At 32.6% G+C, this 120,289-nt stretch overlaps 1 protein-coding gene and 2 long non-coding RNA genes across 5 annotated transcripts; 1 reads left to right on the top strand and 2 right to left on the bottom strand.

Annotated features, from left to right (window-relative positions):
- Window positions 1-5,836: 5,836 nt before the first annotated feature.
- LOC127720244 (uncharacterized) lies at window positions 5,837-10,632 on the bottom strand. The gene is made up of 2 exons (XR_007990676.1): window positions 10,567-10,632; window positions 5,837-6,645 (listed from the first exon to the last, which is right to left on the bottom strand). It is a non-coding gene; the product is annotated as an uncharacterized LOC127720244 (long non-coding RNA).
- A 9,939-nt stretch (window positions 10,633-20,571) lies between these two features.
- LOC127720243 (uncharacterized) lies at window positions 20,572-22,889 on the top strand. The gene is made up of 2 exons (XR_007990675.1): window positions 20,572-20,752; window positions 22,543-22,889. It is a non-coding gene; the product is annotated as an uncharacterized LOC127720243 (long non-coding RNA).
- Window positions 22,890-35,345: 12,456 nt separating this feature from the next.
- LOC127720235 (solute carrier family 12 member 9-like) lies at window positions 35,346-101,149 on the bottom strand. 3 transcript variants are annotated; one of them, XM_052226720.1, is made up of 12 exons: window positions 100,764-101,149; window positions 82,833-83,106; window positions 61,821-61,955; window positions 59,108-59,394; window positions 57,545-57,713; window positions 56,006-56,113; window positions 49,542-49,653; window positions 46,623-46,780; window positions 45,891-45,973; window positions 41,228-41,352; window positions 40,320-40,512; window positions 35,346-39,998 (listed from the first exon to the last, which is right to left on the bottom strand). In XM_052226720.1, the coding sequence occupies exons 1-12, from the start codon at window positions 100,833-100,835 to the stop codon at window positions 38,853-38,855; spliced, it is 2,862 nt and encodes a 953-aa protein (XP_052082680.1). In that variant the 5' UTR covers window positions 100,836-101,149; the 3' UTR covers window positions 35,346-38,852. The 3 variants fall into 3 exon arrangements, with proteins under 3 accessions (XP_052082680.1, XP_052082682.1, XP_052082681.1); XM_052226722.1 differs by lacking the exon at window positions 100,764-101,149 and adding an exon at window positions 96,913-97,216; XM_052226721.1 differs by lacking the exon at window positions 100,764-101,149 and adding an exon at window positions 92,790-92,925.
- Window positions 101,150-120,289: the final 19,140 nt, after the last annotated feature.

Genomic DNA, 120,289 nt, shown 5'->3' with positions numbered 1-120,289 from the left:
CAAGATACAAACCAATAATAGGAGATATATTTTGGGCAATGAAAACAGATGGAATGCATAAATAAATTACTAATGATACCACAACAAGGATAACATTTGATCATGCTCGACACACCATAAAAGACACCTGCTATGAATTAGAAGCAAATGATATGGGATGGATTTACAGCATGTTTCATGTTCCATTATATTAGATAACAGCTCAAGGATTTCATTATTTTACGTGTGGTACTAACTTTTCTTTGATTTTGTTTTAAAGGTGAACCTAGTCTGGTACCCGTCCGGTGTTTTACAAGGTTGACAATATCGTCCGGTATGGGATCATTTAGTTTTGAAATGGCCGATTAGAAGTATGTGCATTCACTCATGGTCATTTATCTTCGTCGCTTTGAAGATGCGACTGTACCACAGAAAGCCCTGTATACCGAAGGAGAATACAACCTAAGGTGAACCAGGCATTTAACATTTCAATTCATTCAAAACCACAAAATCAAGTATCCACGAAAACACATTTCCCTAAATCAACGAAAATGTGTGCCCAAGAAAATAGATGTATCCACACATGATTGACAGAAGTGCTCGTTTATTACTGTTTTTGTCATGCTGGATAATTTTCAACGGTGAATTCGCCGTTGCCGAATCTATGCAATCTGGATAATATTTTCAAAAGCGTACGCCAAAACGTTGTGATTGGGTAAAAACGTCCGTAGCAATGCAAATTCAACCAAAGACGTGACATTATTATCATTTTGGGGTTCGAACATTGATATTTCTAATAGCTCTTTAGATTCTGAAACAGCGACCTAAAAATGTCTTATGTAATAGCTTATATACGACCTACTACTGACCTCTTCAATGATAAACTCAAGAACAAAATGGTCTCAAGTAACAAGGAGCCGATAAAAGAAAAACCAAAAGAGAAATAGACATGGTATTCCAGGATGTATGAGTGTATAAACAGATTTATGCCACGGGGAAATAGAAGCTCTTGCAATACGAACTCCCATTAAAATTTTGAACCGATATACAATATACTACGGGCAAAAGACAGATCCTGCTTTGCTCACGTGTCGAAATCGATAAATGGCGAAACTTTGTGAGTGTCCATATCGGTAAAAGGACTATTTGTAGTTAGGGAGATACAGTATGTTTTTGATGATTTGTGACACATTCATATCATACCAATCAAGTAGCTTGTTATAACAACCTTTAAACGATAATGATTAGAAATTTTATCTTCAAAAAGCAGCGTAAATAATTTATACCGTAAGGATAAAAAGTGAAATGAAATTGAAACGAGACACAAACTCAAGAAAATTGTATAAACATCTGTTATCAATTGCCAAGGCAATATGTAAAACATAATCATGTGCTTGATTGAAGGCCTCGGTACCACAATAGACCATTAATAAAAGGGTGAAGATAAAAGTACCATAGTACTGTCACATATGTGACACTTCTGTATTATTAGAAAATATTCGGAAAAATGTATCTATATCTTATTCAGCTGTTCGTTTTTTTAGGAGTTAAGTGTATAAAGTTCGCATTTAAGATGCTGAAATTTAGTTTTAAACATTCTATAATTTCATGTTGAAAGTAAATATATGAACTATATTTCTTTTTGAATTAAAAAATCAATTTTATTTCATTATACTTGAATCTCTTTATTATAAGTAGTAGTAGTAATATTAGTTACAGCAGAACAATTAATAGTTGTAATATAAGTAGTAGTGTATAATAATTTCATTTCACACAATGTGAGTAAAGCAGCATAAAACCATCAAAACTAATTCAAAAGAACACCAGAAAATGAATTATAAAGAGAATTCGCTTTTCCTAGTAAAATATAACCAACGGATCCTGGAGATGTTCGCATCCACACTTGATCACCTCTTTGTAACATAACTGGAAAACTTCTAGACGACTGTGTGTTATAATAGCTTCCAGCTCTTAAAACAGCAATTGTGTTACCATTGTGGACCATATCTAATAACACGTGCCTTCCTACTTGTTTAACAAATATACTGGCTGATAAAAGATAGATTCCTGTTACAGGTGCAGTAAAATGACCATGATATTTATTGTAAGCGTTTCCTTTGTTAAGCAAAACTTCGTTATATACCACAGCCTGGTTCGTCCCTAGTTTCAAAGTTAGTGACAACTCTGCAGTGAATGCAACGATACGTCTTCTAGTAAGAGGACTAGAACCTGCAAGAAGAAAAACTTGTATTAATGAAATCCAATATGTAATATAATTTGACACAGTAAAAGTCCTGTCGTTACTTATCAAAACGCAGATTTCTTTAGGCCACAAATTTTCCCCTGTATATTTACTACTAATTTTTGTCTCTTATATCTGATGAGTTATCTTAGACAATCTACGCTCCTGTGAAGGTCAGTTTGTCTTCATTGACAGTTACACGCATGATTTCCCTACCCTGTATACTATACTACCACAGAATCTACGCTCCTGTGCAGGTCAATTTGTCTTCATTGACAGTTACACGTATGATTTCCTTACTCCGTATACTATACTACCGGTTAGTTTGTCTTCATTGACAGTTAAACGTATGATTTCCCTACTCTGTATAATATAGTACCACACAATCTTAGACAATCTACTCTCCTGTGAAGGTCAGTTTGTCTCCACTGACAGTTAAACGTATGATTTCCCTATTCTGTATTCTATACTACCACACAATCTTAGACAATCTACTCTCCTGTGAAGGTCAGTTTGTCTTCATTGACAGTTATACGTAAGATTTCCCTACTCTGTATACTATTCTAACACACAATCTTAGACAATCTACGATCCTGTGAAGGTCAGTTTGTCTTCATTGACAGCTAAACGTATGATTTCCCCACTCTCTATACTTTACTACCACACAATCTACGCTCCTGTGAAGGTCAGTGTATCTTCATTGACAGTTACACGTAAAATTTCCCTACTCTGTATACTATACTACGGGTCAGTTTATCTTCATTGACAGTTACACGTAAGATTTACCTACCCTGTATACTATACTACCACACAATCTACGCTCCTGTGAAGGTCAGTTTGTCTCCATTGACAGTTACAAGTATGATTTCCCTACTCTGTATACTATACTACCGGTCAGTTTGTCTTCATTGACTGTTATACGTATGATTTCCCTACCCTGTATACTATACTACCACACAATATACGCTCCTGTGAAGGTCAGTTTGTCTCCACTGACAGTTACACGTATGATTTCCCTACTCTGTATACTATACTACTGGTCAGTTTGTCTTCATTGACAGTTATACGTAATGATGAAAGTCATTAGCTGTTTAGCATGAAATTTATAATTATTTTCGTGTTGGAGAAAGTATGCCACCAAGTAATTGATATCCAATCGGGATCTTACATGAACTTTGCCCCTTTTTATGTTATTAACCTGTTATGAATCGCAGTTTATGGCAGAACTTCCAACGAAGACAAGACGAAAAACAACTTGATAGATATTTCCAAGAAGACCTGCAGATTTATTCTCAATTCAGATTTTTCAATACATAATAATGAGTTTTATCTATGTAAACACATTCTTATTAAATTCAACGTTAATAGTGACCTTCCTCCTTTTCTAGACCTTGATATTAGAATGTCTCATGGTCAGGTAATCTTCATATCAAAATCAAACAGGAAGCCTTTTCCGTTCCTATATATAATTTGCCTTTCTATAGTTATGATGTCTTCTCCTTCTTGAGTGTGGATTTCTCAGTTGGTTCGTTATGTGTATGTTTGCCATGATGTCTCAAATTTCAATGAATGTAACATTTTCATTACTGTAAATCTTATACAGCAGAATAAAGATATCATAAATTTGAAAATATGTTACTCAATTTTATGACATATATTTCATTTTTCAATTATTATTCCTACTAAACGACACGAATTTATTAAAATAAATTGTATTTTATACCCATTTTTTTTAATGTGTTATCATTTATTAAGTAAATACTTTTATGTTAAATGTTATAACAAAAAAGGAAATGAATCCTTCAATTCTTTTTTCTGGTCTATAAAGGTAATGTTTATTATATAGTATCTGCTCAATCATTGCAACGGGTATTTTTAGGAAATGAACATCAATTCGCTAATTTATAGCTTAAACGAAGACTAAAATATTTATTTTTTTATTTTTTCTGCATTGAAATTCCGTTCAAATTCATACACTCTTATGTACTGGTATTTTCTCATGAACAATCAATGTAACTATTCGTAGTTTCGGATTCTTTTCTCTACAACTCGCATTTTCCTCATTACATTTGTGTAACAATGTAACTAGTCTTCCATTCTCAATTTTATTAGTTTCGGATTCTTTTCTCTACCACTCTTCTGCTACTCCTGAGATTGTCAAACCTGCTCATACTTATTGGAAACAAGATAATATTTTATTGTTTAACAAGTAATATCTTATTTCATGTTATATCCATATTGTGAATGCCTTTTAATAGAGGCACAGACCATTCATATCATGTGGGGATGGGGAATGGGTTTTGTCCGTCCTTGGGACAAACATTTTTTCTACTTTAATCAAAACTTAAACATACATACTGTTAGTTCCAGAGAGTATCATCAACTCAGTAGTCAGTGCTTCGGTACCGACATGATTTTTAACAAAATTTTCTTAAATTTTCCGTTAATAAATTAAGAAATTGTTAAGAAACTAAGATTCCAACTCCATCAGACCTTTGATGAATTTGGCTAATTTTTATTTCCTTTTCGGTCATGTAGCTCTTCATGTGTTCATATCTTATACATCCTATACTTTCAAAGGTATGGTTTTGAGCGTTCCTGATGAAGGTAAATCCAGAAAAGCACTTCGGGTTCACGAAATTAATAAAGTGTTATTTCCATTTATACAGGAACATAAAAAAAATTTGAAACTCAATGTTGAATTTCATTTTTTTCCTAATTTTCAATGGAATCAACTATTATTTTCACTTCCCTTCTGAAACAATTCATTTTTTTCTCAAGAAATTCAGAATCAAATAATTTGATAAAAATAAAAATGCCCCCCCCCCCCCCTAACAAATGAATGGTCGGTACCTAAGTAGATGGGTGGACAAGGGAGTCCCTGGTTCCCACTTCCCTACCACCCAAACTCCCACTTCCCTCCAGCCTACTCTCAATTCCCTCCCCCTAATCCCTCTTCCCTTTCCCTAACTTCCAGACGAAAATCGGTCAAAAGCCTTTCCTCGGAATATCCCTATTTTACTCCCCTAGCCGGCCTCTTCCCCCCAGTTCCCGCTCTCTGACTCATTTTTCCAGCCCTCTGACTCCCTCCTCCCTCCTCTGACTCCCTCATACCCGTGTTCCCTCACCCCTGTCGATTCCTTCTAACTAGTTCGAAGTATTTCTGACTTCTTCTCACAAAGTATAAAAGCAGGCAAATTTGGGGAAAATACGAGTTTCCAGTCATTTGTTGTATAAATTCAAATAAAACAACGTTCTATATTTAATGTTACAACAATTATTAAGAATGCAATTACCAGTCTTGTTGGAAAATGCAACGGTATTATAATTTATTCAGTTTCTGCTAGTGTAGTTTAGTAGCTGTTATCAATATGTGCAAATCGATAATTGCGTATAAAAGGTTTTATCTTTTGAATTGTTGCACATTTTGTTCTACAGGAGCCTTTTATACCTTACTATACGGTCTGAGTTTTGTTCATTGTTGAAGGCCATACAGTGAACCTTAATTGTTCACATCTTTGTCCTTTTGGTCTATATGGGTAGTTGTTTCATTGGCAATCATTCGATGTCGCCTTATTTTTACACTAAACAGTATAGGATTGACTGAAGCAAAAAGTCTGTGCAGGACAGATTTTATCACAAGAATAATGGCTCCTTAACAAGACAAACATTTGTGCCTTACAGTCTGTTTTATCAAGATATCTCAATATAATTAAAAAAACATAATTATGCATATATCAAATTATCTAAACGATAAAAGTTTCATTAAATGAATTAAAATATTTAAATATTTTCCTCGGTGTTATAAAAACTAAAATATTGCGGCCACAATGATGTAATTTCTTGGTCCATACCATGAGCCGGTAATTGGATCTGCTACAAGGAATATGAGTGTATATGTTCGCCATGCTAAGTTCGGATCATACTCGACGGGTAATCCATCAAAGCTATCCAAATGAACACCATTTATGCCATACCCAGCATACTGCAGGTTCATTTCCCGACTATCTATGCTGATAAGACATCTCGTTTTACCATCAGGCATTAGCTGTTTCTTTATGCAGTCTCCTTGGCAAAGATATGCTTTTGGCGGAGGGATATTACTTCCGACGTCCAGATATGGTTCTTCGTGTGACACCTTAAATATATCATGAAAGGCAGTGTAAGCCAATTTTCCGAGCGCACTGAACATGCCAAATGGGGGCATTGGTATAGGTTTTGGTTGCCCTTGCACACTGATTGTCTTTGCTGCGATGGAAGTTGGATTACGATGATACACAACTTTAAATTGATAAATTTTACCCGGCTGTATAGCATTCACATAATCATCTTGCAGGTTTATATCAAAAAGTTTTTGACCATCAAATGCTACTATATGAAAGCGGTTGTCAAAGTGCGATTTCGTAACAACTAAAAAAGTTCCTCTGAAATATAAATATAAGATGATAATACTATTATACTTGATAATTCATGCTGACGTGTGTATCTAATAAAAAATGAATAACCATAATTTTGTCTTTTGATTTTTATTAACAAACCTCCTCAAATGTATCCGTGTGATGTCAAACCGTGAATTCGTGCTTACTCGAAACACCGATTGGAAAGATGAGAACCCGTCTGCTTTGTCACAAATTTAACACTAGAGCTTGCTTATATACATTTGTGCAATTTGCAAATGTAGGGCTTATACACATTTGTGCAATTTGCAAATGCAGGATATGTTCTACTAACTATGTTATTTATTAGTGTTCCTAGTGCATATTGATTGTACTTCAAAAACTAATAACTATTTAAGGACAAGCAATTACCATTAATAACGCTTCTAGCTTGATCCTCGAAAGAAAAGTGACATTACAATCCTAAACTAATATTTTTAACATTCTGTTTTCATTTACACGCTTATCTAGAAAGTCTTGATATTGTCCAAAGATTTCTTCGTTTCTACATCGTTTTCATCAACAGGACTAAGATCAATCTCTCATCGTGTCACTGAAGCGAGACATAGTGATCTTACACTCCGGTGTCATCAACATTTAGGTTCAGTCTGTTGTCAAACCTTTTCGGACATCAATAACTTTGTCAAATCTTCATTGAATTTAATGAGACGTGGAAAGGAGCTGTTTTATTATCAAAAGACAGTATCCAAAGTAAAATTTTACCGTATTTAACTGATGAAAAGACTTACTTTTTTTCCAGTTTACATTTAGATTCAAAATTATGGTGTTAAAGTTTAAATAACTTTGTCAAACCTTAGTAGAATTTTTTGAAGATTTTTAATAATTAAAAGATAACGTTTGAAGCAAAATTAAGATTGTTTTTCTCCATTTTGCCATATTTTACTAATAAACGGACTTATTTTATTTTTGCAGTTAACATTAACCTGCAGTTTTGGATTTTTAAAATTTGTTAGGCATCAATAACTTTGTTATACTATCATGGAATGTTATGAAATTTGAACAGAAGCTTCTTCAAGATCAGGAATTGTCATCTGAAGAAAGGAATTCGATTTCTTTAATTTTGTACGTATTTCATTGATAGATTGGCTTAGTTTTATGCAGTCAACATCGCACCTTTAGACTGGCAATTGCAAATGCATGCGAGACACAAAATTGTGCGAAACCCTTTACGATTTTGGATATAATAGACGTCGTTTTAGTATGTTTTTACTGTATGCTTTGACCTTGAAGTTCCTATAGTGAAATCATATTTCAGTTATGTTTTTTTTTCATATTTGAACAGGAAATATTGTGAAAATATGATACATATAAGCACATTAAGATAATGATAAAGTTTTGTTGGTTACTGACATAATCTCTCTCTCTCTCTCTCTCTCTCTCTCTCTCTCTCTCTCTCTCTCTCTCTCTGTTGTTTACGCTGTAAATATTAACATCACACATGTATACTTTCGATCGAAGAACTAATTTTGTTATCAAACGTATCCCTAAAAAATTGGAAACAACACGTTTAAAAATTCCATGCGTCCGAAGCGCTTTTCTGGATTAACCTTCATCAGGAACGCTTAATGCCAAACATTTGAAATCCGAGGGATGTATAAGTACCGAAACAGTTGAAGAGCTTTATGACAAAAATACCTAAAACAAATAGCCAAATTCATCTAAGGTCAACTTTGCCTGAGGGAGTTGAAACCTTAGTTTCTTTATAATTTCAAAATTTATAAACGGACAAATTTAGAAAAAAAGTTTGTTATCAATCATGTCAGTACCGAAGTACTGACTACTGAGCTGACGATACCCTCGGGGACTGATAGTCCACCAGCAGAGGTATCGACCCAGTGATTTAAAAATTGGAAACAACACGTTTAAAAGTTATCTTTGCCAAAAATAGACTTCCCTGTGATCAGTCATGGAACCAGGCTTGGGATAATTGTAATTGTCATCATTAATCAGCTGTAATCGATTACAATTTTTCAGGTAATCACTGTAATCATTAATCATCCAAAAATCTGATTACATGTAATTTAATTTAAACAATTACTTTAAAAATACATGTACCTTGTAATCCTGAGTCCTTTTTGATTACATTCTGATTAAAACGGAAAAAAATCTCAAGTTGTGTTTATGTTGAATATATATCATGTGTTAAATGAACGTTTTTATTATTCATGTTTAATAAATATATAACTTGCTAACATAGTTTTGTTGACTTTAAGCATGTTAAAATATTATGAAATGTGGATGTACATGTAATTTGATACCAACAAAATGTTATTTAAATGATTTTTTTTAAACTTGTTTTCTTAGGACATCATTACATATTGAAAGGTAGAAATAACCGGGTTGGCAAAGTAATACCTGGGCCCAGGTTTTCCTGGGCTGGGCAATACTCCCAGAAATAGGTAAAACTGGGCAATATGATTGTTTAAGCTTATTCTTACACAGAATTGTAAAGACATGCTGTAGTTCATAGTATTATATCTAAATATATACATTTTGTACAGAAAAACATTCAGAGAGACATTTTTAGTGGGAAAAAAATCAATTTCTTCCTTTCCTTCAATGATGTAAGCACAGATTACAATTAGGATTTGCACATTTTTGGCTTACTTGTTAAGCTTTGTTTAAATAATCCAAACTTTAAACAGGTGCATTTGAGTGTTTATAATTGAATCAAATTGCTAAATAAACAGCCTAAAGGGACATGTCAGGGACACTTTTAAAAATAAAAAGGCTGATTGTATCTAATACGTAAACAAATCTGTTTTATAATCTGAATAATTACTTATCAATTAGTGATGTAAGTATAACTATGCTTCAACTTTTTAAACATTTTTATCAATGAACAAAATTTGTTTTAAAATCATTTTCCTTACATATAATTGTTTGTTTATTCATAATATATATAAAACAGAACACATTGATTAGTTAGCTTCATGTCAACAGTTTGGCCAAGTTAGACTGAACAGCAATTTGATAGATTTTTAATAGGAGTATATTTACTCTGTGTTATTTAAGAGTTGCTGGACCACAACTTTCACAGATTTATACACTTTGTAATAAAAGTCTGAAACAAGTGAACTAATAAATTCAAATACTATGTCTAATATATATCTTTTATGTATCATATTTGTTAATTAAACAATGAATCTTTAAGATTCAGGCTAATATTTTATGCTATTTTTACCCAGTATTGCCCAGTATTACCTAGTAAAAGCCTGGTTTTCCCAGTATTTCCCACTGGGCTGGGCAATACTCATAAAACCCGGTTTTTTTACAACCCTGTTTAATCCACATATCAAATAAAAATCCTTTCTCAAAACGTGCTACAGTTATAACCTTTATTCATTAACATCATCCAAATGGGTTATTTTGAAATTCATTGTTATCATATGTAATCATGATTACTTGCCAAAGTAATCATTAATTTAATTAGCTACTTTGAGAAATGGTGTAATCATTAATCTAATTTAATCGTACAAATGACAATTTGAAAGTAATTGTAATTTAAGGTGGTACCTAACACTACAGGGAGATAACTCTGTAAAAATCAGCTAAACGTTTTAATTACCTTGTATTGTTAAGGAAATATTAAGCTTCTCAATGATCAAAATTAGTGTTTGTCAAACTGCTATATAACCAATGAAATTTTGATAAAGTGGTTGGTTCAAATTTTTTGAAATTTTTATATTTTTGTCAAAGGGTCAAAGTAAACATTTTTGTCAAAATTTTATGAAAATTAAACGAGCCAAATTAATATTAGTCAAGGTGTTGGGTACCACCTTAATCAATTACATTGAAAGTAATCAGACCCATCTCTGCATGGAACACACAGTACATATATTTTGTAAAAACATCTATGATATTAAATGATTTAGCAATATTACTTACACTTCCGCCATCCTTCGTGTGGTTTATTGTACACAGAAAATATTGTAACAGGGACATATAATACAATAATTGTATTAAATGTCTCTGATTGTAGTAAATTTTCTACAAGAAGTTTAAATGTCTATGCATGTATTTCATAAGAAACATACTGTTGATTAAACCCTTGTTTGTCTTTGGGTTTTCATATATATATGTAGAAAAAAAATGAAATTTGTCATATGATTGCGACACAAGAGATGATTTCATTTTCCAATTGTGAACTTTGTCCAGATTTGGCCATAAAATTGGTCAGTGTTGGGTTTAATCTGCTCTTCGACGTTTGTATTACGCATGAATCTCACGTGAGATTCACTTCAAACGAGCTTATAGATGTCAAACTCACGTGAAAATTTTCCTATATGTATCATGATTTCTTTGAGAGAGGTTGCTGCTGAAAAAGTAGTCATATACCCAAGTGTTCTTGATGGTAAAGTTGAAGTCATCTCTTAGATAGCGTTACGGACACCGTCATATGATTTAGGAATACATGTGTCGCAAATAACCATTGATATGTTAACAAACCACTTGTACAGAGCTGGGCCTGCTGGTCCATCGTCACACCTGGATAGAGATGGCTAAGTATCATATTTTCGGCGTTTTTAGCGTTTAGAATGATGTCAACTGTACGAATAATGACACTTTAACATTGTTTTCTTTTATTTTCCAAACATGTAAACTTACTAGTTACTGTATTTGTTTACATCATTGTCAACAATACAATACAATACAATTTATTTACAACTTAGGCACACGTATGGTGCTACAAGAGGATAACAATTATACATTAACAATTACATATATACTTATACATTTACAAGCAAGTCGTTTCTCGTTTTTTATATAGATTAGACCGTTGGTTTTCCCGTTTGAATGGTTTTACACTAGTAATTTTTTGGGGCCCTTTATAGCTTACTATTGGGTGTGAGTCAAGGCTCCGTGTTGAAGACCGTACTGTGACCTATAATGGTTTACTTTTATAAATTTTGACTTGGATGGAGAGTTGTCTCATTGGCACTCATACCACATCTTATTATATCTATATAAGACACACAATAAATAAATAAGTGATATCATACAATAAAACTGAAATATACCATATTTGGTTGATTTGTTTGCAAAATTCTTAATTGCAACGTGGATATGAAGTTATTGTAACATGCTATGAATTATGAAAATATTTTTTCAATATGTCTTAGAAACATGCACACTTTTGTTAGCACTGGCACGTTACAGTGACCTAGTCGAAGGTCGGTGGTTCTCTTCTGGCACTCTGACTTCCTCCACCAATAGCAACTGACCAACACGAAATTGCACGATAGTGCTGAAAGTGGCGTTAAACACAAATCAATCAATCAATTTACATCCTAGGCCTTTGGTTGTATCATTAGTATCCTTATTGTTATATTGAGCAATGTGTGTGAAACCCTTACTGTCGTTTATCTAAAAATAAGAAGATGTGATATGATTGCCAATGAGACAACTACCCACCAAAAATCAAAGGACGTAGAAGTTATCAACCATAATAGGTCACCTTACGACCTTCAACAATGAGCAAAACGCATACCGCATAGCAAGCTATAAAAAGCCCCGAAACGACAATTGTAAAACAATTCAAACGAGAAAACTAACGGTCTGATTTATGTACAAAACAATAAACTAAAAACAAATATGATATACAGCTACAAACAAAATCCACTGAACTATAGGCTCCTGACTTGCCTGAATAAGTTATACTATACCTCATTTTAGCGTAGACCTGTATACATGTAATACGATTATTATTATGACTGTATTTGTTTTCCCTCTAATATGTGCCGTTGTATACCTGCAAGTGTAATATATTATGGGAGCATACTTAAGTTAAGGTGCATAAGCCTAGTGTAAATCTGTATAATTTTAGCCTCCATGTAACATAGATTTATTGCTTAATTCTATTTCTCGTGAATGTTCAAAAGGAAGTAATGATGCTATAAAGCAAACTAAGAGGACGACCATTTGATATTTTCGCGGGTGGGAGTGGTGGCCATAGGATTTCTTGCGGATTGACTATATATGTATATTTATTTTCATGATACTACGCATGCTTATTTTTTCCGCGCAAAAATTTATTTTCACTTTTGTACACACATCATTTATTTTTAGCTCTTTCCAGGCCTGGAGATTCCATTTCAAAATCCTCCTGTCCCTCCAGAAAATCTAATGGTCATCCCTTAACTACTGATTGAAAGACTTATCTTCCTTTCTTAAGGTGTGTACCTTAACTGGACATCGGTATATTGCAGTCGGCAAACCTCGGCAGATTCCACTACCCTACATCTAGACTAACCCCCAGATGTGATATCTGCCGAGGTATGCCGAATGCGGTATATCACCATCATATCTCATTGATTTACCTCTTTCCTATGTATAAAGGAAGACAAATCAATCAAAAATACATCAACTGAAATTTGAAAACCGTCAAGAATTTAATTCTGCACTTTTATTAGAATAAAAGGAGGTGTCGGATATACGTCATTGGGACAGCAACTCAACGTCACAATTAAGTAACCAAGTTATCTTGAGAGCAATATAGGGTCGCCGGCGTCAGAACCACATGTCAAACTTTAAATTGTCCAGAAAAATGTAAGACAATTATACACAGATCTACACAGACTATCAAAGATCTGCCTTAAGCATTACATTCTTCAAATAAGAATTCGCTGATGGTTGTTATCAGGGAAAGACCTATAAAGGAAGACAGTTTTCGCTGGGAAGTACATCCTACCGTGTATTTAACGTTAGTCCATTCATTTCTTGTCGTATGAAACATATGTCGTATTTGACCTCCAATTAAACTGACTGATCATTATACAATTACGTTTTTAAAATTGCAAAGATTTAAAGGAAAACTCTTCCATGTCGATCAACCCAAAAAGATTTAAATTCTGAAATATTTAATATTTTAACTAATTATATAAAATCATCCACAGCCATTCAATTAAAAATTAACTATTTCAGTGAGAACACGAAATCCCGTCTTCAAGTGCCAGTGAAGATTTTTCCTTTGTATTACAAGACAATTTAATTACCTGTATTTTGATGGAAAATCGTTCGTCTTGTTCAATGGATTTGAGACCGCCACATGAAGTTACGGCAGATTAAAACTTATGAATCTAAAGATTTAAATCGTAGTATAAAATAAATTGAAAAAAATGTTAAGGTTCAAAATTATTTACTTCTGAATATTACAAAATCTGTCATAGTTTTTTTTATTTATTAATATGAACATTACAAACTGAATCTCATCAATCACAAAAAATACATGAGGGTCTGGATGGGGTTTATAGAATATAGAATAATGTGCAAAAAGTGCAGAATAATGGGAAAAAAATATAAAAAATAGAGAAAATAGGGCAAAAAAATGAAAGAATAGAGAAAAATGAGCTAAACAATTAAAGAATACAGAAATCAATTAGCCCCATATATAGAGTATAAAGTACATCGATTTATTATATACTCGAGTTGGTTCTCGACATGTTAAAAATTGCCTTAAATCCGAAAGCAAAAGTCCCATAAATCTGGAGAGGTAAATCAAGATTTTTTTTTGTTTAAGTTAGTATGATATAAAGTTAGACTACAGGCATTATTTTTAATGTACCGAAATCTAGTTTCCATAGTTTCCAAAATGTAATAACATGTACAAATGTATAGGTAACCGAACGTGTTTTCTATATTGTGTAAGGTTTATAAAGGGGAAATTCATTATTAATCAAAGATTCAAAATGGCGGTCGTCAGACCTCACTGTGACTTTGAAATGAAAAACAGCAATTAGGACGCTGCTCCTTTGATTTGTTTTTTTTCCATGTCCATGAAGTGTTTTCGTGTCTTGTATTGATACACTGTACATTTTGTATCTTATACTCTAGTATTATGTTCTGTTATGCAGACGTTTCATGTACGGTCGACCCATATCCTGACCCATGCTTAGGGAGCTACCATTTAATTTTTATGGGGGGGCTAGGATGAAATTTGAAAAAAAAATAGGCAGGACATGTGTTTTGAGTAAAAAAAAGGCAGGATGAGACACTTTGCAAAAAAAAAAAGGCAGGATGACAATTTATGTAAAAAAAAAAGGCAGGACCGAATAGAGTGAAAAATAAAAAGGCAGGACAGAGATTACAACTATAAAAAATTGCAGGACCCAAAATTTTTCATCCTAGCCCCACCCCCCCCCCCCCCCCCCACCATAAAAATCAAATGGCAGCTCCCTTAGTTTGTGTACAATATAATATTAGATCCTTTTTGTTTGGTCAATGTTAAAGACAAATAACAAATATTATGGATGGATATGGCCACAGTATGATTTTTTTGTGTGCAGACAAGATAAGGCCTGTGCTTTACTGATAGGCAATCAATGAAAGTTAAAATCCTCTACGTTCATTGCAACTTTATTATAATAGAGAGATCGTATGGAAAATGATATCCGGTACTTAGCTACCTGGAGGTTCACTCATTTTCCAGCTTAATGCCAATACCGTATAATTAACGCAGCAGGACTCAGGATATAATATTTAAAAAGAATCGGGTATGACATCACTTCGAAAATATATTTCAAAGTGGAAAAACTAAAATTTGGACGAGGGATTTGGCAATTGTTACACTCATTTTCTTTGACAAGCTCAGTGCGCAAATTCACACTCTGATTTCTTTCTTTTTTTTTATCATATGAAACATGTTGGTTACTCCGCGAACCAAAATATTTGCAATTTGAAACCAAATCGAAAATTAAGGGTTTCTTCCTTCTTTTTTTTTTGAAAAGATATTCAACTTCATTAACAAACAGGGGAATATCCCAATGAGAAAAACTAAAATACCTTACATTTTTCTACAGTTCCTAATAGAGTGATTTTCAGATGACCTGAAACATGTATATTCAAATTTACAAGCTGTCCTAGCATAATTATTGCTGGTCCCAGATAATTGTTAAAGATCTTCTGTATAAAAATAAGGAGATTGTGTAAGATAGTCCAGTAAAATAAAAGTGCGTTATTACTTGGAAAAGTTCATATTATGTTTGAAAAAAGTATAACTTTGTTGATTTTTAATCAAAATTTATCGTGAAGGATCGAGCAACGCACTACTTAGATCGTGAAAGACATGGCGTGACCAGACTTTATGATCAGAAAACAATTAGGAGATAACTGTATTGTAATTTAAGCTTGGCCTTCGTAAAACGTAGATTTTACTGTCGCAAATTGAGTTGATCTAGCGAGGCGTAGCGGATGGTCTTGAGTTATAAATTCTAGGTGTTGACTCTGTGTGGAGTTTTTATCTATTTATAGTTTTACCTTTATTTGTCTTTGTACTATTTTCCATTTGATCGCATGACTCTTGATGTGGTTCGGTATATGTGCATCCAGCTTTCAGGTTTTTGGCTTTCTTCGTTCGTAATACGGGTTTGCCCCGAAATACGATTTGGACACATGATGTTTTATAGTGTTGTTTTACATTTTGTATAACCTTGCATTTATATTTAACTTACTTATTTTGTATTTTATCTGGAAAGTGTATTATGTTTTACTATACTGACTGTATTAAATTTTTTGTTAGCTTCTTTGTTTGATTTAATTATATACGACGTGTTTGAACGTTTAATTCAGATGTGTTGTATGCCCGTGATGTATGTTTACCCAGTTTTGACTGCTGGATCCCAGTTATGGCCACGTTAACCAATTATGTTTGTTTGGGTTTAACCCACCATTTTATTAGGAAAATGCCTGTGCCAAGTCAGGAATATGACAGCTGTTTTCCTACAGTTTTTTTAAACAGTGTTTTTCCCAATATTTACAAAAATCAATAAGGATCTTCGTTTTAAAGATATGACATTGCATACAAATTAATGGAAATCAAAGAAGACAATCTTAACTTTTCATACGACATAAAACTTATGCAGGACGGACAGACGGACTTGTATTGTAATAGAGCAACTAGTCGGTGTGGTATTATCAAATAATCAGATCGAATGGCATTGGACCATCATAGCCCTATTCACAAACAAAACTGAAACTGAATAAGTCATGAAAATCCAATCTTTTGATGTACCAATTACAAATTTAAATCATAATGTGTTTAAAGAACGATATGATTCGTTGATTTTTGCAATAACAAATAAGCGGCAACAGATCTTTCACGGTCTCTTTCAAGATCATTAAATAACGGTACCCGATCTTTCACGATCCGAAATATCAAATTTTTACAAATATTCCCATTTTACAAAGCTTCTGATTAAATTAAAACAAAATAACTTTAAGAACCATGAAAAAAAACATGTTTATTTACATTATTATTTCTCTGAAACTTCGATGAGCAATTTGCCTTTTGTAGTTTTGTAGAAACGGTGTACTTTTAAACCTTGATTTTTCTCGGATACTGATCGTAATGTTGAACCATTTTGACAAACAGTTCTATTTTTCTAATATTTGTCATTATAATTCATTAAATTTGATTATAATTTTACTGACTTTGCATGTGTCTTCTCAATAAGATTTCCATCACGATCCTATACCAGAATTTTCACGACCCAATCGCAAGACTTGACCACCGTTACTTGTTATTTCACGATCATTTTTCTCGATATACCGAATGAATGATAGCCGTGAATACATACGATTGTCCTTATAGACCCTCATTCAAAACCAACATGTTAAATCAGTAAAATGTATATGAATGATCTTTAAGTATTTATTTTTTTCTATAAAGATGAACTTGAAGTAACTTCACTAATTCTGATTACGAAACATGTATAAAGTTTAATTTCATGGCGGAAACTAGGACTGAAGCCGTAAATTTCTAATTTCATAAATGTTCGTTCTTTAATATACATAAGTCCTTAATTAACATTTATAAACTGTTCTTCACTTAATATTATAATATGAATTTATTTGTATAAAAGATTGCCTTTTGTATTTATGACAGAGTATTAATGCTAGCTGGTGCTCGGTCATGGATATTCAGAGTAGAAGATCGTCTCTCTACATGCATCCCTCTTGAAATGACTCATAATTTTAGAATTCTGGTATAAATGACAAATTCAAAGCGCTTCCACTGGCTCGTAATCCGTCATTAATATTCAGTGAAATTCTGAAATGAGGTATAAGTGAAAAGGGTAGGACAATTTTACAAAAGTCACCAATACACTTAAGCTACCTTATATCTGTCAAAGCTCAGGAGGGCAATCAGTTCTATATACCCTATACATAGCACTACTATGCTCATCTTAGGATGTGTAAAATGTTTGAATAATAGAATGCCTACCCATGTTAAATGACAAAGAGCATGACATGAAAATTTTATTTCAATTGTAAAACTGGAAAATTCTGAACTTTTGTACTTTGTACCTTTAAGACATATTCGAAAGGCAGCCATTTTGATTTGATGAAGCAAAAACGTTATAAAAAAACATTATACGATTAAAAATCAGAAATTTAGAATAGTTTTATTTTAATTAATTTCCTTATATTACAATTAAATTGTGACGTCACGAACGTGCAAAACATGGCTTTGTTTACAAATAAACTCATCATACATACCATGATTGAATGTTTGTACGACAGACGCACGTTTCGTCTACAAGACACTCATCACTGACGTTCGAATAAAAAAGTTAAAAAGGACAAATAAAATACGAAGTTGAAGAGCGTTGAGGACCCAAAATTACGAAAGGTTTGCCAAATGCAGTTAAGGTAATCTATTCCCTTAATATTTCGAAAAATAAAACAGTTAATTTATAATTACGACCATATCAATTATTATTCATGTCAACACAGTAGTGCTGACTAATGGGCTGGTGATACCCTCGGGAGGAAATCGCCACCAGCAGTGCCATCGACCCAGTGGTTATAAATAAACTCATCATAGCTGCCAAGATTGAAATGTTGTACGCCAGACGCGCTTTTCGTCTACAAGACTCATCAGTGACGCTCGAATCAAAAAAGTTAAAAAGGCCAAATAAGGTACGAATTTATAGAGCCTCGAGACACCAAAACTCCGAAATTTTTTGCCAAATACAGCTAAGGTAATTAATTGCTGGGGTAGAAAAATCCTTAGTATTTCTAAAAGTTCAAAGTTTTGTAAACAGTTGATTTTTAATTATGACCATATCAATAATAATTTATGTCAACACAGAAGTGCTGACTAATGGGCTGGTGATACCCTCATGGAGGAAACATCCATCAGCAGTGGTATCAACCCAGTGGTTATAAATAAATGTATCAGTGATACATGTATACCAGGATTGAAATTTTGAAGACGCGTGTTTCGTTTCGTTTACAAAAGACTCATCAGTGATGCCGGAACGAAGAGCGTCATTTTAGAATATTTCGTTAAATGCGTATATCATATGTCAGTGCAATATATACAGAATATCCCTATTTTTTTATATAGGAAATGTCTATGACCAGACAGTCAGCTGGTCATTAGCAGGATTATCTTTGGTTTCATCAATAAATTCTGAGTTTTGCATGACGGTTTCTTTCTAAATAAATGTTGTTAATCAAACAAAATGTTGTTTCTGTCCGCATGACACATTTTATTGCTAGTAACCACGTGCTTCATAATTTGGCAACATATGCAGGTTATTAATATTGGTATGTTGTTGATTGGTTCGAATATTTCCTTTTTTATACTTCCCAATTGTGAAATTTCCATTCCTATGTAGCGCATTCCAGAAGCGCCAGCATATGGAGTATATATCTCCCAATGGAGACGATATTCCAGAACTTGCATTTCCTATCATGATTCCCTTGATAGAGAGTTGCTGCTTACACCTAATATCTTTCGTAATTGATAGCTGTTCCAAATTCTCGAATCCAGAAATCTGCTCTTTGCAAGTCATAATTTGTACTCAACATGGGGTTATTTGTCGAATGATATGTTTTTTCTTTAATCATGACTTTCATAGAAACAATGGAATGGCCAAGCTGGTGAAAGTGTTATACAGAAATTTATTCTTATCTAGATCATTTCGATTAGACCGGGGATCATTTATTCTTTAGTTAAGTCTAAAAGTGTTTCACCTTCTTGTATCAGTCCAACAAGTGTTACATTCGATATCGTACACAATATTAGTAGCAGTACCACTCAGACCCTCATGAATATGTGTATTGTAACATTTGCTGGTCAACTTACTTTTATCAGGTATCAATAATGGGTATACCATAAATTTTACAGTTTTTTTCGTATTATATATATTATTTTTAACTCTGGAATAACAATTACTAAAAGTTTGAAAATCGAGGTATGAGATATTGTAAAAAAAACCTCTAAAACGACAAACCTGGGAAATTTTAAATGCCGTAGGGAAGCTTTCTTCCAATTCAATGATATAGATATTCCATACAAGTTTCCTATGCCTATTCAAAGCATTCTTAAATTTTGGCACGGCGTATGGACAGAGGAGCGGACAAAGAGTCGGATGAACAACCAGACAGATAGATAACGGTATGGCATAATACGTTCTGCGGGAGTATAAAAAAAAGATGAAGACCCTAAACAACATGGTAGAAAGAATAACGACGAACGGAAACGTTAACAAATTCCGACATGTCAAGAAATTGCCTAAGATCTAAAAGCTTAAGTCCCTTTAATCTAGAATAACAGTACAATTTTAAGGTACGAAAAACACTACACACCTAACTACAAATTGAACAAAATGAATCCTTTGCTAGCAAATATTGTGGTTGAACATTTGTGTTCTAAGAGAAGTAAACTTTAAATATCGCATTCGTTGTTATAAAAAAAACTCACAATAGCAATTGTAAAAACAAATAGCGTCTGCTATACGTTTACGTTCTATAGATTTAATGTTAAATACTGAATACTCATATTAAATTGACTTTGAAATTAGGCTGCTTAATTCCTCTTTGTCATTCAGGTCATACAATTGTAGTTACAGACCCTCATATAAGACCGACATGTTACATCGGTACAATGTATAGATAATGATGTATCTCTAAGTATTTATTTGTTAAGAAGACTTTGTATTTTGCTATTACGAAATATATACAATGGTTAATTATTTGTCGGAAATTAGAATGGGAGTCTTTCTTATTTCATTTTTGTTCGTTCTTTTCAATAGTTCTGGATTTGTTACAAGTTACGGTATACGGTGTAAGTACTTAATTCTCATTTTTAATTGTTATTCACATAATATGAGAACACATGTATAAGGTTTCCTCTTTTGTATTCTTGGCCATGTGTTTCCGCTAGTTGGTGCTTGGGCATCAATAGTAAACATTTGGGTATGTCTCTCTGTATTTTTTTTGTTTTACACACAAGTTAAAACGGAATATAACAATTATTCAAATGTCAGCAATACACATATGCTACCTTATATCCGTCAAAGCCGAGGTGGACATTCCCTTCTAATACTCAAGTAACCAATTGGGAGTAAATAATGGGAAATGGGAAAAAATCAAATTTCATACTTTGTTTTCATGTTTTTAAATCGATTTACGAAGCTATTTCTATGTTCTTTTATTTTGAGAAAGAAAACCATGTTTGATCATGTATATAGACTTTTGTAAAAATCGATAATGTCAGGAGCTCCTGGTCATTTCAAACGTTTTTAAAATGCTGATGTGGAGGTTAAAAATATGTTTCGCAGAATGTACAGTAATGTTTAATATTGTTTAAAAACGTATGATATGATTATGGTAACAAGACCTTACTCTAGAGTTTTTACCTTATTAAACAGCTCCTTATTCTAATATCAAGATAAGGACAGAACCGTTCACTGTTTTAATTTTATATATTCCCTAAATGATAAAGGAGATCTTATGCATGCATTTGGACATATTAACACAGGTAAAAGAAAATCCCCTTGAATAGAATTACATTAAGTTTGTTTTAACTGTTTGTTCTTTTGTATGCAATTAATGGAGTATTATAAGCTTGAAAAGAAGAGACAATAGATACCAAAGGGACATTCAAACTTAAGTCAAATTTAAACTGACAACGCCATTTTCAAAAAAAAGAAAAGAAACCTAAAGACGAACAACAGTGTACAAAACACAATTATAGAAAACTAAAGACTGAGGAAAACGAACCCCACTAAAAACTAAGGGTGATCTCAGGTGTTCAAGAAGGGTAAGCAAATTGTGGTCAACATGTGAAACTATAGTGATTAACTTTTGATCTACACTACGTAAAATTATTCTGTAAATTATTTATCGCTAAGACGGATGTCTCTTAAGCACTTTGGTGTTGACATGAAATATCATTGATATGGTTCATAACTGTATATTAACTGTTAACAAAACTTTGAATATTTGAAAATACTGAGGATTTTCTAATCCAGGAATAGATTTCTTTAGCTGTATTTGGCAAAACCTTTCGGAATAAAAGATCTCCAATGCTCTTCAACTTTGTTCTTTATTTGGCCTTTTTATATTTTTTGATTTGAGCGTCACTGATGAGTCTTTGTAGACGAAACGCGCGTCTAGCGTACAAAATTCTAATCCTGGTATCTATGATGATTTTATGGATGATTATAGATTAAGCAGGTGATACTTTCCTCACAGATGAATAATAAAATCTTATAAAAAAAATAAAGATTGCGAGTGGGTATTTTCTACTTCTAATACCAATGCGTGAATGATCTATAATTTATCAATATAAAGTTGAAAATTATCAGCCACTGTGATTGGTTTGAGATGATAATCAAAATGCCTCAACAAAATGCATTTACAATAAATAAAATATTTCCCGATGTTATTGCCGGTAATAATGCTTGGTTATTTACACATGCATATGACAGCAATATATTTTATATATGCTAACTCTGCGTCAGGCTAAATGAAGTTGATTTAACAGATTTTTTGAAGCTTGAATATGACACTTTACACAGATATCCTTTGTTTTAATAATTTCAAAATGAATCATATTTTGTCTAACTTCAGTACAAGAACAGCCATTTGTGACAGGAACAACAGGAGCCCCAGGTGGATTTGGAGGATGTGCTGCCTGTAGAGCTGTTTGCGATTGCGCATGTGTCAGACGAACCTGCACTGATACATCCTGTTGTGGACAAGAAGGATTTAGATCTGACACTACATTACCATCTTCACGTTACAGACAGGATATCTTTGAGGATCCCAGGTTCAGATTTATGTTATCTTTACCGCAAAAATGGCGTTATCTTGTAAAACGTCCACAGTGGATCTTATTTTGAAAAATTGAACTTACTCGCATTTTAAACTATATTTAAACTGTGTTTATGTTGCAATTAAAGGAAGTAATAAGATAATGTTCGTTTAATTTGTCGTCATCATATTGTACATTATGAATAAAATATGTAGGTTAATGTTATAACAAAGCGTCAACCAAGTTAATATAAACACAAAATGCCATCTATTATAAGAGAGATTGTATGGAGGTCTTCATATCTGTAATCTTATAGGCTACTTTTCTATTCGTTATATTTTGTCATCTCATTATTCTATATTGTTTAACTTTTTTCAATCATTCTCCTATCTGTAAACCCTTTCCAGGGGCTCTAGATCTTATCAGGCAACCAACAGTTTTCAACTATGGACAGATTTCTTTGCAATAAGCCAAGTTCTAAATCGTCCCTATTATAGTCTATACACGTTTTGATTTCCGTGAACATCAAATTCTAATCATAATCTGATAGCATATTTACAAAAATTTTGTGAAGTTATCCCTGGTTGATAAAATTGTATGAATTTCGGTACATCTGTGGTTTATTGACTTGCCATTTTGTAGAACACAATCTTTAGGAGTAGACAGATTATTGACTGACGATTTCCTTTCTTTGGAGGGTGTTGATGTTTTGTTGTCATCTACTGCATCCGACTTGGTTCCAGTAGAATTATTGTTAGAATCTATTGCATCAGCATTTAACTGTTTCTGTTTTGTTTGACTACCATCATTATCGCTTACATCATGTATATCGACAGCTGTGTTGTCATGGTTGTTGATAAACGCCTCATTGTCAATGTCGGAGTCAATTTTGCTTTTAAGTTTTGAAAAAATATTGATCTGCAAATGATTAACATTTGGCACCTTGAATGACTACTGAACCTGTGTTGAAAAGTTAATCTTTATTGAACAGTTTTTATCAGTGATGATGTCACATGCCACTTTGATAACTGAACCTTCTTCCAGTAATGTGGTTTTAGATTGACCAAATTGGCTTATAATTGGTTTTATTTCCACAGTTCAATTCGTGACGGTGAAGTTTTAAATGTTACATTGTTAGTATTGCCATCACACTATGGGTGTTCGACTGCAATTTCAGTTTTGAAGGGTCATTATTTACAGGCATGTCTTCGAACATTTGATCAAAATCGTCGCCCATTATACAATCGGAGAATTTTGATGGAGGTTTTGATACGTGACTTGACGAGTTTTCAGTCGCCGCCGCCATTATACTGTTAAAGTGTTTATTTCCCACGTGTTGAGTGTAGACTGTTTTTGTTATATAAAATACTGCCTTGGCATGAACCCTAACTGATGTGTATGAGATTATATCATACTTGTGTAACTAAAAAACACATCCCAACATCCATTAATTTGATAATGTAGAATAATAAACTGCTTCGTCGAGCGCAGCTGGATACGACCTAATATGGACATGTACATAAGATGCAGTGACACCAATGAGGAAATTGATAATTTTAAACTGCCAAGATGGAAAGGGGGTGTTGCAATAACTCGGAAAAATCATCTGACGCCATCCGTTCAAGAAATTCAATCCGGAAACAACAGGGTTATAGCAGTTGAACTAAAATCTCCGTTTTACTTATGTATTATCTGTGTCTATATGCCTACAAACAACTCTGGAGACTCTTATCTGGAATATACTGAATGTCTCGATATCATTAGCTCCATCTTTTCGGCATTTTCAGCAATCCATAGAATTATCATAGCGGGAGATTTCAATGGAACTTTAAAGCCTCCGAGAAATGATAACAAAAATGACAGACTGCTACAAGCATTTGTGCAGGAAATGAACTTAAAACAGAGCTGTACTGACAAATCAACTTTCTTCCACCATTCTGGACTGTCCTGTCCTCAAATAGACTATATTCTAGACAATACCACCTCTACAATTATCTATAAAACTATAAAACACATGATAGATGTCCATCAAATACTTCAAGTCATGTGCCTGTTGAAGTAAAATCAAACGTTAAACAAAGAATAGTCAAACCAAACTTTGCAAGGCAACTCAAACTTCAATGGAAAGATCTAGACTCTGAATCCTTTAATACTCTCATAAATGAAGAACTTACTCAATACAAGATAGAAAGCCACTTTTTGGAAGAAAACATTCAATTTCTGTGCAACTGTTTGAAAAAAGCCGCAGCAGTTGCCGTTCCATCCAAAATCATCAAACTGAAAGGTCCTAAATTCAAGGCATCACCAACAACCCTCAGCCTACTTCAAATATGTAAGAAAAAATATTATCTTTGGAAATCGCATGGTAAACATGACGACCACTTCAAGACGGACAAAATTTTGGCTCCACGCAATCTAAGAAAACAAATGAGAAGAGAACAATACATAGATAGGGCTCAATTTTACAAAGAAGTGATGGACAATCCAAGCAACGAAATGTTCCATAGGCTAATCCGTCGTAATAGAGGCAACAGAAACAAGGACTCGATGTGCATAATGGAAAATGGTGAATTTCAGTACTCTGCCACTGATCAAACAGACAAAGGATATGACCCAGAATTTCTAGACCTATGTAATGTCCGGCACAAAATCATCCAACAACTGTGCGAACAGGAAAATATTACAACCGAATTCAGCACTCAAATATATGCGGTGCCATTACACAGCTTCATTCCGGCAAGGCAACATATGAATTAGGTCTCACTGCTGAACATTTTAAAAACTCTCCAGCAATAGTTACACAATTTCTTACAGACTGTTTTAATACTATCATGAAAGATAATTTTATTCCACACATATTTAAATCTGGCATTGTAATACCCGTGCTAAAAAAAGGGAAAAATCCAATGATGATGGACAACTACAGGGGAATTGCCGTCACACCTGTTGTTTCAAAGCTCTTTGAATGTACCATACTGCCATCTCTGACTCAGAATTTTAAACAGTCAACTCTTCAATTTGGATTTACAAAGGGCATGTCTATGCTTATGGCTGGGCTAATTATCACTAGGCTAGAGCAGAAGTTAAACATATCACAATTAAACCTCTGTATCTGATTACTGTTGACGGTCAGAAAGCATTTGATGTAGTGGATCATATTATAATGCTGGACGAACTACATGAACACACACAAAACCATTCATTGTGGACTGTAGTAAAAAACTTATACAGTGGTCTGGTCTCAAAGGTCAAATGAAAAGGAAACATTGGCGATAGCTTCCATATTCATCAAGGGGTACGCCCGAGTGGAATCCTCTCACCATTTCTCTACAAAGTATATGTCAACGATCTCCTTGAGGATCTTAAATCTCATAGCTTAGGACTTAAAATCGGCACAACTTATGTTGGCTGTCCTACATGAGCAGACGATGTAGCCTTCATTAGCAACTGCGAACAGGAATTGCAATGTATGCTCTCCGTAACAAATCATCATGCCAACCAATCTAGAGTAACCATCAATCCTTCAAAGGCTAAGGCAGTCATCTTAAATAAACCTAAAAGTTAACAGATCTGATTTACAATGGACATTAGGCAACAACTCTGTATATCCTTCAGAAGATACTTCACAACTTGGTCTAATAAGAGCAGAAATAAAGGAAAATGAAGTAAACATCGAAGCACGTATCAGCATTGCTAGAAGAACGTTGTATTCCTTGATGAACACTGGACTGCATGGCACAAACGGTCTTAATCCGTAAACTTCTTATAAAATATATCAGAGCTACGTCATTCCACGTCTGTCGTATGGTATGGAGATTCTACCACTTAACCAGAAGCAATTGGACATCTTGTCACGCTTTCATAAAAAATTTTTTTAAGAAATTTCCAGTCAATGCCTGCAAGAACAGCTACTGGAGCTGTATACCTCGTCTTAGGCGCACAGACAATTGAGGCTGAAATCCATAAAAGATAACTCTCTTCCCTTTACAACATTGTTTCATGCGACACTTCAACAATACAAGATCTGGTAGACAGACAACTAATTATGAATTAGGATAATCAACATAGCTTCTTCTGTAAGGTCGCAGGTACGTTAACCTTGTATGATTTGCCAAGCATTGATTCACTAAAGCAACGGCCACCATCAAAACTAAAATGGAAATCCTCTGTAAAACTGGCTCTCCAAGATTATTGGTCAAAATTTTTTCTCAAAGAAATTGAATCCAAAACTACTTTGGTACACCTGGATAGAACGGTCTTAAAAATCGGATCTGTACATCCTGTTTGGACCAGCTTATCATCAACAATTTCAGATGTTAAGAAAGGGGCAATAAAAATACGTCTTTTAACTGGAACTTACCTCTTTGAGTCAAATAAAAACAAATTTAGTGGTGGAAAAGAGTCTTCTTTATGCAGATGCTGTGGAACATCTAATGAGGACTAAACACACTTTTCACTTCTCTGTCCTGCATTACATCAGCAGAGAAAAGAGACATTCTCTAATCTAAAGGCCTTAGTGATCTCCATTATTGGCACGTCAGGATGGATCGCAAGATTAAATAAACAATCAGATATAGTTAAGTTGATTATTGACAGTACGTTTTTGTTGCCCGAGATTAACAGTTGTTCCGATTTAGACAAAATTCAGAAAATGTCTACCGATATGTGCTATAGGTTGCATACCCAGAGAACTTGCATTTTGCAGAAATCATAAATCCGTCTAATTAACTGTAAATAAAGTGAAACCGTATATATTGACTATTTGTGATATGAGCTGTTTGTACATATGTGATGAGGTAGAGGCAGGGGTGTCCCGCTTTTTTTTCCTTATTGTATCAAGCTTAAGTGATTTCTTTTTTTTTATATTTTAATCTGTGAACTTTGGATTTTAGTGTATATATTCATAGTTTTACTAGAAACTTTTATGTGTGTGACATAAACTTTTTTATAACTCCTAATCCGGAATTAATTCCAATGAGGTGTTCCATGGAAGTTAATACGTATAGAAGAAGGAAGTCCAACCCTGAACAGTTGGGGCAAAAATGGACACAATATTCAAGCTTGATACAGAAATAAATAAAGGCAACAGCAGTATACCGCTGTTCGAAACTCATAAATCGATAGAGATAAAAACAAATCCGGGTTACAAACTAAAACTGAGGGAAACGCATCAAATATAAGAGGAGAACAACGACACAACAAAAAACACAACATTAAAATGTAACACACACAGAACGAACTATAATTGTATTGATACAGGTCTGAAATTGGATTTTAATTAAATATTTGACACATTATAGGTTTCTGACACAGAATAAATGTAGTCAAAGAACTTGAAATTGGTTATATGATTTGAATTTATATTCAATTGAAGATTTCTTGCTTTTGTGCAATACACTGTGCTGTTGCGCAATACTTAGTAAATCTATTTTCAGACTATATACAAAGAATTAGCAAAATAAATTGTGACCCACAATTTTGAAAATTGACAATTTCTTAAATCTTGTGGAAAAAATATTGACCCCCCCCCCCCCCCCCTAATCCATAAAATGTGGTACAACTTAAGAGACACCAATACACTTTATTGTCTGAAAACTAGAAAAATGCTTGTTTTAGACCCTTTTTGGCCCCTAATTCCTGAATGGTTTGGGCAATTACCCCCAAAATGAGTCTCAATCTTCTACTTGTGGTATTGAACCTTGTGGTACAATTTCAGAGCAATTGTTATTGTCCTGAAACTAGAAAAAATGCTTGTTTTGGGCACCTTTTTTGCCCCTAATTCCTAAACGATTGGGACCACAAAAACAGTCCCAACCTTCCTATTGTGGTTTTGAACCTTTTTCTTAAATTTCATAGAGATCTAGACATTTAAACTAAAGTTATTGTCCGGAAACCAAATGTCTTAAGACGCCGACGTGATAGCAATATTGGACCCCAAAATTTTTTTGCTGTCGTATAAAAACAGTGACAAGAAAATTTTACTGTTACATTAAATGTGCATCTACGAAATAATTTTTGTATCATTTTTCTTAAAGAGGTTTCAAAAGTGGCATAAAATAGATAAATCAAAATATAAATTCTTGAAAACATACATATAGTAAGGTTTTCCCATCAAAGACCTTAATGACATAAAACAACCACTGACAAGATATAAACTAAAACTTTTTTCATGTAACTACACCAATTTTGACCAATAACTAGTACATGACTTTAGGGAAGAAGTCATAAACAACATAAGCACGACATGACATACATTTAGTAGTATCAATTTTTTTCACTCTATACGTTATAATTTAACATTATGACACATATAAAGTTAAAGGTCTGTCTGTTTTGTACAATACTCTGATTAGCCCTTCAATCTGCTGTGATATTTTCTATCTGCTTTTCTTGATATACACTTGCTGGTGCTAAGTAGTTATCAAACCAATAGTCCAAAAGGTGAAAATTAAAGACACATAGCTAAGAAATGTGACACCAAAAACTAATAAACTGCTTCGCTGAGCGCAGCTGGATAAGCCCGCAGAGGTCCAACCCTGAACAGTTGAGGCAAAAATGGACACAATATTCACGCTTGATATAGGTCTGAATTTGGATTGTAATTAAATATTTGATATATATTATAGGTTTCTGAATAAATGTAGTCAAAGAACTTGAAATTGGTTATATGAAAGATTTCTTGCTGTTGTGCAATACACTGTGATGTAGCGTAATACTTAGTAAATCTGTTGTCAGACTATAAACAAATAAAATCTTATAACTCGGAAGCATAAAATCGAAAATTTATAAAAATCAAAAGTGAGCTTACAAAAATAGATATAAACAATTAACCAAAGTTTCATAAAAAATGCTGAAAGCATTTTTGAGTTATTGTGCGAAAACTGGAAAATCCCTCTTTTTGTAATGAATAAAACCCCATAAATCGGAAATGTACAGTCTGAAATTTATAATCAAAGAGCTGAAAGCTCTGAGGAAAAATGACGCCACTGTCTCTAATATTGTGATATGTTTTGTGCAAGTCTTGATTTTCACATACCGTAATAAGTTTAACATTGCAACATGTCTCGTAAGCATATAATTGATATTCGTATATGTGTCTGTTTTTTTCAGTACAAATGAATAGGTCAAGACTACCTGAATGATCTACAGTATCCAATTACTACTGGCTGTTTTTTTGTATAAATAAATAGGTCAAGACAACCGGAATGATCTACAATATCCAATGACTACTGGCTGTTCTTTTGTACTAATAAAAAGGTCAAGACTATTTGAATGATCTACAATATCCAATGACTTCTGGCTGTTCTTTTGTACATATAAATAAAGACTACCTGAATGATCTAAAGTATTCTAAGTAATGTGATTTTTTTCTTGCAATTACATTTTTCTAAATCAAGAATATAGACTACTATTATCCTTTTCAAACCAAATGATTATGAAGAGCCTGTTGTTAGCAAGCTCTTATACCCCACATACTCATTAAATAAGTTACTAGTGACCTAGATATTTCTGTTACTTGAAGCAAATTATATTTCTGTATATTTAGACAATAGTATAATATTGTTTTACTAGTTTTATTTCACCTTGAAGATTAGACAAATAGGGATACTCCTTCGATTTTTTATTTCATGTCAGTCAGGTCGCTTTATATGAAACTTGAAACCACTTCTCTGCCATATTGTTATTTTATAACAACTCTGCCCTTGACCATGTTGACCCATGTAATTGATATTCATTCTTTAACCATATATCATAGTCAGTTAGTTTTTGATTTTGCACTCCCACACCACCTTTCATGTCTTTCAGGTCAAATGTCTGTCTCCATTTAAGTTAATGACATTGAACAATCATGGTATTAAACACAATTTCAATAGTGATAATGCTGTTCTCGTGGGTCACCATATATTCAACTTCGGTAGCATTCCAGTTATTGAAATTTGTGTCAGATTAGAACAATGATCTAGATCTTTAGGAATGGATCTTATAATTTAATATGGAGCCATAGTATGTGACCCCTACACGGTAACAAAAAAAAACAAGCTTGAAAGGATCATGACAATGTCATGCGGCAAAATCTATCACCAGAGATTACAAGTCAAAAGAGGATGGACGGGATACGTCTCTAGAATGCTTGCTGAACTGGAACTACAGCACTATTCCCGCTATTGAACTATACTGTCATTCTATAATATCATTGTGCAAGTATTTCTGTATTGGCCTTGTTATTGGTCCATGTCTTGGGTGTATTGGTCTGAGGCGAAGCGGAAGGCCAATACTGCTGGCCGAGGACCAATAATAAGGCCAATACAGAAATACACGTAATAGTATCTTTATTAATTAACTACAGTGTTACAATATTTTTTTTATTTCATTTCACAAGAGATAAACATTTTTACCTTGAAGTGGAACTATTCAAATCTCAGTTTCCTTTTATAAGATGCAATATCTAATGATTCGGTGCCGTTTGACTGCTGGCCGAGAACCAATAATAAGGCCAATACAGAAATACACGTAATAGTATCTTTATTAATTAACTACAGTGTTACAATATTTTTTTTTATTTCATTTCACAAGAGATAAACATTTTTACCTTGAAGTGGAACTATCCAAATCTCAGTTTCTTTTATAAGATGCAATATCTAATGATTCGGTGCCGCTTGAAGTATCTTCAGCCTTTTCTCATCTGATGATTTTTTCTACCCTTTCCAGTCACTATAAAGTGTTACAACTTTAATTTAGACACAACACATAAATAGTTATTGGAAAGGTACTGCCATTGCATGTGTAATGCAAATATATTTATAAAAAAATAATGTAAGAGTTGAAATTGATACAACTATCCATAAGCCAATTGACCAAAGAACGAAGATTTGCAAAATTACAGAATGCATATGCCTGGTTCGGGTTTAAAAATAAATGACCGTTTAAATACAAATCATGAGAAGCGACAGTAAACAGTAATAAAATGCTCCGCAGGGCGCAGCTTGATACGACCGCAGAGGTCGAACCCTGAACAGTTGGGGCAAGTATGGACACAACATTCAAGCTTGATACAGCTCTGAATTTGGATTGTGATTAAATATTTGACACAGCATAGGTTTCTGACACAGAATGAATGTGGTCTAAAAACTTAAAAATTTTAAATTGGACATTCACCTATTATGGTCTTATATCCAAAATCTAAATACATGGTTAGATTCAGCATCTCAAAGAACCCCAAGAATTCAATTTTTGATGAAATCAAACAAAGTTTAATTTTGGACTCTTTTGATCTCAATGTGGACAAAGTTGATAACGGGGCCCAAAAATCAAAAGTATAAATACATGGTTAGATTCAGCATATCAAAGAACCCCATATATTCAATTTTTGTTGAAATCAAACAAAGTTTAATTTTGGACCCCGATTTGGACCAACTTGAAAACTGGGCCCATAATCAAAAATCTAAATACATGTTTAGATTCAGCATATCAAAGAACCCTAAAAATTCAATTTTTGTTAAAATCAAACTTTGTTTAATTTTGGACCCTTTGGACCTTTATGTAGACCAATTTGAAAACGGAACCAAAAATTAAGAATCTAAATACACGGTTAGATTCGGCATATCAAAGAACCCCAATAATTCAATTTTTGATGAAATCAAACAAAGTTAAATTTTGGACCCTTTGGACCTCAATGTGGACCAATTTAAAAACGGGGCCCAAAATCCAAAAACTTAATACACGGTTAGATTCAGCATATTAAAAAACCCCAAGAATTCAAGAATAAAACCCCATTGAAATTGATCAAGAAATAAGCAATTTATACGAAGTATCTTCTTTTGCACAATACTGTGCAATTGAATATTTCTTGCTATTGCGCAATACTGTACAATTGACAATTTCTTGTTATTGCGCAATATTGTGCTATTGGATATTTCTTGCTATTGCGCAATACTGTGCAATTGAAGATTTCTTGCTATTGCGCAATACTGTGCAATTGAAGATTTCTTGCTATTGTGCAATACTGTGCAATTGAAAATTTCTTGCTATTGCACAATACTTATTATATAATAATTTACACATCCTGTTTGGTGTGTATCTCCTACCATATCATTATTATTTGCTTTTAAATATTAATCAGAAATAACCAACTTAAAATGGAAAATTTTAAAAGAAAAAAAAAAGGGAAAAAAAGAAAAAAAAAAAATCCCCCCCCCCCCAATTTTTTGAACCCCCTTATGATTCATCACCCCCAAACTCAATCCCAGCCTTCCCTTTGTGGTATGGTACCTTGCAGTACAATTTCAGAGAGACCCATACAATTGAACACAAGTTATTGTCTGGAAACTAGAAAAATGCTTATTTTTGGCCCCTTTTTGGCCCCCAATTCCTAAACGTTTCGGTCAATTACCCCCAAACTCAATTCCAGCTTTCCCTTTGTGATATGGAACCTTGTAGTACAATTTCAGAAATATCCAAACACTTACACACAAGTTTTTGTCATGAAACTAGAAAAATGCTTGTTTTTTGCCCCTTTTTTGGCCCCTAATTCCTAAAATTTTAAGGCAATTACCCCAACAATCAATTACAGCCTTCCCTTTGTGTTATGGAACCTTGTGGTACAATGTCAGAGAGATCCATACACTTACACACAAGTTATTGTCTGGAAGTTACAAAAATGCTTATTTTTGGCCCCTAATTCCTTAACTGTTGGTACCATAACCCCCAAAAATCAATCCCAACCTTCCTTTCGTGGTATTGAACCTTATGATAAAATTTCATGGAGATCCATTTACTTAAACTAAAGTTAGAGTGCGAAAACCAATGTGTCTTCGGACAGGCCGGACGATGCCAGACGACGACGACGACGACGACGACGACGACGACGACGACGACGCCAACGTCATACCAATATACGACCAAAAAATTTTTAATTTTTGCGGTCGTATAAAAATCGATTTGTACCATCGACATGATGAAATTATGAGGTCGTCATGAAATGAACTTTGTGATAATTTACTCGTTCCCCAAACCTGAAATAATCTCATCGTCTACTTTCAAAATGCTTTTTAAATGAATGGGACCGTCTTTAACCTAAAATATATGCCATAATGAACGTTTCAGCTTGTTTTTGGTGAGTAAACCTGCGTCTTACAAACAACTGTTTACTTTCAGTTTGAGTTTATCGTGACTTACGATCTAAAAACTAGAGACGTTCCGAAATCCTGTTTTGTAAACAAAGATTCATACGCACCGCGTGGGTATAGCCTGGCATCCTGACCCAATCTAATACTTCGTCGATAGGCTACTGTCGAGCAGTGAGCCAGGATCCCAGGCTACGCGTCGGTATAACCGTATTACTAATTTCCGATTTTTAAAATCTTCGTAAATCTGGATAAAGACCAGTTTCTATCCAATGGATATCAAAATGATTCCGATTTTCACTTTTTTTAATGATTGTAAAGTTGAAATGGCATGAAAGGCTGACATTATTTAGGACATTTTGTCTAGCGATTGCTGATCATTGGAGGGTAAAAAGTCCAACACCATAACAAAACGGATCTATTTATCATGTATACATACCGATTGTTTACGATTGTAAGACATGTGCATAAAAGTGAAAGCTCGAATAAATATGAAAAATATTACAAAGGGATAGCTCCAAATACCATTTAATAACAAAAAACAATTGGACAGGTCAAGATATCATTTTGGTAAATAAAATAAAGTATGTGAACTGGTTCCCGTCCGACTACAACACTTTGTTCGAGTGTAGCGTTATACAAGCAGATTCCAGTTAGTATGTAAAATAGTAAATATGAAACCGAGTGCGGTAGGCAGAGGCAATAATCGACTTCCGTAAGTTCTGGTCAATGGTATCGGAAACATGCCGCTGATAGCGTCATTTTCCAAAAATCAAAAGGGAGCTCTTGTCGATAGAAATAAACAATTCACCAAAATTTCTTGCAAATTGGTGAAATTGTTTTTGAGTTATTGTCTGAAAACTGGAAAATCCCCAAAACTCTGAAACGGTAAATCAGAAATTTATAACAAACAAAAAGGAGCTCATGTCAATAGATATGAACAATTAACAAAAGTTTCTTGCAAATTGGTGAAATATTTTTTAGTTATTGTCCGAAAACTGGAAAATCCCCCCTTTTTTAATGAATAAAACTCCAAAACTCGGAAACGGTAAATCCAAAATTTATAAAAAACGAAAGGGAGCTCACGTCAATAATTATGAACAATTCACAAAAGTTTCATGCAAATTGGTGAAATTGTTTTTGAGTTATTTCCGAAAACTGGAAAATCCCCCCTTTTTTAATGAATAAAATCCCAAAACTCGGAAATGATAAATCTGAAATTTATAAAAAACGAAAGGGAGCTCACGTCAATAGATATAAACAATTCACCAAAGTTTCATGGATATTAGTTTAAGCGTTTTTGAATTAATATCCGACATGTTGACGACGGAAGGACAGACAGACGGACGGACAGACGGTCAAGGGTATACCATAATATGTCCCGTAAACGGGCGTATAAAAAATAGAAATGCACATGGATACATCGATGACATTCTACTGCAAATTGTAAAGAAAAAGACAACTAATTTTGAAATGGCTTAAAAACAAACAAATAGTTCATGATAAGGCTTTTTTTAAATAACATATGAAATTAAAAATTTATTTCAATAGTAAAAATTGAAATATATTGCACCAAAAAGAAACATACAGTATACATTGCACAGTAGATGTATAAACATGTAAAATGTATTTTGAGTATGGCTTTGTCTACTACTGCTAAAGTATCTTTAAATTTCTACAAGCCTATAGACTTTTTATGCATTTGAATGTTGTTTTCGAAAGGTGTAACTTTTACACTATTTTATAAATCTGAAATGCATAAATTTAAACATTTTGACACAACTCCTTCACAAAATAAGTGTTCAAACAGTATATATTTTTTTAAACATGCAAATATGTGAAGGAATGATCGGTTTCCTGAAAACTTATTTAAGCACTGGGTGTACATCCCTGAATACTGTTGTTGATCTAACAAATTTTGTTGACCTAACAATGTTAGAAAAATATATATATATCATCATACTAATTGAAATGTCGTTTCAAATAATAAACAAATTCATTTTTTGAAGTGTTTACATATCACTTTCAAATTATGATTTGAAGATCTGCAATGTAATATTGCACCATCCTGATCCCAGACAAATTTTCAAGGCAATACATGCCCATTATTACACTTAAATGCCTTTGAGAAGGTTTACTGTGCTATAGGACTTGAGGATGGGTGGAAGTTTACAAATCACTTGAGACAGAGTGTCTATTGGCAGTATAATTGTATTTTACATTTGAGAAAGGTTTACAGACAATATGCACATACATTGTACATAGTAGTTATTGAATATAGATTTTTAATAAATCGAACATTTTCTATAATAGCATTAATAGCTCAGGCAGTAAATAATAATAATAATAATAAAAAAATTAATTGTATACATATATTTATCTATTCCATTAATTGTATTCCTTATCAAAGGTCAAAACCAATTCGATAAAAAGTGATGGAGACAGACTTATATTAGGATTAAACAAGGCATTGTATAATATCATCAAAGCATGCAAATTAACAATTCAAAGTGGAACCTGTTTATCAAATGCAAGTGATGGCAATGCTGTATTTAGCTCCCTATGAGTTTGAACAAAATAATAATTTGAATACTATATTGTCAATCATACCACATCTCGTTATTTTTATATTATAAAATTTTTGGAATGGTAATTTTGCCTTAACAATTTTCCTTTGGCAAGTTGTAGAAATGTATTATTAAAAATAAATCTGTTCCTTGAATTGTTTTTTAGTTTGGAAAGGTTGAATAAATTCTTATAAGCGATATTTAACCAGCGTGGGCTGATGGGCTTGTGTCCGAGCATGAAGACTGCAATCATATTTAACCCAGATAGATATATATGTTTGAAAAATCATCAAAAAGTACATTGCACTATTGTTTTTTTTATTGCCCTTGGCCTTTTTTCACAAAAAAAGCTTCAATACCCAAAATAAAATGAGTAGATATAAGAAGATGTGGTATGAGTGCCAATGAGACAACTCTCCATCCAAGTCAAAATTTAAAAAAGTAAACAATTATAGGTCAAAGTACGGTCTTCAACACGGAGCCTTGACTCACACCGAACAGTAAGCTATAAAGGGCCCCAAAAATTACTAGTGTAAAACCATTCAAACGGGTAAACCAACAGTCTAATCTATATAAAAAACGAGAAACGAGAAACACTTATGAACCACATCAACAAATGACAACTACTGAACATCAGTGTTTACTTTTTGCCTTTAAACTTGCCATAAGAATTTCACAGTGTTTTGGTCCAATAAAGTAAAGTAACTAAGAAAAATCAGGATGTCTACAGAAGGAAAGTTTTCATGGGATCCATGATGTTGTTTGGTTTTTGTTTTTTCATGATCCTAGGTATCCCCAGTTTCTGTTTGATTAGAGGAAAGATGTCACAAACTAGTATTCTATAAATTACCTAATAATATACATGCAAAACAAACTTACATAGATCCCTCTTATCAGTAATAGTAGTGTTTCATTAATCAACATTCAAAATAATTTAAACAAAATGAAACTTGTTAGAAAAATTTGTTCATTAAATTGCCTAAGGAAACAGGATTTTTCATACTAGTATTAACTACACTAATAAAATATCCTAAAGGGTACTGGGGAACCGTGTCTCACTTGCGATTGCTACTGTCAGTGTAAAAATGTGATGTTGACTGTCAAAATTTAAATCCATTAATTAATGAAAAAAGGGAAAAATTAAAAATAAAACTTTTTTTAAGATGCTTTTTCTTGATCTTGAAGAATCTTCCTTCCAATTTTCATAACATTTCATGAAGATTTAACAAAGTCATTGATGCCTGAAAATTTTAATCTCATACTGTATGAAAATGTTTATAAGTTCACAATAAAACAATGTTCCTTAAATAGTAAAAAAGGGAAAAGCAAAAAAAATATTTTCAATTTATGCTTCTGTCATTATCTTTTAATCCTACAAAACTGTTAATGTGTCGCTCACCTAGGTCTCTGTGTATCTTGAACAATCTGGACTAGAATAGAATTCATGACAAAAATCTTTTAAGTGTTGATCTTATATTTCTGATAATTTTTTCTGTGTACAGTTTCTCTATCTTCTTTAGTTGTTGCCAAAACCACAAAAAGCTTCCAGCTCTACTAAAAGGGGAGATTATGTGTTGCAACATTTTTTTACTAACTTTATTTTATCTACATACTTCATGTATATAGAATTTTAATATTTAAGCACAAAATGATAAAATAAAATTATCTATACATAGACTAAATCAGTAAAAACAACATCCTTGATGGATTGGGTGTCTTCTTACTGTGCAAATAACAATTGTTTTTGCAATACAACCCAAATCAATCACAGACAATATTATGAAAACTACTCAAATAATGAAAGGGGGGAAAATAGGGGGATTATTTGTCAAAGGTTTTGACCTCCCTTGTAGGTGATAGGTCGAAAACGAATGACTTAAAATAAAAGTGATGCTACCCAATTTTGTACTTGATCTGAGTTTTGTGGTAATAACTATTGTTTATAATTTTCATAACATTTGGTTGAGGCAAACTGAAGTTAGAGAACGGAAAAGAAAAATTCAGCAATTTTTCCATCTGTAAAGGGACATAACTCTAGAACGGTAAAAGTGACGCCACCAAAATTCACACTTGATCTGTGTTTTGTGGTAATAAACATTGTGTATAAGTTTCAAAACATTTGGTTGAGGCAAACTAAAGTTAGAGAACAGAAACCAATTTTGGGACGTACGTACGGACGGATGGACGGACGGACGGACGGACGTACAGACAGACATAGGTAAAACTTAATGCCCCCTCCGCTACGGCGGGGGCATAAAAAGATTAATGAAAAAGAAGGAGTCTCCTTCCTAGAACTGGTTCATTAGCAGGTATGGAACACACAATAGACCTGTTCAATTAAAATCACATTGCATTTACATAATTTTGTTCCTTTTACAAACTATACAATAAGGCATTTTTAAATATCACAATGTTTTCTCTGTTCATAGTTAACTATTAAAGTGTTGTTGATATAACTGGATTTAATCCATGAACAAGCACTGTGGGAGGTAGATCATTGGTTAGTGCAGTAAGGCTGAGGAGATATTCAAGCTGGCCAGTCGTATCCTGAGGTGGTCTTGGTAAGTACATAAAGGTCACTGCAGTCTTTTTGGAACATTCTTTTATCCTAGTGTTTATTTTCTGAACTATAGGTTCTGGTATTGATTTATATAGAGTCATTTGGTGGTCTTCATCTTCAGATAAGTCTTTGTAAGATTCTCCTAGGTCTAAGGAAATTGGCTGGATTTTTGCTGGAATGCGGAAGGTTTTCAAAACCTTGTCTAGTTTTGTTTCCACATTTTTACCTGCAACGCCTTCATTATTGGTACACAGCATGACCCTAAGATATGTTTTCGATTTCCATCCTGGAACCATGTCAAGTATACATGCTAGCTGAAGCATGAATAAACATGTGTCATCGAAAATACTAGCTGTGTACGGTCTGAATAAGTTCAAAGGCCATACATCAATATAATATTCAGTGGTTGACTTTAAAATCATAGATTTATCAAGCTGGTTAAAATGTCTACATATACAGACGTTTTTCTGTAATTTTAATGAATCGTATATCATCTTCACGTAATCTGAAGGACTCTGGTGCTTGTGACTTCTCTCACTTCTGATTGGAAGGTTATCAAACATCATGTCTACATCATTTGATCCATCAATTCCTTCCGATGAAAAGAATCGTCTTTTTCTCCTCATACATTTTACTAAAGAATCAACAGGTTTTGAATCATCATAAAATCCTAGGCACACAGTATTTGGTTTCATTCCACCTAGACCAGAAAGTCTGATCAAATGTGCTAGACCTTCTGAAACAGTATTACCCAATGTCAATTCAGCAAAGGCTTTAACTTTAAGTTTATCAATCAGACTCATCCACTGTGGATATTCCATCTGAACTGGGTCATAATCAAATTTATCCAATGACCCAATTTTAACATGGCCTATAATAAATAGCCCTCCCTTTTTTATATCATTGATGAAATGAATAAGTTCACAGGCCTGTCTTGGATGGGCTACCATTAACAATATTTGTGGTCTCCAATATTTTATATGGGCTTTCCTCGGATCTAACATTAGTAAATACTTCCTCACCTGAAAAAAATCATAGATTGAATAATTAAAAGGGAGATAACTCAAAAAAGATATAAATTACAGGTATGTTCTTTTTTTCTTCCCCTGAATATGCATGAAATTATTTGCGACTTGATGTCAACATATCTGCATATGCCCTTTTCTTCTGTATACTGTAAATTCATAATTTTCTAAATGCATCTTTATTGTAAATGTTAAACAATTGACAAAAGTTCTCGATTTATTATTGAGATTTCAGGAAACGCTGCATACATTTAATACTATCGAAATTTAAAATGCCTTCAAAAATATTGAAAACATCAGAAAAATGTATAAACTTACCTGATGGAAGATCAAAGCCTGGCTTATAGAGCCCCATTCTGATGGAACTGATTTAAAGTGCAGCAAAATAACCAATAACAGCATTATAATAACTGCTATAGAACTGTATATAGGGCTGATTAAAAAACACATCACGACTGATCCAATCATCCCTAGAACACAGGTATGCCAGGTAAATATGTTGAATGTTGGCCTGAAAAATAAGTTAGAATTATCTTAAGTGTTTTAAGCAGATTCATTGCTATATGTGGTATATCAATTTTCACTGATTTCATGGGTAAAAAAATATTTTACTACAAGATGTAAGTTACAAAGAGGTTTATGTGTGTAAAATATATTTTTGAGTCAGACCTTGGCTTATATTTATTTTGTCCAAAACCTATGTGTAAAATGGCCATTTCAGGTAAAATATATGTCAATTTCAACATCACAAGTGACCTTTCTGTACTAAATTGTCAAGGCAAAGGTAAACTATGAATTTCCAGGAAACGTAAAGAATCCACATTACATCAAAACAAGTACAAGAAATGCATTGATTTAGCACTTTATTATTTGTGGTAAAATATTTAAAATGATGCATGCATTAAATTCTGATAGGCACTTTTATACAAGGCTCAGCCAAGCAGCTAAAATTTATTTTAACCACATAATGGTTTAAATTGTCTTCTCAATAAAATGTTATTTCAAAACCTGTGATTGATAACTTATTTTTTTATGACATCAGGATGTGGTAGCTTCCTTGTCAAAAGCACCATTTTTCCTAATCATGTTGTCATAGAATTTTATCTTTACAAGCAAAAACTTGAGTTTGAATTTGAATTATTTACAGATTTCTCCTGTTCCAGGAACCCATTTTTATAAAATTCCATAATCTCAGAATTTACAATAATCTATTTTGATATAGGTACCTAAAGTTTGGAGCTGATGCCAACTCTAATGCCAAACATGCCAGATTGACAGAGGCATAGGACAGAAGGAAGAACACAGAGGCTGCAGGAGCAATGGCATTCAGTGATCCCACTAACAATACTATCTGAAATAGAAATAACAAGTAAAACTGTGAGCTACTACTAACTGAAGATACCCCCGCCGTAATATTTCGGTAAACAGGAAGTTGTTGAGTGATGAATCTGAAAACGCATCACACAGTGTAACTTACTTATATAAACCCTGAAACCAAATTTCAGAAATCCTTGTCAAGTAGTTCCTGAGAAAAATGTGACGAAAATTTTTAACTTGGCTATCATGTGTAAAATAATACAAGTGTTTGGTAAATAGGAAGTTGTTGAGTGATGAAACGGTGTAACTTACTGATATAAACCCTGAAACCAAATTTCATAAACATGATAAATCTTTATCAAGTAGTTCCTGAGAAAAATGCGACGAAAATATTCATGGGACAGACAAATGGACGGACTGACGGACGGACTGACGGAAGGACAGACAGAGGTAAAACAGTATACCCCCCTTTTTTAAAGAGGGGGTATAATAAAAATAACACTTTATAAATAAGTAGGTTCAATAAGACCCCAATATGACCCCCTATTTCTAGCTAAAACTTCAAATACAGATTTATTGACCGATATCATAATTAATCATAACTAAGACAATGATTAGATAGGAATTTTATTATGTCTCTCTGTTGAAAATTTACGAATCAGTGTTATTTTCATGATGTCACAAATAGCACAACTTTTGATATTCCTCGAAATTCAACGAAAATAGGTCATTTCTATTAGTTTTTAGAACAAGGAACATACAGCCCAGACATCAACAAAAAAGATCTTTTGGCATCATGTTTGTTATATCAATATACACATTTACCTAAAATATTAAGTGTGTTGAACCCTCTGTTTCCAAAACTGAATTGTGGTTGAAATCAGGGCGATTTTGTCAACTTTCACAAAAATCTCTATTTTTGGCCTATATGGGGTGTAAAGTCAATGCTTGATACAAAAAGCTCGATAAAAATAATTCTATCTCACCTTCTTACATGTATTTTCATCATCTTGAAACTCTTTTTATCTTGAAACAATAGACTTAATAAATAAGCTTTTTCCAGGATTTACCTTCATCAGGAACACTCAATGTTTTTACATAAAGCATTGATTATCAAAATAAAAGTTTTGAAGACACTTAATTTTAATATTTTTTTAAAAGAAATTATTGAAACATTTTGTTTGTGAGTTAAAAATTTCAATGTTAAGGCTTCATCTGGATACATTTTTTGTGGATAATTAACTAACAAATCAGTGTTGAATGGTATTGTAAAATTTTGGTTTTACTTAGTTTTTTTTATTGAAAGTTGTTTATATGCACAAAAAAAAATCTTTCATGTACATATGAATAAAAGAGATATTTGGTATATAACTATTCAATGAGACCGCAACCCTTAGCATAAGAAAAGAAGAATGTGTCAAATGGGACATTGTAAATATATTGAAAATTCAGCATTTTTTCCATTTATAAAGGGACATAACTCGAGAACAGACACAATGACCCACCAAATTTAATTTGATCAGTGTTAGGTGCTTACAAGCATTGTGTATAAGTTTCGTAGCATTTGACAATAACATTAACGTTAGAGCGTGGTAACGGCAAATTCAGCAATTTTTCCATTTATAAAAGGACATACATGACACTAGAATGGTGAAAGTGACGCAACCCAAATAGGAACTTGATCTATGTTTGGTGGTAAAAAGTATTGTGTACAAGTTTTATAACATTTGGTTGAGGCAAACTAAAGTAAGAGAACTGAAACCAATTTTAAGATGTTCATAAGGACGCACAGATGGACATACGGACATACAGACAAACTGACATACCTTCAGACAAGGATAAAACTTAATACCCCCTTCGCATATATATATAGAGGTTGGGGCATAATAAAACCAGAAAAGACATCTAGAAGCCAGGAAAGTATGTGATAAAAAAGTACCTATTTTATAGATTTAACTGCTTTTTCTGTATAGAAATTTCTTGTTTGTTCTTTTATCTACCTTTTGTTATTACACTGTATTTAACTGATTGAGATTAAAAAGTTGGATAGTTTGAGATCTCTTAAAACTAGTTAAACCTGTCCAAAGTCAGAAACTTTGTCATTGGTTGACTATTGTGATATTTTTTGTTTTTGGTCATTTATGTAATTTGGTTTTGGAGTACAAATCTTGGATAGTCTCTGGATACGTTTCTGTTGTATTAATTGTTGAAGACAATATATTGCATTCTAGATGTCTTTTGTTGTTTTGTGTTATTGGGTTGCTGTTGTATTCACTCACATCCCACGTCTGTTTAAATGACAGGTGTTTTTGATGAAATTAACATCAACAGATAATCTGTCAATCAATTCTTACAGAAAATAGAAAATTGTTCAATCCTAGTGTCAATCAGCGGAAATTCTTATACAAGTCATTTTTATATACTTGAAGATGTAAGTAATATTTACTTGTTTAAATTAATTTGTGTATTTACTTGTTTTGAATAATCTCCCCTTAATGCTTCTAGAAAAATTTACCTAAACAAGTAATATTTTTTTTAACCCCTGAATTTATTAAGTTTTGGGAGGTTAAAACATTCTTTTCTTGTTTGCTTATAGTATTTTTTTAATTAGAATGCAACCTTTTATTTCAAGACTTAAAGAAATGCATCAAATGACAGATGTTAAGTAACTGTGCAAGGCCGTCACAAATTGCTCCCTTGAGGATTGATTTGATTTGATTTTTTGGTGTTTTAATGCAACTTTTAAGCACCGCTTTTGGGCTATTTCATGGCGGCCAGTTTTTATTGGTGGAGGAAGCCGGAGTGCCCGGAGAAAACCACCGACCTTCGATAGGAAAACTGACAATCCTAGTCAATTGAGATTGGAGTCGAGTGCACCCGCACGATCGGGGTTCGAACTCACAACCTCAATGTTGACTGGCTAGTGATTACAGTAGTAACTACTTAGACCACTCGGCCACCGAGGCCCCCCCCCCTTGAGGATTGTAAATAGGAAGTATTTTGTAAACAACAGACAAATGGGATTTTTATTTTCCATGAAATTACACTTTAAAGAATATTAAAGACAACTACTATAGACAGACAATTAAACACTCTATAAGAGCAATGTAGTTAAGAGAAATGCAAGAAAAGAAGTAAATATGAATTTTCTACTCATATCTTGAATATATAACAAACAAAATCTGGAAGTCTAAGGGAAACAACTCTACCTTTAAAATTTATAACTCTTAGCAGTTAATATAAAGACATTTGTATAAGTATTACCCTTGACTGACTCTAGGAACAAGAGTTGAAAAGTACAACTATGTGGCTGATCAGATCAAATTTCATAGGCATTTTTAAACACAGTGTATAGGGTCATAAAAATCATTCAGTTTCTTGCATACCTGGTACATACCTTAATTTTTTATGCCTACACTTAAACATTTCATGGAAATTTTTGGTTCAACACAGTTCCAAGTCCAGACATTTTTAGTAAAGTACTGTCAATTTAGTCCTGAACATTTCTGTACAAAGTCTATGTATAAAATATTATCTCCCCTTCCTACCTGCCTTATTTTCTCTGCCAGGAGGTAGGAAACAAGTATATATTTGTTTGCCATATACTGTAGCCCCTAAAGTTACCCATCCACATGTTTGCCATATGCTGTAGCCCCTAAAGTTACCCATCCACATGTTTGCCATATGCTGTAGCCCCTAAAGTTACCCATCCACATTTGTGTGACAGTGAAAAACAAGACTGCACATGCTGAAATGTCTTGTCTGCTTACTGTAGATTCAGAAATGATTGCGAGATTTTTATAAATGCGAATAATGCGACTGTGTGAGTATTGCAATTATAAGAACTCACATTCTGAATTCGATACATATATCTGTACGCAGATTTTCCTGAAATCGCAATAATTAAACTCGCAGTGATGTCCATTCATCCAAAATCGCAATAATAAATGCACACATTAATTTCTGAATTTACAGTAATTTATTGTGGTTGACCTTATGTTGAAAGTCTGTAATATAAAGGTTTTACTGCAAGTATCACATTAACTTTACATTATCAATGATCCATGCAAATGTGGTCATGGTCATGTCAGGTCAGAGGTCTGCTTACAATCATTCCATACACCAAATAAAGTTAGCCTATTACTAATACCATACGAGAAACAGAACTAATTACGAAAACTGTACATTGACTAATGAACCATAAAAATGACCATACAGAGTGAAGCTCACAAGGACTGACTCAAAGTATTTTTGTGTCCCTTCACTGCCTGGATAAATGACAATATAATTGTATAGATTATTCAACAAAATAAACTGTAAAATGGAAGTAGTTACTTATATTTGACAGTTAAATAATATATACAAAACCTCTGGGCACAAATACTTATGTCATGAAAATAACAAGATGAAATAAGGTGAAAAATGAATGCTTCTTTATGTTAAATTATAAATAACAAAACTTAATTTTTCTATTAAAAACCAAAATATGTTAATCAAAAATGATAATGAAACCTCTCTGCAACATATGATTTTCCCAAGCTAATAATGAACGAGGTATCACAAATTTGTTACCTGAACAAGAAACCAGGAAATCAACACAGCAATGTATGGATTACCTCCCCTAGTAACCTTTGTGGCAGGCCTTAAAACAAACCCTGCAAAAATATATTTTTTCATTTAAAGGCTGAAAATCTCAGATATATGAATGACATAATAATCAAAGTGTGACTTATTTATTAGTTGTAATCGGCTTAGAACTAGCTTTCAGTGTCTGCTAGTAAGTTTAGATAGGTATTTTGTGTCTTTAGTCTTTATGTTTCTGTGTATTCATTATCATTTGCCTGATACCAATTTGTCAATTTCTTGGGTATCTGTGAACCACAAATTTTCAATCGGCTTGTATGCAGACCTCAGCAAAACTACGAAATATAATATCATAGAAAATACATCTTTTGCTCAATACACCAAAATTGGTACTAAAAGAAAGGAATTCACAGTACCGTAGTTGATTTTGTGCTTTCTACCAATTTGGCGAGTCAAGCCATATCAAATTGATTTTTACAGTATCTTCTTATGTTGTGCTGTTACACAATATTGTACCTGGTTAGTAAGAGGTTTGAGCGCTCACAAACATGTTTAACCCTGCTACATCCTTTATGTGTCTGTCTCAAGTCAGGAGCCTGTAATTCAGTGGTAATTGTTGGTAGCTGTCTGTCATACAAAAATGTATTTGTTTTTATTTATTTTTTTTTCATAAATCATGTTGTCACAAAAATAAACCACTTTACAATAATCTGCACTTACAAAATAATTCATCATTAGCTAATGCCTGTAAGATTCTAGATGCTCCAATCAGATTTCCTAACGCTGCAGACAGGGTGGCTGCAAATATACCTATCAGGATAAATGGACTCCACAGGTTAATGGACTGTAGAAACAGATAATCATTCAGCAGAAGACACCTGAAAATAAGACATAAACATTTCTTGTTAGTTGTTATTCGAACAAAAATTACTTATTATGATAGTTTATAAAGTTGCTGATGTCTAAATGTTAGACAAAAGACTTTCACAAACTCATTATTATATAATGTGTAAACACTTGATTTACTCTCTACAGTATTAAAAAAAGAGTGATACATAAGCAAAGTTGTCCTTTCAGGAGTAGGAATGATGACCTTTCAAGATCACTTGAGTTCAACCTTGGCTTTTGGTTAGAGTTATGTTGGTCAATCTTTACTTTTGTGGACTGTTGTTTTGTCTTTTTGTTAATTTTCTTCTGGCTGTGGTGTTGTTTGTTTTTTCTTATAATTACAGTTTTTATTGCTTCTTAGGTTTCTTCTAATAGTTTTTAATTTATGAATGAATAAGATAAAATCTGGTTATTTACACATGATTATATCAATCTTGATGTCATGCACATGTCACTTTTGGTTTTTTTTCACTCCAAAAAACGGCTCTTTTAAATAGCCTTACTTCAAATGACATTTACCTTGCATCAACATCATTGTAAATGAGAATTTTTGGTAAAACATCTTATAGGGTTTAGACTATTGCTTGATAAAATACTAATAAGATCATCACAAAATGTGCCAGATTCAACACTTTTTCCAGCTTATCCTTAAATATTGAAAGAGATTTAAAGGACTAATGCAAATATGTGAGACAAAATTCAAATAAGAGACAAAATTCAAATATGTTATTACTGACATCTGACAGATTAATCATGTTAATATCTTATAAACATCTGGAGGATGTTATTTGATAGAATTATAACCTTTCAAGATTTTCAAATCAATGTCATATTTACTAATAAACCTTTTTGTTTAATCATATTAATTCTCTTTTCAGCTGTAGACAGATTTGAATATAATTTTAGATATGATGTACAGTCGAACCTCGTTGAGTCAAAAACTCGGATGAGTCGAAGTATTTTCACGGTCCCGGTAAAATTCCTGTTTGATCAATGCATATTTATCTCTGATGAGTTGACTCGGTTGATTTGAATAACTCGGTTAAGGCAGAGTAAATTTTATAGTCCTGTTGATGTAAAATTAATGTAAATTGACCCCTATGTCTTGAAGTTTGAAATATTCAGATTTAATGAAAAAATTTAAATCAGATGTATTTCTTATGTTACTTATCATTTCCAAAAGAGATTAAAGCTGTGTAAACATTCTTGTTTGTATAACAGTTAAAATGATATGTTTATGGTGACCGGTAATTAACACCTTTGTTGGTTGTCCAAGAGAAACTTAAGTGTGTTGAACATATTTCACCAGACATTAAAACTAGAGGCTCTGAATAGCCTGTGTAGCTCACCTTGGTCTATGTGCATATTAAACAAAGGACACAGATGGATTCATGACAAAATTGTGTTTTGGTGATGGTGATGTGTTTGTAGATCTTACTTTACTGAACATTCTTGCTGCTTACAATTATCTCTATCTATAATGAACTTGGCACAGTAGTTACATTGGAAAATATTTTGTAAAAATTTACAAAAATTTACAAAATTGACTATAAAGGGCAATAACTCCTTAAGTGGTCAATTGACAATTTTGGTCATGTTTGACTTATTTGTAGATCTTACTTTGCTGTACATTATTGCTGTTTACAGTTTATCTCTATCTATAATAATATTCAAGATAATAACCAAAAGCTGCAAAATTTTCTTAAAATTACCAATTCAGGGGCAGCAACCCAACAACATGTTGCCTGATTGCTCTGAAAATTTCAGGGCAGATAGATCTTGACCTGATAAACAATTTTACCCCCGTGTTCGATTTGCTCTAAATGCTTTGGTTTCAGAGATATTAGCCAAAATCAACATTTTACCCCTATGTTCTATTTTTAGCCATGGCAGCCATCTTGGTTGATTGGCCGGGTCACCGGACACATTTTTTAAACTAGATACCCCAATGATGATTGTGGCCAAGTTTGGTTAAATTTGGCAAAGCAGTTTCAGAGGAGAAGATTTTTGTAAAAGTTAACGGACGACGACTGATGCAAAGTGATGAGAAAAGCTCACTTGGCCCGTTGGGCCAGGTGAGCTAACAAAAGGAATTTAAATGACCAAAGCAGAGATTAAATGAATCATTAGAATTAAGATTCATTAATTACAATAAATAAAAGGATAAAGACAATTGTGATAAATTCATAATAATTGAATGCAAAGCAGATACCCTAATCAGAGATTTTTCAGAACTTGTTTTGCTCCTTGAGTGATTTCATAATTTATAATGACTGATCTCTGTAAATATTTGTGTTTGTGTATTAATTTTATTTGTGAATGTTTTGTATCTGTACTTGTGTGTATAATTATTATGAGAGATAAAAAAAAAATATGGAGATTGAATACACAATCATAAAGTGTCATATCAAAACAAAGGCACACTGTTCAAAATATCTAGTTTTCACAAATCTTATACTGTATTTCGTGAATTCAAAATTTATGACGACACACTCCATCTCGGATGAGTAGAATCTCGGATAAGTTGAATACTTTTGTCCAGTCCCTTCGACTTCGACATAACGAGGTTCGACTGTATAATTCAACAAAAAAGGCTTCAAAAGGAAATAACAAAAGCTAAAAAAGCATTTAGAGGTCAACATGCGGTCTCCAACAATACAAAAAGTGTCCAGCTTTAAATCCCGCCGAGTCTAAAACAAATTTTAAATTTACTTTGTAATTTTGTATTTCTCTCGGAACAATATAATATACCTATCGCAAGAAGCACCAACCAATACCATCAGAATAAAATAGGTCGCAAAAGTGAAACTAACAGCTGACAGGGTGCCTTTAGGAATGGCTTTACTTGGGTCCTTTAATTCTCCTAAAACGATAAATATAAAAATTGTAATTTTTATCAATTATATGACAAGTAACTAAAATTGACAAAATACCCAAATTTGCACTTGATTATTAATATGTAATACAACAAAAAACAATCATCTGTTTCCATTAGTTGTGTTGTTTGTTTACTGTCTCGTCACATATTTCTCACATCATGTTTTATTCATATAGTCAAATCTTATCTAAATGACCATCTGTATATGATGCTCAGTATATTCCCCAGTTATAGCAAAATTGTACCATGGTGCAATATTTTTTAAGATGGTGCTATATAAAAAGATTTTATAATAGAATGAATTATAAATGTAGTTCTATAGTTTTAGATAAACAGTGATATTTTCAAAACCCATGCAGTTATATCTAAATACTGGGGAGAACACTGCAATGATGACTGTCTAATGCATTGTAATGTGCAGTGGCAAATCAAATGAATATTCAGGACGAAGAACATGTTAACTTGAAGTAAATATGAACCATACATTGTAATAGAACAACACCCTGAGCCTGATTTTTATAATTGTGCTAGTGAACAAGATAACAGTCTACAGGATGACATGGCTCCCTACCCTAACACATTAGTCCTGTTCCAAGCCAACCAATCTTTGTTCGTACTCCTAAATACTACATGCTTAGCAGTAAAGTAGCAGAAACTAATTAATTTTTAAGTCTTTGGTTTGACCCAGCTGGTTGATTGAACCCAAAACCTCTAGCACTCATGGTCAGCACTCTACCACCAGACCACCAAGGTGGTAGTTTGTGCATATGAAGACCTCCTGTTTAATGTAATTATATCAATAATTCTACTGAATGTATTTTACTGTATTAATCAAGTCAAACTATCTATCTAATCTGAGAAGGGAATATGTTTATTCTTTCCAAATCTTTAACCTGTACTACCTATTTCTTTTCAAATTTAGAAAATGTGGGATACACGTTTCTTGTTTTTTATATAGATTAGACCGTTGGTTTTTGCTGTTTGAATTGTTTTACACTAGTTATTTTGGGGACCTTTATAGCTTGCTGTTCGGTGTGAGCCAAGGCTCCATGTTGAAGGCCTACAATTGTTTACTTTTTACACATTGTGACTTGGATGGAGAGTTGTCTCATTGGCACTCATACCACATCTCCTTATTTCTATACACATCAATGAGACAGAAAAAAACAGACAACAGAAAAAACAAAAGATATCTATGATTTTGTTTAAGTTGAAGTCTTGATTTTTTCTATCAAATAAATAATTTCAACAAAATTTTTTTCCATTACCCTAACTGATAAAAATTAACTTTATCCTTAACTTGCATTAAATAGTTGCCTCCGAATATTAAAGAAACAGCAATCAAATCAAGCAAATATAATTATTTAGCTGCTAGACAAAGATTTAAACAAGCCAGTCCTGTTATGGTGCTTAACTTAAATTTGTTAGTTAGATGAGTTCAGTCATAAAATGATCAAATTGACTTATTGTAGTGCATGTGAAAAAGAAATTATGTGAATAGCACTCACTATATCATCAGCTCTTGCTTTTGTTTTCACGTAAATTGAAAACACATACCATTTATAATAAGATAAGTGTGTGATACTAATTTTTAAATACATATTAATTGTTGTTTTTAAAAAAAGTTATTGCATTACTTTTTTAATATTAAATGTCCATATTTTTCAGGTTTTCACCACAAAAAAAAAGTGGGCAGACTTACACAAAAGAATTGATTTTAAACAAAAAATACCAACAACAAAAAAGTGCATTCACAATGAGATAACCTAATTTTTAAATGGGAGATTACTCAGGTCTAACATAAGAATTCAAATGTAAAGTTTTCTCCCTTGAAACATTTCCTATTATTTGAAAAAAGATATATTTTAGCTGATTTCTTTTTGATTTTATTATAACACAGCTCAATTGTTAGTATGTTTTAATGAATTTAATCTTTCTTTGAACTTTTAAATTATTAGGAACTACTATCAAATCACACAGACAGCTTTTAATAAAATATTAATCAATTTGCACTTCAATTGACTTGCAGTCAATTAATATAACTTACATCCTTTTTTGGCGATTCCTGGTCAATTTGAAAATATGAATGAAGATGTCCATAAAAATATCCTATGGTCAATGCATTCAATTTTACTGATTTTTTGGCCTTGTGTTCAAAAACATCTATTCTAAATTCATTGACTATAAACTAAATATGAATCTCTTTTCATCATCCATGAAATAAGAATTAGTATAAGGGTTTCCAAATAGACTATATTTTCTGGAATTAATCAGACATTTTTAATTACATCCATTCAGAATTTAACTGAACTGCAATTTATCATATAAAGAATAATTTCATGTCTAAGAGGGCTTTTTAGCTGTACTATTTTCCTTAAAACAGGCATGCTATTAAGCTTGTTTAAATCACAGAGGTAACATTCTGTAAAAAATTTCCTAATAAGGAAACTTGTCATAAACAAGAATGTTCATCATGACCTAGTATATAAAGCTTTAATTTGATGTAGCCGCCAGTTTATGGTAACCTATGGTTTTACTTGACATATGGTCATAATTATATATTATGTATTAATATGGTCATTTTTATAAATTTCCTGTTACAAAACTTTGAATTTTTCGACAAAACTAAGGATTTTCTTATCCCAGGAATAGATTACCTTAGCCGTATTTGGCACAACTTTTTGGAATTTTGGGTACTCAATGCTCTTCAACTTTGTACTTGTTTGGCTTTATAACTATTTTGATCTGAGCGTCACTGATGAGTCTTATGTAGACGAAACGCGCGTCTGGCGTATTAAATTATAATCCTGGTACCTTTGATAACTTTATATTAACTGTTTACAAAAATTTGAATTTTTCGAAATACTAATGATTTTCTACCCCAGGCATAGATGACCTTAGCTGTACTGTGGATTCGTTATTATTCGTTGGATACCAATTTTTTCGTGGATTTCGTGGGTACAGGTGAACCACGAAATTAAATGTCCAATGAATAACAAATTTCCTTTAGGCTTGTATGCAGACTTCGGCAAAACCACGAAATTAATATCCACGAACATGTAAGTTTTCCTTAATCCACGAAAATTGGTACCCACGAAAATAAATGAATCCACTGTATTTGGCAAAACCTATCAGAATTTTGGATCCTCAATGCTCCTCTTGACTTCGTACTTTATTTGGTGTTTTTAACTTTTTTGATTCAAGCGTCACTGATGAGTCTTTTGAAGACAAAACGTGCATCTGGCATACAAAATTTGTATCCTGGTATGGTATCTATGATTAGTTTATTGACACAGTGTACCTTAAACAGCAGCTGACGTCAATCTATCATTTAGAAGTTCTTTCTCATGTCAAATTTGCATGAAATTGAATAACTGTCTTGCAATATGATTAATTAATTGTCAAAATGATGTTAAAAATTGAACAAAATCTTTTGATTACGAAAAAAAGATTTAATAAACCATGTTGTTTACATGTATATGCAAAAGTGTGCAACTCATCAATGCATAAAGGAAAAGTGCACATGTTGATGTGTCTCTTTACTGATCATGGTTGAATTTAACGTTCAAAGTGCCTATTATCAAATAGGGACTTGGTGGTCCTATGGTTTATTAACGATCTATAGTGATCACTAGACTCAATACTGAGGTTGACAGTTTGAACCCCACTCTAAAGGTACATTTGACTCAAATCTTAATCAATTAAATCGCCAGATTTTCTGTAGAGGGTATGTGGTCACCCTGGGTACTCCACCCTTCCTTCAGCAATAAAAAAACTGGCCACCTGATGAAGCCAAGTGTGCTGGAAGTGGCTTTAATACATCAAAAATTCGTAAGGGTTCCACAGAACCCAGTGTCTCGCCTACTTTTGCTGTTAATCGCAGGCTCAACAAAAATGAGGAAAAAAATTAATAAAAATATTCCTCTCTATACTATCTTTTGATTGTAAGTAGCTTCTGTCCAAGTTTGGTAAAAATCCAGGATAGTTTATGAATCTAATAAATGTTTTAAAAACTTAAACTGCAGACTGTATGTAATGTTAACTGGAAGAAAAACTAAGTCCATTTAAAAGTAAAATACGGAAAAAATGGAAAAATTTTTTAACAAAACTTCCTTCTAGATACTAGATTTTAATCATAAAAAGCTTCTGTCGAAGTTTGGTACAAATCCAGGATAGTTTAAGAAAGTTGTTAAAATTTTAAAAACTTTAACCACAGAGTGAATGTAATGTCAACTAGCAGAAAAACTAAGTCCATTTATAAGTAAAATACAGAAAAAGTGGAATTTTTTTTTTTACAAAATTTACTTCTGGATACTATCTTATGATCATAAACAAGCTGCTTTCCAAGTATGGTAGAAATCCAGGATAGTTTAAGAAAATTGTTAAAATTTAAAAACTTTAACCACAGAGTGAATGTAATGTTAACTGGCAGAAAAACTAAGTCCATTTATAAGTAAAATACGGAAAAAATGGAATTTTTTTTTTACAAAATTTACTTCTGGATACTATCTTATGATCATAAACAAGCTTCTTTCCAAGTTTGGTAGAAATCCAGGATAGTTTAAGAAAGTTATTAAAATTTCAAAAACTTTAACCACAGAGTGAATGTAATGTTAACTGGCAGAAAAACTAAGTCCATTTATAAGTAAAATACGGAAAAAATGGAATTTTTTTTTACAAAATTTACTTTTGAATATTATCTTATAATCATAAACAAGTTTCTGTCCAAGTTTGGTAGAAATCCAGGATTGTTTAAGAAAGTTATTAAAATTTCAAAAACTTTAACCACAGAGTGAATATTTATGGATGCTGCCAACGACGACACCAACGGAATGTAGGATCTCTATGTCTCGCTTTTTCGACAAAAGTCGAAGGCTCGACAAAAATCAGTCAATCAGTCTAAGGTCAAGGTAAACTTAACATTATCCATGATCCATAAAAATGAGGTAAAGGTCATATGAATCCTGCATGATGGACATGTACACCTTACAATCATTCTTTACACCAAATGAAGCTGACCTACTGCTTATAGTATCTTAGAAATTAGGTCAAGGTCAAGCGAATCTTATATTATATACTATCAGATATAGTCCTATTACTCATGATAACTGAAAAAATTATGTGATAAAAAAACAAAATATTTTTTAGTCAGTTGCATAGCATTGAAAATGAGGTCAAGAACAACTGCTACATGACTGCAAAACTTCAGAACATATGGCATCTGTATACAAAGTATGAAGTATCCAGGTCTTCTACCTTCTAAAATATAAAGCTTTATACAAGTAATCTATACCATTGTCATTGCAACTGCCGACGTGATATTCGCATCCCTGTCCTGCATTTATATGACATATGTCCAGAGGTCAATGGCCTGTAATAATAATCATGTGTCCATACCATATGTCAAGCTTTTGCCAAATGAGGTCTTAGATATGACCATCATTTCTAGGTAATAAAGAACCATTTAATTATTAGTTCTGTGCATTTTAACAGATTTTTATTCAATTTATGCTCATAAATCTTTCTATCTAACCTTATTATAAATATATTATATAATTCTGATTACAATTTTCAAAACAAACTTTCTTTTAATTTAAATCATTTAAAAAAAATAATTATTATGTTGTTATTTTGCTTGTAATGGGATTGCCATTAGTAAATTAATCAGTCATATATGATCTTTTATAATGAAATACATTAATTACAACGTAAAAATCCCGAAGACTTTTTCTTGCTAAGAAAAGGGAAATTATTATGTAGATTTCTATCAATCTACAACCAATAAGACATTTAGGAAAGAAAATTTAAAAAATTGTTTATTAAGTAAGTAATAATTCATGTACAATAAAGTGTCTTTGTGTACTTACAACCAGGAATGAAATAAATATAAAACATCAGTTGTATTTAAAAAAATAATTTTTTAATTCATTTGGCTTCAATTATAAATTGATATGAGTTTTAGAAACAACTTTTTTATTGACATAAAAAAATTAATTCACAAAAGTTTAAAACAGTTTTCACTTTGTGTTTTGAAATTCTCAAGAATTTTTTTTTATTCTGGGTTATTTTGAATGTACCCCACCGAAACCCACCAAAAAACTTTAAGCCATTTAATTCTTGGCAAGAAAATCTGAAACACATATTTTTCAAACCTTGTTTTTTTTTCTATTTATGTTACATCATGTACATGGGTAACATATAGCAGATGCCTATCTTTTACCAAATTTTGTTGTTGGATTGCTGTTCACTGTTGCTGTTCTACGCTACATCTTTCCTTATTCATAATGATTCAAGCTTATAAATTTGCTAGTACTTAACAGATCTTATGATCACTAACCTGACATGTTAGCTCCATTTAGGATACCAGTAACACTGCTGAACAAAATAGAAAATACTGTGGCAAAATCCATCTTGTCATGTGTTATGTAGTCTTTACCATACTTTTCTGCAAAAAAAATGTAATTATTATTTAAGAGGGTAGTAAAAGGGGAGAGGTATAATCTCAGAAAACAGGAAATAAAATGGCTTGTTTTAAAACAAAATTCTGCCATCTACACCCATATTCAATACATTAATAAGTTATAAAAGTATAAAAAGATTGTTGAAATAAAACATTCGACAAAAAAATTATGAAAGGAGGTAGGACATGCAGGCGGTAAACACGGATTTGATGTCATGGGACTCCCCTGAGAATTACAAGTACAAGGACTATATTTTTGACAAAAAATTGGATGAAATTTTACCTATAAATAACATGTTTTTATTTTTTAGGGGGGAAGGGGGAGGGAGGTCTTGCCTGAATCAGCACCTGACTTGACTTTAACCCACATTAGTTTTATTCTACCAAGTGTTGTATTCGAAATATTAAACAACAACATGCACTCAGGAATGGTTTCAATTTGCCTGGTGGTCTGTTTTTTTGTTGTTTTAAATTTGACAAAAGATGAAAGATGGATCCTAAGCGATCAAAATGGCCCACTTGATTGATGATAGATTAGCATCCAGTCAGTGCAAAAAAGTCTTTAACCTGACAAGTTTAAAATGATGTAATGCCTTAAAACAACTTATTTTCATAAATACTTTAATTTTGCCTTAACGTCATGTCTTGCCGATTTTGTAACAATTTATTTTTGCGATTTTCCTAACTTTGCTTGTGTATTCTTATAAGAAAAGATGCTTTTTTTTGCATCATTGATGATTATTATTCACCTTTTTTTTCTCTACTTGCAAGTCACAAAAATGAATCAATCACTAAAATTAGTTGGTTTATAGTATCCGTACTTTGACTTGGATGGAGAGTTGTCTCATTGGCACTCATACCACATCTTCTTATTTCTTTTGATATTTTTTTGCATTCTCGTCTCATTCAGTACACATAAGATTATTCAGTAAATAATTCCCTCTTGCTTGTGTTAAGTGATTCACAGTGAAACAGGGTGACTAACTAGTGATTAAAGGTGAAAACACTCTCATTTCTTAACCCCCTGTCAAATATTACCTAATGAATATATACAGGAGGAGAATTCAGAGTGAATTACCCACAATTAGCAGCATTCAGGGAGGAAATTTAATTCATCACCTTAATGATTTTTTTAACTTGAGTCATAATCTATGTACTACAAAACAAAATTAATGTATATTGATTCATTCCATGTACTGTGAATGCATTATTATTCATTAGATACCAATTTCCCTGGATTTCGTTAGTTCTGTATGGGTAAACCACACATCTAAAGTTCAAAGAAGTACATATTTTCTATTGGCTTGAATATGCAAACAAAAAATAAATATCCACTTAAAAACTTAAAATACAAGTTTTCCTTAATCCTTGAAAATAAATAAATCCAAAGTACTTCCTATTGATTTATATACAAACCATACAAATTATCTTTGAACGTGGTTCCTGAGAGACCAGTGTAGAAGGTGTGGTTAGCACATGATTCATTCCTCTTGTCCAACATGTCAATCCTAGGGTTCTGTATCAACTTTTTGTCACTCTTTGCAAATATACTGATGTATACTGATAGTGTACATATCACAGTAATCTGGAAAATAAAAAACAAAACTTCTTCATGTGCCTTTCCCAAGCCAGGAACTGTAACCCACTGGTTGTCCTAACGGCTGCTGACTGTCAATTTTTGCTTTTAGTTAATTGTTATAGAAATAAGTAATTGTTATAGAAATAAATCAGGCTATTGGTTTTCACTTTAGAATTATTTCCCATTTTTTTTATCCTGGGGACTTTTATAGCTTACTAAAGGTTATGGTTTTGTTCATTGTTAAAGACTATACAGTACCCTAGGCCTGTTACTAACATTAATATGTACAGCACCCTAGGCCTGTAACTACTAACATTAATATATATGAGTCCGTTGGTCTTTTTGACTCAATTTCAATGATCATACAACATCTCCGTAATTTTCATATTGACCAATATGATCAAATCGGGATTCCGATACATGCCGTTTTTATATGCAACTGCTTTTGAGAAAAAAGTCATAAACATTTTGAAATAAACATCTTTTAGTTCTTGATGCTGCATAGTTTCACAAACAGGGTCTTACCATTTCTTTGTATTCAAAAAGAAAAGGGGATAAAAACTTTGCAATCTTCATTATCCACCTTTTTTTTTAAGCTCACACAAATTACTTGACAATGTACAAATGTTGTTCATACTGGTTAAAGAATATTAACTATATGTACAAACACTTCTTTCTTTTTAGGAAAAAATCATAGAATTTGAAAACTTATCAGATATTGTTGTTGCTGCTATGGTAATTTTGTCTCACAACAATTTGCTGTGGATATCAGATAATGTGGATTCCTTTATTTTCATGGGTACCAATTTTCATGAATTAAAAAAAATATGTATAAATGTGGATACTTGAATTCATGCTTTTTTTTAATTGAAGCGTACTGTAAACTTGTATTTGTTGAATAGTTGAATCTATTTAGTAGTTAACTTACAGTATACCCCCTAAATCCAGGAATATTTCTATCCCACGAATAACGATGAATCCACATTACACTACAGATAACATGTTTTTAATTATTTCCACTTGAAGGCATTATGATGAGAGAAGGAAATGGCCTTTCCAATGCATAGGGTTGGCATATATAGTGAGCCCCAATCCATAGGGTCAGCATAGGGTTGGCTCAGTAAGCCCCAATGCATAGGATCGTAAGTAAGCTCCAATGCACAGAGTTGGCACAGTGAGCTGTCGATAATTTTGAAATGCAGTATATTTGATTTGTCATTTTCCATTAATTAACTGCTTATCTACACTTTCTTTTAGGGCTAATACCAAATTCAAGATTGAATATTGATCTCCAATGTTTATTTTAGTTTGCTTATATTGTTTGATTACTCTCTCATAAAACTTTAATCCACCTTACACATATGTTACATTTTATTCACAATGACAAACAAGTCACTTACCATAAAAATAACAATCAAAGTTTTAGCAAACATGCTTCCTCCTATCATACAGATGGCCAAACAGAAAAATAGGACTACAGATGAATACAGGTACTTATACCATTCCTTGTCATCTAAGGGTAAATAGGCCCCGCCATCTGATATCATGCTTCCTTTGGGACCAAAACTGTCCAAAACAGCTTCAACGAAGCCTGTAACATAGAGTCCACAGGCTAAAATATTGGCTACAAAAAATAAAAATCCAATGCTGCCACCAAATTCTGGCCCTAAAGCCCTGCTTATCATATCTGTGCTTTGTTAAGGGATGTTAGCATACAGTTGCTTAACCTGGCAGTTTATAATTAAGAGCAGAAATTCCTGCAGGTGTTTCAGAGGATTGCTAAAGGCCAAATAGACACCCCTAACAGTTGAGTCTTACCCTTCCTTTATAAAAACTAGAACCAATTTATATACATGTACCCAGAGGAATCTTGAAAGAAATTTAGTTTGTTTGCTTGTAAAAATTTCAGGATGTTAAAACAGGGAAATAGATCATCAATCTGCTCTAAAAACAAGAGGCTTACCTAGAACTTTATGTGAAAAAATTCCATCGATGATTATTTTTGCTGTTTAATGCATACTAATGCATGTTTAAACATGCCATTTAAATTTTCTATTTATCATAGTTTCAGCAAAAATACTAAACAATTTGGTTAAAATCCTTTGGTCCAGGTGATTTGCTGCTTAAAATACTATGACTATTCACTTCCCAGCCAATCTATTTGTGTTTTATCATACCATTTTTGAATATTTTTATTCTATGATGCAGACTGGGATTTTTTATTGGCAAGTTTGTTTATTCAGGAAAGTACATTCTCATTCTGTTATAGACAAACATGGTAGTTCTTAATAGCACAATTCTAGTTTTTCTGCACTTGAAGTCAGATCAAGGTTGTTGGCTATCGCCTCAGACTCAATGACATGACTACACTTGTAGAATAAAATGCTCCGCTGGGCGCAGCTTGATACGACCGCAGAGGTCGAACCCTGAACAGTTGGAGCAAGAATGGACACAACATTCAAGCTTGATACAGCACTGAATTTGGATTGTGATTAAATATTTGACACAGCATAGGTTTCTGACACAGAATGATTGTGGTCTAATTAAGAACTTAAAATTTTTTAATTTACCTATTCAAAAAATATCATTATTATTTGATTTTATATATAAATGGAAAATTTTAAAGAATAAAAAAGGAAAAAAAGGGAAAAAAAAATCCCCCCCCTAATTTTTTGAATCCCCTTATGATTCATCACCTCCAAACTCAATCCCAGCCTTCCCTTTATGGTATGGTACCTTGCAGTACAATTTCAGAGAGATCCATACACTTGAACACAAGTTATTGTCCTGAAACTAGAAAAATGCTTGTTTTTTTGCCCCTTTTTGGCCCCTTATTCCTACAATTTTGAGGCAATTACCCCCAAAATTAATCCCAGCCTTCCCTTTGTGGTATGGTACCTTGTAGTACAATTTCAGAGAGATTCATACACTTGAACACAAGTTATTGTCTTGAAACTAGAAAAATGCTTATTTTTGGCCCCTTTTGGCCCCTTATTCCTAAACGTTTTGGGCAATTACCCCCAAACTCAATTCCAGCTTTCCCTTTGTGATATGGAACCTTGTAGTACAATTTCAGAAAGATCCATACACTTACACACAAGTTATTGTCATGAAACTAGAAAAATGCTTGTTTTTTCCCCCCTTTTTTGGCCCCTAATTCCTACAATTTTGAGGCAATTACCCCCAAAATCAATCCCAGCATTCCCTTTGTGATATGGAACCTTGTGGTACAATGTCAGAGAGATCCATACACTATAACACACAAGTTATGTCTGGAAGTTACAAAAATGCTTATTTTTGGCCCATTTGTGGCCCCTAATTCCTTAACTGTTAGTACCCTAACCCCCAAAATCAATCCCAACCTTTCTTCTGTGGTATTGAACCTTATGGTAAAATTTCATAGAGATCCATTCACTTAAACTAAAGTTAGAGTGCTAAAACCAATGTGTCTTAGGACGATGACGACGACAACAACAACAACAACGTCATACCAATATACGACCGCAAAATGTTTTTTGCGGTCGTATAAAAACTATACGGTAACGGTTGTTACCAGCCTGTTTTTTTGTTACCTTTGTTCTGTATCTACTACATGAAATTCACTATTTTGCTGATTTTACAATTTCTATCTAATATGGAAATTTACTTCAAGTTTTTAAATGATCATGTAGCAAAAACAGCTATTAAAAATATTTATTTTCACCTAAAGAATAAAAACACACCAAAAAATATAATGTAAAAAAACGATAAATATCTATCAAAAAAAATATACTACATAAATCTATTTATAATTCAAGTTGGTAAAGGGCAAAAAAGTGAATTTATTGCTAATAAATAAATGAAATTTGACTAACTCTCCTTTTGTTCAGCTCATACATTGAACAAACTACATAATATTAAACAGTTTTGTTGATTTTCAAAATAAAGTAATGATGATGGAATTCAAAATACGAATGCAATTTATAGCTTTTGCAAGTCAGAGTTCATTATCAAAGTTTTTTGAAATTAAGATGTATGTTATTCTACATTTAAATTCATAAGCAAGTTTAATTTAGCATTTTATATGCTCTTAAATCTTGCTACAAAATTGTAAACATCTGCTGTCAAGGATACAATAGGCTCCTCCTCCTTCAACTGCCCCATTGGTCGATATTGCACAGATTGACAGGACTGTCATCATAAGAATAAAGTAAGCCAATATAAGCTGTAGCATGATTTCAAGTATTCCTGCTTGCCCAACCACAAAACCTGAAAAAAATTTACAAAATGTGCACAGTAGGGGTTCAAAAGTGTTTCACAACTTGAAAATTCTGCTTTATATTTCATATAATAACACATTTTAAAAAAAATCTACATGAATATACTTAAGTAATTTCTTGCCCAATTTGAAAGAATTTTTAACCATTGAATACAGAAATGTTTGTAGCCTCTTGCATGAATTATGATATATTTGTATGATTTGTAAATCAAAAGAAATAACTGTTTTAAGACAAATATGAATTTTTGCATAAACAAATATATGGCTATATTGGCCAGGGAAAAAATGACACTTTACTTCAACATGTTCAATATTTGTATAACAATATTGAATAATGATTTCATGATAATCATAAAAAAATTTGTAAGGGGTTCCACGGAACCCTGTGTCTCGCCTACAATTATTGCTGTCAAGTGTAAAATTGTTATTTTGACTTAAAAAGTAAGACTATTTATCAGTAAAATACAGAATTCAAAAAAAATCAAGCTTTTACTTTGGATGCTATTTCATGGTCTTGAAGATTAGCATCTGTCCGATTTTTATAACAACCCATTAAAGGTTTACAAATTAATCATGTCAAAAAAATTTAATCCCTGCAGACTGTAAATGTTAACTGTAAAAAACTTAGTCCATCTATCAGAAGAATACTAAAATGAAAAAAAATATATTTTCAAAGGTTTGCTTCAGACATTATCTTTTAATCACTAAAATACTTCTGCCAAAGTTTCATAAAACTCCATGAAGGTTTGACAAAATAACTGATGTGTAATAAACTTTAACCCCAGACTGTATCTACTTGATAACTGTAAAAAAAAACTAAGTCCATTTGTCAGTAAATTACGGAAATATGAAAATAAATATTTTCAAAATTTTGCTCTGGATACTGTACAATTTGGTCATAAACAAGCTTCTGTTTAAATTTCATAAATTTCCATGAAGGTGTGACAAAGTAATTAATGACTGAAAAACTTTAAAACCTCAGATTAATCTGAATGTTAGCTGTAAAAAAAAAAAAAGTAAGTCAATTTATCAGTAAAATACGGAAAACAGAAAACAAATATTTTCAAAATTTCACTCCGGATACTTTCATAAACAATTAAGCTTCTGTCCAAATTTCATAAAATTCCATGAAGGTTTGACAAAGTTATTGATGACTGAAAAACTTTTAACCTCAGACTAAATCTGAATATCAACTGTAAATAAACAGCTGCGCCATGAGCGCATGATACGCCCGTCGTCTTGTGTCTGAATTTTTATGCAATATTCATAAATAGTTTCTGACATACGGCCTGACATGCGAAAACCAAAAAGTATACAGATCTTTAGATTAATATAACTAAGAAGTGTGTAAAATTTTAAGCAATAATCATAAATCGTTTTTGAGATACGGCGCGACATGTGAAAAACCCTCCCCCTTTTTTTACAAAATACTCAATAAAAAACTCAAAAATAAAATTTTGAATCATCACCAAAAAGTATACAGATCTTAAGATTAATATAACTAAGAAGTGTGTAAAGTTTTAAGCAATAATCATAAACTGTTTTTGAGATACAGCGCGACATGTGAAAAACCCCTCCCCCTTTTTTAACAAAATACTCAATATCTCTAAAATAAAATTTTGAATCATCACCAAAAAGTATACAGATCTTAAGATTAATATAACTAAAAAGTGTGTAAAGTTTTAAGCTATAATCATAAATTGTTTTTGAGATACAGCGCTACATGTGAAAATAAAATGCTCCGCAGGGCGCAGCTTGATACGACCGCAGAGGTCGAACCCTGAACAGTTGGGGCAAGTATGGACACAACATTCAAGCTTGATACAGCTCTGAATTTGGATTGTGATTAAATATTTGACACAGCATAGGTTTCTGACACAGAATGAATGTGGTCTTAGAACTTAAAAATTTTAAATTGGACATTCACCTATTATGGTCCAATATCCAAAATCTAAATACATGGTTAGATTCAGCATATCAAAGAACCCCAAGAATTCAATTTTTGATGAAATCAAACAAAGTTTAATTTTGGACCCTTTTGACCTCAATGTGGACAAAGTTGATAACGGGGCCCAAAAATCAAAAATCTAAATGCATGGTTAGATTCAGCATATCAAAGAACCCCATATATTCAATTTTTGTTGAAATCAAACAAAAAAAAGTTTAATTTTGGACCCCGATTTGGACCAACTTGAAAACTGGGCCCATAATTAAAAATCTAAATACATGTTTAGATTCAGCATATCAAAGAACCCTAAGAATTCAATTTTTGTTAAAATCAAACTTAGTTAAATTTTGGACCCTTTGGACCTTAATGTAGACCAATTTGAAAACGGAACCAAAAATTAAGAATCTAAATACACGGTTAGATTCGGCATATCAAAGAACCCCAATAATTCAATTTTTGATGAAATCAAACAAAGTTTAATTTTGGACCCTTTGGACCTCAATGTGGACCAATTTAAAAACGGGGCCCAAAATCCAAAAAATTAATACACGGTTAGATTCAGCATATTAAAGAACCCCAAGAATTCAAGAATAAAACCCCATTGAAATTGGTCAAGAAATAAGCAATTTATACGAAGTATCTTCTTTTGCACAATACTGTGCAATTGAATATTTCTTGCTATTGCGCAATACTGCACAATTGACAATTTCTTGCTATTGCGCAATTTGTGCTATTGGATATTTCTTGCTATTGCGCAATACTGTGCAATTGAAGATTTCTTGCTATTGCGCAATACTGTGCAATTGAAGATTTCTTGCTATTGTGCAATACTGTGCAATTGAAAATTTCTTGCTATTGCACAATACTTATTATATAATAATTTACACATCCTGTTTGGTGTGTATCTCCTACCATATCATTATTATTTGCTTTTAAATATAAATCAGAAATAACCAACTTAAAATGGAAAATTTTAAAAGAAAAAAAAAGGAAAAAAAGAAAAAAAAGGAAAAAAAAAATCCCCCCCCGAATTTTTTGAACCCCCTTATGATTCATCACCCCCAAACTCAATCCCAGCCTTCCCTTTGTGGTATGGTACCTTGCAGTACAATTTCAGAGAGATCCATACACTTGAACACAAGTTATTGTCTGGAAACTAGAAAAATGTGTTTTTTGGCCCCTTTTTGGCCCCCAATTCCTAAACGTTTCGGGCAATAACCCCAAACTCAATTCCAGCTTTCCCTTTGTGATATGGAACCTTGTAGTACAATTTCAGAAATATCCAAACACTTACACACAAGTTATTGTCATGAAACTAGAAAAATGCTTGTTTTTTGCCCCTTTTTTGGCCCCTAATTCCTAAAATTTTGAGGCAATTACCCCACAAAATCAATCCCAGCATTCCCTGTGTGATATGGAACCTTGTGGTACAATTTCAGAGAGATCCATACACTTGATCACAAGTTATTGTCTGGAAACTAGAAAAATGCTTATTTTTGGCCCCTTTTTGGCCCCTTCTTCCTAAACGTTTCGGGCAATTACCCCAAAACTCAATTCCAGCTTTCCCTTTGTGATATGGAACCTTGTAGTACAATTTCAGAAAGATTCATACACTTTCACACAAGTTATTGTCATGAAACTAGAAAAATGCTTGTTTTTTGCCCCTTTTTTGGCCCCTAATTCCTAATATTTTGAGGCAATTACCCCCAAAATCAATCCAAGCATTCCCTTTGTGATATGGAACCTTGTGGTACAATGTCAGAGAGATCCATACACTAACACACAAGTTAAGTCTGGAAGTTACAAAAATGCTTATTTTTGGCCCCTTTTTGGCCCCTAATTCCTTAACTGTTGGTACCATAACCCCCAAAATCAATCCCAACCTTCCTTTTGTGGTATTGAACCTTATGGTAAAATTTCATAGAGATCCATTTACTTAAACTAAAGTTAGAGTGCGAAAACCAATGTGTCTTCGGACGACGCCGACAACGACGACGCCAACGTCATACCAATATACGACCGCAAAAATTTTTGCGGTTGTATAAAAAAACCACACACCTGTTTTAGTTACTAAGTCCTGTAACTCAAAAAGTTTTTATCTTATTTTCACCAAAAAGTATACAGATCGTTTGACCATCATAAAAAACAACTAAGTTAAGTTTCATGAAATTTGGATAAGTCGTTCTCAAGTTACAGTGCGACATGTTTACGCCGGACAAACAGACGGAAAGACGACATTTGTATACCATAATACGTCCTGTCAAAATTTTGACGGGCGTATAAAAAAACCAAGTCAATTTATTAAAAAAGTACGGAAAAATGAAAATAAATATTTAAAAAATATTGCTATGGATACTATATTTTGGTCATAAACAGGTTTCTGTCCAAATTTCATAAAATTCCATGTAGGTTTGACAAAGTTATCAAAGTTTAAAAAAACTTTAACCACAGACTGAACCTAAATGTTGATGCCACCGCTAATGCCGAAAGAATCTAGGATCGCTATGTCTCGCTTTTGCAAAATAAATTTCGCAGGCTCGACAAAAACTGTATACATTAATCATGTTAATGAAATTAACAGTAAAGGTTGCATCAAAATCTGATCTGAAATAAGTTTTTGACATTTTTTTTAAATGTGCTTTTATAGGAAATATGTGGAGGAATTTTGAAATGGTGAATCACTTTTACCTCTGGTAATTGACAATGGTAATTTACAATAATGTTTTTTTTAATTGAAGTTCATTATATAAATTATAAAACCAATTGTGAGTGGAGATATAGTAATTAAACTGTTAACACAGAGATGTTATTTTGATAGTAAAATGCAAATGTTGAAAAAAATTAGTATTTCTTTAACATATAAGTTATGCAAAATATTCAAAGTCAATGAACCATGACTGAAGGTACAGGGTCAAATAATCTCCATGGAAATAAGATGTACCAATGCTAATTAATACAACTGCATACCAAATATCATTAACCTACCACTAGTGGTTCCCCATAAACTGACCTAATCACAAACTAATACATGTAAACTAAGCAAAAGTTTCAAAGTCAATAGAGTATGACTGAGGGGTGGAGCTAGATAAACTCCATGGAAATGAGATGTGCCAATGCTAATACAACTGCACACCAAATATCATTGACCTACAACTAGTGGTTCCCCATAAACTGACCTATTCACAAACTAATGCATTTTTGACGCCACCAAAGCTGCCGATGCCGGAAACAGCATACATTTTTGAACCTATATCTTGCTTTTTGACTCACTCAAGGCGACACAAAAATGGTAAAAATCTAACATGTTCTTTCATTCCTTCTTTCACTTATTTATATTTGTCTGAAAGCCGAATGATGTCATGCCCTCATATGTTTCCAATTCTAAATGAAAGCAACTAAAGAATTATATTATCTTCCCAACTAATTCAACAGCACCAATTTTAAACATTATTCAAGTTAAATTTGTGCAAACAATTATGTTTTAAAAAATTGCAAAAAATTGATAATTTGAAAAAAAGTTGACATTATATATTGTAAATACAATTAATTAAGAAAAATACGTAACAATAAATTATCAACCTATGATATACATGAATAATAATTATTGAAATTTGATAAAAAAATTTTACAAGCCATGAACTTTGAAATCGATGTCTTCATTATGCAAATTTCAGCTATATGACGTATAACTAATATCATATGTTGAATTACTCAGTAGACAATTTATGCAGAAACTTTGTGTTTAATTTTTTTACTTTCAGATTCATAATGTAAAGTCATATGAAATGAGTTTCTTATAATTATAATATTAAGGAAGTAATTGAACCAATGCATGCATATATACTTAACTAAGTCCTCTAATATTGCATGATTTTAAAATTCATTACGCATCAATAATGTAAAATGGACAAAAATCTTCCAATCGGTTGTTGATTGAAAATATCACTATCTGCAGTTTTGTTGCCGAAGTTTATCGATCGTGACTTGATAAAAAAAAAATTTGTAAGGGTTCTGCAGAACCCAGTCAGTGTCTCGTCTACTTTTGCTGTTAGTCGCAGGCTCAACAAAAATGGGGAAAAAAACATTAAAAATTTTCCTCTAGATACTATCTTTTGATTATCCAAGTTTGGTAAAAATCCAGGATGGTTTATGAATCTAATAATTGTTTTAAAAACTTTAACTGCAGACTGTATGTAACGTTAACTGGAAGAAAAACTAAGTCCATTTATAAGTAATACACGGAAAATCAGGAAATAAATTTTTACAAAAATTTTCCTTCTAGATACTAGCTTTTGATCATAAACAAGCTTCTGTTCAAGTTTGGTACAAATCCATGATAGTTTAAGAAAGTTATTAAAATTTTAAAAACTTTAACCACAGAGTGAATGTAATGTTAACTGGCAGAAAAACTAAGTCCATTTAAAAGTAAAATACGGATAAACAGGACTTTTTTTTTACAAAATTTACTTCTGGATACTATCATATGATCATAAACAAACTTTTGTCCAAGTTTGGTACAAATCCAGGATAGTTTAAGAAAGTTATTAAAATTTTAAAAACTTTAACCACAGAGTGAATGTAATGTTAAGTGGCAGAAAAACTAAGTCCATTTATAAGTAAAATACTGATAAACAGGATTTTTTTTTTACAAAATTTACTTCTGGATACCATCTTATGATCATAAATAAGCTTCTGTCCAAGTTTGGTACAAATCCAGGATAGTTTAAGAAAGTTATTAAAATTTCAAAAACTTTAACCACAGAGTGAATATTTGTGGACGCCGCCAACAACGGAATGTAGGATTGTTATGTCTCGCTTTTGCGACAAAAGTCGCAGGCTCGACAAAAGTTTTAAAAAAAATTAATAAAAATAAACTAGAGGCTCTCAAGAGCCTGTGTCGCTCACCTGTATTTACTGATGCTTTGGAAATCATGTAAAATAAGGTTAAAATCATAATTAATAGTATTAGATATTATAGATATTATAATGATATCTAAGATAATAACAAATAAAATGCTCCGCTGGGGCGCAGCTTGATACGACCGCAGAGGTCAAACCCTGAACAGTTGGGGCAAGTATGGACACAACATTCAAGCTTGATACAGCACTGAATTTGGATTGTAATTAAATATTTGACACAGCATAGGTTTCTGACACAGAATGAAAGTGGTCTAAGAACTTATGATTTTTTAATTTACCTATTCATACATGGTTCGAGTACACAGTTATCGTCCTTTGATTTTCGTTGTCCACGAATAAAGTCCCTAGTGTGGACAGTGTGTTGCTTGCCAATTTTTTTAGTACCCCTTCCAAATATATTTCTTCATGTTTTATGCCTCAAATAGCAAGTAGGGGGATGAAATTACACTGTAAAAAAATTTGGGTCATGAATTGTAAAGTAAAGTAGTGATTTGGTCCAGCTGAAAAAGGTTAAAAATTAGCACTTCGGAAGCTGTCAAAAGATTTCAAGACCCCCTTAACATAGAATTGTCCATATTTTGAGTTAGAGCCGATGAAGTTTTCTATAATTTTGATATAATTTGTCCCAAAAGTAGTACAACACACTGTAAAAATATTATTGAGAAAGCGCAGGTGGGATTTTTTTTATTTTCATTTATTGTCTAAAAGAAATGCACTACGAAATAACTGTGTACTCGGACCTAAGAGGCGAAATCAGTAAATATTGAATCTGTACTTTGGCAACTTCCCTGAATGATTTAATGGTGTCAATTTGTCAAATAGCATGAAATTAAAGGATTTAAACTTTTATTTGATAGAAATTCTGCAAAAATTACCCATTTTGGCATTATATGGTCAAAATAAGCATTTCAAAGCTTTTTCAATTTTGATGCATAAGTGGCATTCTGACTTTCTATGTGACAGGTTTTCCTGTGTCAATATTTGTGTTTCTATGCTTTAACCCAGTTGTATTACTCATTTGTGAACTCTGAATCTACAGAAAATAAGATTATCTCAGACAATATGTGCAAAATGTGTTGTATAAATGACCCTTGTCTAACGGCCTGTTTGGATCAAGTTAAATGTGAGGACCTTGGTACATAAAAGTTGAAGTCCATAATAAAGATTTCACTAAATTTGTATTAAAAGCACTTCACAATGTCTTTTGTACCTGTTTCATTTCACATAGTATCTTTCTTTTCTTATGTTAAATAGCAAGTGGTTCAAATATAAGCCTGTTGAGGCTAAAATTGCATGCAAATTTTTCACTAAAAAGTGAAAAATCTTTGTATCAGACCATACTGTCTGCAAAAAAAGTTGAATGCAGGAGTCCTTTTATGCTCAGATTTATTGTATCATGTAACCTGAGTATAGAAATTATAAAAAAGCCACAATTGTTTATTTCCTATAGCTTCAGTATGCATTTTTAAATGTAAATATGTGCTACGGCCTAAATTGACCCTAAATTATTTTCAGTCTTACTTAGCTTAAGACCCTTTTATACTAATATGGTATGCTATTTGTAATTTTTCTTTCCATTTAAAGTACATTTAATACATATTTAAGGATTATTTATAACCAAAAAACTCCACAAATTTAAAATTGCTGGAAAATATTACATCTTCATGTAAGGCCCCCCTTCATTGGAAAACCTCCATTTTTTGGCACAGGCTCATATAAATTTGACTTTTAAATAATTGTGATAAGTCTGATAAATCAAATGAGTACATATATTAAGGCATTTAAAATGTATTTTTTTGCAATATTTTAATTTTTAAAGCCCCAAATGTTGATAGTTGAAATTTTTCAATTTTAACGTCAAAATTTAACACGCGAAGTTGAATATAGAATTTATCATATTGTCTATAATATATATCCTTTTGCCATGAAACTTTGTCAGCAGTCTCATAATTTATTAAGCTTTGGTCATACTAAGTTTTATTAAGATTGGTCAAATTTTTCTATCCTATTAGGTCCGAGTACACAGTTATCGTCCTTTGATTTTCGTTGTCCACGAATAAAGTCCCTAGTGTGGACAGTGTGTTGCTTGCCAATTTTTTTAGTACCCCTTCCAAATATATTTCTTCATGTTTTATGCCTCAAATAGCAAGTAGGGGGATGAAATTACACTGTAAAAAAATTTGGGTCATGAATTGTAAAGTAAAGTAGTGATTTGGTCCAGCTGAAAAAGGTTAAAAATTAGCACTTCGGAAGCTGTCAAAAGATTTCAAGACCCCCTTAACATAGAATTGTCCATATTTTGAGTTAGAGCCGATGAAGTTTTCTATAATTTTGATATAATTTGTCCCAAAAGTAGTACAACACACTGTAAAAATATTTTTGAGAAAGCGCAGGTGGGATTTTTTTTATTTTCATTTATTGTCCAAAAGAAATGCACTACGAAATAACTGTGTACTCGGACCACATGTGATGGACTGTGAAACTCAGATCAGGAGATTAGGACTCAGATCAGGAGGTTTTTAATCGACATAAATTTTGTCGTAAATGTAACCGTGTGCTGTAAAAATGGTCTTTTAAAGTGTGTTTTCTTCAACTTTCCATCCAATTTATTATGTTTATAGTACCCTTGTACTTATAAAGTTTCTCCATCTTTATATTTTACATGTTCAATCTAACATTTTTTTTTTCAGTATGTTCTTTAAATTTTTTACTTCATATTCTATAAAACATTTATTGCAACCAGAACATTTGTTTAACTATCTGCAAATAGCTTTTGTTTGCATACTCAGAAAATCATTCTAACTGTAAAACAAGGGTCATAGTTATTATATAAATTTCAATTTAAGCCTTGAAAGGAAGTATAGAATCCTCAAATAATTTTCAAATTATTATTTTTTTATTTGTCCTAAGACATTTAAAATCATTTATTTACCATCCTTTTATGATTATTTGTTCAATTTATATTTTATTTATATTCTTTTAAAAATTTTCATTATTAAAAGGAAAGTAACTTAAAACAGGATAAATCAAGGGAAGTAACCCAATAAATACACAGTTTTTGTTACACAACGGCAGTTAGCCTGAGGTAAAAAAACATTGATTACCAGTATGTTTGACACCCAAGCTGACAAGTGAAGCCATATAATTATGCATGTTAATTGATTTACAGGTAAAATATAACTTCAGGTAAAGTGAGTTACACCAGATGCCTGAGATGATATGTTGGGCAGCAATTTTTCATTCATGAAAAATTTCATACACGGGATTATAATTTTCCTCTTCAACCGGAGGGAGGTCGGGAGGAGACTCCTGAAAACAGGATTATTGTACTCCTGTCGGGAGGTTCACATGTATGCTATTCAAACCATATCATTATTATTTGCTTTTATATATAAATCAGAAATAACCAATTTAAAATGGAAAATTTTAAAGAAAAAAAAGGAAAAAAAATCCCCCCCCCCAAATTTTTTAAACCCCCTTATGATTCATCGCCCCCACACTCAATCCCAGCTTTCCCTTTGTGGTATGGTACCTTGCAGTACAATTTTAGAGAGATCCATTCACTTGAACACAAGTTATTGTCTGGAAACTAGAAAAATGCTTGTTTTTTTTGTCCCTTTTTGGCCCCTAATTCCTAAACGTTTAGGGCAATTACCCCCAAACTCCAACCCAGCTTTCCCTTTGTGATATGGAACCTTGCAGTACAATTTCATAAAGATCCATACACTTACAAACAAGTTATTGTCCTGAAACTAGAAAAATGCTTGTTTTTTGCCCCTTTTTGGCCCCTAATTCCCAAAATTTGGAGGAAATTACCCCCAAAAATCAATCCCAGTATTCCCTTTGTGATATGGAACCTTATGATACAATGTCAGAGAGATCCATACACTAACACACAAGTTATTGTCATGAAACTAGAAAAATGCTTGTTTTTTGCCCCTTTTTGGCCCCTAATTCCTAAAATTTGGAGGCAATTACCCCCAAAATCAATCCCAGCATTCCCTTTGTGATATGGAACCTTATGGTACAATGTCAGAGAGATCCATATACTTACACACAAGTTATGTCTGGAAGTTACAAAAATGCTTATTTTTGGCCCCTTTTTGGCCCCTAATTCCTTAACTGTTAGTACCATAACCCCCAAAATCAATCCCCACCTTCCTTTTGTGGTATTGAACCTTATGGTAAAATTTCATTGAGATCCATTCACTTAAACTAAAGTTAGAGTGCGAAAACTAATGTGTATTCGGACGACGACGCCGGACGACGACGACGACGACGACGCCAACGTCATACCAATATACGACCACAAAAATTTTTTTGCGGTCGTATAAAAATCTAAATACATGTTTAGATTCAGCATATCAAAGAACCCCATATATTCAATTTTTGTTGAAATCAAACAAAGTTTAAATACTGGACCCTATCTTGGACCAACTTGAAAACTGGGCCAATAATCAAAAATCTAAACACATGTTTAGATTCAGCAAATCAAAGAACCCCAAGAATTCAATTTTTGTTAAAATCAAACTAAGTTTAATTTTGGACCCTTTGGACCTCAATGTAGACCAATTTAAAAAACAGGACCCAAAATTAAAAACCTAAATACACGGTTAGATTTGGAATATCAAAGAACCCCAATAATTCAATTTTAGATGAAATCAAACAAAGTTTAATTTTGGACCCTTTTGACCTCAATATGAACCAATTAGATAACGGGGTCCACAAATAAAAAATCTAAATACATGGTTAGATTCAGCATATCAAAGAACCCCATATATTCAATTTTTGTTGAAATCAAACAAAGTTTAATTTTGGACCCCAATTTGGACCAACTTGAAAACTGGGCCAAAAATCAAAAATCTAAATACATGTTTAGATTCAGCATATCAAAGAACCTCATATATTCAATTTTTGCTAAAATCAAACAAAGTTTAATTTTGGACCCTTTGGACATTAATGTAGACCAATTTGAAAACTGGACCCAAAATTAAAAATCTAAATACACTGTTAGATTCGGCATAACAAATAAATAAATGTGATCAAAGATTTTACAAATCTAATGCGCCATACTGTGCAATTAAAGATTACTTCTTGAAATTTTTCAATATTTGAAATTTGAAAAAAAAATAATATTTGAAGAATAATTCTTTTTAATTTCTGAAATCTGAAATGAGAAAAAATTGGCCCCCCACAATTTCTTTTTATCCCCCCCCCCTTTTTCCCCCCAAAAAATTCTTTCCCTCAAGATATGGTCATAATCTCAATTCAAATTTCCAATGGAGTAGGCAACCATAATTACCCATTTAAATTTACCATAGTGCTAACTTAATCTATTTTATAATAGAATTAATAAAAATATAGTGTCAAATCTTTCATATGGATTTTTTTGTAAAAAAAAAAGATGAAAACATTTGCAGATATTTTTACTGGTCTTCCTTTATAAATATGCATTTCTTTAAACATAATTTAAAAGCAGTGTAAGGGAAGTAACCAAAACGTTGTATTTGGATTACCTCCTTTACACTGTTTTAGATTATCTTTATTGTTCATTAACCATTACTTTATACATAATTTAAAAGCAGTGTAAGGGAGATAATTTCAATGATGTATTTGATTTATCTCCCTTACACTGCTTTAAATTATGTTTTGTACTAAAGTATTTGTCCATTAACCAGGACAACCTTGTTTTTCCCCCTTTTTTGCCCCTAATTCCTAAACGGTTTGAGCCATAACCCCCCAAAGCAAATCCTAACCATCCCTTTGTGGTATGGAAACTTGTAGTATAATTTCAGAGAGATCCATACACCGTTCCACAGTTATTGTCTGGAAAGTAGAAAATGCTCATTTTTGGCCCCTTTTTGGCCCCTAATTCCTTAACTGTTGGTACCATAACCCCCAAAATCAATCCCAACCTTCCTTTTGTGGTATTTAACCTTATGGTCAAATTTCAAAAAGATCCATTCACTTAAACTAAAGTTAGAGTGCGAAAACCAATATGTATTCGGACGACGACGCCGGACGACGACGACGCCGGACGACGACGACGACGACGACGACGCCAACGTCATACCAATATACGACCACAAAATTTTTTTGCGGTCGTATAAAAACTGCAAAATTTTTGTAAAATTACTAACTCAGGGTCAGCAACCCAACAACGGGTCGTTGGATTCGTCTGAAAATTTCAGGGCAGATAAATCTAAATCTGATGAACATTTTTGCCACCTGTCAGATTTGCTCTAAATGCTTTAAATTAGTTTCAGAGATATAAACCAAAAACTGCATTTTACCCCTATGTTCTATTTTTAGCCATGGCGGCCATCTTGGTTGGTTGGTGGGGTCATCGGACAAATTTTTAAACTAGATACCCTAATAATGATTATGGCCAAGTATGGTTAAATTTGTATCAGTAGTTTCAGAGAAGAAGATTTTTGTAAAAGATTACAAAAATTTACAAAAAATTGTTAAAAATTGATTCTTAAGGGCAATAACTCCTAAAGGGGTCGACTGACAATTTTGGTCATGACAACTTATTTGTAGATCTTACTTTGCTGAACATTATTGCTGTTTACAGTTTATCTCTATCTATAATAATATTCAAGATAATAACCAAAAACTGCAAAATTTCCTTAAAATTACCAATTCAGGGGCAGCAACCCAACAACAGGTTGTCAGATTTGTCTGAAAATTTCAGGGCAGATAGATCTTGACCTGATAATCAGTTTTACCCTATGTCAGATTTCCTCTAAATGCTTTGGTTTCAGAGATAGAAGCCAAAATCTATATTTTACCCCTATGTTCTATTTTTAGCTATGGCGGCCATCTTGGTTGGTTGGCGGGGTCATCGGACACATTTTTTAAACTAGATACTTGAATGATGATTGTGTTTAAGTTTGGGTGCATTTGGCCCAGTAGTTTCAGAGGAAAAGATTTTTGTAAAAGTTTACGGACGACGGACGACAGACGACGGACGCAGGACGACGGACGCCAAGTGATGAGAAAAGCTCACTTGACCCTTCGGGTCAGGTGAGCTAAAAATGAGATAATAGGCAAGGTTTATTTGGTTTTCTTACATTTTCCATGCATTCCCACTTGTTAATTAACTTTTATCAGATAATAGTTGTTAAATAATTTGGGGTATTATTATTTTGCTTTCAGAATCTGTTTAAACTATCTTCCTCCTGCATTTGTTTACTTTTTTTCAATCAGAGTTGTGCAAAGTTTTAGGCAAATAAAAAAGTTGTACTTGAATAACAGTACAGGAAGACAAAATAATTCAATAGCATGAGGGTACCCAAATTGCACCTATTTTGACAGTTTTTTCTCCATTATTTATATAAGAAACCAAAAAAAGTTCCATTATATTGTAGATTTATCCTTATTTAGGGAACGACCATTTAACTTCAAAGGGGAGGGTTATGGTTTTTTCCTAAAAAAATATTCTGATCCCCAATTTGATGAAAAAAAATATTGTCGTCAAGCAGATAATATAATTTCTGAATCCAGATTTTCCCCATACCTTATAGTGTTTAATTTTTAAAATAATTTGATTGGTAGTGTCGAAAAACTAAAAAAATGTTTGCAAACAAAAATTTCTGACTCAGACAAAAAACCATAACCCCCCCCCCCCCCACCCCCCCCTTGAAGTTAAATGGTTGCTCCCTTACTATATATACTTCCACAAATTTAAGTTTGAATCCATAATAAATCATAGGAAAAACAACCTCTAAACGATCCAAGATTCTGTAATGAGGAGTACCTTAATTCTACACATGCTTTACACATCAGTAAAAACCAAATAACTGATGTTTTGTTTAATTTATCCACTTTTAAAAAAATGGAGACTTTTGTTGATATATTATGTGACCATTTTGTGTATCTTTATAATTAAGTACATGCGACGTTTCTATAAATTTTACTTTTTTCCCTGGAGACTTTTGTTGATATATTATGTGACAGTTTTGTGTTTTTTAAGTACATGCAACGTTTCTGTAAATTTTACTTTTTTCGTTGGAGACTTTTGTTGATATATTATGTGACCATGTTGTGTATCTTTAAGTATAGTAAGGTATGTTGAAAGACATGCATAATGACAAATATTAAAAGTATGAATTGTAATTTCCATCGCTTTTTTGCAAAATGAATGTTTAGTTTTGATAACAGAATTCACTTATTGGGATCAAATATACTTAACTTGGCATCTTTATTTTTAATTGCTTTGTGTTTATATGAAATGAAAGCAAGAGATTATCACATTTTAGCAAAAAGCCCTAACTCGTTTGTTAAATGTAAAGTTTGTTTGCGTTCATTTTGTTATAAAATTTTCAATAAAACAGAATTCAATTATTTAATGAAAGATGCTGTTTGTTAGGCATGTAAGTTAAATGTCAACAGGACAGCAAAACTACAACACAAACCAGCAAATCAACATGTATAAAAAATAAACAGTGATAGGTCAAAATATGATCTTCACAAAAAGACAAGCAAATATGAGAACCAGAAAAATGTCCACCTGTCAAAGAGGGTCTGATGCCAATTCTGACCTACTTAAATCTATTCTCAAATTTTTTTAAAATATCAAAATAGAAAAAAAAATTACTTATTTTTCAACAGTTTTTTATATTCAATTCTTATAATGATTCAAGAAAAATAATGGCATGTGTACTCCAAAAGGTTGCACTTTGCTCATACTGTGCCTAATCTGTGCCCTGTCACTTCCACCATAGACATGTGGAAATAACAAAATACCCCTAAGCTCACTCATAGTAGTGAAACTACTAAAAACTCTTGTTCATTGGACTACAAATTAAAGATGGACAGTGCATGGACATAACCTTTTTTTTCACTTGCGATTTTTCATGACACACACTATTCATAAAATAATTGTGAGGTAATTTCCATTTTTTTTTTTTAAATTTCTTGGTACATAAAATGTACATATAGAAGCAGAACAGTTACAGGTTTATTAAATTTCTTTTCGTTGAGACTTGGGGTTTTTCCCTGTGTTATAGTTATACTATTTATATGTTCAAAACTGGTAAGTGAGAGTAGTTGTATAACAGGTTCTTATTTTGGGATATTAATATATATGGGTAATATATGCACATGAAATATTTTGGCAGGTTCTATTATATTATAATATAAAGAAATATTTTGGGTGTCACTTCATCGAAAGGTGCTCACAGTAACTACAACAGTCAGTTTGCTGTTTATTGTCGCATATTAATGTATGATTACAATATAAAGTTTGATTTCAGTCCATTTAAATGTATTGGATAATTTTGTTTGTATATAAAATTTGAATATTGTTGTTATAATATATTGGATTATAATGTTATTAAACATTGTTTGCTAGAAAAGAGAAAAGTTACTGGGAGCAACTAAACCTATACTGAGAGTTTTGTTTTATTTACAAATGTATTATACCAAGGATTTTGGTACAGAAATGTTTTAAATTCGGTCGAGCATGGTGAGGGAGAATTTAATTGGTGTTTATTTGGTTAGTTAGCATTTTCATTTACTGATGACAAATATATATGACTATGCACTGTATGTTAAAACTGGGTAAAGGTATTATAAACTATTCTGCACTACAAATATGTTCTTAAAAAGATCAAAGAAAAACAATTCAACCTTTGCCTAATGACTCATTTATCAAATAATACGTTTTAATTTACAATTTACATGTTAAGAGTGTTAATTTGTACCACTTTGAAAAGGTTTCTCTCTAGTACCACTTAAATTTTATTGTATTGACTACATTCCGTTTTCAGAATGATTCATACAATATTATTTCAAGCATATATTTGTGTTTGATCTTAAGGGTAAAGGGTAAAAATGATCAATACATGTATAGGTAAAAAAATGGAACTGTCACCATTTCACAAACCACAGACATGATAGGTACATGTAATTCCTAAAATTTTTGCCTTTAGACCAAAACAAACAGAACGTGTGTTTACTGTCACACGATGATAAAAATTAGGGTCAGAAGGTACAGTACTTTTTACCTCGAGTCTATCAAGGAGACATTGCGGGGGTTAGAAATAAGTTTTATGATTTAGTAGCCCTTTGACTAGTAAAAATTAAACTAGAGGCTCTCAAGAGCCTGTGTCGCTCACCTGTATTTACTGATGCTTTGGAAATCATGTAAAATAAGGTTAAAATCATAATTAATAGTATTAGATATTAGATATTATAATGATATCTAAGATAATACATTTGTAACAAAAAAACTGCAAAATTTTTGTAAAATTACTAACTCAGGGGCAGCAACCCAATATCGAGTTGTCGGATTTGTTTGAAAATTTCAGGGCAGATAAATCTAAATCTGATGAACATTTTTGCCACCTGTCAGATTTGCTCTAAATGCTTTAGTTTCAGAGATATAAACCAAAAACTGCATTTTACCCCTATGTTCTATTTTAAACCAAGTTGGCCATGATGGTTGGAAGGCAGGTCATCGGACAATTTTTTTAAACTAGATACCCTAATAATGATTATGGCCAAGTATGGTTAAATTTGTCTCAGTAGTTTCAGAGCAGAAGATTTCTGTAAAAGATTACAAAAATTTACAAAAATTGTTAAAAATTGACTATTAAGGGCAATAACTCCTAAAGGGGTCAACTGACAATTTTGGTCATGACAACTTATTTGTAGATCTTACTTTGCTGAACATTATTGCTGTTTACAGTTTATCTCTATCTATAATAATATTCAAGATAATAACCAAAAACTGCAAAATTTCCTTAAAATTACCAATTCAGGGGCAGCAACCCAACAACAGGTTGTCAGATTTGTCTGAAAATTTCAGGGCAGATAGATCTTGACCTGATAATCAGTTTTACCCTTGTCAGATTTACTCTAAATGCTTTGGTTTCAGAGATATAAGCCAAAATCTACATTTTACCCCTATGTTCTATTTTTAGCCATGGCGGCCATATTGGTTGGTTGGTGGGGTCATCGGACACATTTTTTTTTACTAGATACCCTAATGATGATTTTGGCCAAGTTTGGTTAAATTTGGCCCAGTGGTTTCAGAGGAGAAGATTTTTGTAAAAAGCTAACGACGACGATGACGGACGATGGACGCCAAGTGATGAGAAAAGCTCACTTGGCCCTTCGGGCCAGGTGATCTAAAAACACATACCATTCCCCACCCCCTCTTGCACTTAAAATCCCCATGGTGATTTTCAAAAGTAGGCAAATAAGATTGTCTTACACAATTCTATTTTTAGTAGGTATGGCTTTAGGCAAAGTGACTTGAAAATCATTAGAAATCTTATTCTTATCATATATGTGACTGACCATGTATTCAAGTAAGGTTGCAATTCTATGTAAAATCTACTGATACCACTTTTCCGAGTGCACTAATTTTTATCTTTTTGGTAGCTTTGACCTTGACTGTAGACATAGAAACATCAAAGGCCATAGCGATCCTCCTCTTGTTAGAATTAAGTGACCATATATTGGTATGATTACATTGCAATCCCATCATGTCCATATTATGTAGTTTTATTTAGCATCCAGAATCCACTTTTCTGTATAAACTTTGGTCTGTTTTTAGTATCTATGATCTTGACATTAGACTAAGTGACCTCAAAATCAATGGGGATCTACCTCTCATTATATGTCACCATATATTAAGGTAAGGTTACTATCAATCCCAGATTTAGGATTTGACATAAGGCAGTCATCATGCTTGGCCATAGTCCCACCAGCCAAAGCTTCCTATTGGGCCTATGAGAATATCTATTACATATCTACTGAATCAATAGAATCTAAACAAAATCATCCAAAAATTGAGAGTGAGGCCTTTTCCTGCAAAATTTAATCATGAATATATAATAGCAACCACTTTTCTGCATAAATTATGATGTATTTTTAGTTGCTTTGACCTTTCAGGTATTGACCTCATAATCAATAGGGGTTATCCTGTCATTATGTGTGGCAACATATATACATGTATATATCCAAGTAAGGGTGGAATCCAATACATTGTATTTGATTAAGCATCTGGAAACAGCTTTTTTTGGCAAAAATTTAGTAGCTATGACCTTGAACTTTGACATGGTGACCTCAAAATTAATAAACATCTTCCTGTAAAAATAGGTAACCATATATTTAAGTAAGTTTGCAATCCAATATCAAAGTACAAAAATATATTTGAGTTAGTATTTGGAAATCAAAATGACTGCAGACATACAGACTGACAGACAAGTCTTTCTCCTCACTTCATACATGGAGCATGGGGTTTTAAAACATGGGAGGACTTTTTGTTTTTTTATTTTGCTAGCCCCCTCCCTACTCTCCTCCTCTCAAACATGAAAACTTTGAAAATTCTGAGTTCTGAAGTTTTTTAGGCAGCTATCATCACTCAAAAAATGGCAGTTTTTTAAGTGAAAGGATTAAAATTTTGAAAAAATTCATGAAATCTCAGCTGTAAATTCTCATCTACCACCGCCTAATCCTTTTCATTTTAAGAATTTTCTCCAGTCTGTTTTTTGTGTCACCTGACCATTTCATACTTACTAAATTTATCAATTTGTAATTGTATTGTAAATTCTGAAATTTTAGCATGCATTTATTTTTAAGCTTTGTTGTTGAAAAAAATAAAAGCCGAACTAATTACTACGGTTTTAAGGAATGCTGCGTACAAAAAAAAGCTAAAAAATAAAATCCAATTTTCTATTTTTGCAAAAACTGTGCTGTAAACAATTTTCGCAATAGTAAAAACATTCCAAAACTTTCTTAATTTACAGTATATGAAATTGAAGAATAGAATCCACCCACCCGATCTTTCTAAATGAGGAGGTGTGGTATGATTGCTAGTGAGATAGACAACTTTCCACCAGAGTTAAAATGAAATGGTAGTAAGCAATTATAGGCCACTGTACGGCCTTCAACAATGAGAAAAAACCCATACCATATAGTTGGCTATAAAAACTAATTGCAATTAATAAATAAATAGTGTTCTCCCAGACTAAAGTATCAATCAGTACACATCCAATGGATTAAGTGTAAAGATAAGATAGCTAAGTATGAAGATGTGAATCTTCAGATGAACTTGATGTCAACCTATGATTTTGACTTTAATAAAATTGAGAATGGAAATGGGGAATGTGTCAAAGAGACAACAACCCGACCATAGAGCAGATAACAGCCGAAGGGCACCAATGGGACTTTAATAGTATTTTATGGATAATGGAAAACTAAATTAGGGTAGAGAGTTCAAAATAGATAAGGTTGGGTTACAGTAAACACACATACTTTTTATTTTGGCCTTACAGCAACTTTAAAAAAAAAATCAAGGGATATATTAACTGCATTTTTGCAGCCCATCAAAAAATAGATGTAAATGTAGATGATTTTTTTGTGAGCATTTCATTAATTTATTGATAATTTGGAACTCCTCTGCAGCTCTGTTACCATGGTAAAAATAAAAGAAAAAAGATCAGAAACAACTTAAGTCTGAAGAGAGTAAGTATAATGCCAAAGTCAGAAATGTTCTGGGGCATAAGAAGACAGGAAATTTATTTTGTACTAAATTTTACTATATCTTTTAGTCATCAAAAGTAAGGGAGATCTACATGTATATATTGAGTGAAAATATATGATTTTATTAAACTGCATTCAAAAATGTTCCACTAAAATTTGTACATGTTTTATTGATTGATTATTGTTTGAATAATGTCCAGAGGCAACTAGGTAGTTCATGCATATATATAGAGAAAGAACAGGTTCTGCCAAATAGTTGACAAAGATGAATTTTGGAAATTTTAACTGCTATCTCAACCAAATGATCATTTATAGATCAGTCCTTCCTATTGAAATATAGCTACTGCATTATGTGTTGTGGCAGATACATTAAGGATACGTTGGAAAATTTCTAGGTCCTGCACAAGTAAAAACGAAAACCAGAAAAAATATAAATGTATTTTATAGATTTGCCTGTTTGCTGGACTGTTGTACATGTTGTATTAGGTGAGAAAATTACCTGCTCTCAGAAAAAGAAGAGTACTAAACATTGACAATGCCACTGGACAAAATACACCAGCAAAAGTCCCAAGAGTTCTATTACTGGACCTAGGTCTGGTAGGATTTCCATCATTGCCATCTGGTATTTGGTAAGCATTGGACTGTGACATCTGCCAAACCAAGCGTGTCCTTGGTGATGACTGGCCAGACACTAAAGGTGAATGTTCGTCATCGACCTCAGAAAATGATCCAGTTGTTGACGAATTCATTCTTTGCATTGGTGTTGAAGGGAGCTGAAAAATATGATATACATGTAAACATTATATTTCTTATATCTTATATAATAGGCAGACAATGACAGAAGGGGAAAAAGGAACATTCAATCATCCATTTGGTTAAGATGTCAGACAATAAAATATCCGAACAGGAGATTTTGAATTTTTGTTACATGGTTTTGAAAAACATTTTAGATATATAACAACAACAAATCAAAGTACTGAAGTACTGAACATCGGATGACCACAAAGTCCTTGTGGATGGTCAAAAGCACTTGTCTCAGGAAAAAAATCACATATCTCTTTACCTGAAACTGAAATTAATGTACAGAGAATTATTTTTTTTCTGAGACAAGTTTGTGTGTGGATGACGAATAAATGACAGGAAATTACACTTCACCGTAATAACTATTATGTTGTAGTGATACAAATCTGTATACACTGATTTGTATACACTGATTTGTTGGTATATATTATATTAAAATAACAGTTACATGTATATATGATTTCCATCCATTTGTATATCATTCTATTCTTCTATTCTACTTATGATAGTGCAATGCAAGTGCATGGCGGACACTTTTCTGTAAAAATTCGATTTTTCTAAAAGTTTGGATACGAGTTTCCATTCATATTTTCATATTTTCCCGCAAATTATATTTATTCGAACCGGAAGTCCGCTTATTGAGAATATTGTGTCACGTTCCCAGACTATCGGTACGTGTGCATTGATATAATCAATGATTTTTTACTTATATATATATATATATATATACTACAAAACATTTTCATATTATTAATTAACAAAAATATTTGTATCAGTATTCATTGAAGAGATGTTTTTATATCAAACGATAAGGAATGTTATTTTGCACTAGTTTATGTTCGTGTATTTATCATGTTTATAGATCGGTTAAAATCCCAAAACTAATTTGCATAATTTATGCATTAATGGAAATTTAGGCGATAGCAATACATCGAAATGACCTCAAGGTCATCGCGATGTAAAAATCGTGAAATTACTAAAAATAGACATTGTAGCCTTGATCTATTGACAAAAAAATCTGCAGGGGTCTTTCTAAGGGACATTCTCCATTATTCTCAAGCTAAGTTTGATGAATGTTGGACACACATGTATGGTTCATAAGATATCACCTGGAAACCAAAAGTTGCCAAATTTCTAATCTATCTGCTGTGACCTTGATCTTTGATTTAATGACCTCAAAATCAATACTGGTCTTCTTCATCTCAAAATACATTATATCTCCAATTTTAGTCCATCAATAGCTGCTGAACCCTTATCTCATGCGACATTATCAAACAAATTTTGGTAACAGTTGGGCATATGGTTCAAAAGTAACAACAGGGCACCAAACCAAAGTTTTGTCCAAATTTCAGAAGCTATCAATTGCTGCTGTGACCTTGACCTTTGGCCCTAAAATCAACAATGTTCTTCATCACACTATTGGGCATAATCAAATCAAGTTTGGTAAAGATGTATATAATTTGTAGAAGGTCCAGTAACAATAACACTTTAAGGAAGTGTTGTTGTTACTGGACCTTCTACATTTTATGTTTTTATAGTAACGACCCTGCATACCCGAGGTATCCACTTTATGGAATCTACTGACAGAAGATCTACCAGGCGTTGGTTCACTTGTGTTTAAATTAGATATATATAATTATTAAAAAATTATAAACGAGTCTAAATTGAAAACAACGTTCAAACCTATGATTGCGTTGGATAAAAAACGCAATTTTTATATGTGTGCATGCAAAACAAATTTCTTGGTAAAGGGGTCTAAGTACAGCACAAACAACATTTTCCAAAAGACCAAAAAAGTGACAGAGTATATTTTATTAAAATGCATTTGACTTATTATTAAAAAATTGACATACAGACACCTGGACACCATTATAAACATTGAATATTAGGAATAAGATTCTATTTAAAAGATTAACCATCTCTGGATTAGGAGGGTTTCCAGGATAGTTTGAAGACAATGGTAAGATATAGATGAGCAAAAATTTTTAGATTTCTAATGATGAATTTGGTCATCACCTTAAATTTCTTAAGAAGGTCTGTGACCTGTATTTGTTCCCATCTTTGTCCTTTGTTTGGTTGCATGTTGGTCTATATTGTCTCATTGGCAGTCATACCTACCATATCTCCTAATTTTCATATTGTGTTTTGACGTTTTAAATTTTCTAACATATCTACATATACCATAGATTTATGTTGATGTTTATGAATGTTTTATAATTTTAAATTTAAGTGCATATATACGTAGTCATTGGAACAATTTACTACTCAAATTTTTAAAAACAGTTTTTTGACAAACATAATGTTTACATGACATAAATTGCTTTTTCTAAATCTATTTTTTGCTCTTTTCAAGTCTTTTGATTTATAACTTATCAAAGAGAATAATCTTACATCATTTGTAAAATGTACAGTTATATATAAATTATAACTTCTGTAAACAAGTAAACCACTGGTGATCCTTTTGTATGAATCTGTATGATATACCCTATACTCTAGAACGAGTAATTATTTCAACAGAATATTAATTTTCAACTACCCTCGATAAGTTTAATAATCACCCAAAATAATAATTTTCAAATGTGATATGCTTTCCTTGCTTGAATCTGACAGAAGCAAAATCTATCACGACACCTTTTAATTGAGTACATAAAATTTTTGATGAGATATTTTTTTGCTTAAGGGAGCCTCCATGGCCTAGTGGTCTAAGTAGTTGAACTACTGTATCACTAGCCTGTCAACACTAAGGTTGTGAGTTGGAATCCTGTAGGGGCAGGATTGCGCTTGACTCCAATCTTAATTGACTAGGATTTTCAGTTTTCCTACCAAAGGTCGGTGGTTCTCTCCAATAATAGCACTCCGGCTTCCCCGACCAATCAAAACTGACCACCACAAAATAGCACAATAGTGCTGAAAGTGGCATTAAGCACCAATCAATCAATCAATATTATTGCTTAATAAATATATATATTATTGAAATTATCAAGTCCTCAGAAAAAGTATGCTTGATGCTCAGTCAGCATCATGAGCATGGTGGGAAATTATTTATTCAAGTATACTTTAATATTATCATAAGTAACATCCTAATTTTTACAAATCACATTTAATATTTTCATTCTTTTATTGTTCGATAAAAATTTAAAAAATTATACATGTGGAAAGAAATGTCCCAAATTTAAAAAGGTTCATGTAGAATCATCCCATGAAAATTTGTTTTTCTTAATCATCATGCATGATCATAAATATTTTGAACTTGAAGTCAAAAGGAACAAAATTTAAAGCACTCTCATAGAAAAAGGTAGAATACAAAAAAGGTGAATTACTCAGCTACAAAATCACTTTTTTGGTGTAAACTCTCGGTTTGTTTGGTTGTGTTTAATGCCACTTTCAGCTACATGTGCCATGGCTATACCATGGCAGTGAGATTTTATTGGTCGGGGAAGCATAAACATAACCACCAACCTTTGGCAGAAAACTGAAAAACTTGTCAATTAAGATTAGAGTTAAACACATTGCTACAAGTGGTATTGGAACTCACAACCTTAGAGTTGACAGACTAGTGATTACTAGTACGGTACTGTAGTTGACTGTTTAACACTAAAAAAAGTGTATGTAGACCACTTACCCAAAGAGGCCCTGTTGCTACTATAAGAAACAGCAGATGACTTAATACTTAAATCAAATTAAAAATAAGGTATAAAAATATATATGATATTATTTTTCTTCCTAACTTTTGTGGACTTACCATGGACAAAAATTATAAGTCCTGTGAATCACCTACAAAAATCATTAATACAGTTCTTGCAAGAAGCCTGATCAAGCAAATGGTACAGTCTAAGTCAGAGAGTACTCAGTGTTGCATATATATATTGGAATTACATGTGTATATATTGAAAACATAGTAACCACTAAAGAGGAAAACAATGAACAAAGTAATCATGGTTATGATGGTTATGTGAAATAATTTACACATAAAACATATAAGCACTTAAAGCAGTGGAGCGGCACCACTACAGTACGGTCTATCTAGTTATGGATTACTACACTGGCATCCAGCAGACCTGTACATGTGCCAGCAACCATCCTGAATAAATTGTTCCAATCAGCATTCTCCATCAATGCAAGGATTCATACATTGTTTAGCCCATATAACATGTATAAATTCAAATCATGATGTCTTAATTTGACAGGTCAATAACACTTTGTCAATACTTGTGTCATATGTCAGGTCAACACCCCTTTGCTTACATGTAACACAAAATGGAGTATAAAAACTACAATAAAATTTTTACAAAAGTATGAAGAAAATTAATCCAAAATAAATGAAGAATGTGTCTGAAGACATGAATGCCACCGCTCATGCTTTGCAACGAAAATGGGATGGATGGACGGACAGATGAAGGACGGACGGTCAAGGGTAACATTTATTGCCCTCTGTCACCTTAAAGGCGGTCATAAAAAGCATCAGGACCAGTTTTCATGTTACTTATTTTTGTGGATTGAATAAATTTTGCATTTTCGTGGATATTTTATTTGATGCAAAATTAATTTCTGCATATAAACAGATGGAAAATTGGTATTTCATTGAACTTTTTAATTTGTGGTTCAACAATGTTCAACTGTACCCATAAAACCCACAAAAATTGGTATCCCAAGAATAATTTTGAATCCACAGTGTTTTTTTCAGTAAGGATTGTTACCAATAAAGGACATTTGGTTAATTTGCCTCATTGCTATAGGAAAAATACTAACAAGGGATAAAAGTGATATATTTTTGATTTGTAGTAAATATATAAACATGATCACTGATGATAAAGACAAATGAATATTATGTATAATAACAATGGTGGATGAACAAAAATGATGAGGCAATTTTTGCATCTGACACATATCAACATATATTATTTACTGTATATTCAGAAATTATTGCATGCATTTATTATTGCTAGACCAGAATTGACATCTGGCAAAAATGCAAAATCTTATTAATGTGATTGCAAAAATTTCATGAAGGAAAAACTACAGAAATTATGAATGCTAGTTTTTGTTATTTTGAACCTGATACTGTCGCAATAATTTCTGAATTTACAGTATTCAATATTTTTTAATTATCAACATGATTAATATTAAGATTTCTAAGTATTATTTTTCTTTGAGAAATATCAATATCTATGATTTTTAATATAAAATATTCGATTTAAAACTATTTTGTCATTTTTAAACTTTCAGACGGACATGTACACCTGACAATTATTCCATACACCAAATATAGTTGAATTATTGCTTAAAGTACTTAAAAAACAGACAAAAATACCAAAATTTAACATTAAGACCAATGAACCATGCAAATGAGGTCAAGGTCAGATGAAACCTGACACTACTGACATGTACACCTCACAATCATTCCATACACGGTGACACACCACATATAGTTGAACTACTGCCTATAGTACCTGAAAAATAGAACTAATCCCATAAATTTAACCTAGATCACTGATCCATGAACAGACAGGTAGACATTGGAAGGAACCAATATACCAATATATAAATAACACATAGCTGAGTGGGTGATAGAGCAGATTGTTACCCAGAGGAAACCATGTCAACTGAGGCAATGCCAAGCTTGACAATGCTTTTTTGAGGGGTACCAATCTGCTCTGTTACCCTCTCAGCTATGTGTTATTTAATTTATTATACTGAATGTTCTATCATTAGTGTCTTTTACTGTTAGATTTTAAATTGAAACTTTTTAACTATGATGTCACGCACATAACAACGTAACAGTTATTAGAAAAACAACAGAATGGAAGCAAGACAATTTATTTTTATTTTGACAGTCTACAAAAAAGTTCTTCTGAGGCCAAAACCAAAACCATGAGCATTGTCTTTAATTTATCAATGTAAATTCAATTCATTGTCTTTTAAATTATTGATTTTTGATTAATCTGCACGAGAGGGTGACATTCAAAAAATTGTCTCCCGCTGAGCCATGGGATAGAGTAAATTATCTCCCTTGTATTATCCAATCAAAATCTGGCATTTTGACGTGAAGTATAATAAATGTAGTTATCCTTTTACTCCTAACTAGTGAGAAATTCACAAGACAAAAAAACTATTAAAAACAGTAGCAGTCGCTAAACCACCAAAATGAGGTCAATGATAATGGACATATGACAGAAGAAAAACCTCGTAGCACAAGGTATCTGCATACAAGGTATGAAGCATCCAGGTTTTCTATCTTCCATGTGCAGATTTTCACTTACATGTTCCTTGTATCAAATACAATTTACTTCACACAACTTCCCGACTTTTGAATGAAGGCCGTACTTTGACCTATAATAGTTTACTTTTTACACATTGTGACTTGCATGGAGAGTTGTCTCATTGGCACTCATACCACATATTCTTATTTTTATATACCTCTAATTTGACTACAGTGATTACATGTATCTTAATACCCAAATCAATGACAAACGAGAAGATTTCAATTTTGAAATAATAAATTTTCCTAACCTCAGCAGCAATATGCCAACTTCCTCAGCGTACGGAGTATACATTTCTCAACTGATCAATATTCAAAAGTTGGCAGGTGTTACTTAGACTTTGTTAAATGTCATCGATGTCTAAGCAAAAAGTTTATGAGCCAGGTTTTTTTTTTAAATAAGGTCTCATCCTTTTTCCTTAAAATTTAGTCCAAAAGTACCAAGACCTAATACATGTAATAACAAGGAATTAATTGAATCTGGAATAATTTTGAATTCTGGAAAATTGATAACAAATGTATGATGAAAACTAACCCAACAAAATAGGGTTAGCCATGCGTGCATGGCTCAGATTAATTCTACTTCCACTGATATTTCAGTATTAACTACATTTAACTAACCCCCCTTACCCATGCATGCATGGCTAACCCTCCTAAATTGGGTTAGTTTTCATCATGCATTTCTTATCAATTTTCTAGAATTCAAAATTATTCCAGATTTAAATAATTCCTTGTTTAATAGATAAATATTCTGTGTCAACTTTACAAATAAAACATGATGGTCTTAAGTTTATATTGATTCTTGATGCTGACGTTGTGAATCAGTTTATCTATTTTACATTTATTTGTCTTTGTACTATTGTATTATATTCCTTTTGACATGGCTCAGTATTTGTTTTTCCATATGTTCCAGCTTTCAGGTTTTTAACTTAGGACGTTCCTTGAGCAGGTGGGTCCAGAGGTGCGATTCTGACACGAGTTTTTAACAGTCAATGAGAGTGTTGTTTTCATTTTGTATACCCTTGTATTTATATTTTACCTAAATTGTACTTTATCTAGAAAGTGTATACTAGCATGATTAGTATGGCATTATGTCTTACTAACTACTGTACATGTATGTAATATCAACTACAAAACATTTTATTGGAGTCTTTGTCAGATTTATTTGTATGTTTGTTTGACTCATTTTTAGTTAGTTGTGTTATATGTCAGTCTGTGATGTAAATGTATGTTTACACAGTTTTGGTTGCTGGATTCCAATCATGGTCACATAAATCAATTATGTCTGTTTGGGTTGCTCACCCTAGGACTTTCCTTTTTTAAACAATTAAAAAACTGTTTACTAGCTTTGTAGCAATGTATAGTGTGCAGATTTTTGTGGGGTTATTTATAGGTAGGATGACCAGTTACCGTCATTTTTGCATCTTGCTATTGAATAATAGAATTTACATTTGAACGGGACGTTAATGTTATTTTTGGCTTTCCTGTAGCCAAAAGAAAAGATATGGTATGTTAATTGAACCTAACACATTGCCGTTTGACCATTATTTTCAAGGTCTCCATTCTGGTCTGAATATCCACTGTATGTCACTTGAAATCAACCACTTACACTCACTGTATTAAAGAGATATATAGAGTATAATTTTGAAAATCATAAATCTTTTAGAATTCTTTTGAAAGCCATTATACATTTTAAAGCAATAAAATGGACAATTTAAACGGGAAATGCATCAAAGAGACATCAACCTGACCAAAGAGCAGAAAACTGCCCAAGGCCACTCAACACAGCAAGAAAATCCCACACCTGGAGGCGTTCTTCAGCTGGCCCCTAAACATGCAAAACAATAATGTATACTAGTTCAATGAAAATGGATGTCACACTAAACTCTGAAACATATAAATGAACTAAAATTTAAAAAAAAACATACAAGAATAACAAAGGCCAGAGGTTCCTGACTTCGGACAGTCACAAAAATGCAGCGGGGTTAAACATGTTTTGTGAGATCTCAACCCTCCCCCTTAACCTCTAGCCAATGTGGAATAAACAAACATACAGCAATACGTACAGTTAATTTCAGTTTAAAGGAAGTCCGAGTCCGATGTTAGAATGGGAAGTTAACAGTAGAAACTTAGCAAAATGACAATTAAATCAACATAAATTAACAAAGTATTAGCAGTTACTGACATACTAGCTCCAGACCTAAATTAAACTGATTGAAAGATTAAGTCTTCATCCTATGACATGTGTATGAAAAGGTTAGATATTGCTAAGTCTTAAAACAGTCATGACAGTAAGTTTTTCAAAATCGTTGACCTCATAAAGTGATGACATCATGTCCCCACACAATTATTCCCACGACGTGTTTGATTTACAGAATATTCAGCATTACCATATCCTAATCAGCTCAACCAAAACAGGGTTTTCACAAATGCAGTAAAATATTTATCTGGAGATATTAGCAGTCTGATGTATTAACACAACGCTTCTGTTAATGAATAAAATGGCAGGTGACGGTAACTGGTCCTCGACCAGTACTGAAAACCCAAAGAAGTGACAGCTACTTTGAATGACCCTAAAGAGTCACTAATCACAATGCCCAGATTTCATTTACACCTAAAACCAAAATGACTATTCATTGGCGAATAGCAAACAGACATTCACATACGACTCGGCACAAGCACTTGTTTCGTGCGATTGTAAACCCCTCCCTCTTTCATTCTTTTAAAGAAAAAGGGAGGTGCATTGCACCAAGGATTTGTAGAGTACTATTCAAATCCATGATTGCACTGATGAAAAAAGTGCCTGTATGTATGTATGTATGTACATAGATCCCTCCGTTTACGGAGAACCCCTCGAGAGCTGCGAGGGTACAGTGGAATCCGTGTACACTCCTTATCGGATTAATGGAGATGTGTCACTAACGTATTTACAATGTTCAATATTTACAAGGACAATCCCCACCCCAACACCAGGGAGTGTTAGGACACTAGGCGGATCTGTTATTATGGTGGAGAAAGCCGAAGTACTCGGAGAGAACCACCGGGCTGCTAGGCGGGAACAGACAAACCGAAGAGATATCAGCAGATTGATCTCCAGGTCAAAGTCAGGAGAAACTTTGACCAACCGAGGCCCCCATAGTACCCATTCTAGTTTAAACTCCGGTCTTGGTACCAGAGATGTGCGTGAGAGGGTAAAAATCACCATTCTGATGTACTGATATTTTTAGCACCCCGAGTGAGAATTGAACTCGGGACCTTCAGCACTGTAGCCATCGGTCTTAACCACTAAGACCACGAACTCACATAAATAATTTTGTCTTGCCTGTGGGACAAGAAGTGATTATAAAGAGTAAAATTCTAAAAATACATTTCAAATTTCATGAATGAAATGCTTACCTCAATTTCATAGATTGTCTGTCTGTGACAATATTTTTTTCTTGATACTATCAAACTGTTAAATGAATGACAATGACAGTGGCATGAGTATTTACTGTTTACTACCAGATTGACGACAGTCCCGTGATTTTTTTCAAAAACGGAAGTATACAAAGATATTATAAAAGTTCGAAAATAAAACCAAACACGGTCAACTAATTTCGGAATTTTTAAGTCGTGACATAACAAATTAAGCGACAAGAACGTTTATATTCTATCAGAGACATATATACACATATATATGTCTCTGATTCTATTAAATTTGTAGAAAAAGGCAATAAGTTACAGGTGATAATATATTATTTTATAAAATTCCAAATTTGTTGCTATTTTAAAAGTTTTTAATTGTAACTTGCGGTATTCTATAAACAGAGACATCTATCGGATGAGCATTTTATACAAGTTATAATTGTCACGCCTGGTAAACCATCAAATCTCAACCAAATGGTTAAGCGAGAAAAAAAAGCTTACTGGCACTTTTCTGGTACTTACTATCACTTGAAAATATAGATCTATAGGGTAGGTCGACTTTTCATCGATTTATTGTCAATCTGTAAATATTTTGTTTAATAGGAAAATGTCATGCCATAGATAACTAAATGAGAGCTCATCTCGTTCATTACTCGGACCAATGTAATTTAAAATGATATCAGAATGACTTTTCTCTCGCAGGTAATTAAGTGCGGCCAGCTCAGTGAGTTTTTAACAAAATGTCACTGAGTTTATTATTACGTACTCGTATATATCAGTATTATAAGTGTTCAATGATAAACGTATGATAACAGATTTTTTCTATTTATTCAGTTAGGAATATAATTTTATTAAGCTGAATATGTTATAAAGTATGCTAGGTTGTGATTGTGTGTAGTCGGTTGTGATATTCTGGAAAAAATGTTGAGATCTTCTGTCAAATAAAACTTCCAACTAGCTAATTGTCAAGTGGATACGACCGTCAAAATTCGTGAACCCTCTGTATAAGGGTTGCCATTATAACTTGTTTCTTGTTTTGACATTAGTTTTGTATGATCGAGTCCTATTGGTCGATTATTACAGATACTAAAGAGGAGTGGGTTTTAGACAACGAGATGCAAAGTCTAGCGTTGAAGAGCTGAAGATCATGTTAAGTAAGCGCTGCAGAAGTAAAGTCTAGCGCTCAAGATGTAATGGTAGCGCTGTAGATGTAAAGTCGAGCGCTGTAGGTATTAGGTAGCAATACACAGTTAGGGTTTAGTTTCGCAATTCGACCCCAGTGAATTTGTCAAATAAGAAAAATTGGTTTGCACTAAAATTTATTCTTAGATAGCTGAAGAATAATATAACTTTTAAAAGAGATTAATATGAACATAAAGATTGTTTTTCGCATGTTTTTTGGTGAATTTTCTGTTAGACAGTTCTTGTATGACATCCGTACCGACATTGCCGCAGGGTGCAAAAATTATTGAAGCGTGTTTTTTTAAAAAAAATTTTAACATTTTTTATACGCTAAAACTTTTCGATTTAATTTTATCGAAAAATTATGATAAATGCATATGGTTTTTATTTGACATCTAGATAGATAAAATTTAATGTCAATGGTTTTAGAAAAGATGTCACTCAAATGGATTGGAGTTCTACTTCAGACCATATTTTTGGTGACATTTGTGACATTTGTGTCCCCCTTTTTGCAATATTTTTATACCAAATAAATGCAAATTGTTTCCTTTGTAACACCTAAAAGAGATTATTTTTTACCTATTTTAAATAAAATCTATGGAAGATGCTTGTTTCCAGACCTTACATATGTACATACCGTAATGACACAACAGTTAGCTTTATTTTTAGGAAGCAAGGCAGGACTTTGGATCTACAGCTCTGAAAATTAAGATCTACAGCGCTGGACTTTGCATCTACTGCGCCGAATTTTATACGTACAACGCTTTACTTTAAATCTGATGCGCTAGACTTTCTATCTTGTTAGCTAGACTTTAAAAACACAACTCTTTAGTATCTGTATTACTGACCAACAGGACTCCATATAAAACTAATGTCAAAACCAGAAACAAGTTGAAATGACAACCGCTAAAAAGAAAGTTCATGAATTTTGACGGTTGTATCCGATTGATACGTAGTTATCGTTAAAATTTTATTCAACAGAAGATCTCAAACATTGTTCCAGAATATCACAACCATTGTTCCAGAATATCACAACCATTGTTCTAGAATATCACAACCAATACCAGACTATCTCAACCTGACACAAAAAAATGCTTTGTCGATTAACCAGTTCAAATCTGTACTTGATAAAATATATAAACCAGAGATTCCTCCTAAATATTTTTGTTCTGGTATAAGAAAATTTAATATTATTCATTGTCAATTGCGAAATGAAGCAAACGGTAATTTAAATTCTCACTTGTTTCGTGATTTTTTTATTGAAGAACCTTCCTGTCCTAAATGTTTATATCAATGTGAAGACAATCAACATTATTTTTTTGATTGTCCATCATACACTTTAAACAGGATCATTCTCCTTGATAAACTGTCTACTAATGAAGTTGATATTGATTTAAAGTTATTACTATTTGGTGATCAATCTATGAGTATTGAAGACAATATTCAGATAGTTAAGGCTGTTCATGAATACATAAAAAATTCAGAAAGATTTGTATAAATATATTTTATAGTCCAAAACTAAATAAACTTTTACTGTGTATATCTGTGTATTTTATATTCAAGTTCTTAGACCCCAACCGGCTGAAAAATAATTAAAATTGAAACAAAAATAAAAAATTTGATAAACGACAATAATTATATATGGTAATTGATATTATAAAACTAAAAAACTAATAAATGCAACTCTATTTTCAATATCATTCAAACCATCTTTTGTATATCTTTAGTTTCTTTAATCTATTTTTTTCTACTTCTTTTTTTTTCTTATTAACATTCTAAATTCTTTTTTATATATATTATTATGATTCTATAATGTATCAATATGGTTATTACTCACTGTCGTTATTCTTCAGGTGCGATAAATTAGTAAAAATAAGTACATGATATCAAACATGTTGTTTTGAAAAATGAGTTATTAACATTATAATATTAATTAAACAGCTGACTGGAGACTGTTTAATTTAATGTAAGGCCTCTAAATCAATGTTGGAGTTTATTACCTAGAATATTAATTTTTTTTCTGAGTTAACTACATGTATTTGAAGCATTCTTAAATAATTCATACTTTTTATCTGAGTTACCTATTCGAAGCATCATTCCAGTCAGCTATGAGGTATTTTTGGAAAATTAATTCTGTGTTGCCATAATGTTATATTGATTAAGAAGAAAACTTATATACTGATATATACGTTACGTATTGAAGAACTCACTGTCGTTTTGTCAAAAACTCACTGAGCTGACCGCACTTACCTGCGGGAAATAAGTCATTCCGATTTCATTTTAAATTACAATGGTCCGAGTAATGAACGAGACAAGCTCTCATTTAGTTAGCTTTGGCATGACATTCTCCTATTTAACAAATTATTTACAGATTGACAATAAATTGATAAAAAGTCGACCTACCGTATCTATATTTTTGATATTTTGTCCCAGAAAATCTCAACAGGAAGTGCAAGTAAACTTTTTTTCTCGCTTTACCATTTAGTTGAGATATGATGGTTTACCAGGCGTGATTGTATTATGTCTCTAATAGAAATAATACAATAGTAAAGTCAACAATATAACAATAAAGCATATATGTATTACACCAAATAACATGTTTTCCCGTTCGATAGTTAAATAAATAACCGTCAAACAGATTTTCAAATGTCATGAAACATTTTACCAGTACCAATGTGAAAATGTGACTTGGCATTTGCGAAGGAAGGTTGTCGTAAATGGGTTTGATGTCGTTCCGGCCCAAAATCGATCCGTTCCCAAGTCGTTCCGGCCCCAAGTCATTGCAATAGAATGTTTTACTCTGTTTTTCGTTAATTCATTGTAACATATTCCATTATACATGTAGTATGGATGAACTTTTCTATGAGTTATCATCAGGTCCAATGAGGTATCATATTTCCGTTCTATCGTATTTGATACGTTAAACCTTTACCTTAACCTATCCTGCATTCGCAACCTATTTCAGATGAACCACTGGCACTGTTGGTTTTTTTTCGACGTCAGTTCTAGTCGATCATCTTATGAATCGTAATGATTGGTTGACACAATATGTTTATCCTCGGAAACGATAAAAACGTTGCACTTATAAAATCAGTTATACGGTTAAAATTATCAAACAAATACTCTGTACATTGTACAATGAATCGTAAAAACAGCAGCTAGTTTAAAAAAATACCCATTGCAATGGAAAAACATCAATTGTGAGTCTATTGGTAAACAATATCTTGAAAATTGATCAAGATTCATGAAGATTGGGAGCATGCGAACGTGTTAATTTTCAATTTTCAAAAAGTAACACGCTCACGGAAGAAATATAAAAAATTTCCGGAAACAATACTCTAGATGATATATATAATAGTAAATTGTTAAATAAATAAGTCTCATTGATATATACACTGATATACTTGTTTATTTCATTGCGGATAATGTTATAATTAAGCTGTAATTAAAACTAAATTAATGTTAATTTAATATAATGATGCTTATATATAATTACCAGAAACCAACCTCGGATTTCTGGTATAACAAACAGGGACTCTTCACTGGAATGCTGGACTAGTGAAGAACATTGTTAACAGTAAAAGTGCAATTTGTTGTTGAATAAAAACAAAAGATTGTGAGCCTGCAAAACTACAAGAGATGATAAACAAATACAAAAAGAAATAAAGTTACAAGACAGTCTTGTCAATGGCGCACTTTATGGACATGGAGACTTTGAGCTAATATCTTCAGCTAGCCATTTACAATGTATGAAAACTCTCTGGCAGTTTAAATCAGACAAAGAAAGAGCATTTGCTTTGCAATGCAAAAATTCTTGACTCAAGAGAGAAAGGTACACAAACTGAATCCAGGGTCCACCAATTCAACAGGTGGTGGACTAACGATCCCAAAAACATGTATGTGCACGTAAACCTGACCAAAGGAAACGTACCAAAAGTGAGAACACTGTAGCTTCAAAAAGGACTATAATAAGTCGGAACATTAGTGGTAAACATGTCTCTGTTTTTTTTTTAAATTGGAAGACCACCATATACATAGCGTATCATGATTATATTAGATATGAATGTAAATAGTATTATTATAAATAAATAAGAACAAAACAAAATATGAACCCCGAGGTAGAACCACATCTTATCCGTGGTGTTTGCAAACACGCTCAAAAGTTACAAAGCATGACTGAGAGTTCTTCAAATGAAGCATCGTTTCACAAAATAAAAGCACCGTGTAAAGCATATTATCAATGGGATCAATATCGAGGTATATCTTGTGGTAATTGGTTTGAACCTTCGGCTATATATGTTTTAGCTTAGTAATTCTATACGGTATTATACGGCATGGGATTTGCTCATTGTTGAAGGCCGTATCAACACTGTTGGTACTAACGCGAAGCATATATATAGCCAAGATCCTATGCAAGGCCGTACGGTGATATGACGTGCTAGATAATCGAAATTAAACTTGAAATGGGAAATTCGTCGTGCTCCAGAAAAAAATCTTTACAAGAAATCGTTGTTCTTTGACTGAGTAATGCGACCATAAGACTTCATTTAAACTTTTCTACATGTCAGTACATCAACATGATATTATATTGAACCTAATGGCCCGAGAACACACTTATTTCGTAGTGCATTTCTTTTGTACAATAAGTTCAATTTAAAAAATCGCACCTGCTCTATCTCCAAAAGATTTTTACAGTACAGTGGGCTACTTTTGGGACAAATAATATCAAAATGATAGAAAAGCCTAGCAACTCTAACTCAAAATATGGACAATTCTATGCTTAGGGGATCTATAATTCAGTTTCACAGCTTCAGACATACTTATAAATTTTGACCCTTTTTGAATGGACCAGATCACTACTTTACATAAAAATTGAGCACCCAATTTTTTTTAACATATAATTTCATCCACTTCTTAATATTTCATGCATAAAATATTTTATTTTGATTTCAGTTGATACTTTACAATTATTGACTTTTGATGAGGTTGATACTATACAATTATAGCCTTTGTATAAGGTCGATACGAGGTTATATCGAACTACGTAAGAGAAGCGTAGTGACTGAGGACGAAGTCCGAGGTCAATATGCTTCTCTAGGTCCATATAACATCGTATTGACCTCAACCAAATGCTACAATTGTAATATTATCAATCAACAACTATTGTATGAACAATGTAAAATTAGGAATTTCTAGAATGTATTTTTAGTAATATGTTTTATGCCCTGTGCAATATGCTGTTTTAGACATGCCAAAAAGCTAAACACAACAGTATTGGTGTGCAAAATGATTAAATTAAAATGTACATGTGATCAAGTTTTAACGAATCACAAATTCTTCAAAATATTCGATTAATAATATAACGTTTTATCAAAGAAGACTTCTTATGCTTTTTGCCAATGAGAATTTGTTTTTGAGTCACATAATAAAATGATTTATCAACCCGGCCATGAGATATGCCATTCGGTTGGCCTTGTTGACTATCAGATCTCTGGTGTTGATAAATCATTGTATCAACCTCATCAAAAGTCAATAATTGTATAACGACATTCTTCGCATGGGACAGGCACATGAATGTGCGACGGGGTTTGACTATGATTGTCAGATCTCAACTCTCCTTCTTTTTTTTTATCGCGATCAGTGTACTTACAAAGTGTACAATAATTGAAGAACATACAATAAAGATCAAGACAGGAAAAACAGTTAACTCTAAAATTACATTATTATAATAGATAAAAAAAAACACCAGTCTAATTAAAAATGTTAAAATGAAATCCCCGCACTCGGTAATGTTTTATGCTCGCTGCGTGCGCGAGTGCGCAGATTACGCTTTAATATTACATTGCAAAAACAAGGAATTATAAAGTATTCAAAGAATGCTCAACGTCACTGAACACATGCTGAAAGCTAGCTTAATATGTATACAGGATGTACTTAACCTGTTGATAAATCATGCCTTCCTTCAATTTAATTTTGGTTACATATATGTATATTGCGAAGTATATAGTCTAGGATATTGCAACAGTCATGAGGAAAATGAAAAACCGTGATTTATTTTGGAGGTAATAGAGACATGAAACAGTTAGTTATAAAAATAATATTCATGCATGTACATGTATAATCTATATGAGGAAAATGAAAACTATGAATTATCTATCAGGATGCAGATAAACAGGATACATTATAAAACTTTTATTTCGAAGGAAAGGTGCGTGATTGTGTTACATCATAAATACAAGAAAACACACTAAAGATCTCAATAGTGCAACGTAGAAACTTTTCCTTAAAAATACACGGACACATAATTTTTCAAAATACAATTTGTAGACTGAATTCCGGGACACGCAAAACAGCCAGTCTCACGCACAGTGTGCACTACTGAACACGCAGAGATCAAGGGTTGATGGTGAACATTTGTAAATGGAGATTCAGGCACCAAAAAAGGTGGATGAGACAGGGCCTATCGTATTTCACACTTAATATATCATATTGTATAGACGAGGGTCTGGATGGGGTTTACAGAATAGAGAATAATGGTTAAAATATACAGAATAAAGGATAAAAAAGATAAAGAATAGACTGAGAAAAATTGGCAAAAATAATAGAGAAAAGAAAATAATTAGGTGCTAAAATATAAAAAATAGAGAATAAAGGGCAAAACATACAAATGATAGAGAAAAAATGACATGGAAAATTAAAGAATGCAAAAATGAAAAACCCCCATCCTAACCCTCATAGATCTTTTTATGTTTAAATCAGAATATCAGAAAATGTGCCACTTACCGAGTTATAAGTGTGATGCATTGACAGAAGTATTATCCTATTTGTAACTTGGTTAGTTGGCCGAGAATTCATGCTTGGACTGAAGTATATTAACTTTTATGTATTTACTACACGAGTGAGTTGAAGCATGGGCTGAAATATACCAATATACCAAGGTTGTAGTTTCATTTATTGTAAGAATAAAAGGAAGGTCTTAAAAATTAACAAATATTATCTTCCTTATTTATTTAGTGTATTTGTCGACGTCAATTTGGGTATAACATTTTTTTTGTGTGTATAAACCGGGAATATTATTGATATTAAAAATCAGAAACAACAGTGTATTGGTATAATGTTGCTTTAGTTACTGAAATTTTCATATTTTATCTAGATAATAAAAGCTTGCCTTGTTATTTCTGTTATTTCTTTTAAATATTATAAACAAACAAATAAAAGTCTTCCCTGTTGCATATCCGATTCGAAACTAAATATAAATATGATATGATGAAACACTTTAAATAACCGTATAATACCAAATCAAATCATATCAAGTTGCCGTGTTTAAGAAATTCAAAAGTTAATATAAAGTATAAAGTAATACGGGAATAAAAACTATTTTCAATATAAGTCTATATAAATTAATCGCTGTCTATGGACACATACTAAAGACCGAGCGATTTCTTGGACATGTTATTGCTGTAAAATCAGTTACGGGGCCTCGGTGGCCGAGTGGTCTAAGTAGTCGAACTACTGTATCACAAGCCTGTCAACACAGAGGTTGTGAGTTCGAATCGGTAACGTGCCACGGTATTCAACAATGAGCAAAACTAATCCATACCGCATAGTTAGCTATATACTATTTATAACTTTAATGTGAACGAAGAACACACCCAATTAGTTTAGATGTAAACATACATCACCACCATCATTATCTATTCTAACACCACTACTTTGAATCCTCAAACTATTACTTTGTAGCAAGATACTTGAGTTTATGAACTGTTAGTATGTAGCAACGTTAGTATGTAGCAACATACTTGGGTTCATGAACTGTTAGTATGTAGCAAGATACTTGAGTTCATGAACTGTTAGTATGTAGCAAGATACTTGAGTTCATGAACTGTTAGTATGTAGCAAGAAACTTGAATACATGAACTGTTAGTATGTAGCAAGATACTCGAGGTCATGAACTGTTAGTATGTAGCAAGATACTTTAGTTCACGAACGGTTACTAAATAGCAAGATACGTTTAACTCCAAATTAGTTTATGAACTGATATTAAATAGCAAGATATTTTTTAATTTAAAATTAGTTTATGAACTGTTACTAAATAGCAAGATACTTAAGTTCATGAACACATTTTGCTGTTAGTGTGTAGCAAGATACTTGAGTTCATTAACTATTACAATATAACAAGATACTTTAGTTTATGATCTGTTACTATGAACCAATACACTTTAGTTTATAAACTGTTATTATAGGAAAATATTTGAGTTCATGAACTGTTACTATAAAGCAGGATAATTTAGGTATAGCTTTCTATATAGCAAGATATTTGATTTAATCAGAGACGTGTAATATGGTTCTGATTTTATGCACTGGTACTTAGAAATTTTGAGATATACCTAGTACCATCAGACACCTAACAGAATTTATTTTGATCATAAACCTATAGCTACAATTTACAGTATCTATCTATATAGGGGTGCTCAACGACCTACACAGCAGCATGTTGCTCGGGCGTCGTTTGGCGTTAGCATTTATACTTAGCAAATAAATCAAAAGCGTTGTACAAAAATGTAATGTATTGATTAACAAGTAGTACATTTCTTTTATAAAATGTAAAGCAAGATGGAAACTTATGCAATCTGACTTGAATAGAATGGTCAATGTGCCCGTCTTTATGTTTTTCTGTGTTGAACTTTGTTGTTGGGTTGATGTGTAGTTTACATTGAACCCCATATGCACATCGCAATTCGTTTCTTTTACTATAATGGAACATTGTTTATAAATTTTCTCATAAACGTTTTTTTTTTATGTTTAGACCAATTTTACTAAAACATTACACCTGATACCAAAAGATCAATATGTCTTATGTACATTTTGTAAATATCTCTCTAATAGAATTTTTGAAAATTTGTTTTCTTAAACAAGAAAAGATTTAATAAAATAACTCCTCAATCATCATCTATCAATAAGATAGCTACATGTACACGTATACGTTCTATTAAATAGAAGTTTAAACTTACAAAATGTACTTCAGGTATAGACATTTCCATGCCATCATCGATCTTACATTTACAATAAATGCATGTGTAATTTTCCATATGTTACATTTTCATCGATTCAGATGTAATCCTTTTCACGTAATATACTGCTTAATTCAGATATAGTTCTTTGGAAATTTAGTTCTTTTAATTATAGTAAGAGGACGACCATTCAATTTTCTTGGGCGGAGAGGGACTGGGTCCGGGTAGGCCAGGAGGATTTTTGAAATGAATAATATCCTGGCCTGTTAAGAACTAGAAAATACTGTTTTGTCCAAGACCTGATAAAATGAATGTTTTGACAAAAAAAGGTAATAATTGTGTACAAAAGTTAAAATAGAAATCCTCCGACCCCACTCCCACAAGAAAATCAAATGATCGTTCCCCTAAGAAGATTTTCGAACATTCGTTTTCTTATATAAAAAAAAGTTCGGGTCCATACTAACAGAATAACATTGTATTTCAAAATTCCTTCAAAAAAGGAAGAAAAACATTTTTCACAAGAATACGTATATTTTTGTTTGGCTAAAGTGTAAACATTCAGCTTAGTATCTATAGACTCCTTGTAAGTAGACAACTTTTATCATATAAATCCAAATATTAATAAAACTCTTTGGATGATTTAGATAAATAACGTGTTTCATGATCCTTTCAATTCGTTAAACAATTAGGTTTTTTCGCCACTCTACACTACACTGCGACAAAATCTTATCAAACAGAATTTTTTCTTATTTAATCAAATTATCATTTGGAAAATCGTATTAACGATTTATTTGCTTCAATTCATTTAAAGCCTTCTTCTTTGATAAACAGGTATATATGCTACATCGTTTAACAATTATACATACGGTATAGTCGGTTTTAAAAGTCCCCGACATGAAAAATATGAAATAATTCAATTGAGAAAACTATCGGCCTAATTCATAATAAAACAATTTAAGAAAACATAATCTGACAGACATGAACCAACGACAACCACTGAATTGCAGGCTCCTGACTTGGGACAGACAAATAAAGAATGTAGATATATGAAGAAGTGGTATATGTGCCAATGAGACAACTTTCCATTCAAGTCACAATTTGTAAAAGTAAACCATTATAGGTCAAAGTACGGCCTTCAACACGGAGCCTTGGCTTACACCGAACAGCAAGCTATAAAGGGCCCCAAAATGACTAGTGTAAAACCATTCAAACAGGAAAACCAACGGTCTAATCTATATAAAAAACACTTTATGAACCACATCAACAAACGACAATCACTGAACATCAGGTTCCTGACTTAGGACAGGTGCAAACAAATGCAGCGGGTTTAAACGTTTTAACAGGTGCTAACCTTCACCCTAACCTGAAATAATAGTGTAACATCACAACGTAGAAATACACACTATAAAATATCAATTGAAATGGCTTAAATGTGACGGGATTAAATATGTTTGTGAGCTCTCAACCCTCCCCTAACCTTATTTGTTTTATGTGCTTCGTACCGATCTGATGAGTCAACCAATATACATATGACTTTTATCGTTTTTTTTTCATTTTTTGTGATGTAACACCAATGTCCCAAGTTAGGTGGGGATTTGGTGCTCACAAATAAGCTTAACCCCACCACATTCTGTATGTGCCTGTCCCATGTCAGGAGCCTGTAATTCAGCGGTTGTCGTATGTTGCTGTCTATTGTGAGGAAATTATGTTTCTCTTTTGAATTGTTTTACATTTGCCATGTCGGAACCTTATAAACTGATGTAGCTTACTATGTTAAAGTCCGTTCTGTGAGCTGTAGTTGCCTACTTCAACGTTATTTAGTCTCTGATCGAGAGTTGTCTCATTGGCAATCATACTACATCTTCTTATTTTTTAATAACCCCAAAAGATTCTGTTAATACCTGTCCCAAGTCAGGAGCCTGTCATTTAGTGATTGTCGTTGGTTGCTGGCTGTCATGTTTGTTTTTTACATTTTTTTGGTCATAAATGGGGCCTTTGGTTTTTTCTCGTTTGAATTGTTTCACATTTTTTTCAGGTCGCGACCATTTATAGCTAACAATACGGTATGGGTTTTTTTCTCATTTTTTGAAGGTCGTAAAAAATGAAGGTGACCTAATGTCGCTTAACTGTTGGGAATTTATCACATTAGAAATAATACCACATCCCCTTATGTGTGATTATATTGTTTTATTTCGAATTATAGTAGTATCTATGTCTTTAACCCGATACAAAAATCCGGAATCTATAAAGAAAGCATACCAACTGAACATACAATTAAAGCCAGGCTTTGTGAAGCTTTTGTCCATTTTCTGCAAGACATTCTTGAAAGAAGTATACTGTATACAAACAATGCCTTTTAAACTACTTTTTATTGATATTTTTTGTTTGCCTTGCAGTAAATTTTGATAACATCAATCATTCACTGGTTGCCTGAAGTTATATCTTAATGTTCTCATTAAAATCAGATCTTTCACTCTGCTCCGTTACATCATGTGTTTGTCGAACGTGTATAAGCTTACACGAACTACTATGAAATATATCGGAGCAAAGTTAAAGTTCTGATGTTAACGAGATTGTAAAACATTGAGGTATACCTACAGGCAACCAGTGACTGAATTAACTTCGATCCGAAAGAATTTTTAGTCGTTCGTGTAAGCTTACACGAGCGAAAAACACATCTAACGGAGTAAAGTTAAAGATCTGATTTTAATGAGATTGGATATTTCATATCCATAACTTGAACTTGTATTATGGCAGGTCTTTTATTGTCTCATTTAAATTCCTTCAGTATAGATACAATTGCGAATGTAAACGGGGAATCCGTCAAAGAGACAACAACCAGACCAAAGAGCAGAAAACAGCCCAAAGGCCACCAATGGTTCTTCAACACAGCGAGAAAATCTCGCACCCAGAGGCGGGCTTCAGCTGGCTCTAAACAATAATATATACTAGTTCAGTGAAAATGGACCTCATACACTGTTAAGGCTTAATAAATTGTAGGTTGCATTTCTGTAAATATAGACAATGCAATTTCCAATAGGAACTCCCTTTGCGGCTAAAACTGTGCCACTTTTACAATGAAGTTTCGTAAAAAAATGATATCCTAGAATGGAAAGTTGATATGCACTACTATTTTATTCAAATGACAAAACATAGGGCTGTGCGGCATATTTTAAACATTTACATGCCCTGAACTTGTTAGAGTTTAAACTTAAACTAAAATTCTGTACTACCCCTACCTTCACTTTGGGCCTACTTCAGAATTCAATTGTCACCGCAACCATATGTTTTTATACTGGTAACATTCCCAAATTTGTCTCTATGAGATGAAACATAGAGATCATATCTGGGAACCAGTACGTAAACAAAACGAAATATCTATGAATATCATATATCTCCCCAAAAGAGTAGTGGTTTGAGAAACAGCTGTATTTACAAAGTGCAACCTGTAAAGTTGTTTGTCTATTATTAAATACCGTATGTTAACCTTTAGATGTCTGATGTCCTCGGTGGCCAAGTGGTTTAAGTGGTTCATCTATAGTGATCAGTAGCCTGTCGACACTGAGGTTGTGAGTTCGAACCACGCTCGTGGCAAAGTGCGTGCAACTCCGATCTAAATTGACTATAATAGTATTGCGAGTTTTGTTACAGTTTTCTCTGGCTCCCTCCAGTAATCATATCTTGCCGCCATACTATTTCGTTAAACACCAACAATTAATCCATCAATCTAGATTTCTCATTGTTTATTTTGTGTCGTTGGGTATATGTCTCAGTGACGTATCATGATACCTTTTATCTCTTGTCTGTATTTAAAATGTGAGCTCATTTATGTTTCAAGGTTTTTCTAAGTCTCTTCTTGCATTAGTATATTATATGACAAGATTATGATAGTTAAAACACTAATTAGAGCGAAAATGATACGTCAGAGTTGTACCAAGTTTAACACTTGTCACATAAGCAGTCGTATGGAGACAACAAAGCAACCTTTTTTTTAAAGTTGGTGAATGATTATTGATAGAATAATTGTTTAAAGATCTATATATCTTGCTAGATAAATGCACATCTATGTCATTTCTAGATCGCAGACATATACCATATGCACTTCTGCATTCATCCCACGAACAGTCATCATGATCATGATGATGGTAATTTTAATATTAAATCTACGAAAATATTGAAACTGAAAACACATAACAGAATGCACTAATTGTCAATGAAACTGTTTATTTCATGTTAAATTATTCAACTAAAGATTAAGAAACGAAATTCCAATGAGAAAACGGGGGTGAACTCAGTAGTGCAAGAAAGATATTTAGTTCATGTTTCACTAATGACACATGTCGTGTTCTAGTGTTATGCATAAATTCGTTGATAAGTCACATGGTCATAAACGAAGTAAGGTGAACGGGATTTGAACGGGATTTGGCTTCGCCAAATTGGACATATTTGCGGTCATCCGTTGTACAGAAATTTTGTAACGGTCAATCATGTCATTACAGCGTATGTAAAATTGACGAATATATAGAACTTAAGCGTTGTAACCAAGAATGGTTCAATTTGTTTTTGTAAGCAGCAACATGAACGGGAACACAAGTTTGCGAATATCGTATCAATAAGGAAACACTTTTGTAATTGGGGTATCGAGTAGAGTGAAGGAAGAAATATATAGTTCTTCGCCTATGGTTAGAATTCCAAAGAAACATAGGAAAAGACAAATAATTGTCAAGGAACTCCCTTTAGTCAATATATTTGTGATCATCAAGAAAAGATCTACAAATAAGTCAACATGGCCTAAAATGTCAGTCGATTCATTATACATTTTTACCAATCTTTGCAATTATCTTGAAACGTATAACATAGATAGAGAAATGATTAATAAATGTTGTCTTTGTGAAAAAACAAAGCATTTCGTCACATTCTGGAAAAGACTGTCTTCAGATTTCAAAAGATATTTCATGTTATTGCAAGTCATCGGTTTTTATGCACTATTAGTTTGGCGCGTTTTTTCTTAATGTTCTTGATACATCTTATTGATATAAAGCATGTCGAATAAGCAGCCGTATGGAGACAACAAAGAAACTTTTTTTTAAAGTTGATGAATGACTATAAATAGAATAATTGTAGACCTGTATATCTTTTTAGATAAATGCACATCTATGTCATTTATATATATTACAGACATATACCATATGTACTCCGGCATGAGACCACGAACAGCCATGGCAATTTTAATATCAATTCTATTAAAAAAAATTGAAAACTAAAATGATGCTACTTTTGAAATTCGATACAGATAACAGAATGCACTGATTGTCAGTGAAACGCGACGATCTGAAGAATCAAATAAATGTCTATTGCAAGATTAGTCAGTTAGTTAGTTAGTTAGTTAGTAAGTTAGTTGAGAACTAAATAGTAAAAATTATACAATTAATAGATAAGCCAACATGACCGAAATCTGTCAAACAACTCTTGATATATGCCCTTATATGACAACTTTTACAATGTTCTAAATTTTAACCTTTTTTTCTATTTTCTTGAAAACTATACAAGTTGAAGAAAGAAACTGGAAACCGAAAAAAAATGATTGAAAAGACAAGAGCAACACATAAATTAAGAAAACCAAAATTATTATAGGATTTATTACTCTTCAATAATGATGTTTGGTAGGTAGAGAGAAAAGGTCACGACTAAAATGACTATCATGTTAAGCTTTACGAATAAGTCAATAGAATATAGAAATAGATTCCTTGAGGTATTAAATGAAGAATTTTTTATCCTGTTTTTATTTTGGCGTTTAAAAAAAATAGAAGTTGCAGTATATTCGATTTCATGGTTGCCAATGAGACAATTATCCACCATAGTCGAAATGAAGCAGATGTAAGTAATCATAGGTCACCGTAAAGCCTTCAATAATGGGCAAAATCTATATCGTATTGTAATTTATAAAATGATCCAACATGACAAAATTTTAGACATTTCATACAATAAAACAACTACTGAATTTATGTAGAAAACAAAAAAAGGAAAACAAAAAAAAAGGATATAGACAGCAGTCATCCATATTAAAGCACTCAATGTCATGCTCTTGACTTAGAACAGGCACATAAATGTGGCAGGCCTAGATTTAAACACTCCCCTTGGACAATGATGTAACAGCACGCCATAAGAACAACCTATACAAATCAGTTAAAAAGGGCTATTTTACGAGATATCGAGAGAAATTAGAAACAAAGCACAAATCATCGACAAGACAAGATGTAATAGAAAATAAAATGATGAGAAGGAAAATTATAAAAAAAACTTCAGTCTAAGATGATTAGAGGAAGATAATCTATTAAATGGTATAGACTCTACGCATGGATGATCAGAGTGACAAAATTTCTTTTTAGTCATGTTTATTTGTATCGTTGTAAGTATAACCCAGGATAAAGGGGGGTTCCAACTATCTGTCCCCATTCAAATGCATTAATCGTAAAAAAAGGGGGGTTCCAACCCCCGGAACCCTGGATCCGCCACTGGTGGTCTGTCAGCAATTTGATCTTATATTAAAGTAATGTTTGATAAGTGCAGGATATTCAATACATTTAATGACATTTTGGTGGAAATATTAGTTGACGAAGTTTACATGACTTTTATGTGATTTAGATTGTTTGAACTCGTATGTTTGTTTATTTTTACCTTGGCTTATGATTGAACTGTTGTTTTTAAACCCTAATATATCCTTCATAATCACATGGTACAAAAGTTAATGTCAAATGAAAGGCATCCTAAGTATTGTTGGCTCCGCAGTTAACAGCAGCTTCAACCTGTCAATAACATTTTATCGAGATTATAACAGATTTTTAAAAAATGGTATAACTACTTAAGGAAAAAAAGTACAATGTAATTTTTCACGCTGCAGATATCGCAACTTACATTAAAAAGAATTACAAGTGAAAGGAATTCGCTATTTTGGACCTCTCCTCTTTTTGATCCCGACTTAAATATACATTTGACAAATGTATACTCCTACAGTATAAATTATAAGGAGTTGTGGTGTGAGACAATTATCTATCCAACAAAAGATTGAAAAAAAAAATGAATGTAAACAACTACATGTCACCGTAAATCAAAACCCATATCGTATAGTAAACTATAAAATGCCAGGATAATAAAATGGGAAACAAATCAACAAAAAACACGGTTAATTTTAAGCTAAAAACGCCAAACAAAACATATTTTTGACAGCCGACAACTACTGAATTACTTGGTTGGAACAGACACATAAAGTCCTTAAACTAACGGTCTGATTTCAGCTGAAGACATTAAACAAAACACATTTATACCGGACGGCAACGAAAAGACTTCCACTGAATTACAGGATCCTCGCTTGGAACAGGCACATCAAGTCTTTTCTCCTTCTAAAAGACATATCTAACTGACGATGAGAAGACTTTTATAGCTGACTATGCGGTATGGGTTTTGCTCATTGTTGAAGACCGTACGGTTACCTATAGTTGTTAACTTCTATGTCATTTGGCGGAGAGTTGTCTCACTGGCAATTATACCACATCTTCTTATATTCATAATTAAACCATAAGTTCATAACCCGTCATTTGTTATCTTCAATAATATCTTAATATGTTTTATCCTATACGAAATCCAGTATAAATGATCGATCAATTTTGCTCGTGTCAATCTTAGGCATTGGAAGTCAAATGTCCTTTAGTCTTTTTAAAAATAATAATCATAATATTTTATTCAATAAAATATCAAGCATATAAGTTTTACAATACACAATATACAATACATAAAGACATATACTAGCACATACTTGATAAAATAGAGCATTTGGTGAGTATATTACCTTTTGTGTACGGAAAATATTTGCTGATATTTTATCAGGGATAACCCATAAAGCCCTGAAGCTTGTTTCCAATGGGTCCCTTCATGTAAACCGCTTAAAGTTTCGGCATACAAAAATGATAATACACAAACTAATCTGACATAAAACTTCATATAAAACTAATTTAAATAAAAATAATTACATTACATGTATATTCCATTATAACACGTTATTTTGATTGGCTAACAGCGTCATTCTGAAATTAACCTTTATTTCAAAATGAAATGTAACATTCATGATGACACGAGCTTCCACAATAAAGTCACATGTAAATAAAAGAAAAACTTGATAGAAATCGTGTTTTCATGATTCTAGCAAAAAAAAAACAAATTTAATAATATAAAAAGCAGTCAGATGAAGCCGCACTATAACTTTTGGTAATTTTGAATTCATTTATCTTTTTTATTTTTTTAAAATTATTTGGTAACATATTCCAATCTTGTATACCATTATAACAAAAAGTATCTTTTTGTTGACTCTTAACTGGTGGAACCAAGAAGTTATATGATATTCACTATTTCTTGTGATATTATTATGACAATGTCTCACCTTTGTAAAATTTGTATACATATAACTAGGACAATGATGGTAATAAATATCATGAACATGTTTTAATGTTAATTGTTTAACACGATTTTCAATATTAACATAACCAATACTATTCAATACATTATGGTCATTTTTTTGTATCTATATCCAGTATTTTTTATAATTCTTACACATTTGTTTTGTAATACTTGTAGCTTATCTTTATACGTTTTGCTGATACCAGCATACCATGCAGAACATGCATAGTCAGAATGGCATTGAATTAAAGCTGTAACTAAAGTCTGTCTAGAATGTTCTGATTAACATTTGGCTTGTCTGTATAGGATCTTCAATCTCGAGGTTATCTTTTGTATAATATTATTTAAAAAAAATTTCTCCAGAAAGAGAATTATCAATACTCAGGCCTAAATATTTCACACAATTCTGTGATGAAATTGTGTGATTATTACAAGTAACGTCAAAGTTACGAATTTTAGACAATTTACGTTTAGACCCAAACAGAATAGTTTCTGTTTTCCCCAAATGAAGTGATAATTCATTATCGATCAGCCATTTACTACAAGGTTCAAGTTCCTTACCCAGTTCCTGAGATATAACTTCTGGGTTCTTATGAGAGTATAATATGGTACTATCGTCTGCATATACCAATATTTTGCAGTCTTTACTAATTCTTATAGACATGTCATTAACATGATACAGGAATAATGGTGGGCCTAAAATACTCCCTTGTGGTACTCCACATGTAATATATCTTAAATCAGATTCAGTACCATTAATACTATTTTTTTGTTGTCTATTACTTGAATATGATTCAAACCATTTAGCACATTTGACACCCATTATTTGTAGTTTTTGACACAATATATGATGGTCAACCGCGTGTCAAAGGCTTTTTGCAAATCTAACATTATCATTCCAGTAGAGTCCCTTGGCAAATTCATTTTTAATATGATCTAACAGATAAATCAGACATGTATCTGTGGAATAAGCAGATCTGAAACCAGATTTTAAATTATAAAGTTAATTATTTTCCACCAGATATTTCTCAAATTGTGAATATACTGATCTTTCTACAATTTAGAAACAACTACTAAAATACTAACTGGTCGATAATTTCCGACATCCAACCTGCTATTTTTCTTATATATAGGACACACTCTAGGTGTTTTCATCTCATCAGGTTCTATGCCTGAAGTTATCGGCAAATTAACTATATATGTAATTGGTTTTGCTAAAAATACTCGAGCCATCTCTTAAATATCTTGATGGTATTCCATCTAATCCAGTATTTTTACTTGGATTGAGTTGTTGTAACTGTTGAAGAATATATTCTTCAGTCACAGGTTTTAATTTAAAACTCAAAATATTACATCAAACGATATTATAAAAAAAATAAAAATGTCTGTATTGATATCAAACACTCTTGGAACTGGTGGTAATTTTGATACTAAATTATCAGCTATAGTTGAAAAATAATATTAAAACAGTTAGCAACCGTATTGGAGTCATGACAGTTCTTATTATCTATATTAAGTACAACTTTACTTTTCTCTTTCTGTTTAATACTGTAACCCATACTTTTAAAAGTGGTGTGTGGTTGTTCATTGACAATCCTTCCACATCTCTCTATTTCATATTGCTTCGTCATATGTTGATACATTGGGAAAAATACCCGATATACAGGTGACCTTCACTTTTCTGCTTACAATTATTTAAAGACTGACTGTAATATTTTTTTTTCTGTCTACGAAGAAATAACATAACAAATGTGGTGCACTCTGAATAACCAGCGTAGCGGGATATTTAAAAGTGTGCACCACATTTTTGAGGTAATTTCGAATAGACTGAAAAAATATTACAGTCATTCCTTATAATTTAATTCTAAATTCCATTTTTAAGGAGTAAATCATGAAAAAACGTTGATGACGTCTAGGTCACATGAAAAAACTATGTTTATGAGCTGATAGACAAAAACTTTCAGCCAATCAGAAGAAGTGTTACATCCAAAATTAAATTATAATGAAATATATTTTAAAGATGATAATGAAGATAACAATGACAATGCTGATGATGATAAATTTTAAAGTTCAGTGGCAAATATTACATGCATCTCGGGACGAGAACATATTGATGTAATATGAGTATGAATTTGTGTTAGGCCGATACGCTGAAACGATTTAACGTTCACAAGTTAACATCAGTAGGAAAACATGTCACCGCACGACTTATTATTCTGACTCCGAACCAACCAGTCTTTGCTTTGCTCTAAATGTCACGATCTTAGCGAAGAAGCAGAAAATACTAAGGTACATGTCCTTTATTTAACCCGACTGAGGATCGAACTCACAAACTCAGACAAAAGAGTTAAGTACGCTACCATAAGACCACCAATGTGATTTATTACTTTTTAGAATTTAGTGGGAAGTTCTCTTTCGAATATCAAAGTGCTTTAAGATATCAGGCAAACATATGGAAATCATTAAGTTCTTTTTAATTTAATAAGTCTACTCATCCTCTTTTCTTTTCTTTTTTTTTTGGGGGGGGGGGGGGGGGGTAAGTAATTAGCAGACATATCCAGTTCCTCGGTTTTGTTTGTTTATTTGTTTGTTTGTTTGTTTGTTTGTTTGTTTGTTTGTTGAAATTAATTTTAATATGTAAACTAGAATTGAAATTGTATGGCTAAATGGTACTCTACAATAAGAGAACATATTTCCCATTAACATTGAAATACTACAGTAGTACTTGTCCTTTAATAAGTTATCAATTATAGATCTGAAACAAGAACTGTACAAATATATGTTAATCCTACTTTGCACTTTCATAATGGCTTAAATTAGACAGACAATTCTTTAACTTGACAAATGATATTTTTCTCTGTTTAGCATATATAATACCAATCAACTCAAGCTATTTCAACCAATCAGATGATGATTTATTAGATATGGCAAATATACCTGTCATAAACCTTTTGGATCAAGTGTAGTTAATTATGTCATTATCTCTGAAGAACTTTTACCAGAAATACTATATATCAAAGTTTCTGATTTTATACCAAATCTTTCTGATTGTCATAGTACGTTATCTATTAGTATTTCAGCAACATATTCAATCAATCAAACAAGGAATAAATTAGAAATGAGACAATATTCTTGAATGGTATGTATGGCTCTTCATGTGCCCTTTTGATTGGAATAAAAAAAAATCTTATCTTATCTTATCTTGTATGTTGTATAAAACTAGGACCATATAAAAATAAGGATATGTTGTAAACTATATGATTGCCAATGAAACAGCTATCCACCAGAGACTAAATGTCGTAGATGTAAGCAATTATAAGTCACCGTACGTAATTTACGCCGAAACAATGAACAAAAAAAAATTATGACAGACAGCAACAAACGACAAACACTGAATTACAGACTCTTGACTTGGCATGGGACAGTGTGGCGGGATTAAACATGTTTGTGAGTGTTAACCCCATTTTTTAACGTTGGGAAGTGGTGTAACAGTACAACATAGGAATACCTACCATAAACTGAATATTTTTGATTCGTTCTCTTCTAGTTTTAATTCCGAATCCTTACTATAAATTATGTGAAGGAGTTGCGACATAAAAGTATCTCTTGAATTTGGTCTATTTTAATTTCATTTCATTTTGATAAATAATAAATATTTGTAAACACTAATAATAACTTGTTTAATATATAAAAATAAAAATATTTTTTAAATCACAGAATAAAAAGCAGATGTATACGCTAATGAGACAGCAACCCAACGACCAAAAAATAAAGGACATCCAGAGGTCCAATGTTAAATTTCTTACTGACGGATACAAAAATAAAAATAGGTTTCAATGTTGAATTTATGGAAAGTCTATGGAAAAAAATCTTCAGCCAACTTATCAATTGATGATACTATCTCAAAAACCAGGACACGGACCTGTCATTTTTTCTTAATTTTAAGTTTCGTTGTTTATATACTATATCAATTTATAACAGTCTTTTAAAAAGCTTGTTATTTTGAAACAGGAGCGAACAATCTTAACACGAACATCTTACGAAACTTCCCAGGGGCTTTCTTTAAAAAAAAACCCTTAATTTTAATTTTTTCGTGTAATTAATCAGCTCCACAGACAACTAAGCATATACATGGGTATCCCTGAAATTCATAATTTAATGACAGTTTTATCTCTATAGTAATATGCAAATAATTGCAAGTATTTGTGTGTATCATTTTTCAAATTAACCAATGGCATAAATCCGCTTTTGACATATTTTAACAGTAGCTCTGCATAATTATGTTGTCTTAAAATTCTATATTTCAGTTATAACTAGTTTTCGGTATTCAAAGAGTAAGTACATATATAGCTATGAGATTTAATTGACTATTGCTTTGCCCCTAATTTTTTCCTGAAAAATAGGATCCAGAAACAAGCAACAAGTGATTAACATAAGCACTTGTTGCTTGTTTCTGAATCCTATTTGTGAATGTGAATATATATTGTAATTGCATAATTCATAATAAAATATTGTTTACACTAATGTTGTCGTGAATGAATACATGTCCAGGAAACCGTCGAAAGAATGTTATGAAAACAATAGATATTTAAGTATAAATAACAATGTTATGAAACATTAATATTCCCCGTGACCTGGCCTTGGTCCTTTTTGTATGATTAATAAATTACATGTAAGCTTTGTTAACGTTGCGGTTTATATTATGTGATTGTATAGTTATCATGCACTTATCTAATTATACATACATGTAATGAAACTAATTAACAAAATCACTTTATTTTGTACTTTTGATTTGCAACACTACATTTACGACGAAGAAACAGCACACCTAGAGTGTTTAATTCCCCTTCAACTTATAACGCCTTCTTCTTGAATGTATTAGATACACCTATGAGGGCGTTAGCCCGAATGGTGTATCTAATTTACACCAAGATATTATTGTCAATGCAGAATGATAGTTTTCAATAATTTAGCAGGAGGGTCTTTCAGCGATTTGGCCAAATATTATTGAAAAGCATGATGAATGCAGGGTATCCAATTTCATTTAACGACATCTCGGTGTAAATAGAGTAAACGTTAAGGAGACAGCAATTGAAGATAAATGAAAGAAACAATATAAAATGTATGGTTGATTGATAGTGGTTTTCGTGACACCCAGTGTCAAATGTTTCATGCACATTTAGGACAAGAAAATTTACGTCAATAAGCCTTATATAGAGAGAAAAAAGAAACAAACAGCAAATTTTCTTAATATGCATAGCAGCAGAAAACAAAAAAAAATATTTACGTAAGAACAGATGTTTGTCGAGAACTAGTAAATGTAGACATCACAGGTGCGTATACAGGGAGTATGTTTGACAATAGTCAGAATCTCGAGACCTCCTAATCTAGAGAGCATTATTATGGGTCTACAGGGGGTATATTTATAATTTTTTGACCTCCGAATCCAAAGAACAGATGTGCCTACAGGGAGTATGTTGGTATTTTTGCCTCTCTTTTATGAGTATGTTTAACAACGGTCGAATCTCGAGATATCCAAATGCGTCTACAGGGGGTATGTTTAACAACGATCGAATCTTGAGATATCCGAATGCGTCTACAAGGGGTATGTTTAATAACAACCAGAGTTTTCGGAACTTCGAAATTAGAAAGCAGGTGCGTCTACAGGGGTATATTTAACAACAGTCAAAACTAGAGACCTACGAATGTAAAGAGCAGATGAGTCTACAGGGGTATGTTTAACAACAATCAAAACTCGAGACCTACGAATGTGAAGAGCAGATGAGTCTACAGGGAGACAGAATTTCAAAACCTCCGAATGTAAAGAGCAGATGAGTCTACAGGGGGTATGTTTAGAAACAGTCAGAATCTCAAGACCTTCGAATGTAAAGAGCAGATGAGTCTACTAGAGGTATTTGTAACAACAGTCAAATTTGCAGACATTAGAATTTAAAAAGAAGATGCGTCAACAAGGGGTATTTTTAACAACAGCCAGATACGCTAGACATCCGAATCTAAAGAGCAGATGCGTCTACGGGGGTATGTTTTACAACAGTCAGAATCTAGAGACCTCCAAGTCTAAACTGCTAAAGGGCGGATGAGTCTACAGGGGTAAATTTTTAACAACAGTCTGAGCCTCGGGACCTCCGAATTTAGAAATCAGGTGCGTCTATAGGATGTTTGTTTAATAACAGTCAGAATATCCAAATCATAAGATCAGATGCGTCAAAAGGAGGTATGTATAACACTAGTCAGAATATTCGAATCATAAGAGCAAATACGTCCACAGGAGGTATGTTTAACAACAGTCTGAGCCTCGAGACCTCCGAATTTAGAAATCAGGTGCGTCTACAGGATGTATGTTTAATAACAGTCAGAATATTTGAATCATAAGAGCAAATACGTCTACAAGAGGTATGTTTCACAACAGTCAGAATCTTGAGAACTCCGAATCATAAGAGCAGATGCGTCTACAGGAGGTATGTTTCAATCCATTCATTCATTCACATCAGTCACGTCTCAGTCATTACAACTGAACGGACGTGCTGGGTCAGCTCTCCTTTACCCGCTATCTTCGATGAGGGTTTACTGTTAGATGGATCAACGACTTACTACTTTCGATGACAGAAATCAATCCAACGCTGTACAGACTACGTTAGGCTATAATCCGCGTAGGGCTAATTCCCGCGTCAACATACACTCCAAAAACCCATTATGGATGGGGGAGTGGTATGCCGAGTGACGTCCGAGGGCTGTATCCTAGGTGTTAGATGATGGACCACCATTTCACTGTCTTACGACTTTGGTCCTGATAATGCTTCCTGTCATCGTTAATACTACATCCGAGACTCATCTACCAGTACTCCATCATCGAGATTAGCGGGCTGCCAAGCTTACCAATCTGGCCCTGAAAGCAGCCGTTGTGAAGACATAACATCAAACATGATAGTCAACAAAAGAAAAACCAAAACAACTCACAAAAACAAGATGGCGGCCTATCAAAATGGCGTCCTCCACCTGTTCCTGACCGATGGCACAAAATTATTTAAACGCCCACCAAACGCCTTCGGGCACCGAGCCGACCGTGCGAGGGATGTATATCCAGTCAAGGTCGTCAAACACTTCCAGTAGTAGAGGTATGTTTAACAACAGTCAGAATCTCCGAATCATAAGAGAAGATGCGTCTATAGGAGGTATGTTTAACAATAGTCAGAATCTAAATAATAAGAGCAGATGCGTCTACATGAGTTTTGTTTAACAACAGTCAGAATCTTGATTCCTCCGAATCTGAGAGCAGATGTGTCTACAGGTGTTAGAGTTTAACAAAAAAATTGATTCTCGAGAACTGTGAATTTAGAAAACAGGTGCGTCTCCAGGGGGTATGTTAACCAACAGTCAGAATCTCAAGAACTCCGAATCATAAGAGTAGATATTAAGTATGTTTTAAAACAGTCATAATCTCGAAAACTCCAAATTTAGGTGCGTCTTCAGGATGTATGTTTAAAAACAGTCAGTTTCTCGAGAACTTCGAAGGGCAGATGCGTTTGTAGAAAGTTTGTTTTGACAGACCATCTACAGTGGGCATATAATTAAGTCCCTAGTTTAGATTGTTGATTTATTATTTCCACCTATGGAAGAACATATATATATATATATATATATATATATTTAGATTTATTTATATATATATATATATATATATACAAGTCTAAATTGAAAACAACGTTCAAACCTATGATTGCGTTGGATAATCAAAGTACTGAAGTACTGAACATCGGATGACCGCAAGTTCTTGTGGATGGTCAAAAGCACTTGTCTCAGAAAAAAAATTACATCTCTAAACCTGAAACTGAGGTTTATGTACAGAGATATATTTTTTTCTGAGACAAGTTCGTGCGTGGATGACGAATAAATGACAGGAAATTCAACCTCACCGTAATAACTTTTATATTGTAGTGATACAAATCAGTAGTCACTGGTTTGTTGTTATATACTAGTATTATATTAATATAATAGTTACATGTATATATAATTTTCATCCATTTGTATATCATTCTATTCTACTGTTCTAATAATGTGCAGTGCAAGTGCATGGTGGAAACTCTTCTGTAAAATTTCGATTTTTCTAAAAGATTGGATATGAGTAGGCATTCATATTTTGCCGCAAAAACAATCTTTCATGCAGAGTTACCGGTCCTTGTGGGGATTGCCGAGATATTCTTCCGCATGCGTTAACACAATTTTTCGGTACGTGTGCAAAGATATTATCAATGATTTTTTTACTTATATATATATATATATCTAATGACAAAATACTTTAATATTATTAATTGAGGTTCTAAACAAAAATATTTTTATCAGTATTCATTGAAGAGATGTATTCAGTTTATAACAAACAATAAGGAATGCACTCGTTAATGTACGCGTATTTATCATGTTTATAGATCGGTTACAAACCCAAAACGAAAGTTACGTAATGGAAATCTAGGCGATAGCAATACATCGGAATGCCCTCACGGTCATCGCGATGTAAAAACCGCAATTTTTATACGTGTGCATGCAAAACATATTTATTGGTAGATGGGTCTAAATACAGCACAAACAACATTTTCCAAAAAACCAAAATAGTGAAAAAGTATATTTTAACAAAACGCATTTGACTAGCAGGTCGAACAACTGATGTTCTTAAACACTGCTATATATATATATTTATATATATAATTCGTCTCAAATTTAGCCCAACATTGTTAGATTTTCAAATTTCCTAACGCAAATTTTTGTTCTTCCCTCAGCGGGATTCGAACCTTTGCTTCTGTGACATCGTGGCAACACCGCCTGCACCGTGCC

This window comes from Mytilus californianus, unplaced genomic scaffold (genome assembly GCF_021869535.1).
Source record: "Mytilus californianus isolate M0D057914Y unplaced genomic scaffold, xbMytCali1.0.p SCAF_11, whole genome shotgun sequence".
Classification (NCBI taxonomy): Eukaryota; Metazoa; Mollusca; class Bivalvia; order Mytilida; family Mytilidae; genus Mytilus; species Mytilus californianus.
The sequence above is the reverse complement of the archived record's forward strand: the minus strand, read 5'-3'. Positions and strand labels throughout refer to the sequence as shown.

Excerpts from the sequence above, each read along its gene's own strand:
- LOC127720235 (XM_052226720.1), bottom strand. The coding sequence starts at position 100,835 with ATGAATTCTCGGCCAACTAACCAAGTTACAAATAGGATAATACTTCTG. Across the intron at positions 57,714-59,107 it reads CTTTGATTGTTATTTTTATG|ATTACTGTGATATGTACACT; the intron begins GTAAGTGACTTG and ends TTTATTTTCCAG. Across the intron at positions 40,513-41,227 it reads GCATCAGCTCCAAACTTTAG|GCCAACATTCAACATATTTA; the intron begins GTACCTATATCA and ends CTTATTTTTCAG.